This window comes from Daphnia carinata, chromosome 2, assembly GCF_022539665.2.
Source record: "Daphnia carinata strain CSIRO-1 chromosome 2, CSIRO_AGI_Dcar_HiC_V3, whole genome shotgun sequence".
Taxonomy (NCBI): domain Eukaryota; kingdom Metazoa; phylum Arthropoda; class Branchiopoda; order Diplostraca; family Daphniidae; genus Daphnia; species Daphnia carinata.
The window spans coordinates 5,706,387-5,844,029 of NC_081332.1; the positions used below are offsets into that span (position 1 = coordinate 5,706,387).

General features: G+C 39.5%; 15 protein-coding genes and 4 long non-coding RNA genes across 19 annotated transcripts; 12 read left to right on the forward strand and 7 right to left on the reverse strand.

Moving 5' to 3' along the window:
• Window positions 1-286: 286 nt before the first annotated feature.
• On the reverse strand, window positions 287-1,029 carry LOC130686873 (uncharacterized). Its single transcript, XM_059494170.1, has 4 exons — window positions 916-1,029; window positions 721-857; window positions 467-650; window positions 287-404 (listed from the first exon to the last, which is right to left on the reverse strand). Exons 1-3 carry the CDS (start codon window positions 977-979, stop codon window positions 495-497), a joined length of 357 nt encoding a protein of 118 aa, XP_059350153.1. The 5' UTR covers window positions 980-1,029; the 3' UTR covers window positions 287-404; window positions 467-494.
• A 4,335-nt stretch (window positions 1,030-5,364) lies between these two features.
• LOC130686851 (lysosomal alpha-mannosidase-like) lies at window positions 5,365-10,503 on the reverse strand. Its single transcript, XM_057510018.2, has 19 exons — window positions 10,322-10,503; window positions 9,715-9,763; window positions 9,567-9,620; window positions 9,395-9,476; window positions 9,104-9,289; window positions 8,878-8,980; window positions 8,709-8,808; window positions 8,481-8,617; window positions 8,281-8,414; window positions 7,991-8,210; window positions 7,705-7,907; window positions 7,443-7,636; window positions 7,277-7,362; window positions 7,050-7,190; window positions 6,756-6,984; window positions 6,553-6,670; window positions 5,946-6,459; window positions 5,719-5,868; window positions 5,365-5,655 (listed from the first exon to the last, which is right to left on the reverse strand). Exons 1-19 carry the CDS (start codon window positions 10,448-10,450, stop codon window positions 5,443-5,445), a joined length of 3,042 nt encoding a protein of 1,013 aa, XP_057366001.1. The 5' UTR covers window positions 10,451-10,503; the 3' UTR covers window positions 5,365-5,442.
• Window positions 10,504-16,749: 6,246 nt separating this feature from the next.
• On the forward strand, window positions 16,750-23,358 carry LOC130686855 (growth/differentiation factor 10-like). The gene is made up of 4 exons (XM_057510021.2): window positions 16,750-17,278; window positions 19,779-20,686; window positions 21,423-21,596; window positions 21,720-23,358. The coding sequence occupies exons 1-4, from the start codon at window positions 16,996-16,998 to the stop codon at window positions 21,909-21,911; spliced, it is 1,557 nt and encodes a 518-aa protein (XP_057366004.1). The 5' UTR covers window positions 16,750-16,995; the 3' UTR covers window positions 21,912-23,358.
• Window positions 23,359-26,269: 2,911 nt separating this feature from the next.
• LOC130686865 (caspase-1-like) lies at window positions 26,270-28,030 on the reverse strand. Its single transcript, XM_057510032.2, has 6 exons — window positions 27,904-28,030; window positions 27,577-27,673; window positions 27,212-27,474; window positions 26,970-27,145; window positions 26,775-26,907; window positions 26,270-26,704 (listed from the first exon to the last, which is right to left on the reverse strand). Exons 2-6 carry the CDS (start codon window positions 27,648-27,650, stop codon window positions 26,454-26,456), a joined length of 897 nt encoding a protein of 298 aa, XP_057366015.1. The 5' UTR covers window positions 27,651-27,673; window positions 27,904-28,030; the 3' UTR covers window positions 26,270-26,453.
• A 2,585-nt stretch (window positions 28,031-30,615) lies between these two features.
• Window positions 30,616-30,972, forward strand: LOC130686880 (uncharacterized). Its single transcript, XR_008999996.1, has 3 exons — window positions 30,616-30,693; window positions 30,747-30,818; window positions 30,877-30,972. It is a non-coding gene; the product is annotated as an uncharacterized LOC130686880 (long non-coding RNA).
• A 764-nt stretch (window positions 30,973-31,736) lies between these two features.
• LOC130686871 (uncharacterized) lies at window positions 31,737-32,827 on the forward strand. Its single transcript, XR_008999988.2, has 6 exons — window positions 31,737-31,862; window positions 31,916-31,987; window positions 32,046-32,185; window positions 32,256-32,439; window positions 32,502-32,595; window positions 32,665-32,827. It is a non-coding gene; the product is annotated as an uncharacterized LOC130686871 (long non-coding RNA).
• A 2,225-nt stretch (window positions 32,828-35,052) lies between these two features.
• Window positions 35,053-36,346, reverse strand: LOC130686869 (uncharacterized). Its single transcript, XR_008999987.2, has 6 exons — window positions 36,274-36,346; window positions 36,076-36,215; window positions 35,822-36,005; window positions 35,666-35,759; window positions 35,415-35,504; window positions 35,053-35,312 (listed from the first exon to the last, which is right to left on the reverse strand). It is a non-coding gene; the product is annotated as an uncharacterized LOC130686869 (long non-coding RNA).
• A 1,036-nt stretch (window positions 36,347-37,382) lies between these two features.
• Window positions 37,383-41,802, forward strand: LOC130686852 (lysosomal alpha-mannosidase-like). Its single transcript, XM_057510019.2, has 19 exons — window positions 37,383-37,566; window positions 37,760-37,808; window positions 37,871-37,924; window positions 37,990-38,071; window positions 38,164-38,349; window positions 38,412-38,514; window positions 38,586-38,688; window positions 38,747-38,883; window positions 38,935-39,068; window positions 39,133-39,352; window positions 39,419-39,621; window positions 39,679-39,872; window positions 39,987-40,189; window positions 40,246-40,465; window positions 40,523-40,640; window positions 40,699-40,964; window positions 41,023-41,264; window positions 41,332-41,481; window positions 41,544-41,802. Exons 1-19 carry the CDS (start codon window positions 37,459-37,461, stop codon window positions 41,751-41,753), a joined length of 2,982 nt encoding a protein of 993 aa, XP_057366002.1. The 5' UTR covers window positions 37,383-37,458; the 3' UTR covers window positions 41,754-41,802.
• Window positions 41,803-41,851: 49 nt separating this feature from the next.
• LOC130686857 (aldehyde dehydrogenase 1A1-like) lies at window positions 41,852-45,327 on the reverse strand. The gene is made up of 14 exons (XM_057510024.2): window positions 45,172-45,327; window positions 44,971-45,075; window positions 44,742-44,843; window positions 44,517-44,682; window positions 44,280-44,344; window positions 44,090-44,215; window positions 43,891-44,004; window positions 43,716-43,818; window positions 43,600-43,653; window positions 43,405-43,532; window positions 43,185-43,349; window positions 42,965-43,122; window positions 42,818-42,892; window positions 41,852-42,755 (listed from the first exon to the last, which is right to left on the reverse strand). Exons 1-14 carry the CDS (start codon window positions 45,196-45,198, stop codon window positions 42,689-42,691), a joined length of 1,455 nt encoding a protein of 484 aa, XP_057366007.1. The 5' UTR covers window positions 45,199-45,327; the 3' UTR covers window positions 41,852-42,688.
• Window positions 45,328-47,308: 1,981 nt separating this feature from the next.
• Window positions 47,309-48,619, forward strand: LOC130686867 (tol-Pal system protein TolA-like). The gene is made up of 3 exons (XM_057510034.2): window positions 47,309-47,459; window positions 47,567-47,641; window positions 47,778-48,619. Exons 1-3 carry the CDS (start codon window positions 47,448-47,450, stop codon window positions 48,294-48,296), a joined length of 606 nt encoding a protein of 201 aa, XP_057366017.1. The 5' UTR covers window positions 47,309-47,447; the 3' UTR covers window positions 48,297-48,619.
• Window positions 48,620-51,396: 2,777 nt separating this feature from the next.
• On the forward strand, window positions 51,397-53,555 carry LOC130686858 (uncharacterized). The gene is made up of 6 exons (XM_057510025.2): window positions 51,397-51,542; window positions 51,682-51,756; window positions 51,823-52,857; window positions 52,929-52,997; window positions 53,081-53,143; window positions 53,223-53,555. Exons 1-6 carry the CDS (start codon window positions 51,528-51,530, stop codon window positions 53,352-53,354), a joined length of 1,389 nt encoding a protein of 462 aa, XP_057366008.1. The 5' UTR covers window positions 51,397-51,527; the 3' UTR covers window positions 53,355-53,555.
• A 77-nt stretch (window positions 53,556-53,632) lies between these two features.
• LOC130686856 (substance-K receptor-like) lies at window positions 53,633-55,844 on the forward strand. The gene is made up of 7 exons (XM_057510022.2): window positions 53,633-54,115; window positions 54,189-54,379; window positions 54,449-54,566; window positions 54,630-54,822; window positions 54,905-55,062; window positions 55,134-55,179; window positions 55,254-55,844. The coding sequence occupies exons 1-7, from the start codon at window positions 53,879-53,881 to the stop codon at window positions 55,841-55,843; spliced, it is 1,533 nt and encodes a 510-aa protein (XP_057366005.1). The 5' UTR covers window positions 53,633-53,878; the 3' UTR covers window position 55,844.
• A 310-nt stretch (window positions 55,845-56,154) lies between these two features.
• LOC130686849 (3'-5' RNA helicase YTHDC2-like) lies at window positions 56,155-61,288 on the forward strand. The gene is made up of 13 exons (XM_057510015.2): window positions 56,155-56,463; window positions 56,530-56,626; window positions 56,693-56,871; window positions 56,928-57,257; window positions 57,335-57,801; window positions 57,864-58,610; window positions 58,672-58,947; window positions 59,015-59,135; window positions 59,196-59,356; window positions 59,417-59,767; window positions 59,848-60,033; window positions 60,095-60,364; window positions 60,421-61,288. The coding sequence occupies exons 1-13, from the start codon at window positions 56,334-56,336 to the stop codon at window positions 60,916-60,918; spliced, it is 3,813 nt and encodes a 1,270-aa protein (XP_057365998.1). The 5' UTR covers window positions 56,155-56,333; the 3' UTR covers window positions 60,919-61,288.
• A 146-nt stretch (window positions 61,289-61,434) lies between these two features.
• LOC130686868 (uncharacterized) lies at window positions 61,435-64,117 on the reverse strand. The gene is made up of 6 exons (XM_057510036.2): window positions 63,866-64,117; window positions 63,104-63,276; window positions 62,357-62,619; window positions 61,972-62,121; window positions 61,775-61,906; window positions 61,435-61,696 (listed from the first exon to the last, which is right to left on the reverse strand). The coding sequence occupies exons 3-6, from the start codon at window positions 62,504-62,506 to the stop codon at window positions 61,607-61,609; spliced, it is 522 nt and encodes a 173-aa protein (XP_057366019.1). The 5' UTR covers window positions 62,507-62,619; window positions 63,104-63,276; window positions 63,866-64,117; the 3' UTR covers window positions 61,435-61,606.
• LOC130686866 (uncharacterized) lies at window positions 64,077-65,653 on the forward strand. The gene is made up of 6 exons (XM_057510033.2): window positions 64,077-64,308; window positions 64,395-64,499; window positions 64,581-64,722; window positions 64,801-65,039; window positions 65,131-65,263; window positions 65,333-65,653. The coding sequence occupies exons 1-6, from the start codon at window positions 64,173-64,175 to the stop codon at window positions 65,463-65,465; spliced, it is 888 nt and encodes a 295-aa protein (XP_057366016.1). The 5' UTR covers window positions 64,077-64,172; the 3' UTR covers window positions 65,466-65,653.
• Window positions 65,654-65,860: 207 nt separating this feature from the next.
• Window positions 65,861-67,785, forward strand: LOC130686859 (charged multivesicular body protein 7-like). Its single transcript, XM_057510026.2, has 5 exons — window positions 65,861-66,294; window positions 66,370-66,550; window positions 66,616-67,035; window positions 67,101-67,220; window positions 67,299-67,785. Exons 1-5 carry the CDS (start codon window positions 66,020-66,022, stop codon window positions 67,623-67,625), a joined length of 1,323 nt encoding a protein of 440 aa, XP_057366009.1. The 5' UTR covers window positions 65,861-66,019; the 3' UTR covers window positions 67,626-67,785.
• An 8,824-nt stretch (window positions 67,786-76,609) lies between these two features.
• On the reverse strand, window positions 76,610-77,713 carry LOC130686872 (uncharacterized). Its single transcript, XR_008999989.2, has 3 exons — window positions 77,500-77,713; window positions 76,862-77,442; window positions 76,610-76,811 (listed from the first exon to the last, which is right to left on the reverse strand). It is a non-coding gene; the product is annotated as an uncharacterized LOC130686872 (long non-coding RNA).
• An 11,154-nt stretch (window positions 77,714-88,867) lies between these two features.
• LOC130686862 (homeobox protein EMX2-like) lies at window positions 88,868-91,299 on the forward strand. Its single transcript, XM_057510030.2, has 3 exons — window positions 88,868-89,925; window positions 90,042-90,217; window positions 90,432-91,299. The coding sequence occupies exons 1-3, from the start codon at window positions 89,139-89,141 to the stop codon at window positions 90,678-90,680; spliced, it is 1,212 nt and encodes a 403-aa protein (XP_057366013.1). The 5' UTR covers window positions 88,868-89,138; the 3' UTR covers window positions 90,681-91,299.
• Window positions 91,300-107,613: 16,314 nt separating this feature from the next.
• Window positions 107,614-113,427, forward strand: LOC130686860 (homeotic protein empty spiracles-like). Its single transcript, XM_057510027.2, has 3 exons — window positions 107,614-108,948; window positions 111,414-111,589; window positions 112,684-113,427. Exons 1-3 carry the CDS (start codon window positions 108,189-108,191, stop codon window positions 113,035-113,037), a joined length of 1,290 nt encoding a protein of 429 aa, XP_057366010.1. The 5' UTR covers window positions 107,614-108,188; the 3' UTR covers window positions 113,038-113,427.
• The last annotated feature ends 24,216 nt before the right edge of the window (window positions 113,428-137,643 follow it).

Sequence of the window (137,643 nt, forward strand, 5' to 3'; positions counted from 1 at the left end):
AAGCAGGAGAAATGATTATTAATAAATTCAAAAAATTTTCAAGAAAATTTCTTTCATACCTAAAAAGTCCATGTATGATGTTCATCGCTGCAATGCCAACGAAATGAAACATCTTTAGGGCCATTTAAGTACCCAGCTTCACCAACACTCTGAATGTAAAGGACAAGTTGTTCTTTAGCAAGAGAAGCAGAATTATTTGAGGCTTCTAGCTGTGACAGAACTATAAAGGATTGCTGTTACAAAGGATTCATTCACACAAGATGGTACTTCTCATTAGACAATTTGCATACTCTATTACTTTACCTCATACCTTAATGGTGATGCATTTTCAGTGTTTTTCAACTGTAGGCTCACTCTTCCATCCTGTAACACTTCCAGACTTGACTTGATCCCCCACTAAAATTCTGTGAATGCAAAATAATAGCATTAAAAATACTTTTTCTATAGACAAAAAACCGAAAAGTACCTAATTCATGTTTTATGTTGAACTCGTGCTATTGCTGGGTTTCTGTACCACACCCATTTTCAGCCCAAATACAGTCCCACAATTGTTCACTTCCTTCGCTGCATGGACTTATTACTAACAATTCTTTTAGTGCAGCACTAACAGAATTTAACTTTAACACACTGTCAGGTGGTAGACTGAATAACTTAACAATAAAAAATTGTTTGTTAAAATTCTATACTTATTTTGAATTCTTATTTGAAAAGTTTAGGTACCTGACTGTGTTCGCCTAATGCCAATTCATCCTCATGTTCAGTTAGGGAAGAGTTTCGAAAAACCTTCACTGTTTGGAAACTGTTCCGTTCCAATTTGTTCTTTTCCCCTAGCTGAGCTTGTAGACTCAAAATTTGAGCTACAAAACACAAATGAATAAAAGCAAATAAATAGAATCATTATGTATTAGGCCTTACCATCCTTAGCTTTGCTGTTATCTAATATTTTGTGTTGTTCCAATAATTGGGCCTGCAGCTTCATAATTTGATCTAATAAACAATAATTAATACTTGAAAACCAATATAATAATGTTTATACTTACCATCCTTTTATTATTATCATTATCTTATCCATTTTTCAATTGTTCCTCCAGCCACGCGTTATTCTCCATCCACGCTACTGAGCTAACTGCGAATGGCATCCAATGGACTGAAATTGCCTACGCCAGTAATAACGAGTCTGAGCGGTAGATGGCTACGTGTCGGAAAAAAGTGCGATTTTTTTTTTTCCGACATTTTTTTTTTTTTTTTTTTTCTATGTAAAACGGATTGCCATCAGACTTGCCGCGCCGATCAATTTTCCGATCGCGATCTCCGATCCGATCAAACTGCGAAAGATCGGATCGGCGATCAAATTTTGCCGATCATTTTTAGCGATCATTTTTGTGCAGCATCTAACGGTAAAAATTTACACTGTTTCGCGAAAATAGCATTGACTGTCACAGCGACAGTCACTGGCGGCCATTGAGGGTGAACACTAAACAGTTTCCTTCAATTGGCATTCGCAAAAATAGCAGTGAAATAGAACCCTGCGTCTGAAAATCTACAGCTAGATGGCGAAGAGTTTGATCGCTAAAAACGATCGGATCGCGATCAATTTTTTGGAATCGCCGATCCGATCTCCGATCTTTTTCAAAAGATCGGATCGGCGATCAATTTTTGATCGCGATCGCGGCAAGTCTGGCTATGGGGCTACCCAAAAATCCGAATTAACAGTTAATCGCTCACGTAAAAGCTTGTCCGCAACCTTCGCTCTTCTTCCGGCTTCTCTTAACCACGCACCGGGTAATCTCCCCGGTGAGTCAACTGAGGTAGTGTCTCCCCCTACCTTGGTTGACAGCAACTTTGAAATCGGCTATTTTGCCCTTTCAAAGTTGCACGCCTTTAAATTGTGCCGAATATTGTCAATACAAATTCTTTAAAAAAAAATCTACAGATGTTGGGTATTTTTACTGTCGTACTGTTGCTCTGCACTGTTCACTAATGTGAACGTTTCCTTATTTATGTCGCAAGGTCATTTTATGGACGTATACGTTATATTTTAAATTTTTGCTGTTCCCAATCATGGGAGAATTCATCGTTATTAACATACATCATGTTTGACATTTTGAGTTACATATATTTATTTAGTTTCATTTTGACTCTTTAGGGGATTGAACCCTTAATTTCTAGCGTGCGATGCCGATGCTCAATCATAGACCCATGAGTCTTGGAAATTGGTTTACTTTTTTTTCATGTCTTTTGAAGGAAGCCTATTTGCACTTGTAATAATATTGTTGTGCGTCCCAACGCAATTTAATATCTCCGTCTCGGAATGTCACCTATAAATACGACAGAGTGATTCATTTTTTGTACAAAGAAATATTATCTTCAGTGGGAACCGTAACTCAATCATCTGGCACAGACGATCCAGGCGTGACTCGAACTCTTGACTTTCGTTTCCCGTAGTCAGACGCTCTACCTCAGAGCTATTAACATTACGAAATTTCCCGTAGCGTGCCAGTACGATACAGCGTAACGTAAAATAAGAAAAAGTCGGGATTATTTTTCAACCTGACTATACATCAGATGGCCGTGCATGATAAGGTTATAATAATAGCACGAGGTATATCTTCATGCTATGATCTATACTTATCAGGTATGCCTTCCCATTAGTGTGATATATAATGCTAGTAGTCTCTGTTAACGAAGTAGTGTTATAAGTATATATGCAGCTCGCGCGATCAACCAATAGTGAAATAGCAAAACAAACACGAAAAAAGCCGCCACCCCATTTCATTTATGATCAAAATGCTTAAAATGTTTGGAATATTAATGTTCATTTTTTACTTTTTGCCAAGTTGAAAAAAAAAATTACCGGAAGTGACTGGAAGTAGCTTATATCTCCAGAAATACTGGGCCTACAACAAAAAGAATATGATTTTCGTGATCCTCGTGAAATTTAAGGTGTGTCTGACCTATTTTGACCCTTTTTGGCGAAAAGTCCAACTTGGCCAAAATAGCGATTTTTCCTTAACTTAAGTTCAGGGAAATTTGCGATTTTTGACGATTTTCGGGTATTTTCTACTGACACATGGATTCAACCCCAAATTTCACGAGGATTACGAAAATGTGGTTCTCTTTTCATTCAGACCAACAGTTAGTGAGTTATCAGGCATTTTCAAACCGGAAGTTATACTGAAAATTAAAACTTTGAAAATTTAAAAAATGAACTATGTTCTCCTTTACAAGTTACACAAGATCTGCCTAGTTTCAAACGTGAACTATAGTAAATTAACATAACATGGACTTTCAAAGTTCTTAAAGTTCAGTTTTCTGGTACGACCTGTATACCACTTTAAAGCACTACCACACACATAATAATCGAAGCAAATGTTTCATAACCATCCCCTTAATTTGATAGCTATCAAAATTAAGGTGATAGTGGAACAGATATGGTTATTACCGGAAAAAGTAAACGGGAGATCCAATTCTTGCGGAATATTGATAGCAAATAGCACATCTTGTTAGAATTTCTTGAAAGTCCAACAAAAAAAATCTTCTGTTACAGACTGTGAATATTTTGTTGCATTGGGAAATGACTGCTATCATTTAGTTTTTGCATTAACATGCAGGCATGAACATCTGCATTTAAATCCATAAATAAGTTACAATTAATTCATAAAGTAATAAAATCATGCAACAAACCACGATATGTACAGAGTACACAACAGAACACATCTGTTACTTTTAAGTTCACTACTGGATTTGTTTACTAATAAAGCAGAATAAGATTAACATATTGCAAATGTAAAAGTAGTAATTAGTCATCTTAATAATCCTGAAAATTGGCTTTTGGTTGTAAAACACAAAAGCCATCAATTTTCACCAAAATATCATGCAAAGTTCTTCTTGTAACACTGGCTTTACCCAGAATTATACCACATGAGACCTGGTTTTCCAAAAGTATGTTAATATTACCTCATTGTAAGCCCAAGTGCAACGACTGACATTTCCTTTAGGTAACAAGCAGTGCAGTATTTGCACATGGATAATAGCGGTGGAGGTAAAAACAACAACAAAAAACAGAATTAACGATACCGTTCAGACGAGGGAAACTCAATTACACGCTGTCAACGTAAAAACAAAGTAAACAATGAGAATCACATGACAACAAAAAATAATAATAGTTCGATTTCAGACGCTAGAGACTGATGAATCTGCAGCGCCATCTAGTGGAAATGCAGTTTGGACAGGATTTAAAAATAAGCTCGGCAAAACAAGCCCGAATTGTCAACTTGACCAGTAGATGGCGATAAGCAGAAAAAAAAAGACCGACATTTTTTTTTTGCTAAAATGGTTTGCCATATTGCCATACAGTAAATCTTAATGTATTTAACGTAGGTACACTTTATATGGAAAAACTTGAGCTCTGGATGTTAAGCTCCGTAGATAGCGTTGTGTGCCTAATGCCAATACCCTTGATCATGAGGTGCATCTCATTTGCAGGTCTTGTGGTACCATCTATTACCAAAGCGTCGATTTAACAGACCGGTGGCCAGTTATAATATTGGAGCATACGGGCGATTGGTACAAACGCCATCTATTGAGCTTAACTGCGTAGTTCAAGATATTTTGGTAGGCGTTAATACCCCTGGCATACTTCGTGCTTTGGCCTTAAAAATAAATAGTCAGTTTATGAATCAGATAGACAAATTGTCTATTGATCTCCACAGTTAGGGAGCCTTTGGCAACTCATGGCAAAGTGTGTGGTAAGTCCCGTTGTTAAATATGATTAATCAAAAATATTATACATCCAAAATTTCTAATACAATTATAATCTTTTATTTCTCGCTTTGATAGCGATTACGTATTTAGAGTTCAGCCCAGATTACCTGAGACATTTACTACCTCACGGTACTAGCGCAACATCTGTAAAACAATTCCAATGAACATACATTTTACATGTCACGTTAATACCTGCCGGAATTCTGGTAGTCAATAGATTTTTCTTTAAAAACTTCCATTACCTGTTTTCAATAAAAACCATTTTCTTAGCAGAAAGCACATGGCCTTTTGTTTACAGGATCGCTTGGTATCCCATCTACCGGTGATAATAAACACTCGACAAATTTGAATCCAGGCTTCAGTGCTCGATAGTCCCGATTCAGGAAGCACAATTGGGTTAAAAATATGATACTACCTTTTATCGTTAATTCGGCTGATCGAAAAAAATCTGTCTAGGCGCCGCAACAAGCAAAACGACAAAACTTGCCTTCAACAATTAACCGTAGATTCCCCAAAAATCAGTCTTCAAGGCACGAGCTCCTATCAAAGTGCTCACGATAAGTCTTGTAGACTAAATCCCTACCTCGAAATAATGAAAGCACACAAGCGAACAATTTATTGAGAAAAAATTAAGTAAGAACCATTTTGACATTTCATCTTTCAATGTTGGCATCTACATTATTTATCCAACCTATTGTCACGAACGATGTTGACAATAAAGGTCCGTATCTCCATCGGTTGGAGCTCGACGTTAGGGAATTTTGTTGGTCGTTGTCCGTTATGCTGCCTTTCTGCCGAGTTCCACAAAAGACGCTGAGAATCTTTTCTAAATTGATTCCCTCCTAACATGGTCTCTTCAGCCGACGTGATGATAAAACCAGGGAACAGATTCTGTGAAATATGAATAAAAATAAAAAATAATCCGTTCACTTTCCAGTTTGAAATCGGAATTACATGAAGCGAAACGGTAACTGGAGCCGAGAGGATTTCATCCTCTTCAACATCGTAGATGTGCTCCAATCTAATGAGGTAATAGCCGTCTTGTCTCTTCTCCAATGTCAGTAGGTTCACGTTCTCGGGTAATGTCCTGCTGATTAGTTGTTGCTGGAGATAAAAACAAAAGAAACATAAATAAATATCCATCTGGAAGGTCATCGAAACACTAAGTAATCAGTGCATACCTGAGTCTTGTAGAGACTATTCCACTCAGCAAAGTGCAACTTTGTTGGGATAAAAGAGAGATGCGGTTGTTTGTAGAGTTGTTGCGCCAAAGGTCTGAACCTTTTGGCTGAACTGGGCCCGTCACTGAGGATCAGATAGTGTGTACCGCGGATGACTAGGCCGCGATGGAAAGCTGTCTCGTCTAGCGGCTCGTCGACGCCGAAAGAGTCGTCGTGGAGCAGCCGCCGATGAACCATCAATTCGATCAGTCCGCCGTCGAGGCTAGACCCTCCTTGAGACCGGTCGACGAGGACGGTAGCTTGGTGCTTTCCCAGTGGGTCTCGAATGAAAAGGTGAGAATTGATGGGGTAGTAATTACCCGAGACGGACTCTGTTGGCGTGTAGGTGTAGGACTCTCTAGCGTCTAGTTCGCGTTTCAATGTCTGACGACCGTTGGCGTCCGTGTAGAAAGTTCCGTCGCTTTTTAAGATAGTCGTCGTTACTCGGCTGATGACTTCCTTTCCAATTTTGTCGCTTTTTTTTCCCCCACGAAGAAAAGCATTCTTATTATTTTAAACTCAAGCCTAGTTTTAGGAAAATGTGGGCCATCCTTCAATTGCTACTCACCTTACCGGAATGGGCCCAATTACCCAGTCGAGTTCCACATGTTCCTGGCCATGGTAGATGCGAATGACTTGAGTCACCCAGGAATCGTAAAATTGGTGGATTTCCTGAACCAACGGTCCTGTTTGATTGGCCGTCATATAAATATTTATTTTTCTTGATGCTTGTTGTTTTTTTGTTTTTTTAATCCTAAAAATGTCACTCACCGGTGTATACTGCGGTGATTACAGCAGCGGCCATTGTATGCCTCATGGGGAACGCGTCTGTTCCATTCGGTCGGAAGATGTAGGCACCCGATGATCTCCTATCAGCTGACTCGTTATCGCCATTATATCCTGGATACCAAAGGAATTCTTGCTGGACAAAGAACTCCTTTCCGTTAACGGTTACCGAACTGAGAAGCCCCGTCGTACTGTCAACTCTAACTTTCATTTTCTGTGTGATGCAAAAGGAGATCAGTATAAAATTCTTTGATGACAATTGTTTTATGTAATCATCACGTCAGTGGAGATAATATAGTCTTGTCCAGGAATCAAACGTTGAAGCTTAGATTTGAACGATACGCGCTGACGGTTTTTGGCTATTTTTTCGACGTAGTAAGATTTCGAACCAATAGGTGGCAGCTTGGCAGCCAAAAATACCTTTTTCAGGTGAAAAAACAAAATTAGTTTGTTTTATTCTTCAAAAAAGTTTTGATCACGTTTTCATAGAATTCTTTTAGAATTACGAGTTCGTCTGTTGCTGCGCTTATTCGGCCCGGAATGGCATGAACTCCAGCTGCAATGGGGATAACTTGTGAATCCACCACATTACCTTAATTAGAAGAAAATTGTATACCCCAAAATGATGGCATCGCCAAAAATTCTGTTTGACTTTCAAAAATCATTTGATACCGTCAGGGTCAAGGACTTGGTAATACGCTCCGTTAGCTACCGGAATGCGAACGTATTTATCGACGTTGCTAGCCAGTGAATTGTAAATGTTGACTACAAATCTGCTGCTGTTCTCCGATACGTCACACTGACTGACATTGAGTTGGCAGTATTTGACGTCCGGCAATGGCTGGCCGCGGATGGGCAGTTGATTCCTAGACTCCGACGAAACATTAAAGCGTTAAACAGTTTCTTTGTTAAAGTTTTTTTTTTGAGATCTTACTGATAGAAAGAGGTCTGCGTTTTCTGACACTCGACCACGCCCTCGTGCAGTCGGCTCTGATAATCTTGAACAACGGCTTGCTTTTCCGTACCGCTGACAGCATCGTGATGCTGCACGATTCCCATCGCCCGCTTCATGACATTCAAGTCGCCTTTATTGGTAGCCTTGTTCCAGGACAAAGCCGAGTCCATTTGTTTGCAGGCCTTGAGAAAATAATGAAATTTAGACCGTGCATTTACAGAAGAAAGTCTAAAACGATTCATCTTCTGTTTTGTTAACGATATACCTGGAGGAGGTTGCTGGCCTGGCGGACCATGTATTTAAAAGCTGGGCGTGAAGTGAAGTAGCCCGTCCAGTAAGAATGGGCGTCGCTGCCGTAAGGAAAGAAATCGTCCGTTTTAAGCGGCCATGATTTCTTTAAATCGTTCAAAGCTTTGACGTAGCAGCTCGGCGTAGAATATAGCAAGTTAAATCGACTGCCGTTAGCTTGACGTTCGTTCGTATATCTGAAAATTCCGGACAGCAATTTAAACACATGAGTGGGGTGAACGTTTTCAGCTGATCACTTTATGTTACGTGATGAGCTTGTCCATGTTTTTGTACCAAACGTTGGCATCCTGGTACGTGAAATCGCCTCCCATCGTCAACAAAATATGGTCAGTAGCGTAGGCCTCTGACTGCTGTTGACAATATTTTAGGAAGTCTGTTACCTGGATCAGATAATTGCGAAATGAAGGTGTGGTCAGTTAAGATGCTTTTTTCTTGTAAACAAGTACCCGCTGATCGATGTTGTACTCCTTGGAATTTTTATTGTCAATAAGAGGCAAATCGCTGCATAATATGTCGAAACAGAAGCCAGGTGGAGGCTGATACAAATTGTAATTGACTGCTGTAAAGAGCCATCCAGTTTTACCTGTAATAACATAAGAAAATTTTAGTTTAGCATTACACTCAATTAGATTCTTTAAAAAAACGCTTGAAATCGTTAGATTTGTGTTTTTTACCAAGATTGCTGCTGGACCATACCATCTCCATAGTTTTGGAGGCCATGCGTTGCTTCTTATCTTCGTGATCCAAGCGACCGAAGAAGAGGCCGTCGTAACCCTGGGAAACGGTGATAGAAAAACACCTCAAAACGTTTCACTATAAATGCATCTCCTTTGTATGGGGTACCATTTGCGAGAATATAAAAGCCTGCTCTCTCGAATGACCAAAAGGATCGATTTGCCACGCGATGCGAGGACGCCCACATTCGCCGAACGTGTCGTTCAAAAAGCTATAAATTGTAGAGAAAACATCGTATAATAAAAAAAAAGGGGGAAATGAAACGTTTAGAAAATTATACGAATAGAATTAGCCGTTAAGATGACTGCAAGAAAGATTTTTATGTGACGGTTACTTTAATCCAAAAGACATTTGATCAATAATGTCGACGTAATGAGTTGTAGCTTCGTCGTTCATGCACCAACCGCCGTTAATGAACTCTAGTCGCCCTTGGGCCACCAAATCACGCACGGTGTCTCGTGTCGACTCGTTTTGCTCCTCCCACCATTGCCAGAAAAACGCCATTTCCACGTAGATGAATCTAAAAATGAAACACGGAATTAAAAATTGAAGAATTTCTGACCTCTTTCTCTTCTCGATTGCTTTTCAAGACACATCTTGGGGAGTGGCCAGAAGGTTATCGTACCTACGCTCTCGATTAGCCTGCAATTCTTCTATGACACTGTCCAGGATGTACTGGACGCCAGCTTTTTGAATACCGGTACGGGCTAAAGAAAGCAAAAAATTAAAAAAGCATTTTAAGTTCCCGCGTTGTGGTTATTTATGGTTGATTGGCTTTTTATAAAATCTCATCCTACATCCAAAGTAGTACTGGTCGACAGTCTTGAGCCAGCCGACATCATCGTGAGTGTCTACGAACAAAAAACGAATAAAGAAGGAGGGAAAAAAAAGGAGAAATATATATAATGGTTCACGTCTTGCATATAATTGTTAATTGTAATTTACGGGGCACTAGGTGGACGTTGATGAAGCCCGGTTTCGTTGCGTGGCAGCTCTGTGTGGATAATTTTCACGTTCATACAACAAAACAAAGAGAAAAAAAACGTTCAATATTTATTCACGTTAAAAAGAAACATGTGAGCTGTTTTCTAAATGAGCTGGCATTCATTGAAGATGCGTGAATAATCGTTAATAAAGCAACCTCTTTTTCATATTCTTCCGACTATTATATCTGTACACAAATCGTCGGCAACAAGAGGGTTAACTCTTTTGTAATGTATCCATGTACTTAGAGATGGAAACTTTCAGGGCAGTGCTCGACCCGCGCCCTTCTAAATGATGGTTATCTTTACAAAACGTGAATTATCCATCTTTTTTTTCCTTCCCTCAAAAGCTGTTGTTGCTGCTAGCTTTTGTCCAGTCAAAGAGAAAGTTTATCGTTAATTTTAACTAGAAATTTACTGTTGGCCTCAACGAGAAAGGCCCATAAACAATGCACATTCATTGAAACAAAAAGGCCGAGGGTGAGTGGGTGTTGTTGGGTAAACATGGACGTCACTTGTTACACGTCTACAACATAACTCACAATTTTTCTAACAGTTAAATTCTGTACCTGGTAACCACACGAGGACTTGACTGACGGCTTTGACGACCTACTCGATGACGGATGAATGATTCCAGACAGTAGAATGATGCATGCCAGCATGACGATTCGATCCATCTTTCTTCGTGTTGCCGCCATCTCTTTTCGCTTTCGTTACGAAAATGGCACTGACCACCACGATGCGATGTTGCCAACAGTGCTGACAAGTTCACCACCAAAATACTGACATGGATTTGTTCTTGTAATCTAATCATTAAAAACACATCCTCGCTGCAGGGCACATCTGAAAAATATAACGGAAAAGAAAAAAAGAAATAAGAACTTTGGTCGAAAAAGTCATTGGACTTTGATTGAGTGCGTTGCTTATTAGCTCTGTGTAGAAAATGGCCGCGTGTATATACACTGACATGTTGGTCATCATTTTTCTCTCTTCAATAGTCGAATGAGAAAACGAACGAGATAAAAAAAAATCGTTTAACGAAGCGGTTTGTTGGACCAGCTGATTGTCCGACACGGAAGTGGTGCCGCCGCCTTGTGCAACACTTACCCCGAGGCTATGCAAATACATTCAAGTCAAATTTGATTACTTCTTTTTTGAAAAAAAGGCAATCCTGCATCGCCATTGTTTTGTTTCAGAGTCCATCTTTCATTTTCTTTTAGAATTTCGTTCTTATTTTTGATCAGACATGAGAACAAGAATTCCAAGTCTACGTACTCTTCGACCCTACCGGATGGTCATCCGGGGCTCGTAAACAGTTCTCCCTTCAATTAAAAAAGCACCAAACAAAATTGGCAAGTTGCAACTAACCGGGTAAAAGCGTATTAGCAGACCCATTAATAAGACCGTCGTCTTTTTTTTCTGAAAGTCTTTGCTGCTGGTGGTGAAATCAGACAGCCGTCGTCTTCGCATTTCGAACGCTGCTGTTAAAAAAAGTTGTACGGAAAAAGGGGGGCATCAGCATTCGATGTTAATTGCATGGAAAAAAATATAAAAAAGGAGACCGGCTTGTCATTTTCTGAAAGCAAATCATTCGAAACACAACAGGAAAAAAAAAAAAAGTGTAGTGGAGGTGATGCCGATGACTTTAAACTTCTCTTGAAAGCGAGGACCTCCGAAAAAATTAAGGGGGGGGGGGGGCTTTGAGGGTGCTGAGGAGGGTCAAAAGTACATCTCTATAAAAACGTGTTTGTATCTACCAAAAAAGAGAGAGATGGTGGTGGTGGCGGTAAAAGAGAAAAAAAAACCCGAGTTGGGAAGGGCCGTGATGAAGATCAAAGAGAGCCGCTATTGAAACACACCGTCTTATTCTCTTCCTTTTTCTTGTGTGTGTGTTCCCCTCTCTCATCAAAAGAAGAGTGAATAAGTTGACTAGTGAAATGTTTTTAAAGGCATCGGTCGGGATAGGAAAAAAAAAAAAAGAAGACGAACCCGCCCTATTTGACGAGCCCGCGCCACATCTGTTGACCTGGTAATAGGGCGCCAAAAAGTAAAATAAAAAAAGGTTTCTATTTAAAAATTTTTTTATTCCAATCAACCTGTCATTTCAGAAGCACTTTCTTTCCCCAGCATTTTGCTAACAAAAAAGCCTCAATAATTTCGGCCATTACGATTTATTTACACTGGCGTTATAGGAGAAATCAGAAATGTTCCAAAATGCCCTTGTAGACTTGTGTGTTTGTTGTTTTTGGATTCCTCCCGGCCAGCCCTTGTTGTTTCTCCAACCACTAATGGAAAAAAGACTTCTTTTTTTTTTTTTTTTTCTTTCGGGGGAGGATATATCTTAAAAGAAGCAACGGGGGATGTTCAGCTTTTTTCTCACATGTACACACATTTTTTATTTATCCCGCGCCACTTGTAATGAGTTTCTTCTTTCTATTTAACCTCTCTCTCCCCATTCAGGGTGTTTTCTCATCTTGTGTAAACACGGCAGAGAAAAACGCGCACAGTCTGTGTGTGTGTGTGTACAAACAAACCACCACCACCAAAAACCACTCGAGGAGAACCGGGTCTTCTCCTACCACCACCACCCCTCATACCTTACACCTACACCCAAACACACATGTCACGCTGGCTGCTTGTTTGTTTCCCCCTCCGCACAGAATTTTTATTTTCAATATTCAAATATATTCGTATTTTATCATTTATTCATTATTAAGAAATTCAAAATAGTTGATTCACGAGTTTCTCTCCCACACTATTTTTCTTAACTGAGCCTCCCTTCTCTATTTGAGCCCTAGTTATTATAGTTGCACGGAGAGTGTAATTTTTTTTTTCTTTTTTTTTTTTGACCCCACTGACATAAAGTGTATGGCCCTTCACTTTAATTGTTTCCTGGAGCCTGCTCCGTTGTATTTAAATGTTTCCGTCAAGAACGCACTAGCGTTTTTTTCTTTGGACTTTGCCTTCTTTTTTTTAAAACAACTTTCCACAAGTGCACTCACCTGCAATTAGACGAACTAGCACCTCGTCGATCTTTATCTCTCGTCAAAAAAAAAAAAAAAAAAAAAGGGGGCCACTAAAGAAAAGAAAAAAAATTAAATAAAGCGGAATGGAAGAGAGTCCAGCATTTCGGGATCAGGAGGGACACCTGCCATACGGAAGCCGAGTAAGTGAAAGGCATAACTTTGTCGTCTTCATTTGCTATTTTTGAGGCAATGCCAATTAAAAAATGCAACAAGAGGCCAGGTATGAAACAACAGTTGGTCAACACATGTCGATGTCTCGGCACAGGTGCGCTGTTTTCACGCGAAATATACGAAATAGACAAAAGCGATAAGAGAAAAAAAAATGCTGTATTTTTATATACATATACACGAGAAATGAGACGAATAGCTTTCGAGACTGACGTGTACAACAAAAGGTATAGGAAAAAAAAAAGAAAAACGGCGGAAAGAGGACACAAACCATTCAAGGACGACGAGCCCAGGTTGCGCGGCAGATGGTGATTACCTGTAATGAAAGAGCACACTCCTTTTTGCTCATCGCGTCGACAACCTTTGAAAGAAGAAGAAGAACAAGAGAGACACGGGGCGAAATGGAAAGAAAAATAGAAACGATGGGAAATTGAAATGTGGGATGGTTTCGGTTTGTGAAGGATGTTGACCTATCACCTTTTTACCTTCGAGGAGGGGGGAAGACTATTACGCGGGTCGTCCTACGAAATGTCAATGTTGATAAGACAGTGGCGCCTACGTGCGCTCCAGTTGTTCGTATGCGCATCATCTACAAATAGGAAAACAGATTTAAAAAAAAAAAAAATAAATAATGCACAAGAAATACACTGGTATATAAGAAAGGGACGAATAGAACGAAGATGGCACCAACATGACTCGCCATCCCCCCCAATTTCTTGTGTTTCTATTCTGACCCTTTGATATGTTTTCTCAGTTTACAGCCTATGGACCTATGGCTGTGCTACATGTAGGTCTACTCAGAATTCGATATGTTGTTACACATTCAAATGGAAGTGACACTGATCTTCTCTTAATTAATCAAACATTCCTGACTATTAAAGAAGAGAGAGAGGGGGGGGGGGGACTAGTACGTTGAATGAAATAATTGTTTCAGGAAGGGCACATTTTGATGAAGACCCTGAAGGTATGAGAAACAATATACACAGAGGGAGAGTACACACTCACAACAACTTAAAAAAAAAAAAAAGGCTAATGATAGCGGATTATGACCATTTCCGGTGGATGGAAGAGGATATTAGTCGTATGTGCATTATAAAGAAACACAACATACAGTAGTCGCTTATAATAATCTTCTCCCCTGGACTTTATTTTTCCAATGAGCGGGGGGGGGGGTGTTTGCCACCTGGCTCCCCTGCTGACCCATCAGCTTTAATTGTGATCCAATCAGATTAAGTATATACAAGTTCGAAATAGCAAAAAGAAAATCTATTATAAAGCAAAAGTCCTTTTCAATCTAATTTCCCCCCTTTTTTTTTTTTTTTTTTTTTTTTTTTTTTTTTTGCTATTCTTCGTTTGCCCGTTTGCAAGAGACAGCTGGCCAAGACATCTCGATTTGTGTGGTGGGCTGGGCTGAGCCGCATAGAAACTTACGGATAACGAAGTTTCCATTTCCCGAACGTGTCACGCGCAGCGGAAATAAACGTGGATAAGGCGTCTGGCGCATTCCAATGGCCATCAAATCCAGTTGCCAATGTCACGTTGACACACGGTCTGACTGACCCTCCCCCTACCCCCCCTATTTTCTCGACATCAAACAGATATGAAAGGTCCCTTCTTGTTCGCCTTCCCTGATCAATTCAATAACTTTTTGATCCTGATCGATATTACGCAGACACGGTCTCCTCCCATCCTATCTGAACTCAATAGGGCGTCTATAAACATTTCTTTTTTTTTGCAGAACATGTCGTTCTCGAATGGTGCCCACTTTTCATATTACACAATCGATTTTTTCAGAAACATTTCGCGTCCTTTTTATTTTCCTCCCATAATTTGCATTTATCCCCCCTCCCCTCCCGTTGTTCGTTAGGTTACATTACGATATCACAATGCTCTTTTATTATTATTTTTTGTGAGTTAGAAAAATAAGAGCAAAACCCCGTGTTTGTATAGACGCGCGTTTCTTCGTTCCCGTCGAATGAACAAGAGACGGACGCCTTCCCTTTTTTTTTTTTCTCTCCCCGATGGCGCCGGACTTGATGGATCCCTCGAGAGAGACAGTCTCGAGCAAAGTGTCTCGTCAAAGGGACACCAACCAATCTTAACAGAAAAAAAAAAAAGTCCCACAAAGAGCAGACGAAATGGAAAAGATGATGGACCGACTCTTGTTTGTTTGGGGAAAATGCGCACGAGTTATATGCATCGTCAATCAAATGACGACCCACCTGTGCTTGGCCAGAGTCGACAAACAAAATGCGTCTAAGAGGCTCCAACATGATTCCAGCGGATGTTATATATACATATATACAACCTATCTCAATTCTACGTGTGTGTGTGTGTGTGTGTGTGTGTGTGTTTTGGTTTTCTCTTTCTTGTTACAGGATAATAGGGACGCGCTTGGTGAGAGTGCCGTGGCGGCCAGTTGTTGCTCCCTCTCTCTCTCTCCGGCTGTCTCTCTACCTGATTGCTCTTGTCGGTCGCCGTCTGCGCCCGTCTCACTCTTATATTTTTTTTTTTTTTTTTTGCTTCCCCTCCTTCTAGCCGACTGGCGCCGCGTCCGCCTTGGCGACATCCGAACACACAAAACGCCATAGCCGCGCCTATGTGTCCCCCTCATTCTCGTTTTCTTTTGCTACCTTTTGACTCTCGGTGTTATTAGAAATAACAGTGTCGTTGGTAGGGCCCTCTCTTTTCTATGTGCACAACGTTATGGACATAACGTAATAGAAGGCCAGCAAATCAAAATAGGACAATGATTTTGTTTTACAAAAATCGTATGCATAGACGTAGGAATTAGAGCGAATGTCTATTCGTTTTTGTTTGTTTTTTTGAACTGATGAGTTGACTTTAAGTTGACGTCAATAAACAAGGCAGGTGCGTATGGAACACAGGGAAGGTATACAGATGTCCCCCTGCTGATGAATAAGTCATCAATCAATAGGAGGCTATACTTGTCGTTTCCAATCAGGATCAAGACCGTTTTGAAGCCCATTGTGAAATGTACAGTGAGTTTTGAAATGTGGCTGATACACACACACACAAAAATTGAGAGGATCAAAAAAGTTGAACTCGTAGTTAGTGAGAGACACGCACTCGACAGGGGGGAGCCCAAAAAAGGTTCGACATTTTTTACTTGTATTTCATTTTTTCTTATCCTGGAAAGAGGATTTAGTGGACGCGCCCCTCCCTTGCCACGAGTCTTCTAGATAAAAAGCTACACACACACACACAATATTCAATTGTATACAGCAGCACTCGAGGATTTGATGATGGAACATGGGAGGGGGGGGGGACCCCCTCCAAAGAAAAAAATAGGACCCAGTGGGTCCACACAAAACCTGCGGGATCAAACCTTTTGGAAAAAAAAAAGAGGCCATTTCATATAAATAATCATTTGAAAATCATAGCCAGTCATCGGAGAGAGGACGTCGACGCTTGGAACAGCTACTGGAACACATTTTGTTGTTGTTATTGTACGTGTCGTGTGTCTTCTTGTATTTTTGCATATACAGTCCCTCAAACACACACACACACACAAGGTCCGAGCCTCTCTTTGGGTCCTCCTCCTTTTGTGCTTCACCCTATCACCTCCTCCTACCCCCGTGATACTACACCACTACAAGCGAGAAAGGAGGAGGGGGGGGGAGGAAGAAAAAGGACGAAAAACAGAAAACGAAAGAAAAAGAAGAAGAAGGAACACACACACACACACACACACACACACACACAAAAAAAATAAAGGTTAGGTACAGGAAGGTAGGTTAAAGCCTTTCTCGCTGGACTGCCCACTGTCAGTTGCACACGAGTCGACAAGTAGTGCGCGCGTCTCGCACCAATCGCATTCGATATTCAATCCCGCATTGTTTGTTTTTGCGTTTTGAATTCGTTTTGAAAATATTTCACGTTCAAGTGTTTTTCGATTTTTAATTAGCGATTGAGTTTCAGTTTTTTTTTTCGAATTGGTTTTCATTGAAATTCGTCCTTCCATCCGGAAGGAAAGAGAACATTTTCAGAGAATATTAAAAAAGAATAGACAGAGGACAAATTTTACAATGGCAATGTGGATTAAAGTGATTTTAATCGCCGTGTTGGCGATTGTCGGCCTCCAGGCTCAAGGAGCCGATCGTGACATGATGCGCAACGCCATGGAACATTTGCTGCAAATCCGGCCGCCGTCCGTCCCATCGGGACGCAGCAAACGGCAAGACTACGGCGATGCAGACACGTCCGCTTCATCGCCTCACCTCTACATGATGGAACTCTACAAGAAATACCTGACGTCCGACTCGATGAAAACGAGGAGTAACACCATCCGGAGTATCATTCCTACCAGAGGTAAAAAAAAAAAAAAGGAAATAAAAACATTACAACCTACACTCCTCCCCCCCCCCCCTGTGAATTAACGATGTTCATCGTTTGCTGTTTCCTTTCATTTGACCGCCATAAAACAAAAAGAGCTGGAAAATTGGCATTAAAACATTTTTTTGTTTGACTTAAAAAAAATTTACGTTTTTTTTTTCCCCAACATCTGGCCCCGCATGTTGTGTCAAGTTGTGCTGCTCTCTCGTATACATACACATAACATAAGCTTTAACAAGAGAACGAGAGATAGTGCCTCTGTACGCAGCTCGTTATCGGGGCGCCCAGACACCCCCCTTTTTTTTTACCCTCTATAATAATAAAAAAAAAATAAAATAAAATAAAATGGTTGAAACCATAGACATGGAGGGCCATCCTTCAGTGTATGTATATAACCCCCTCTCGAAGAAACTGAAGAAAAAATTCAGCCATTGGAAGCTCTTAGAACGAAACTTGTGTAAATACTGCAATTCATCTTATCCCACATGGCTAGCCCCCCCCTCTTTTTCTTTTAATACATGTAAATAATAAATACTAAAATACTATTACCTTTAAAAAAGAGAGAAGCCTTCTCTCAGAGGGAACCTGTTTATTATGGAGGGTTTGCGCAGATGCGCGTTCTGTGTGTCTGGCTAACATAAGAAGAAAAAAACAAATTACGAAACGATCACTGGCGTATGTCTATAGGCACGAGACGATGATTAGTATGTTTTTTTTTGCCTTTTTGTGGTTACTGCCCCTTGTTGATTTCTTTTGACCGCCGTTTGTTAACGTACCTCGAGAGCTTCGGTTGTTTTTTAACAAATAACTGACAAGTCTAAGGGATGACTGGACGAGAATTGTATTCTTCACAATCATCTTGTTTGTCTATACATACGTTGCCTTCGTAAATCGATTTTGCTTTTCAGGAGGGGGTTTGGTCTCTATTCTCAACTGTGTTTTTTTTTTTTTTTTTTTTTATAGCGAACAAGGGCGTGGCTCTCTCGATTCATTCAAAATTGGGAGATGTCAAGAACAAAACAGAGTTAAATACAGTGGGTTGGAAGGAGAGAAACTTCAAAAAAAAAAAGGAAAAGCTATTTCTTTGTTGACCCCCCTTAATTTCGAGTGATCTCCTGCTATGCGTTTCGTACAATCATCGCGTACGTTCATTAACCGAAAAGGAATATTGAAATTGAAGGTAAAAAAAAAAAACCACCTGCGTAAGCGTTTGGGCAATTCCCGCCATCATCCAAATGCAATTCCAAAGCCATTCGAAAGCTTTCAGTGGATTGCGATTGATTTGAAGACAAAAAGGGATAGAAAAAAAAAATAACTAAAACAACAACAAAAATACGAGAAAAGAAGAAGAGATAGGACATTAAAAAAAAAAATGCTTCGGAAAAAGAAGAGCTATGCTATAGAACTCACGAGATATGCAAACACTCTTCGACTGTATCTTTATGACAGAAAGCCATTAGGAGAGAGGAGGGGGATGCTTGTAAAGAGCTTTCAACCTCTTCCACGTTTCTTCTTCTTCTTCTTTTTCAACGAGCAAAAGGCGAGCGAGATGCACAACAACAACAACAACAAAAATCGTGTCCATTATACGAGACTCGGTCACGAAAAAAAAAAAAAGGTCCAGATGGGCCGCACCCCGCAGCCATCGTTTCTCTTCCTCACATATTTTTTTTTTTATTGGATATTCCCCCTTATTTCTCGTGTCTATAGAATGTTATGGAAAGAGAGTCCCAACTTTTTAGGCAGACACATACACACAACTTTCGTTGTCAAAGAAGAAGAAAATAACAAATAAAATTTGATTCAAAATGACGTATTCTATACGCGGATGATTCGGTAATCATCGCCCTATTCACAAACGTTCCCCATTTTTATTCACCATCCCTTCTTTTACGTTAATTTTATGCAATTTCTCACGGTTTCGTATTCGGCCTGCGTTGCCAGTCCCCGCGGGTACACACCGTCCGTTGCGTGTCAATTGATTAGCCAAAACCATTCGATTTGGTCGTTGATATTTCTGCGGGATCATCAAATCGAAATCGATGAAATTTAATATGATGTAATAAGAAATAATCGCATTTCCCCATTTATATTCACTTTGTTTTTTTGTTCTTTAAGTGAATTTAAATGCTAATGCACCTCCCTCGTTCGGAATGTAACATCTAAGGGTTTTTCTTTCTTCCTTTCAAGAAGCCTGTCGAAAAAAAAAAAAAGCCCCCAACTGACACACACTTATGTAAACTATGGAAATGAGAGGAAAGAGAGTTGGGGGAGTAGGTACGGTTTACACCAGGTAAAACGTGTATCATTCTTTGAGCATAGCAAATGAAGCCTTGCATAATATATCAATAAGCAAATGGATTTGTGAATATGGTTAATAACACACCACTGCCTCCCCTCCCCTCATATAGAATTACATCGGAATCCTTGTAGAATTTTCATCGAATGTTATTTAAAACAATTGTTTTTGGAATAGGTCAAGTTGGAGGTGAAGAAATGTTGCTGTTTAATTTGAGCGGATTGACCCGAAGTGAAGAGATCGGCTCTGTTGAATTGCATTTCTACAAACGACGAGCTTTCGGCCGGAAGAAGATGAACAGCAAAGCGCATCATCATCACCACTTGCAGGGTTTCTCGCTGGATCCATCCGTCGTCGGATCGCCCGTCCGCCAAATAGGCAAGTGGCAAGTGGCTCTGGAGAAACGCGGATGGCAAGTCTACGACGTCAGCGTCGCCGTCCATTCCGTGTCGCGACAAGAGTCGTCATCGGCCGAGCAAATCGGCTTCATGTTCCAGGGCGTCAAACGGTCGTCGGGCATCTACGAGAACCTGCCGCTGGACTCTGTCCTGCGCATGGAGCCGTCGCCGTTCCTGGTGGTCTTTTCTAACGAGCGCTCCAACGCCACTCTGGAAGAGACGGGCCTAGCCTCTCAGCGCGACCTCAACGCCTTGCCCGACCATCAGCATGTCCAGCAGGCTGGGACAAGGCGGGACGCCAGCGAGGCTCGTCAGCGTCGCTCGATCGACGATAACGAACTGCCCGAAGCCGACCATTACCTGAACAGCAATATCATCCCTCAAACGAGTCCGGGCATGTTGCAAGCTCGCTCATCATCGTCGCGTCAGGCGGCCGGCGGCGGGCCAGGTAGTCGCAAGATAAGTGGTGAGGCCGGCGGCAGTTCGAGTAGTAGTAGTAGTAGCAGTCATAGTAAGAGCAGCACTCTACCTTATCCAAAGTCTCATTCATCGGCGGGAGTGGCCGGGGCCACCTTGGCTTGGCCGGAAGATAAGAGGAAAAGGACGGGCAGCAGCAGCGGCGGCAACAGCCGGAAGGGAAAGCGACGTAACCGCAAGTTGCCAGAAACCTGGCATTACAATCAACAGGTATGTTTTATTTCATTTCTTCATCAACGTGTTGATGAATCATTTTTATATACACACACGGAGTGTGTGTCAGTTCCCCCTTTCGATTGAAAGCGCAAAATAGGCGGATCCTTCTCCTTTCATTGAGCTTTTTTTTTTTACCTAGAGTTATCAGCCATCTTTTTCCAAAGCTTTTATCGTTTTTAAGATTCTATGTTTTCGTCTGTCTTAAGGATGACACTCAAATGGGCTCCATCTTTTGCTATTCTGAAAGAAGAAGAAAAGGCAGTGTTTATTTATTTTCGTGGTTTACAAGCCGCTTGACAATAACGCGTCAATCAGCGTGCACCAAACTTGTATCGATACGTAAAAGAAAAAAAACAACTTAGCGCTTACAGAGAGAGAGTATATAGCTTTAAAAAAAAAAATTTATCTTTTCTCTCAATCCGGCTCCGACAAGCCGAACCAGTTGACATGGCCCGAACATCAAAGAGCTTTCTGTTGTCGAAAAGCGCACCACCCGCATCATCACGCATTTCTTTTTACTACATCTCGCACTCTATCTTCTCTTGCCTTAAGCCTCTCTTTTTTTTTACGTCCATCTAAGGTACATTAAAAAAAAAAAAAACTAATCGGAAAGAGTCCCGTTGTGAAATCACAGGTTGTGAAATGCATTTTTTTTTTTTAAAGGATTGTTGCATTTCTTAGTGCCAAGTTGACAATTCCATTTCCTATTTTATTTTTCGTGGTGAAATAGCAACACGTCAACGATGCACGACTGGACGTGCCGGAAGATGCGGGACGTTCGCTTTGTCAGCGGAGGAAATTGACGGTGGACTTTAACGAGATTGGTTGGGGCGAATGGATCATCTCGCCCAAGACATTCGAGGCCCAGTACTGCGCCGGAAGGTGTCCCTTCCCTCTGACCAAGGTAAAAAAACTTTTTTGAAATTTTGCATTTCACGCGTTGAATAATTCAAATGACGATCGATGTGGGCCATTTCTCATTTTGCGATGCTAATGATTTGAATTTGAAACTCAATTTTTGGTATAGGAGTTGAATCCAACGAATCACGCCACCATCCAGAGTATCGTGCACGCTATCGGCGGTCACCCGGAGGTGCCGGCGCCCTGTTGTGTCCCCGACGTTCTCTCATCGCTGACGCTCCTCTACTTTGACGACAACCGCAACGTCGTCCTGAAAAACTATCCCAGCATGACTGCAGAGAGCTGCGCCTGTCGGTGAATTGTTTGAACGTGTAGTTCTCAACGATTGTACACGTCCAAAAGTGGAATTTGAAAAAAAAAAAAAAAAGCCCCACATTCCCCCGTTTCATCCTGCGAAGAGCCGCCATTGTTGTACAGTGAGAGAGAGAGACAATCCAGTGAAAATCGATTTCATTTTGTTTTTAAAAATTGCCATTATTTCATCCGCGTTGAAATTTGCATGTTCTTCCCCCCCCCCTCACCATTTTTTTTTTTTAAATTGCTGAAGTATAATAATTAATCACAATAATAACAACAAATAATAATAATAATAATAAACTACATTTGATGTCGAAATATTCAACAGAATGCGAAGACTCGAGGGTATCGATTCCGTTACGGGTTTTGGAATGATTCAAATTCTTTGAATGCCAACATGGCGTATCCGCAAACAATGTTTATTAGAGTTTAAAAATAGCAAAAGGTCAGCTTTTTTGTTTAAATGAATGTCCCATATTTCGGACGTGAAAACGTTAAATTATAATTCAAGGCTTATCCTTATTTGACCTTGTCCTTTAAACATAGCAGTCCCGGCTTGCACGTTTTTTTTTCGATTTCACGAATCGATTTCGTTTCGCACGAAATCCGTTTGTTGACGTACGAATTTGGGAAAAGATAATATTTGGTATAAGATGGACGCAAAAAAAAAATAAAAATAAAAAATAAAAGAAGAAAAAGCTAAACTAATTTCGTTTGTTGTTCGTCTGTTTGTGTTGTTTGTTGTAATCACCGTTTATGTGGCCAAACTGGTGCGCTCGAGGGATTTTTTCCTTGTTGATTCATTTGTTCTTTTTCCTCATCATATTATTATAGTAGCATCGCCATCTTTCCTATTATATCTAACCCTATTCTATCATATAGCAACAAATGTTATTGGACGTGTTCTTCATCTTTATTATTATTATTTTTTTTTTCGCCTCTTGTTTATGTTTCTCTCGTAACTGGCTGTTCTATGATTGCAGTTGGCAGCCCGTGTGCGATGGTTATGTCCTAGTCATCATATTTCCTCGTGTTTTTCATTTTTTTTTTCCCCTTTGCCCTGATTTCATTTCTCGAATTTTCTTCTGCCACGTTTGAATCTTTTTTTTTTTTTCTTCTCCCTTCAAGTTTATTATTATTATCTCTGTCTGCTGTCTCGTGTTTCTCTCTCTTTTTTTTTTCTTTTAGAATTTTTCAAACAACAAATATTAAGCCATGTTCTCTTCTTTCCGTTTGAAAACAATTTTAATTCACATGTTCTAACGATTTATCCACAACCGACGTTATTTTTTTTTTTTCTAATAATTTTTCTCTACCCCCTCGTTTTTTAAATTTTGTTCCATCGCCAATCTTCCCTGCATCACTCACTGTATTACAATAAAAACTCTCACTCGTCCCTCACACACATACATACGTTATTCCTTTTAAAAAAAAGAAAGAAACCCACTGAAACGTATTAAAGAACTCATTTTGTATACAAGAAAAAAAAAAACATAATGTAGTAATAAGAAAACGAATTGCTGTTTAGCTCCTGAAGTTCCTTTTCTTCGTAATGTCCTTGATATTATGCATGCAGTTTTAAAAATAAAAACGAAGCGTGTATCGTGGAAGCCAAGGGAAAGATATATCGTGAGAGCCGCTATAGGCAATAGCTTGCACGGGTGAATCGTATTACAGACGTTGACATTTGACCGGCCCAATGTGACCCGACGATATAGAATGATATACATAAAAAAAAAAAAAAAAATCTTTGATTCCTTTTTATAGAGATTCACGCTGCTGCGTGATGATACGAAAAAGAGCCTTGAAACTAAAAAGCCGTGAATATGATTAAAAGAAAAAAAAAATCGAAGAATTTGTCTAAATGGAATCGTATTAAACATCAAAGGACGAGGGAAAGTATAGGGGGAGAAATACAAAAGACGTGGAATGTGAAAGAAAACAAAAAAACAATACGATGTAAATGTGTCGGGAGGAGGATCAAAAAAAAAAAAAGGATCCATCAGTTTATTACATGTTCAAACTATTGTAATACACGTGTATACATACATATTACATTTTGTTATAAGGAAAACAAAACAAAAAAACTAGTTAAAACGTCAACGGACGTCATCATTCGTCAAGAAGTGAATTGTACACACACACACAAGACCTAACAGGAAAAGCCGGATTTATTGTGGAGAGAAGAAACGAGGGCCCTCCCACCAAGCGAAACATTTTCTTAAAAAAACACGAGTGTGAAATCAACGATGTGTACTCCGTCAAACACAACCGATGCCAGTCTATATAATAAACTGCCGTCCCTTCCCGACTATAGGAACCTTCAAGAATTCGAGAAGCCATCACAGAAGGCGTAAAACTAGCCGATCAAAATAGGAAAAGTCTAAGAACGAAGTCGGATCTCCTCGTCCATCAAACGAAAAATGCTCTACACAAGAACTTTTGCTTACGTACGAGGAATCGAAAACAGCAGCAAACACAACAGCAGGAGCTAATTACAAAGGGAATGATGATCGATGACGGCAATTATGGAACCTTTTTTCTCAACACAACAACAGCCCGTTTCGGTGGCTATATATATATATTTTTTTTCAAATCAACCCGTTACAATAATACGTCTATGTATACTTAATATCTTTAAAAAAAGAAAGGGGGGATCGAGATGACGGGTGCATGGGAAGAAGAAGCGCGTAATAATGAAGCCAACATCAAAAGCTCATGGAAAAAAAACCAAAAACAAAAGAAAGAAATGGCTGACCAGTCGTCGAGTCGACACGTACAAGACCTCTCAAGCTAATCAGGTTACGCGCGGTTTCACCCGCGTCTCGAGTGATCGCCAGCCGAGATATTACGAGTCGTCCAATTAGCTTGATGGCCACATCAAGAAACCATCACGCACGTATGTTTCTTTCGTGTTTCTTTCTTTTTATTTTTGTTCTTTTCCTTTTCCATTTCTTTCATTCTTCATTTACGTTTTTGTCTTCTTCGGTTTCCTAAACTAGGAACGGGTTAGCGTGAACCGGTCGTGCCCAGCAGCATCTGTTGAATACCTTATTTCATCATTGCTGTTTGTTTGGTTTGTTTTGTTTTTTATTTCAACGTATTATATTGTTATTTATCGTACATCTGAGTACACAAATCTTCATCTGTTGGGAGGGGGTTCATCATTGACTGGTCGGTAGTCCCTGCTGCAATCCAATAGATAGTTGGGGGGAGAAGCCAAATGTTTAAGAGGAGAAGGCTAGAAAATAAATAAAAAATACATAATAAATTCACCGCGAAAATTCCTGTTTCTGTAAAGCCTATAAGTCCGGCGTATGCGCACCCCGCGCCGCCTTTGGAAGAAAACAAACTGGGCGGACAGTTGTAACCGTTCCCGATTTGATTTATTCATCCATTTTTTTCTTCTTCTTCTTCTTAAAGGGATGGATGTGTCTACGTGCGGGCCTCGGAGAACCTTCAATGGGTAAGAATGTATACGGACAATTTGAACGGAACAAACGCGGAGGAGATCGTAAAAGAAAAGGGCTCAGGTAACAAAGGATATAGGACGAGTTTCACCATCTAGCACGGACTGTAAATCAAACCAAATGTTCTACCTTTCTATACTTTGTTTCCCATGAACACCAGTCTATTCTATTTTTTTTTTTTTAGCAAAATAATTGCCAGGCTTTTGCAAACGGGTTTCCTAACGATCTTTTACCGGTCCCAACGGTGAACTAATGGCTCAAAGTGAAGTACTAATAGCAAGTCGGGAACGGGATATCAGTGTCTCTGTGCACAGGACTAATGATGGCTGTTGGCCTGCTGGTGTGCCTTGAAGATATTTGTTTTACATTGCGTTTATTATTTTTATTTTTTTTTGGCTACTGGTGTCTTCCGAGTCGAAAATCTATTTATGGCCGAATATTAAAGCCACACCTGTGACTTCCAAGAGAGAAAAAGGGGGGAAACAAAACAGTCCCCCGGATATCTGATTGGAATTTTAGATTTATGGACACGTTCAAGATGCCCAACTGCGCTGTTCTCTGTCTTTAAATAAATTTCCCTCTCCTTTTCAGAGGCGATAGGGGGGCCAATGGACGCATGCACTATTAATGAAGAGAGTCCTGCTGATCAAAATGGACTGTTATAGGCAGAGCTTAAGTGCTCATTCACTTTTAAGTCCTCTTTGTTCGACACTAAATCCACCGGCCGTTAGTTTCATAGTTTGCCTTCCACAAAAGGAAGCCTCTGCAATACACCTCTCCCATTCCATTCTCGTGAAGGGTTTCACGGGTCAATTTGCTGCTCTGTTCGAAGCACGAACATGGTGTCGACCTCGTTTGTTTCTCAAAATAACTTGAGGTGTGTGTGTGGTACACATCGAAATTGTCTGCCCGTGTATACGGCCTCCGCATTGAGTTGATACATTCAGCACTTTGTAATAGAAAAGTGAGCAAAAGTAAATGTCATCTAACGATTACTTGAAGGAATGAAAGAATATGATCCATGTGATTCGTTCAGACTTGATAGGCATTTTGAAAGGCAATGTGCGTAGTTTTCAAATACGGCGAGTCGTTTTGCGCTTGAAATAAATCTTCCGAGTTAGAAGACTGGTAACGCACGGAATTTGCTTGCGCTGGTGCATGTTGGAATCTTGAGGCGTATTAGATTCGAATCCAATAGAGACTATTCGAGAAACAGTCGTCATTAGCGAGAGTAGGTCGTCATCTCTACCTCGCTCAGAAAGCACGTAGCATAAGGCTTGGACAAACCAAGAACCATTTGTTGTATTGCGCCAGGAATAGAAACCTAAATGATAAAAATATGCATAACATTATATGTTATCTATGAAAGATGACACGCGTTAAACTGATCCTACCGGGAACCGTTGAATAGGCGATAAGGAAGTCGGCGTGAGTGGGTATTTTATAAGCCACTGCGCTGGGTGAGTCTGTTTCCGTGATTCTGGGCAGCATTGTTGTACCAGCATCCAATCTATCACCCTGACAAGCCTAAAGGGGGTAGCATTCAAAGGATATCATAACAAATCTGAAATGGCATATGGTACTACTACCTGAATGAAGAACAATTTAGGCTTTCCAGCCAAGGTAGGGCACTGGTCTGATGTAAAATGTGACCATAACTTTTCAGGCTTATATTGTTGGTCTTTGGCATATAATATGCCATCGTCGCCGTGGGACATCAAGGCAACAAGAACACAGTCATGATCCGAGTGATCCTCGTTTGCCACTGTAGAAACATGTTAGTTAGATGAAATAACCCAGAACGAAACTATCAATATTAATGGACACTTACATTTCACAATTTCCGTATTAAGTTCATTGAATGTGAGATCATTGAAATAAGTGACATCAAAATCCAGTTCTCTCAGCTTCACATACAAGTTATCTCTATCTTTGGAAGTTCCGGCACGTGTTTTCAAATCAAGGTTGGGATTGAAATTTTCATGATTGAAGATGTAGGCTTTTCCCCTTTTAGCGTGGTTCATGTTGTATGCTTCTGAGTCACGATCAACAGGTAAAATGGCAAAGCTAGGAAAATCAGGATTTGCGCCAGGCCTACGGAAGTATAAAAAAAGATCAAGAAACAATAGAAAAACCATAAAAACATCAACAAACATTTTACAAATTCCAAATAAAAAATTTGCTTGTTTCACTTACTGTTTAAATTTAACATCAGTTTCATCATGATTCCCATTGGAACCTAACTCATTCTTATTTTCCACCCCTTCCATTATGGTTTCAACTGGCAGCAAAACTGTATTAAGGAATCAAAGTTGATTAAGCAGAAATGCCAATAGGCTACTTATGACTCATACAGTTCAGTGACCACTGGCCAGTGATAAGCAATGGGGTGCACTATTGAAATTGGTAACAAATAAATAATAATAAAATGTTCAGAGTGGCAGTCATAAATAGACATATGAGGCTAAACACGTATTAATTGTAAATCAGTTTTCGTGGGCGGTAGGGGGTGTAATAACGAACCTAATTAAATGTCTTGAGAAGGGTGGCTTATTCGTCTTGCGATGGTTAGTTGTCACTATTTATTTGAAACGAGAAGCTTTGGAAAAACAGGCCTAGACGTGACATTTCACGTCATTCCACCATGTGCTGATTATTGCGTCCGGTAGATGGATTTCCCCAGCGCTAGCGCTGAAGCGTACTGGCGCTTGGGCTTATTTATTCGGGCTTAAAATTTTTTCGGCAAAAACTGACACTCATCGGAATTGATTGAATATCACAGGATATAACAAAAAATTGAATGCTGATTCCGGTAAAATTGGTACGTTTTTCATTAAGTTAATCGTTTTTGAAATACACCGCATATTTGACGCAATGCTAGCGCGCCAGTACGCTACAGCGCTAGGGCTATGCAGCAGAAATATTCGGTGTATTTCAAAAACAACTAACTTAATGAAAAAAATAGCAACTTTCCCAGAAACAGCATTCAATTTTGAGTATATCCTGTGATATTCAACCAATTCTGATGAATGTTAGTTTTTTCAGAAAATTTTTTTAAGCCCGACTTTTCTTATTTTTTCGTTTTTATGTTAAACTAAAAACTATAAGGCCTATTGAAAAATAAATTTGATTTCCGGAATAAGCATTCAATTCTGAATCGAAACCATATATTTTAAGCGAAATTTAAAATTTAGCAAAAAATGAAAAAGTGCAAAGGCTATATAGCCTTACCACTTTTGTCAAAATCGGCCAAAAATGACATTTCTTGGAATTCCATGAAAATCACACAGTATAATCAAAATTTAACGCTGATTCAGAAAAAGCCACTTATTTTCTTGTCAAGTTAGCCGTTTTTGAATTAAACTGAATATTCGTGCAAAAATAAGAAAAGTCGGGCTTATTTTCTTTAGTCGGGCTTAAATTTTTTTTCTGCAAAAACTAACACTCATCGGTTTTGGTTGAATATCCCAGATATACTCAAAACTGAATATTGATTCCGGGAAAATTGCTATTTATTTCATTAAATTAATCGCTTTTCAGAAAGTAACACTGACTAGGATACACCACGAACTCCATTTGATCCTCCAAACGTCTGTGCCAAACATATCGCACGCCGAATTTTTTAAGACTCAAGTCTCCGACTGAATTTCTGACAAGCACTTGACCCAATTGCAAAAGCTGGGGAGAGTTCCTTGAATATATACGTAGGAATTACGAATCTATTTTGTTCAACCATGATGAACAATTTGTTGTTGAGACATGATGAACCCGAGGCCTCTCACACAATTTTGTTATCTAGGTGAGCAACACACTGTTCATTGGGAAACGCTGTGATTCTCTTGAGGCTTTATAACGTTGAAAGTTCGATGACAATTATTTTTGGAAAAAACCATATCTTTATTGCTTAACTAAACAAATATGATGGGGCAATCCGATGGTTTTATTTCCATAGCCAATTTAAATTTTTCTGGTAACTTGTTCGGCTTTGACGGGCACTGGTTAATTGCTTTAAAAATGTGTTCGATTTAATACTGTTCTAAAATAAATAAAATGGGTTATTAGATTTTTCTTATTTACATTTATAAAAATAATAAAAAAATTCTTGAAGCAATGGCGTCTATAAGAACCGAACACGGACAGTCGACGTATGATCTCAGTGCTATACCACAGCGCCGTACCACAGCGCGACACCACTATTACTCACATATTATATAGCTCCGGTATTAGAACGAAGGTCGATGAAAAATAAATTTGTTTGAGATGTGCGGTCCTGGCACAGTGGTTACCACCTTCGCTTCGCATTCTGAAGGCCCCGGGTTCAAGTCCCGACACCGCCAATTTCCCCCCCTCCCTTTCCCTCCAAATCTTCATTCAAGATACGCAAGCTTCTACAACAGATCAAGACGCAAGATTCTACGCATTCAAGAAAGAAAAAAAGAAGAGAGCAAACAAGAAGAAAGAAAGAAAGAAGAGAGCAAACAAGAAGAAAGAAAAAAAGAAGAGAGAAAAGAAAAGAGAAAAAAGAAGAGCCATGCCTACTATAAAGGGGCTAAATGGCACACCAAAAAAAAAAGCCTTGCCAGGCTAAAAATGGCAAAAATAGCCTTGCCAGGCTAAAAATCGATCTGTAGTACTGTTCACTACCTTGAAGATCGAACCACAAACTGAAAGGTAGAGAAGAGGTGATCGTTGAACGTAGGCTGTTCGTTAGCCTCCCCACGGCCTGAAAGACGGCTCGTGGATGCAGGCAGCTTATCATCGGGATATGTGACCCAATTCGCTACCCGTAAGTTTTTGTTGTTACTTTTTGTATCTAACACCATTAGGGTTGCCAAGTTGTTGTTGTTGATGAAGTTGGTATATATGGGTATATTATTTAACAATATTATAAGCTATATAACAAGCTATATATAAGCTGGAGACCGCTTCGAATCTAGCCTCAGTCATTTCTTTTTTCCCTTTCCTACCGTAAGCTGGCCACGCGCGGTGCTAGGTTCCACTTTCCACTGTTTTTCCCACACATTTCAATTCTGCATTCGTGGGTTTGGGGTATTACGCCCCTCTGGCAATGCAGTTTTAGGCGCTGGCCTACTATAATGCCATGAAGTATGAAAGTAACAGGGATTTTTCTGGGGATTTTATTTTTTTAAAATAGGGATTTATGTCCCCAGTCTGGCAACGTTCTAGGGATAGCACTTTGCGGAAAGTGGAAACACTGATTGGATGCCATTGGCAGTTAGTTCAGTAGCGTGGATGGAGAGAATAACGCGTGGCTGGAGGAACAATTGAAAAATGGATAAGATGGTAACGATGGTAAGTATAAACATTATTATATTGGTTTTCAATTATTAATTATTGTTTATTAGATCAAATTATGAAGCTACAGGCCCAATTATTGGAACAACACAAAATATTAGATAACAGCAAAGCTAAGGATGGTAAGGCCTAATACGTAATGATTCTATTTATTTGCTTTTATTCATTTGTGTTTTGTAGCTCAAATTTTGAGTCTACAAGCTCAGCTAGGGGAAAAGAACAAATTGGAATGGAACAGTTTCCAAACAGTGAAGGAGGTTTTTCCAAACTCATCCCTAACTGAACATGAGGATGAATTGGCATTAGGTGAACAGTCAGGTACCTAAACTTTTCAAATAAGAATTCAAAATAAGTATAGAATTTTAACAAACAATTATTTATTGTTTAGTTATTCAGTCTACCACCTGACAGTGTGTTAAATTTAAATTCTGTTAGTGCTGCACTAAAAGAATCGTTAGTAATAACCCCATGCAGTGAAGGAACTGAACAATTGTGGGACCGTATTTGGGCCAAAAATGGGTGTGGTACAGAAACCCAGAAATAGCACAAGTTCAGCATAAAACATGAATTAGGTACTTTTCGGTTTTTTGTCTATCGAAAAAGTATTTTTAATGCTATTATTTTGCATTCACAGAATTTTAGCAGGGGATCAAGTCAAGTCTGGAAGTGTTACAGGATGGAAGAGTCAGCCTACAGTTGAAAAAACACTGAGAGTGCATTACCATTAAGGTATGAACTGCTTCTCTTGCTAAAGAACAACTTGTCCTTTACGTTCAGAGTGTTGGTGAAGCTGGGTACTTAAATGGCCCTAAAGATGTTTCATTTCGTTGGCATTGCAGCGATGAACATCATACATGGACTTTTTCGGTATGAAAGGAATTTTCTTGAAAATTGTTTGAATTTGGATTGCCATATTGCCATACTTATGGCAATCCGTTTTACATAAAAAAAAAAAAAAAAAAAAATGGCGGAAAAAAAAATAAAAAATCGCACTTTTTTCTTTTTTTCCGACACGTAGCCATCTACCGCTCAGACTCATTATTACTGGCGTAGGCAATTTCAGTCCATTGGATGCCATTCGCAGTTAGTTCAGTAGCGTGGATGGAGAATAACGCGTGGCTGGAGGAACAATTGAAAAATGGATAAGATAATACAACAAAAGGATGGTAAGTATAAACATTATTATATTTGTTTTGAATTATTAATTATTGTTTATTAGATCAAATTATGGACCTGCAGGCTCAATTATTGCAACAGCACAAAATATTAGATAACAGCAAAGCTAAGGATGGTAAGGCCTAATACATAATGATTCTATTTATTTGCTTTTATTCATTTGTGTTTTGTAGCTCAAAGTTTGAGTCTACAAGCTCAGCTAGGGGAAAAGAACAAATTGGAACGGAACAGTTTCCAAACAGTGAAGGAGGTTTTTCCAAACTCAAACCTAACTGAACATTAGGATGAATTGGCATTAGGCGAACACAGTCAGGTACCTAAACTTTTCAAATAAGAATTCAAAATAAGTATAGAATTTTAACAAACAATTATTTATTGTTTAGTTATTCAGTCTACCACCTGACAGTGTGTTAAATTTAAATTCTGTTAGTGCTGCACAAAAAGAATCGTTAGTAATAAGCCCATGCAGTGAAGGAAGTGAACAATTGTGGGATCGTATTTGGGCCGAAAATGGGTGTGGTACGGAAACCAAGATATGGCACAAGTTCAACATGAAACATGGATTAGGTACTTTTCGGTTTTATGTCTATTGAAAAAGTATTTTTAATGCTATTATTTTGCATTCACAGAATTTAATGGGGGATCAAATCAAGTCTGGAAGTGTTACAGGATGGAAGAGTCAGCCTACAGATGAAAAAACACTGAGAGTGCATTACCATTAAGGTATAAGGTAAAGTAATAGAGTATGCACATTGTCTAATGAGAAGTACCATCTTGTGTTAATAAATCCAGTACAACAGCAATCCTTTATAGTTCTGTCACAGCTAGAAACCTCAAATAATTCTGCTTCTCTGTCTAAAGAACAACTGGTCCTTTACGTTCAGAGTGTTGGGGAAACTGGGTACTTAAATGGCCCTAAAGATGTTTTAATTTTGCTGCCATTGCAGAGATGAACATCATACATGGACTCTTTAGGTATGAAAGGATTTTTCTTCAAATAATTTTGAATTTATGACGAAGAATTTCTCCTCCTTTTTGCCAACCAGGTCTAATCTACCAAAAAAAATTTATCCAATAGGAAAGGATTTTCATGTACTGGGAACACAACTATCAACAATGCAACATTGTACAGGTGCTAGTTTATCATTCAAGAGCCTTATACAATGATGTTAATCTGCAATTTGTATGTCCTTCCCAAGCTTCCACCAGAAGTTGAATCTATGAGTCATGTAAGTTACATGATCAACAGTTGATATGTTTAACGGTGTTGTTTTTCTTTTCTCAATATAGGTTAATAGTAACATTGGATCTGAAAAAATTCTTGGTTGGGGCAAGACACTGAATAAATTGTATTGATTGGATGGATGACATGACATTTCTATACTTAATTCGGATTCCCCAGACGGTATTTGATATTAAAAAATTGAAGTGCATATCTGGGCTCCCTTCTTTTCTGAAGCCCCGTTTCCCCTTGACTCGTAATAAGCCCGTAGGGGGTCATGCCCCTACTGTACGGTATATATAAAAACAACATATACCGAGGTTTGGAGGGCTCTGGCCGGAAAGGGGACGTGGGGTGCCGCTTAGTCCGATGATGTGTTCACGGAGGGCGATGTGGCTACCCACAAATCCGAACTAAAGGTTAATCGCTCCTGTAAAAATGTTCCAAATCTTCAGCTCTTCTTCCGGCTTCTCTTAGCCAATCACCGGGTAATCTCCCCGGTGGGTCAACAAGGCAGTGTCTCCCCCTGCCTGGGTTGACGGCAACTTTAAAGTTGCAGAAATAATTGTAATGTGCAGAGAATTGTCAATAAATTTTTTTTTATAAAATTTTTTTGCAACTTTTGTTTCTTTCACTGTCTGTTTTCACACATTACATTTATCATCTTCATTTTATTTAGCTTTCTCAATTCTCCTTTATTGTTTATGCCACGTTTAATGATAAGCATTGTTTCCTGTAAGCATAGTTTATCTGTAAGCATTCAATTATTATCTAGGGATCGAACCCTGGATGTTCGGCATACCGCGCCGATGCTCTACCAATGAGCCATGAATCATATGATGTCAAGTTGGCTTTTTTCTAGTTACTTGTGGACTTGCATTTACACTTAGAATAAAAAGGAAATGCAATTCTGCAATATACTCTTCTACATATATTCTACTTCATTTTTACACATCTACTGAGGTTTGATCCCAGGGTAACAGATATCGCAACTGAAGGCTCTACCACTGAGCTATGAACCTTATGAAAGAAATAGAAAGATAAACACATACTTGTGAAAGACTACATAAACATCCTAGACGATAAGATATAATATGCGATAATAAAATATTTAGATATATCTCGTGGCTCAATGTTAGAGCATCGGCGTTGCACGCTGAATGTCTGGGGATCGGTTCCCATACGGGTAAAACAAAGTACAAAGTTACTTCAAAAAAATTCAAATATTACATGTTGTTCCTTGAATCTAAGTGGAAAAATTCAAAGAGTGTAATAAATAATAATTGAAGACTTACAGATAAACGATAAACCAATGGAAACAATGATTACCATCAAAGGTGACAAAAACAAATAATGCGAAGAAAAAAAAAAAAGTTGATAAATGTAATGTGTGAACACGGTTAACACAGACAATGAAAGAAACAAATTTTGAATAAAATATTTTATAAAAAAAATTTTATTGACAACTCTCTGCACATTACAATTATTTTTGCAACTTTAAAAAGGCATAATAGCCCTTTCAAAAGTTGCCGTCAACCCAGGCAGGGGGAGACACTGCCTTGTTGACCCACCGGGGAGATTACCCGGTGATTGGCTAAGAGAAGCCGGAAGAAGAGCTGAAGATTTGGAACATTTTTACAGAAGCGATTAACCTTTAGTTCGGATTTGTGGGTAGCCACGTCGCTCTCCGTGAACACATCATCGGACTACGCGGACCCCCACGTCCCCTTTCCGGCCAGAGCCCTCCAAACCTCGGTATATGTTGTTTTTATATATACCGTACAGTAGGGGCATGACCCCCTACGGGCTTATTACGAGTCAAGGGGAAACGGGGCTACGGAAAGGAAGGGAGCCCAGATATGCACTTCAATTTTTTAAATATAAAATACCGTCTGGGGAATCCGAATTAAGTATAGAAATGTCATGTCATCCATCGAATCAATACAATTTATTCAGTGTCTTGCCCCAACCAAGAATCTTTTCAGATCCAATGTTACTATTAACCTATGCTGAGAAAAGAAAAACAACACCATTAAGCATCTCAATTGTTGCTCATGTGACTTATGTGACTTATAGATTCAACTTCTGGCAGAAGCTTGGGAAAGGCCATACAAATTGCAGATGAAAATCATTGTATAAGGCTCTTGAATGATAAAATAGCACCCCTAGAATGTTGCATTGTTGATAGTTGTGTTCCCAGTATGCTGAAAATCCTTTCCTATTGGATAATTTTTTTTTTTAGATTAGACATGGTTGGCAAAAAGCAGAAGAAATGCTTTGTCATAAATTCAAAAAATTTTCAAGAAAATTTCTTTCATACCTAAAAAGTCCATGTATGATGTTCATCGCTGCAATGCCAACGAAACGAAACATCTTTAGGGCCATTTAAGTACCCAGCTTCACCAACACTCTGAACGTAAAGGACAAGTTGTTCTTTAGCAAGAGAAGCAGAATTATTTGAGGCTTCTAGCTACGACAGAACTATAAAGGATTGTTGTTACACAGGATTCATTCACACAAGATAGTACTTCTCATTAGACAATTTGCATACTCTATTACTTTACCTCATACCTTAATGGTAATGCACTTTCAGTGTTTTTCAACTGTAGGCTCACTCTTCCATCCTGTAACACTTCGAGACTTGACTTGATCCCCCACTAAAATTCTGTGAATTCAAAATAATAGCATTAAAAATACTCTTTTGATAGACAAAAAACCGAAAAGTACCTAATTCATGTTTTATGTTGAACTCATGCTATTTCTGGGTTTCCGTACCACACCCATTTTCAGCCCAAATACGGTCCCACAATTGTTCACTTCCTTCGCTGCATGGACTTATTACTAACAATTCTTTTAGTGCAGCACTAACAGAATTTAACTTTAACACACTGTCAGGTGGTAGACTGAATAACTAAACAATAAATAATTGTTTGTTAAAATTCTATACTTATTTTGAATTCTTATTTGAAAAGTTTAGGTACCTGACTGTGTTCGCCTAATGCCAATTCATCCTCATGTTCAGTTAGGGATGAGTTTGGAAAAACCTCCTTCACTGTTTGGAAACTGTTCCGTTCCAATTTGTTCTTTTCCCCTACCTGAGCTTGTAGACTCAAAATTTGAGCTACAAAACACAAATGAATAAAAGCAAATAAATAGAATCATTACGTATTAGGCCTTACCATCCTTAGCATTGCTGTTATCTAATATTTTGTGTTGTTCCAATAATTGGGCCTGCAGCTTCATAATTTGATCTAATAAACAATAATTAATAATTGAAAACCAATATAATAATCTTTATACTTACCATCCTTTCGTTGTATTATCTTATCCATTTTTCAATTGTTCCTCCAGCCACGAGTTTTTCTCCAGCCACGCGTTTTTCTCCAGCCACGCTACTCAATTAACTGCTAATGGGATACAATTAACTCAAATCGCTTACATGCCTGTAATAACGAAACCGACTGGTAGATGGCTACGGGTAGAAAAAAGAGAAAAAAGTGTGATTTTTTTTTTTTTTTTGGGGGTTTTTTTTTTTTTTTTTTTATGTAAAACGGATTGCCATATATGCCATGCGTTTGAATCTTTTTGGTTTCTATCAGAAAATGTCTGAAACTTCGAAAGTATTCTTTTATTTGCTACGCAGTTACGGAGACGGACCTGTTACTATCTTTTTGAGGCGTGATATGGACCAACATTCAGAGCATTTTGACAAATCGATTTCGTAAGGTATGTTCTTTCTACATTATATTCTCAAAGAAGAAAAAACGCGGTTCAACTGCTGCACGTGTCGTTGTATCAGTGCTGTGTGAAATAACGTTTGCCTTCTGATGACCTGGCAACCGAAATTATTTCCATACTTTGATCTAGTAGACTTCAGACTGATAAAAGGTACAGAAATTAGTCCAACAAAGGGAAAACAGAGATTTTTGTATCCAAGGAAACCACAATATTATTTAAGCTGATATCAGTTAACCTTCTCTGGCATTCTTTTTTGGATGGATATGGTAAAGTTTGATTTCTTTTTGGTACTACGCCTTCAACTATTCGCAAGGGTATCGTTATTCCACTTTTGCATTATGAACGATTTACGAATAACTGTCATACCCTGTCTATGGAGTTTGGCGATGAAACCGTAACATGACCGGTATGTAATTTATCGAGATTCAAATCAATCTAGAGCTACAGTGTCAATAAGATAGGCATTGACTGCTTTTTTAAGCTGCGTAAACAATCAGTGAGATAACGAAATAAGCGATAAGACCAAAAACAATTGGAAATCAGGTATAAACGCTCTGAGCTCCTCATTCCACGAGCGGTACGTGGTAATTGAAAGATCTCTTTTGTGTTACAACTGTGTTACCAAAATGGGGACCAACACTGTCCTCAAACTAGTCTGTTTTATTTTTATGGTTGAAATCATCCACCAGTCATCGGCGAGACCATCGATACGTGCCGATAACTGTGGCTACCAGGTTGCCAATTTAACATTGATATGTTACGTAACATTTAATAATTATCAAAGGGCCATTAGTCCGAGACCCAACAAAGTACACTAACAAAAGCATATTCAAAATTAGAGAAATATGGCGAATTGCGCCATATGGAAACATGCTGACGTATTTCACAGAAAGAACAATAATGGCATGTTTATTTGTTTCTCTGTAGACTTGTCCTCTGGAAAAGGAAGGATTCATCAACGTTCATCTCGTAGCTCGTAAGATTTCTCATTCTGCATAAAGTTCAATGAATTTAATCACTTATTTCGTTTCTAACAAGACACACACGACGATGCTGGCTGGTTAAAAACTGTCGATCAGTACTATTATGGAGGTAAGTAAGACAATTTATAACAGCAACTATACCGTCCTAAAATATTACCCATTGAAAATAAACAGCTCGGAACCAAATTCAAGAAGCCGGAGTCCAGTACATTATTGATTCGGTGGTAGATGAACTGAAAGACCATCCTGATCGTCGGTTAGTTTCTATTGCAAGACTTAAATATACACAAACTATATAATAGCCAGATTTAAAAAAATCCGTTAACTACTCACCTTTTTATATTTCAGATTTATTTACGTGGAAATGGCATTTTTCTCAAGATGGTGGGAAGAGCAAAACGATGCCACCAAGAACATTGTACGAGACTTGGTAAATCAAGGTCGATTGGAGTTCATCAACGGTGGCTGGTGCATGAATGATGAAGCCACAGCTTATTACGTGGACATCATTGATCAAATGTCTCTTGGCTTGATGTAAGATGTTATTCACTTTGCAAAGCCATTCATTATCAAATAATAATACTTCTTTTTAACAGTGCTCTGAACGATACTTTTGGTGAATGTGGACGTCCCCGGATCGCCTGGCAGATAGATCCTTTCGGCCATTCAAGGGAACAGGCCAACCTGTTTGCTGAAATGGTATGCATAGATTTTACAACATGCAAATCTTGTTAAAGAATGAGATACTACAAGTTTGTTTGAAATATCAGGGTTATGATGGATTGTTCTTTGGACGACTGGATCACGAAGACAAAAAAGAGCGAACATCCAAAAGGACCATGGAAATGATTTGGAAAGCGAGTAACTCTCTAGGTAGACTACATTTTAAATGGGCACAAGAATCGATTAAAAGACTCCTTGGCTTTCGCAGTCAATCAAAGCTCGTTGTTTACTGCCGTGAATTACAACTTGTACCAGCCACCGCCTGGTTTCTGTTTTGATATTTACTGCAACGACGAACCAATTATTGATGATCCTAAATCCAAAGATTACAACGTCGAAAAGAGGGTAGGTGACGAAAAATTCATACACTACATCAACTGATAAAATACTTCATAGGTTACCGACTTTCTCAACTACTGCCAACAACAAGCCAATGCGTATGCCACAGATTCTATCCTTTTGACAATGGGAAGCGATTTTCATTACCAAGATGCTAACGTTTGGTTTAAGAACATGGATAAGCTTATCAAGTAGAGTATAATATGAATTACAGACCTCCCAATTTATGAATAAAGCAGCAAACCAGTAACACAGGTACGCGAACGCTCGTCAGACGGAAGGCAGCCGCTTTAACCTGTTCTACTCGACTCCAAGCTGTTACACGAAGGCGTTAAACGATCACGCAATCACATGGCCAACCAAGACGGACGACTTTTTCCCGTATGGCAGTGATTCGCACGCTTATTGGACCGGATATTTCACATCTCGTCCAGCTTCTAAATACATGATTCGACAAGCCAGCAACCTTTTGCAAGTAAAAACGTATTAAATAAAACTTTTTTTTTTGCTTAAGATAAAAAATGATTTGATCTTACGATAGAGTTGCAAACAAATGGATGCCACTCTAGCTAGGCAAGGTGCTACCAATGCAGGTGATATTTTCACGATGAAAGACGCCATGGGAATCATGCAACATCACGACGCTGTGACGGGCACTGAGAAGCAACACGTCGCCGAAGACTACGCCCTCCTACTTCATAAGGGAGTCGAGGAATGTCGAAAAACACAGACTTCCTATTTCGAGTGAGTGAAACCAAATGTAAAGGTAAAAGAACTAAAAACTAATCATTAGTTTGACAGAAAGGAGCTTGTGCGTGGTGATACACCGCTTCCAAAAATGTCCTTCTGCCAACTAAACATTAGCCAATGCGAGCCATCAGAGACGAACAATCAATTCGTAATTAACGTCTACAATTCTATGTCACTTGTAGTTGACAGATACGTACGTGTTCCACTGCCCTCCGGAATCAATTTCGAAGTTCGCGATACGTTAGGTATGTTGGCACTACCTCTGTGGGTTTAGATATGAAAATTTACTCGTAGAATGGGACACAAAACAAATATCATTTCAAATGCTTCAGTACATTAAAATAATTATACATTTGTAGGGAATACTATGCCATCGCAAATGATTCCAATTGCGGAATCCATCAAAGCTCTTCCGGGTAGAGTAAGCACCGCTACACGAGAACTCGTTTTCCTCGCTAGATATTTACCTCCACTTGGAAGCAAATCTTATTTCGTCCTACCAGTGGGCAGTGGTGATGCTGAAACAAGAGAACAAGACAACAAATTTTCCATTTCTAACGAGGTAAATTTCATTTCCCGCTTTAAAATGATTTCAATAAAACAATATTTCCGTTACAGAAAGTCAGCGTAGAAATCGACGATGTAACTGGGCTTATCAAATCCGTAACAGTCAACGGCAAAACGACTCCACTCAAGCAAGAATTCTTGTGGTACGCTAGTAAAAGTGGAGACAATTCACAAGCTGAGAAACGTGCATCCGGCGCTTATATTTTCCGCCCGGAAGGCAATGATCCATCGGCAATTCCCAGTATCGGTGTCAAAACTACAACATACTTGGGTAAATAAATTTTAAAATTTTATTAAAACTCACCAGCAAACTTTATTTTGTCATCAGGTGAACTCGTCCAGGAAATCCATCAAGTTTATAATCCCTGGGTGTCTCAGACTATTCGCGTATACAAAGGGCAAGAACATGTTGAACTGGATTGGGTTGTTGGGCCTATTCCTGTTGAGTGAGTTAAAGCCACTTACTTACAAACTACGGCATTAATAGCATTGCAAATTCGTTAGGGATGGAATCGGAAAGGAGATTATCAGCCGCATTTCGACTGACATAGCCAGTAAAGCAACTTTCTACACCGATGCAAATGGACGTCAAACTCTCCAACGAGTTCGTGACGTTCGTGAATCCTATCCTTACACCGTTACCGAGCCAACAGCAGCCAATTACTATCCTGTTAATTCTCACATCTTCCTTAAAGATTCAGTCGGCAATCAAATGACCGTGTTGGTCGATCGGCCACAAGGCGGGTCTAGTCTTCACGATGGAGAGCTAGGTAAACACCTTAAATAATATTTGGTAAATTATAATGATTCTAGCTGAACTACTTACAGAATTAATGGTGCATCGACGTTGCCTATATGATGACGCTTTCGGTGTGGGAGAGGCACTGAACGAAACGGCTTACGGCACGGGTTTGGTTGTACGCGGTACCCATTACCTAATTCTTGGAGACGGTACAAATTCGATGAAATTGACGCGTTCGCTGAGTCACGAGCTCTACAAGCAGCCTCAAATTTCATTTATCCCTTCAACGCTTTCTTTTCTCGAATGGTCAGCTCTCTACAGAACGGAGGTTTGTAATTATTAGTAAATTTTTTCTTTTCCCGGAATAATAATTTAGTGGTCTAATGCTTCATTAGCAACAATCGATCAGCCGAACTTTACCAAACAATGTTAACTTGTTGACATTGGAAACGCTAGCTGGAGGTAAATATTTGATAAGATTGGAGCACATTTACGATGTTGGTGAGGACCCCATTTTGTCACAGTCTGTCACCGTATCACTCGAGGTAAATAAGAAACACTACGGTACTGTAATGAAATTAACAGTTAAATTGTTCGAATGTTTAAGGGTTTGTTTCCTGGCTTTACCATTGTATCGGCGGAAGAGACTATGCTGGGCGGTAATCAGTTCAAGAAGGATTCCAACAGGTTGATTTGGAACGCTGCATCCACTGGAAGCAAGGCCGACCAGCAAATGGGGGAGGAGCGTATTGCGGCTGTGCTACTCCGTCCAATGGAAATTCGCTCGTATATACTTACTTTGGTTCGCAACAGTTAGAAATTCTATCGCGTTCACAGCAGTGCCGTATGGCATCAAACTATAAATTTTAAAAAAGGTAAAGTAGCTGATAAATTTCAGATGTTAATAGAAAAAAATTAGCTTATCATCCAAAAGAGTTTTATTTTTACTTACAGATAGCCAATACTTCTGCCAGTTATGAAATAGGAAAAAAAGGTTACATTTTGCTCTGCATTTCCGTTTGCATCTGATCGTTAGTCATTCTTACGTAATTCTTGTGTGATGCCACAGTTTGGCTTTCCCATAACCTTGAGAGAATGCGAATAAGAAGCGGTTTCGGAAAACCTGCATGAAATAATGCAGGTATGTGTGCAGGGGCGGGGTAATGGGAATGCCAATTAATCTTGTAAAGAAAAACGAAACAGGGGAAGATAAAAATATCGAGCAGATTGCAATATCGCCTACTTGAGCTGGCATGACCCTGAACGTGGAATGACGTACTTTTTAATGAGACCGCCAAGGCAGCTTCACTACACGGATGGGTCGCTTTACTAGGTCGAATTTTTGCAAGATATTTCAGACACTTTCCCCCAACGAATGCATTCTAATTTCGAATCGCCCTACATACAGTGGTGCTACGTAAACAGAAATGGCCATGCACCAGAAAGTAACAGTGCCAATGTGCGGGGTGTTTTCGCCCAAAAGAATAGAAGCTTTAGCGCTAGAAGTCCAGAAAAATTTGCCAAGAAATACATATTATTAGGTCAGCATAAAAGGAAAGAGGAATAAACAAAGTTGAATAATATAATTTTTAACTTTTGTCCTCAAACGAAACAACAAATGCCCAACATTTCCCCTCTTAACTATTTCTTTTTTTAATGAACCTATTCTATTCTCAAGTTTTGGATAGCAAAAACTTCTAGAAGAAAAGGTAACTAGAATAGAGTAAGAAGAAACCGGGAAAAAACTTCAAATTAGAATTTGCTCATCGAGATGGTCACCGTCTTCATCTCAAGATAGCTATGAAGGCCTTCTTCACCCCTGGAATGAAAACGTATACGTTAGGTTCACTATACACGACGTAGCCAGAAAACAAGAGTTACATTTCGCGACCAATTCCTGACTGTTTAAATCCACCGAATGGGGCTTGTGCCGTAACGTGAAGGAAACAATTAACCCTATACATATCAGGCCAAGAAGAATGGAACGTTTGAAATAAATAAAAATTGCTAACACTTAAAAAAGTTTACCAAACAGTTCCAGCGTTTACGGCCTGCGAAAACGTCAGAGCTCTGTTGATGTCGTTGGTTAAAATGCCTGCAGCTAATCCATAGTGCGTGTCGTTTGCGCGCTTGATAACTTCTTCCATGGTGCTAAACTTCATAATTTGTTGGACAGGTCCAAAAATCTAAAAACGAAAACATATTCAGATTGCATTGCAGCAATAGCTATTTAAAAGGACAATCGAACCTCTTCTTTAGCAATCCTCATGTCATCCTGGACATCTACAAACACCGTGGGCTCAATGAAATACCCTTCGGTTCCATGCTGCTGTCCACCAACTTTAAGGCCAGCTCCTTCCTTCTTTCCAGCTTCAATTAGTGCCATGATTCTGTTGAATTGCAGCTCGCTGACCTGAAAAAAGACGTTGTTTAGGGGAACTGAGGTATGAAATGCAGCGACTCCTTACCTGAGGTCCTTGGTCAACTTCCCCGAACGGGTCACCCAACTTTCGCTTGCGTGCCAGCTCGGTAGCTTTCTCTACAAACTGGTCATATATGGATTCGTGAACGAACGTACGCGTGCCGGCACAGCAACCTGATCGTAAGTAAAGAAACATGATCAGCATTTAGTGGTACAGAAGACAATACGACGGTCATGTTACATTGTCCCATGTTGGCAAAGACTGCAGCGTGACAGGTCTGCACCGCTTTATCCACTAGTTTAGAATTATATTACATTATGTGATAAAACGATGAAATTGATTGCTTTGTTACTAACGATCGACATCCGGGAACACGACGATTGGGGACTTCCCTCCCAGTTCCAAACTGACACGTTTCAGATTACTCTTTGCTGCAGCTTCCATGATTAGTTTACCAACCTAACATTTGTTTCAGTCATTATTTTCAATAATACCACAGACAATTGGAATTAGACAACCATGGATACTTACTGCAGTAGAACCTGTGAAGGCAATCTTTTGAACATGTTCATGTGAAGCCAAGGCCGCTCCGGCAGTAGCTCCAAAACCATTCACAACGTTGATTACTCCAGGGGGAAATCCGGCCTTAAAAAACAAAAAAAGAAAATTCGGTAAACAGGCTATACCAAAATGTCGGCTGAATCATTTGACGCAGAAATTGGTTATGTACTTCGATAGTTAAATGAGCCATATAGAGGGCAGTCAATGGCGTTTGCTCTGCCGGTTTCATAACGACAGTACATCCAGTAGCAAGAGCAGGGCCCCACTTCCAAGCAAGCATGAGAATTGGAAAGTTCTGATTGAAAAATAATAGTCAAACTTATTTTTTTGCTCTATGATATCCACAAAATATTTCATACCCAAGGTATGATTTGCCCAGCCACACCAACCGGTTCCTTTCGCGTCACCACAAACACATTTCCATCTGTCAAAAGAAAGCAGCAAAAAATTAACACGACGATTGACCTTCACCGTATTACGTAGGCTATCATCCATCATCGCGTTGACCCAAAATTTTCACCGTACACATGTAATCCACCACTATTACCCTTGACTGTCTAGTGAACAAAGAGGAAGACACAAGCATATGCAAATACCTGCTGGTATACTCTGGCCATGGATCTTGTCTGCCCATCCTGCATAGTACTTGAGAGCATAAATTGCACCATAAATATCAAACACAGCATCTTTCAAGGGTTTGCCGTTGTTATAAGTTTCCAACTGTGCCAAGTAATGCATATCCCTTTCCATGAGTCCAGCTAACTGTAAAACATATGCTGGAATATAAACAAGGATTAAAATGCAAATAATTTTCATTTTACCTTTTCCATCATGCGGCCTCGTCCTGATGCATCCATGGTTCTCCATTTTGAGCCCAACTTAAATGCCTCATTTGCAGCATCAACAGCTAGGTCAATGTCAGCCTAGTGTGGAATAATATAGATTAGGTTTACTTGTGTCCTTCTATGCAGCCTTGCTAGTTGGGAAGGCTGTTCACACTGGGGGCAACCTATACTAGCGTAAGCATGCATGTGTGGTATGTATACATACCTTATCACCTTCACTGACTTGACAGATAACTTTGCCTGTTGATGGGTTGACAACTGGGAAGGTCTTCCCACTTTGTGAATCAACAAACTGTCCATTTATGAACAGCTAGAAGAAATAAACAACAAGAAAAATATTCCAGTAATTATAAGCAACATAAATTCCACAAGCTTTAAAAAATATTTGTGAAAAGCTAGTGAATACTTTTGTAAATTTAATTTCTGGAGCCATGGCTTAGTAGGGATGTTATCACGGTGACGTCTAAAAGCAGATAGGTCGTTGCTCGATTGCCAGGTTCCATCTCAACCTCAGTTTTATAGAACGTAACCTCCTCCCGGGTAGATCTATCTCACATCCGGGTAGTTCTATATCACATAACATTTGTCATGCTAGGGTTATCATCTGCTATCTCATAGAATGTCTTTTATGAAAGTCATGATTGAAATGCAAACAAATCATCTAGACATCGGGGCGAGTTATCAGTAAAATCTACTAATATTGCAATTTAAAAATAGTACAGAAATATGTCTATGTTAGCAAGAAATTTATATTTAAAAAACGTCACGGTGGACAACCGGTATGTTTACCTCCTGCAACGCCATCTACCAGTTTCGGGACATAATTTCAGTTTCGTGACGCAGTTCTCCGTTTTGTTTGTTCGATTGTTTTCACGGTCCTCAAGTCGTCAATATTGCATTGTCCCTAGGTAGTTTTTTGAAAAATATTAAACGACCATTTGTTAAATGGAAATTCACCTGTCCCACTCTTCCGCACTTCTTCGTTTCCTCATTAATAAAAGCCATAATCGAATTAATAATCACGCAAAATTTGAAACAAATAATTTATATTAAAATAACATGGTAATATGTTCTTTGGAATAATCAGCATAACAAATAAAAACCGGGTAAACTAGTTTGTTTTCCTACTGTTGGATTTAAGCTTTCTAACCCTTTACGTATTCAAGCTCCATATAAAAAAATATGTTTAAAAAGTTCACAAGCAACAATTCAACGACATGCATATGATCACCAACGACGTGATGTTCAAGCTCGTTTCTAGAATAGTGGCCGGTTATTTGGACACGTATTCCAGCAGAGTGTCCTGATACTTTTCTTCTTTTCCGAAAAAAAAAACGAAAAGAAAGAGAAAACAGGTGAGAAACGATAGAAATAAAAAAAAAAAACCCAAATGGGAAATTTTTCTGCAAATATGTTGGTAAAAGTGTCAGCTGTTAGCCGGTGTATACATAATTGTCTGGTTCGAACGGCGCGCTTAAGTAATCCTCTTTCGCGTGTTTCTTCTGCTAACGTCTTTGCTGTGTCAAGGCCTTAACCTACTTTTGAAAAGTAAAATAAATCTTGTGCCTTTGTATAAAGGAGATAATTTGTTTGAAAAAAGAGAAATCGTTCAAGGCACTTGTGTGGATTTAAATGAGTCTTCAAACTCATCATATTGCGCTAGAAGGGTAAACGACTCCCTTTCCCAATACAACGCTAAAGGTTCCATCCATCCACATATACGTCCCTTCGTAGAGAAGAGAAAATCTACCGGCAGGACGTTGACCATTCGTAACAAAAAAAAAAAAAAAAAAAACCCGCGGTAATATGAATAATTAAGATTATCAGGCGGGTATAATAAACAAGTCCGTGAAACTTGGGAGTGACCGGGCCGGAGAAAGCAATCGAAGTTCGTTTGAGGAGTGAAAATGATTTCATTTCGTTGTATCATCCCAATACCTTTGTATTCGGAGCACACCTTGACACTGAAATTTGTTTGAATCGTCTTCACTTTCACTCGTCCCAAAAAAAAAAAAATGGAGTATCGTTTCACGTCTCTTAATAAATAATCAGAGGAAGAAGCCCAATACGAGAAAACGCACACACACAAAAAAAAAAGTGAAAATACACGAGATCGTCCTCCCCTGGTTAGCCTGTCCTTGGTGGCTAATAGCTTTAGCTGCTAGCCTGATGAGATGACTATAGTTTATCACGTCAGGTAGTCAAGGACTTTTTCCGAATTAACACAAAATATACATAGCCCGGCGATGGTACGTTAACGAACGTTTGCTAGCTCGCACTTTTCCCAAACTCGTCTTTCATCCTGTCTCAACTACCAGCTGGTCACTTTCACAAACGAAAGAGAAAAAAAAAAAAAAACCTAATAGAGACCATGATTCTAATGCGTCGCGATGTTCTCTCTCTTTTTTTTTTTTTTTTTTTTCTCTTTCTCAATCCTTTTAAATAACCATCGTCATCTACCAGCTCTTCATGGTTCTCGTATACGCCAAACGGCCATTTTGGGAAGCCGCAGACGGTTGCCGAGGTCTTGTTCAACAAAGCAAAGGAGAGAGAGAGAGAGAGGAAACGTCCACAACTATATAAAGAGGAAAACTTTCCATTGACTCGTGACAGTCCAGCGAGATCCGACGCGCTTGGCTCTTGCGACTAGCCAAAGAAAAACAAACCACTTTCCTTAAAATCATGCGTTTATCGGTGAGATTAACTTAACAGTTAGTCCTAAATTCTATCAAGTGCCCAAGGTTTGCCTTACCTTGTTGTTGACTAACGAAGATGTTTTTTTTTCCCCCTTCCGCGCTTAGGTTCTGATTGTTGTTCTCCTCGTCGGCGTGACAGTGCTGGAGGCCGGACCAATCCCTCAAAACAAACGCGCTAAGGTAAATGCACAGTTGTGTCACAAAAAGGGACGTTTGCGGATTTCATTGTTTCTTTTTTTCTACTTACATTTTTCTCCCCCCCCCCCCGCGATTGCCGGCTCACGTGTTGCCGCAAACAATTCGGGAAAAATAACAGTGGAAGCCTAAGGCCATTCGTGATAAAGAAGCAGCCGAGGCTAAGGCCGCCGAAGAGGCCGCGGCCAAAGCAACTGAGGAATCAGCCAAAGTAGCAGCCACAACCGAAGAGGCCAAAAAGGCTGAAGAAGTCAAAGCGGTGGAAACAACGGCGCAAAATGTCCAAGCGGATCAAGTGATAACCAAAGCCGTTTCCGAAGCTCCGGCCACCGTCCTGGCTGACGACGATGCGTCCAGCAAAGTGTGCCATCCTGAAAGTGAAAAGAAATCTACAAAGACAGAGGTCGAAGAAAAATCTGAGCAGGTTGCAGCCGTCGTAGTAGCTGAAGCTGCCATCGTCGTAGAGGAACCCACCGTTGTTGTTGCGGATGAACCTGCGGCCACTGAATCTGCAGTTGTTGCAGACGAAATAGTTGTTGTAAACGAAGCACCCGCCGTATTGATAGCGGATGAACCTGCTACTATCGTTGTAGACGAACCTGCTGTTGTCAAGGTAGAAGAATCAGGTCCCGCCGTATAAGGTAGCGCCAAACAGGGCTGGTCATCGAGCCAGCATTATGGTTTTATCAGTTGTTTGCAGTTCAACATCCTAAGAAGTAAAAAACGAATATTATGTATACGCCAGTAATCTGATAACGTCTTTTTACAGCACCAAGAGGAGCCAGCATAAAGATTTCATGTCTCGTTTTTCGCCCTACTATTGTCTTCTGCTCTTTCATCGCCAATTGTTCAGACCATCACATACGAGTCGTCATTTTTTTTTTCCTTTATCGTTCGTCCTGGATAAAACTTAAAAAATTGTAAAAAACAAAGCAAAAATACAAGGTGAACGTTATTATTAAATCCGTTAAGTCGTTTTCTTTTGGCTTTATACGAAAAACAAAAATTCAGTCGGAAGGGTCGAGTATACAATAAGAATGCAATTTTCTTGGGGCGTTGTAGAAAAAAAAAAAAAGGTGTACCTCTATTTTCTTTTTGCTTTCGACTTCAATAAAAAGGTGAGTGCACTCCAACGTCCTTGCAATCCGCCTTGTCTCTATGGCTTGGACGGTTGTCTGAATAACGGACCTTTTCGTGATTCCTTCGTTGTTTTTTTTTTCATACAACGTCTCCAAACTGCTGTATAACTAGATCAATTAAGATAATTAGAGTCTCTTTTAGGTTTTGCCCAGCGTTATTGACACACATTCTCAAAAAATTGGTGTACGCAATATGAAAATTGAGGCGTAGACCAACAGGTCGCAACGTAATCTAAAGCAACTCAATTATCTAGGACAAAAATACGTGGATTAAATAAAAAAAAAAATGGCGAATTTGGAATGTATAAAAAAAAAAAAAAAAAGCCACGGCATTGTTTCCGGCGTTGATAATTTCCCATCCAGTTTTTTTGTTTTTACGTCTTATTGTTGAAATTTCCGACTCTGCCGAATGAGTAATAGTAGTTACCTTCAATTCAAGGACGATAGTTGACTTGACCATTTGGTCACTTCCTGCGTGTCTGATTCGAGTTCCTGCTAGGCTGGTTTGGCTTTTGTCGTGTATCATAAAAGCCTCAAGAAAATAAACCAAGTTAACAAAACATTGCAGCTAAATTACACGAGGATTTTTCACCGTGGCGCTCCAATATGTCCATGAAAATTACTTGGAAGAACGGCTGTCGAGCCCACATCATCGTCTATGTAACTGACATTACCTAAATGGGAAACGAAAGGGAAGAAAAAAAAAAAAAAATAGAATAAAATGTTTAAAAAAATAAATATACAAGAACAAAAGAGCGACCTTGATTCTTATTTTTTGTTATAGCCTCTAGTTATTCCTCTGCCGAAGAAGCTCATCTTGACGAATGATTAGGTGAAGAACCGGCATATAGATCTCAAACGTATGCAAATGAGAAGAAGAGTAAACCGGTCTGTGAACTCCGTCAATGTGTATCCTGTTCTCGGAGAGAGACACGAATTCTAAAGAATAAAACAAGATTCAGATAAAATTGGATTTGTTAAACAAAAGCTCGAGGGTCAATCAACTGTACCTTTTTTCTCCTCTTTTTTAGATGTCTCATCAACAATCTTTATTCTTCAATAATTTTTCTACTTATTTTTTGTTGTCTTTTTTTTTTTTTTTATTTCAAATGAGTGCCGTGTGAATGAAGTAACCCGTGTGTGTGTGTCGCCTTATGTTATTAAATCCAATGTATAAGATTTTTTTTGTTGTTGTTTCTTTTGCGGTTTTTTCTCTTTGAGGTTTCTCATCGCCGTGTCACCTTGGGACGCATCAGTCCATCGGAATGCAACAAATGTTTTGACGTAAATAGGGTCTCGCCGATCTTCGGAGTGAGGAAGTGCAGTGGTCGACGGGGGTATTTTTCTTCTTCGTGTTTGGATGAAGGACGCGCCCGAGCACAGTATAGTTCTTGGTCGTCAAGGGTGAACGACTCCTAATGGCGGTTGATTTTCGTGGTAACAATTGGTCGGTCTTCCTCTTCTTCGTTTCTTGCTTTTTAATGATATTCTTCTTCTTGGTCTCAACATAGTGGTTTGATTTATTTGCATACCCAATCACGAAAAATATTTTTCTTGAAGAAAAAAGATAGAGATACTGCTCGTAAGGAATTCGCCTTCGTGAGGAAGTTGTTGCAGAAATAGTTTAAGTGCAGAAAAGGTTCGACGCCAAACGAAATGGCGCAATGGATGAAGCTGACCCCCAATTATGTCTCTTGCTTCCTTCTCCCAAAGTCTTGAACTCAAACGGCTACGTTGCGCAATTCAGGGTTTTTTTTTTCATACACGGCTTCTCGGCGCCACTCCCCGAGACACCACTCGTCATAAATTATAGGTGCAAACCTTCTCCGTTCGTCCTTTCTCGGTTGTTTGCCAGGTAGCCGGATTACAGTGAAATTGCCCGACGTGATTTCTAGAAAAAAAAAAAAAAAAAAAAAAAACAGAACAAAAGCAATCAAGTAAAAAAAAAAAATAAAATAAAAGCAACAAACGAATATACCCAAAAGCCCGTCAGCACCCGCCGGCACGTCGCTGTATATTAGGGCCACTTGAAGTACTTACCGGATGACCGGACGTAGCCTTGCATCGCCAAACATCCTTGATAGTTGTTACACTTACACTAGACAGGTTATCTATACTTACGGTTGGTGTGTGCCAGCTAAAAGCTACAAGAATGTTGCTGGCCCGGTATTTTTATGGGGAAGGGCGATTTATCAATCCCTTGCGATACCTTTTTGCGGGCTGATTTATTCGCTCGCAAAAAAAAAAAAAAGGTAACGTTCAACAATGTGCAATTCTTTTCGATTTGATCTTTGTGTTTCTTTTCTTTCTTCCGCTTTCCATGGAAATTTCGTTTTTTTTTCGTGACTTTGAATCGTTTTACGACGTAGTCTCTGCTTCTAATAGTTCTTGCTTTTTATTATTGGTTATTTTTCTTTCAAGCCTTTGTTTTAAACGTGCCAAAAAAGAAGTTAAAAAAACAAAGGACGAAGAAGAAGAAGCAAAAGAGGGCCTCCTCGTACAGACACATTCCTCCAAATGGAGGAGCCGTTCGGGCTAGAACCCGCCCCTCTTATCTATCCCTTTTCTTGCGTTCATTTTCTTCTTGCTCTTGTATTTCTACATTTTGCTTTAGGGCCGTCTCCGCCTATATAAGAAGGGGCCCCCGGAAGAAAACTTCACATCAGATCTTAACTCGCTTTCGGTGAGTTCCATTCACAGCCGGAAACTTGCCACCAACTTTTAATCGCAACATGGCCGTTCAACAGGTACATTTTTGTTTCTTCTCTTCGTTTGATTGTTAGCCCATTTCTTTTTTTATCACACACTTGCCAAACATGGATTTCATCTTCAAGTGGCAATCTTTCTAGTTGCCACTATTAAACGCAATTTTGAATTTTTTCATAGTTGATTTTGATCGCTCTCATTGGCGCTGTCATTGTAAATGGATTTCCAGTTCAATCTCCACAAGCTGGAACTGAGGTATGCTATAAACGTGCGACAAAGAACATTTTGTTAGAAAATGCTAATCATAACGGATTACAACAGGACGAGCGATTGAATTACGAAAAATACGTTCGGCAATTGGAGAAGAAACACAAATTTGCTTACAACGATATCGACCAACCTTGGCAGCCGATTTCAGCTGACGACTCCGTGGAGAATGACAGCCATGAAATCGTCCTGCAAGTAGATGCTTTCGTCTCCGCCAAACCGGTAGTGAGAGACACGAAACATCAGACGTCAGAATCACCCGTCGTTGCGGCAGATGAAGCAGTCGTTCCAGTAACTGAGGCACAGAGTCAAGTTGTGACGTTGACGAACGTCGAGGACGCTGTCGCCGAAGACACTACGACGCAAGAGAAAATCTTGGCCGATCCAATTGACAACGCCGTGCCAGCCACTACGACGCAAGAAAAACTGTTGGCCGATGCTGAAGACGATGGCCTTTCAGTGACTACAACGCACGAGAAACTGTTGGCCGATGTTGAAGACGATGGCCTTTCAGTGACTACAACGCACGAGAAACTGTTGGCCGATGTTGAAGACGATGGCCTTTCAGTGACTGCAACGCACGAGAAACTGTTGGCCGATGAAGTCTTGGGTCAAAGTGAAACAGCCACTGAACAAGACGTCGCCACCATTAGCCCTGTCAACGAGCCGGTGGAAGACAGCACGGCATTGCCCGTTCTCAAAGTCGCTTTGATCGAAGAATCATTGGTCAAGGTGGCCCAAGCTGAAGAGTCTGAAATTAGCGAAGGATCTGGCCAGCCCTTAACCGATTTCACAAACGACGAAGGTTCTGGTGTCGCTGAAATTGTCACAGCTGATGCCTCTGAAGGCTCTGGCTCAGCCGACGAGTTGGTCAAAGAAATTCAGACGACCATCCAACCGGAAATTTCCAATGACGAAGTAGCCACAGAGACCGAATCCACCTTGCTTTTGAATAACGACGGCCTTGCTGATGACGAAACAGATTTGGCAATCACCACAGAAGCAGCAGACACCAAAGTGGCTGCAATTGTAGAACAACAGCTTGACGAGAAAGAGGTCAAGCCCACAGACAGCCCATCTGCAGATGAGGTACAATTTGAACGGAATTACATGTTATTTGATCAGATAAAGAAAAAAACCATTATTACCTCATAAATTAGGCCGAACACACGGAGGTCCAGCCAAGCTTGCCGATAAAAATCGCTCAAGTGGACGATTCTATTGAAGCGGTGAGTCAACAACCTTGAACATTTTCCTAGAAATAAAAAAAAAAGAAATAATCGGTTAATTATTTCAAACTTGAAAATGTCAGGTGACGACCGATTCCTCTATTGCAATCAGTGACGTCCGACTGGATTCGACCACAAAAGCTTCGGTAAACAAAAAAAAAGATTGCAATTATGTGGTTTTTAAAAAATGAATTAACAAAAAAATGGGTTGCTGTTTTCATTCAGGCGGAACCGGAAGAGAGCACCACATTGGTCAACATTATCTTGAAGGATGAAATTTTAGCCGATGAGGCGACACAAGAAATTACAACTGAGCAGCCAGATAGTCACCCACTAAGCACCCAGTCTGGTTTTTAGGTGTAGGGAATCCTTTTCTTGTTCTCCAAAATTCTCCGTGTTTCTGTTATTATTATTATTAATATTTTTTTTTTAACTGTGCGACCTAATTATATTTCAATTTTGGTCCCATAATTATTTTACGGAACATTCGCGTAAGTTCCAATCGCTTCAAATGTGCCGATCAATCTCAATACATTTCAAATAAAAAAAAAATGCGTAGAAAACTCACGAATCTAAAAAAACAAACAAAAACAAATCAATAGCCACAAGTTGGTAAGGAAAAAAAAAAATTACTGATAATCCACGTTGGTTCATCAGGCCGTAAGCAAACAACGTTATCGGCTAAATAGGCCCCGCATGGTTTCCTTTTGACGTGGATTGTGTGCGTTCAACGGTAAAACGACGCACGAGGACACCATACGGGTGATCTTGCGCACGTACAAAAAGTGAGACAAAAGTTTACGGATAATGGTATTAGACGTCAAATCGGGCGATATGGTTTCAGTTGTGCTTCCGGATTCACTCCGTGTGTCCCTGATGAGATGATTGTGTTCAGTGGACCGACAATTGCTCCGAGCCGAAGCGTCCTGGAGTGGTCACGCTTAGGGAATCCTTCGCAAGAATCTTTGTGGGTCGTCGATCATCCGGAGAGGGCAATCAAGCCGGTTGATTTGGCCAAACAAAAACAAGTGAATTTGTCTGATTTAGCAAATATCACCCTCGACATATTATGTCGGCTGCAATTGCTCTATCATACCAACAAAACGGATGGCGAATGGGTGAATAACTTGAATTCTTTTTCTTCTATCATTGCAACGTTTTGTCATTCGTTTTCCCTGTTGATTGCATCAGGTTTGGGAATTGTCCGATGTCAACATCAGCGATATTGTCGACGTACTCGGACTTGATGGCTATGTGGCACTCAGTGACGTCATTGTGCTTCCCTTATGGTTTAAAGTTTCGATGACGGCGCTCTTTGTCGGGTGCTTGATTTGGGCCACTATCAGCAACGTGCGCATGCTCATCGCCATTGGCATTCGCAGGTAGTCCACCTGGTTTCATACTCTAGAAATACCGTTATTTCATCATTTTCACCTGCACACCATATATAGATCGTCGTGGTCGAAAACCAATGTCCTTATTGGAGCTCTAGCTCTAAGTGATTTGTTGACTGTCAGCACAACCACGCCGACCGAAATATCTTCCGTTATTCATGATCTAAATATTTGGGTAAACGTTAATACAATTTGCAAGTCTTGGTTATTTGTTTCAAGTTCAAAATTTGAATACCAGGATTTTGGACGGCTCGGTTGTGTCAGCTTCCCATTTTTGCAAAGCGCCGCTATCTTGAGTAATGCACTCATTTTGTGTCTGATTGCATATGACCGTTACGTTTGTGTGGTCAAGATGCAACCACACACGATGAAAGCCAAACCTGGCTGGCCTATTGTGGGCTGCATCATAGCTGTTTGGATCGTTTCGATTGGTAAAAATAGACGGCAAATAATTTTCATTAACCTTGACTGATTGCATTTGGCTGCTGCTACATTATAAAAACATTTCGAAAGGTATCGCATTACCTTCCTTTTGGATTTGGCGCGTTTACTATTTCATCTTAGTTGATGACATTCCTGACCCTGAAATTGGAATGGATTTTTGCAGCGTCTTTCCTTCTTGCAACAGCAACACCAACTTGGGTCCGAAAATCTATCCCGCCTATCATGTTGTAAGTCTTTGCTTTTAGAAATCCAGTGATTTCAATCTACGAATGTCAAAATATATACCATTAACGTTTAGATGTTGTGCGGGGCAATTTTCGTTCCATTATTTCTACTCTTTGTGGGTAAGCCTTAATTTACTCATTTTCAATCTTGCATCATAAAATTCATTTAATCGTGTTTGTTATTACTTTTGTAGTACTTTATGGCAGAATCGGCCATTTTCTTTGGGTTCGCTCGCCTATAGGGACAGGGGATTCTTCCAACCTCCATCTTGCCAGGAAGAAACGGATAGCCTGGGCACTTTTCTGGCTGGTATTCTGGTTCTTCTTTTGTCGAATGCCCAACTGGATTTTCGTTATGGTTACGATGTTCGTAGACGAAGAAAACACTAGTGGATTGTCCATGCTTAAAAGCACGCTGGTATTTCTTTCGGTATTGAATACTGTTGTCAATCCATGGCTCTATTCTCAGCTCAACGAACCACTGAAAAAAACTATGAACAACTGCAGCGAGAAGCTATGTGGGCAAATCCGGAATTTGTCTTGCTGTGGGATTGAGAGGAAAATCGGTCTCTGTGATGAACAACAACAGCATCACTCATCACAAGAACTGGAACGCCGTGGGTCTCATCAACTTGAACCCATTGTCGTAATGGAAGAACCGGGCATTATACGCCCACAAGCCAACGAGTTAGCCATCTTTACCGTCCACAAACTGGTTCATGCCGAGGTGACACAGTCGACCTCTAAGAACGGCAATAAAACCCGCCAAACTTTTTTGGAATGATTTTTTTGTTTTCGTTCACGAATTATTGTTATCAATTATCATTTTTTTTACTGACCTAATTTTATATATATGAAATTCTTTTTCGTAAATGTAATCTCTCGAAGCAGTGAATTTTAAATAAATTATCCAGACAGCTTTACTTTTCTGGCAGCTCAGCTTAGCGTCCTGCCCCCTGCCCCCTTTCTTCAATTTTGCAATCGACCTTGATGCAATTTGGAGAAAGCTATTGGAGGATGAAGTGGCTCGTGGGGGTAACCATAGAAACACATTTTTTTCTTCTTTTTTTTTTTTCTTCTTTCCGCCTTTGTCTCGTGGCTTCGAAAGCAGCACGTGCATGCATCATTCGCGTGCTCATTCTCATGCGGCCCAGGTCAATTTCGAGAGCATATTGCTAGAAGATATTCGTTATTTAACGAATACTAATCGATACTATCACGAAAAAGAGGGAAAGAAATTTGTTTTCAAAATAAAGTGTTGGTAAACAGTAAAAATGGAAAAGTATAATCCATCTCTTGCTGTTGCAAAAGTAGATGTGGTAAATGAGCGAATCGACCAACACATGTGCCAGTTTTTCCACACTGAGGTTTTGAAAAAGCTCAGCCAAGATAGTCAAACAGAAGGTAAAATTCATTTTGTACACATAATAAAGTATTAGCCTGTTAACATTGTTGTTTTTAAACCATTAGAAATGCTTTTGCCATCTGCACTTAACAATCTCAAGGAGCAAAAGGCTTTCATTTTTCAACTTTCTGATGGGATGGGCATGAATATTAAATCTTCCAGGTATTTCATTCGTCATACAATGGAATTAGTAGTTGTTTTCTTACATCTTTTGTAATTAATTTGAAGGAATGCAAATATTCTGTTAACGAAGAAGCCAGATGCTGTTAGAAGTCAGTTTAATTTTCTGCAGCTTGCCCATGCCTCAACACTACTTCTTGCTGAAGATGTGAAAAATGTCTGTCTTGAAAATGAGAATCCTCAAGGAGCACGGTATGACAAGAACCATAAAGGAAAACCCTCTGATTGTAAGTGTTTAATTTACATACAGATCAATAGTTGCTACAAGTAATCTTCTTTATAGATTTTTTACCTGTTAATATGAACAGAAGTGCTGGTCGTTTAAATATTTCCGATAATCCACCTTACATACCGCTCTTTGGCGAGAGCGCTGCCTTTGTACATCACCGCCGAAGTCTACCCATTTTCCCATATCGTCAAGAGATTCTGCGGCAATTAGAGCACCAACAAGTAGTTGTCATTGCTGGTGACATAGGCTGTGGCAAAACAACTCAAGTTCCACAGTACATCCTAGAAAACGCCTACGAAAAATCAGTCCCTTGCCGTATTGTCAGCATTCAGCCACGCCGTCTCTCTGTCCATGCTGCACTTGATCGTGTCATAGTAGAACGAGGTATGTATAAGCAAAACATTCACCGAAGGCGTTGTGTTCTTATGTTCTTTTCTCTACACGTGCTTAATATTTACCAGGTGTAACCGGAGACAGATTGGTGGGACATCAGACACGACTTGAATCAAAAGGCACGGCAAATTGCCCCCTAATATTTTGCACGACTGGAGTGTTTCTTCGTTCACTTATTGAAAGTGATTGTTGTCTTAAGGGGATAACGCACGTTATAATAGATCAGGTTCATGAGCGTGATCGATTCACTGACCTCCTGTTAGGTGTATTTCGCCTAAGGTTGTCTCAGTACCCTGATTTGCGACTTATCCTTCTATCAGCAAACATGGCGCCCCACGCACTGGCAAACTATTTTCACCAGGAAAAGATAATCAAGATTCCAGTCCCTTCTCATCCGGTATCAGAACTGTTTCTGGAAGACATTCTCACCTGCACAAAATTTTTGTCGAAGCAAAGGATCCTAGTTGGGGCTGGTAGAGTGCAAGATGAATTGACCATGGGTCCAGCGACCGCTTTTGATGAACTTATCACTGAGGTCTGCACTTACTGTGATTTCATTCCGTTACCTTGACCAAACTTTTTATTATTTCATTTTAGGCATGGTTCAATGGATCTGATTTGATTTTTTTGCACATTTTGAAACTCGTACGAGACGGTGTCATGCCCATCGACTACCAGCACTCCCAGACGGGCATCACACTGCTCATGGCAAGCGCAAATCATGGAAAACTAGATATTGTCAAAATGGCTATCTCCTTGGGGGCCAATCCTACCCTTCAAGTCAAAGGCATGACACCTTACGATTTAGCCAACGAGTTTGCCCGCCCAGAAGTGGCTGATTTGCTTTTGTCATACAGCCAAGTCTTCGCCAACGAAGTGGGCAACAACATAAACATGCAGGAGCCTTCATCTTTGAATCAAAATTCTCCTGATGATGTTCTGAAGAGCTTTTACGCAAAGTACAGCCAAGACCACGCCAACTTGGATCTTATCGTTGAAGTGCTCAACTTCGTTTTGGGCTACTCCCAACCTGGAGCTGTTCTTGTTTTATTGCCAGCGTACAGTGAGGTGGTAGAACTGAGAGACATGATTATTGCTAGCACTTCATCGCTTAAAAACAAGTTGGAAGTGCACACCTTACATGGACACTTACCGCCAACAGATTTCAAGAAAATATTCTTGCCTACTGCAGCATGCAAACGCAAAGTCATATTGGCAACAAACATTGCCGAGACCAGTATTAGCTTTGACGATGTAATTTGTGTTATTGATTCGGGACTTTTCCGTGACAGGGAGAACGATGTAGTGTTCACCAATCCCAAAAAGACCCAATGGATATCAAAGGTAGCCACATTTGAATATTCTTTATTTCTGTTAGTTAGCAATACCAATTTGAATCTTTTAGGCTTCTGCAGCACAGCGTGTCATGCACGTCCGTAATGGTGGAATTGTCTTTCACCTGTATCCACGTTCGACATTGGATGGCCTGCAAGAGTATCCAGTGCCAGAAATAACCCGCGATTCTCTGATTGACGTATGTCTCTTTGCCCGTTTGGTTATTCCTGAAGATACGCGGCTGCCTCAGTTCTTTTGCAGTCTGCCCGATGGTCCTCCCACTACTGCTGTCCATCAGGCTATAGGAATTCTCGAGTCGATCGATGCTTTTGATACCCAAAGCAAGGTAGATTAAGTTGTACGCGAATCACAGATTCATCTTAATTCAAAAAATGTTGATTTCTCTTTCGCAGGTCACTGATGTTGGCCTGCACCTGATTGACTTGTCAGTAGAGCCTAGACTGGGGAAAATGTTGCTTGTAGCTGTTGGACTCAGGTGCCTCGATCCAGTGCTAACGATTATCTGTTGCTTAGGTAATAGTATATAGTTATGATACCATTACGGGTTCTTGAATAACGTTTATGTATTATTAGCCAGAGATGATCCGTTCATAACACCCGCTTCCCCCGACGAACGCAAGATAGCGATCATGCGGAGGTATGACCTGGCACCCGATTTTCTGAGCGATCATCTGGCATTACTGAGAGCTTATCACCTATGGGAGAAGGCTAATGATGAAGGCCGTAAGCGCCAGGTAAATTAAAAAGGGAAATTTAATTTCACGTAAACTAATCGCTGTAGCAATCCGTTTCAGGTTTGTCAAGAAAATTATCTTTCTGTCGCGAATATCGAGCTGATCTTTCTGCTGCGGGTCCTTCTAGTCGGCGAACTGCGTGCTAGTGGATACATTCGTGGTCGGGGCTGCGCTGATATACGCAACCTCAATATTCATTCGGAAAGTTGGACGGCCATTAAGGCGGCACTGACTTCGGGTCTATATCCCAACCTAGCGCGTTATTCGCCGGTAGATGGCGGAATCATAACCCAAAACGAAACACGATCGCAGTTTCATTTTACTTCCACGCTTCTGGTACAAGAAGGTCGAAATAATGGCTTGGGCTTTATCGCAGCTCCTTCAATAGAAAGCCTCCAACCTGCCAATCCGGTTTGTGTACTGAATTTTATTTTTGTTTTGTATGATTGATCTCAAAATTGATTCCACGTAATTTTACATGGTAATCTCAGTTGGCCCAGAAACTTTCATCAAAACTAGCTGCGTCCGCCTTGGCCAGCCCATGGGTAATCTTCGAAGATCAGCAAAGAGCTGGGCAGTTCACCGTACTTCGTTGTTGCAGTGTAATTACACCCATCACAGCCCTTCTTTTCGCCGGACATCTGGGTTCCCCTATTCACACTGTGCAGCTCAATCAGGTGATTCCCCCATTTTAATCAGTATACTATCATAAATTCATGTTTTTTTATCTCTTTTAAGAACGACTATCAGGAGATACTCAATAATTTGGGAGAAAGCGACGAGGACTCAGATGACATAGATGAGGATGAAATGCGGAAAATTTGTCAAGATTTGAATTTTCAACACATCACCGAGGATATCCTTGGCCTCAGTAGGGTCACGAAGAACAACAGAGTACTAGCAAGACCGCGGAAACATTTTGTCATACTGAAAATCGATGAATTTATTGGATTCTTCGTTGACGCTTATGTGGCGCAGCTTATCATGCAGATCCGAAAAAAATTCCAGGTAGTTTCATTTTATTGCTTTTTGAATTTTCATAATTTGCCACTTTGTATTCCAAGACCATTCTGGTAAAATGTATACGAGAACCAGGAAGAAATTGCACCATCGGAGAAGACAGCGTGCTGCGTACTGTGCTAAGCTTGCTCTCGTCGGAAGAAATGGCTATGCGCCTTCCTCAGCCATCTGGGGTTGGCCGACGGCCCACCAACGTCTCTGCCGATTCCATGCTGGTTACTCCAGAGCTCAGACCAGAGGATTTGTATCCCATCAGGCGATACGTGACTTACACACCGCCGCCTAAGGGCTATTCCTACGAAACCAAAGAATGCAACAAAAGCAACATGGTGCCATCTGTTAATTCAGCTGCTTCTAGAAACCGGGCTCAGCCAAACCGACTAAACAAAACTGATTTTCGGGATATGTTCCCGAATTCTACATCTGTACAAAGCATGAATTTGAGCTATCAAGGGGTATCCAACGTTCTACCAAACGTCACGCCCGTTGGCGGTCGCCCTATCTGCAAGTCTTATAGTTATAGCTTCTCTGACGACCACTAAATATGTTCATGTTTACGTCCCCTCATAGATCCGTTTTCCCGTTCGAAACCAAATCTTGTCAAGATTTGCGGTTGTCCTCTGCCATCTTCGATGTTTATTTTACCTCTTTGCATTTTTTTTTTCTAGGGTTCAAAGTTGATGTTCCAACTTTATTGAAACTGCGCTACCCAGGTTCCGGTTTTATCGCATTTGTCCTACGTTTAAGTATCCAGTTTCCTTCGTGTCCAAATGCCCGATGTAGTACTGTAGGAAAATGGTATGTTCTTTTTTTTTATTATTATTATATTTAAGGCGTTGCTAGGAATCTAGTAAAGTTATTTGCCATTTGTTCCGTCATTGTTTTCCTGCCCCTCCAGCGATCTATGGAGCCCATCCCTGTTAACCTGCTATAGCATGCTCTTGTCCCCGATAATCTTCCTTCCTTTCATTGTCGCTAGTTTCAACATTTTACTTTTTGACTGGCGATTTTGAATAATCAAGAAATAAATATGTTTTTTTTTCTAAGCCTGGTTCTTATAGGTTCCTGCATGCACCAACAAATATGGCTTTTTAAAAATCACATCGAAACAATCCATCCAATTGCGGAAATGTTAAAACAAAATTTAGAACAACAATCGATACAATTGTTCATGTTATCAAAATATTTAAAAAAGTTTTATACAGGTGTTGCCGTAATCATCCAAAGCATTCAACGGGGGCAGTCAAACTTAGAGGATGATAGCGGACTAGGAAATCCGTTGGAGGAGTAGGAGCTTCCATCGCGAGAAATAAGTGCCCTCTAAAGAAACAAACAAAATGGTCATCTGTGTAATTCACAACGTTTTACGAATTATGTTAAAGAATATTGAAATCTTACTGAGCGCGCCTTTCTAAGTCCCCAATTTTCTTCTTGCAGCTTGAAAATCAACTGTTTGGCTACGTCCTTCTCCCGGTTGGCCAGCAATCTGTTCTGTCGCTCTACAGCCAAGTCTGCTTCAATGACTTTCATCTATAGATGGTCAATTTCCATGTTAGTGCTTAGGAGAAAGTTTTCGTAATCGCAATTTTTAGTACTTGCATAGCCATGTCCTCCAAATTTTGCCGTAAAACGTTTCGCTCTTTCTCACTCTCCTCGTTAGACTCCTTCAGCATTTGCATTAATAATCGGACGTGTTCGGTTTGTTCTTTGTTTTGACGAATCCATCGGGTCAATGTCAACAGCATCTGTTTATAGCGATTACGAAAGATAAGAATCATCGACGAAATCGAAGCCTTTTCTGTTTAGCCGGAATTCCCCGTTTTATAGTGATACGTAGATGCGAAAGCTAACAATGTCTTTAATTTAATTAGTTTATCTAATTTAACATCAAGCTAATCCCGTTATTCAAATTTTTATCAAAATTTTTCATTTCATTGTAGGGTTTAGTATGTAACTGATAATTCACGAAACTTTGCCTACATTATTCATGGCTTGTCGCATGCGTATGTTATCTTCCATTAGGATTCCCAGCGATTGGTGCTGAACAGCGGAGCAGCAACTAGGAACCGGGGAAGTCACCTCTGCGCCGCCACTGGGCGTCAAACCCAACTCTTCCTCGCTTTTCGACATTAACGAATCGAGAATTCCTTCCTTCTCTACCTTCAGCTGCGTCAAACACAAACCGACGCCACATCAGTCTTTGTGGCAGCTTGTGCAATGGCGAGCCTTGTGTCTGACGGTTCCTAGAAATTTAATTTCAAACAAGGCCACGTAAGTGTCAGTCACGTTACTTATTCAACAATACTAATTCTGAATCCTTTCACATATTTCTCAGAATTCAACTCGCATTGACTAGGTGATTACCAATCGTGGCGAAAGGCTTTTTATGGGTGTACCTACGTATATGCGCATTCCGCTACGGAAGCTAATAGAAATGTCATTCTAAAAGAAACAAGAAATGCAGTGTCATTGAGTTCGAGACCCAGATTCATTCGTAAATCGGTGAACTTTCTCTCCTTTATCGTTCTATATTTATTTATTACTGTTTTCTTTTTGGGTCTCCACTACGTCGCTGACGATGTCGAAATTTTAAATCGCACAAGTTATTATGCGACCATAAAATCAACTAATTGCAAAGAAAAAAAAAAATCAACAGCGTATTTTTCATTCGATTAGCCGTGTGCGCATAGCAAAAGAATTTAGAAAAAGAAGAAAAAGTGTAGAAACCTGCAATAATTTAAATCCTTGGCGATTCGTAGTACACAGTTGCCTGAAGAAGACGTTCTAGCGGATTTGGATACAGTATTCTACCACTAGAAAATGGGAATAATCCAGTGATTGCAGCGTTAAAAACGGGGTGTGTTACAAGGGCCGACCCATCCACGACTGGTGAACAGTTTCTATGAAAAGCAACACATAATACAAGAAACATTCTCTATACTATCGCCATCTGCAGGCTAAAGTTCAAAGCTTCCCATTGTAAGATCGTCATGCACGCTTTACTAAACAGGTATACAAATCGAGCCCAATCTTAATTTGTGAATCGGTAAAAATTAAAATGGTTTAATCTTTAGTTTCAATTTTAAATTCTAACATTTTTGCTGCCACGGTGCCAACAGTGAAAATGAAATGGTATCGTAAACAGTTTGAATCGAACGGATAATATAAGAACATTCTTTATGCATGAGCGCACTTGGCCCTTAGCACTTACGGCAGTTCTGCCAAAGGGAAATTCCCGTGTCCCTTTCCTTTATGTTCAATCATTTTTCAGGGGAATACCATAAGGAAGGAAACTCAAGGTCGATTGACCCATTTGGTATTGCAAAAGTTTGTGTAATATTTTTTGGGGTCGTGTGCGATTTAATTGAAATAATTATTACTGTCCTTACTTGCCACTCCGAATCAAAAAATAATTTCCACCTTTCGCCCGGAGCACGTAAATTTATTCCATTAACGAACGGGATTTCCGCTTCACGCTTTTTTACTTACTTTATTTACTATACTTGATTGTCATTTTCCCCGTTGATTCTATCCAATCATTGCTTGTCGTTTGCCCGATTTCATTCCCTCTGATGGAAGAGGCATTTTTCCTTACGCCTCACGGATTTTAATCTTACCGCCTGCTATCATAATTGATAAGATATGGGACGTACTCGGGCCGAATTATGACTGTTTGAAAGTATGTTGGTGCAGTCGAGTCTTATCCGTGAACAAGCCTTGGGCGTTCTCGGGCATCTGTACATATAGTTAGACACAATTTGTTTTCTCTAAAAATTAATACGAATAGGGTTTCAAAATGGGAATTCTAGTTAAGAATAAATTTTTTCTTAAAAAAGGTATGTTCATATTCGCAGGCGTGTTCAGTGCCATTGGTATAGTATTCAACAGTGTGGCGATGGGAACTGATTACTGGATCGTCTCTAAAGGCAGCCGTAAGAATTCTGTTGTGCCATTTTAAAATTTGTACAAGCTATTAAAAATGTCTTCTTCTTTATTTTCAATGGGATTGGGTCGACAGTCTCATCTTCTGAAACCAACATAACAATTAATTATGGACTTTTTAATGGTCGAAAAACAACGGAAGGACAACTGGATCTTGCCCCAGTTCCCTATAGTTTGACAGGTTTCGAAATCTTCAGTATTCTTACCTTATCGGGTGACATTCAGTGTTTAGTGTGATTTAACTAAACGGTAATCTTTCTAGTTTTCTGCCCTGGTGGCGAAGGTGTTTGTCTAGTAAGCTGTGGAACGACAGATGTGGAACAAAAACAGGAATTTGATTATCTGAGGTTCGGCAAAACGGAATACACATGCAAGAGAGCTACGACAGCGTTGAAAACAAGCAGGTTTGACTGTGTTTGGGGCCACTTCTTCAACGACACATATTTAGATTAACATGAGGTCTAAGCTTTCCTGTTCACTAGATCCCGTCTTGTGCAACTGACAAGCGATATTTCTGTTAAAGAAGCAGCTCGCTCGGAACCTGTAAGAGGAAACGATCAATTCATGGACTACGGACTGTGGGTCACCACCCTGATATTCTTATCACTCATGCTTGCCTTCCAAGTAATTTCAGCCGGCTTATGCTTCTTTAACGCAGTAACCGTCCCCATCGAGATGTTGATAGGGCCAATGGGCATTTATTTGGCCAACGGCGTTGTAGGTAATGGTTTGTCTCGTCAAAAGTGTTTTGAGAGTTCACCGGTTGTACGGATGTTGAAGCTTACTTTTCTTTTTGTTTTGATTGCTTTCAGGTTTGACTGGGTTGATCACGTTGTCGCTATGGGGAGACCTATTTTCCTCGAAACTTTCGTCGGAATTGGCTATCCAGGAGACAATATTAGATGTCTATCGCATGAGCTCATCTAATCTTGGTTATTCCTATTGGTCCGTAAATTTTTTCCGTCTTTTGACGGGAATTGCGATAAACATTCGTTTTTTTATACTGTTTTACAGGTTTGTACTTTGCTCTCTGATATTTGCTATCGCTTCTTCCGTCTGCATTCGGTTCCGCAACTCGCTGAGGAAGTTCAGCAACCAGAACGTCGTCGGTGTTGAAAGCTCAACTCCCGGCGGCATGTTGTATTAAATAGTTGTGCAATTCTTATTGCACCGCTTTGAACTTTCTCATCACCGTCTGAGTGAAAGTTGGTTGTTTGCGTTAAGAGGTCAGTAAATATGCCTTTTCTTCAAGGTCTTTGGTTCTTGGAATAAAATGACTTTGTTAAAAATGATAATAATAAACAACGACATGCATTTCTAAAATAAGAAGGAAAACTGTTACCATAACAATCATTCAATTAGCCTAGAGGTTTTAAGCGTTTTGTCTCTTTGGACTTAAGCCGAAAGTTTCTGCTTTCTTAACTAGATGGCGGTAAGGTGCCTTTGTTATCAATGTGATTTTTCTGCTACACATTGCACGCAAAAGTGAAATTCTGTGGTAGGTTAACAGAATTTTCTGAAGTTTGCATCAGTAAAATTGAAACTTTTTAAGTAAGGAGAAGATCGATAATGCAAATTCAAATGTTATGATTTTATTTGATCGCATGAAATAACAAAAGTCTGTTTTTTTCGATACGTGCAAATCCTTCAGTTGAAAGTCATATTCTTCACATTTCGTTCAATTTTACACGTCTTTGAGAAATGGGGTCGCCAGATTCCTCACCGTCGAGAGCTTTCAAATTACCAGATTGCTGGAAAGATGATGTTCGCATGACTGCTCTTTTTGCCCTACCCAGAAATGAGTCACTCAACCCACATGATTGGGCCGGAAAGTACAAGTTTTGGAAAGAGTTGATCATGGAATGGGCTACTTTAAATGAAAAGCTTACATTTGATGTTGAAGACTTGAAAAAAGTGTTTGGCAGAAAGGGAAAATATCCTGCCTCATTAAACAGAGTTCTGGATGAAATGAAAAAGTAGGTAACTGTTTGTAAAATCAAGGCTTCGAATTTTGTCTGAACATCTTTACTATTTTTTTTTTTTTTTTGTAGAAATGGTGATATTGTCATCAAGGATCAACATTCTTATCAGACAGATCAGTATTCATCGTGGACAAAATGGGGGATGAGCCTCATTACGTCATCTGTTGCATGGTCGTGGAACAAGGTTATGAGTTCCCTTACCGAAACTGAGGAAACTATCCCAAAATATGTGGTTCCTAGTGTTCTAAAGGTGAAATATATTTTATGTGAAAAATTCAAAATATTAACAATAATTTATACTTATTTCTGAAACAGAACAAGTGTGAAAATATTCTCCAGCTACCTATAGCTTCATCAGAAGAAATAGTGGAAGTTGAAGAACTTACAGATTTACATCCTGAAGTATTTGGCAATGATGAAGAAACCCAGTTGATCTTGAATCATCTCCAAAATTTGGGTAAAGTAGCCATCGAGGCCTCTTCGGACCAAATCATGATAAAATTTATCGTTCCAACGATAAAAACAAAGCAATCGCAACTAAACAATTCCGGCTGGAGCATATCTCCTGCTAAACAGAAGGAAAAAACTATTGAGATAAGTGAAGTTGATCGCAGTCTTGCTACTCTTAAACGTACAGAAAAGTTGCTCAACGACGAAATTGAAAGTATGGAAACGGAAATGAAGACACTAGAACAGACGGCGCGTGCACGGCTGAAAGAGGGTTCCCGTGGAGCTGTAAGAAAAATTTTAAATTGTAAGATATATCTATATTATAAATTTTGTTCCCCGTCGTTATCCAGGCTAAAGCTGCACTGCATCGCCGCAAACAATTACAAGCTGTCTTTGAAAAACGCAGTCAAGCACTGTCAAATATCCAGACTATGAAACTTCAACTAGGTCAAACAAAAACGGATTCTAAGGTAAAATTAATTTTGTTAGCTTTGTTGTCAAAGCATAGCTGTAATGTTAGTATAACTATAATTTGTATCTTTCGTCAGGTTATGGAAGCCTACAAAATTGGCCTTTCGGCGTTGAAGAACTCGTTTGGTGATCCTTCAATGAACGAAGAAAACATTCAAGACACACTTTTCGAGCTGGAAACTGTCTTGGAACAACACCGGGACATAGAAAATATCATGTCTCAGAGTCTTGTCCAAGAAGAAAACGAATCCGATCTAGAAGAGGAACTTAAAAACATTATAGCTGAAGCTGATGCCCAACCTGCTCTTGAAGAGGACCTCGCCCTACCGTCCGTTCCGTCTGAGAGCCCAACCAAAGAGGCAACTCCAGCTCAAGCTGTACGATCCGTCCTCGCCCCGTCATAATTAAAATTTGTGAATTGAAACGGATTGATATTTTTTTCTGTGGAAAGAGGAGAGGGGGAACGAGTTGAGGTTGTTCGTCTAACCTCTGGGTTGCAAAGATGTGTGGAAAGGCAGTGAGTTATGAATAAACTTACTCGCGGTGTTTGCGAAGTTCCAAGTAGTGCAACTGTACAACGCATTTTAAAAATAAAGCAAAATGCTGTGCCACGAGTGGCGCAAGCGTTCCAGAGGCCATGCAGTGGACATTGTTTTGTAGCTATCGTGGCTGTAAAATAGAAGCTTGATGGCTTTCATGGAGAAAAGATGACTTGCGTTAGATTGGGACACGACTGCGGACTTGAAAAATTTTCAACTAATAACTCGACATATTCCCTGTCTGAAGAATACACGTTTGTGTTGCTGATAGCAAAATCATTGCCCCCTCGTGGACATAACAGTAAAATGGAACGTCGTATTTTTATCTTGTAGCGACACCCGACAATCAACATTAACATCCTTTGCTATTTAGATTTGAAAAGCTAGTTTCCAATATTAGAGCTATCCCATTTAGTATAATAGCAAAATTGCTTGGGAGGATTACAGCCTCATTAGTGAGAAATAGTAGACGGAGAGAGGTTGTTCACAAATTTCAGCTTCAAGAGGCTTGCGTGACCGATGACAATTAAAAAATATGAAATTGACAAAAAAGTATGGCTTATTTCGGCATCCTAATTTTAAGCCCGACTTTTTCGCGAAAAAAGTCGGGGTAAAAATAATTCCTAAATTGTAGATCCCAAATAAAAGTAAATTTAGTTTTTGACACGTTAAATTTTGAAGCCAACTAATATATTTATATATCTATGGCAACCCGTTTTACCAGAAAAAATGCCCCGTTTTCGAAAAACACGGAACCGAAGAACTCTAATGTGTCACGCTAGCGCTGTAGAATCTCTTACTCCTCAGAATTCAATAAAAAGCACACTTTAGGCTCAAAATCGAATGCTGAAATTTGAAAAAATAGGAAAGCCTTCCTACTTACGGCTAAATAAAAATAAGCCCCGGGGAATCCCCTAATTTTCCCGTCAAGTATGCCCCAAAAAAATAATTCACTTGGAATTTGATGAAAATAACACGTTATACTCTAAATTTAACGTTGATTTCGGAAAACATATTATTCTTTTTCTCGTCACATTAACCGTTGCTGAAATAAACGAAAAAAATGACCGTGGGAATTTTACCTCCAAAACTTGCAAAAACTGACCCTCACTGGAATTGGTTAAAAATCACAGGATATACCCAAAATTGAATGCTGATTCCGAGAAAATTGTTACTTTTTTCATAAAACCAACTCTTAATCATCATCATTCATAAAAAAAAAAAAAAATTTCGCCAAAAAAAAAAAAATCACTTTTCTCTTTTTTTCCGACACGTAGCCATCTACCGCTCAGACTCGTTATTAATGGCGTAGGCAATTTCAGTCCATTGGATGCCATTCGCAGTTAGTTCAGTAACGTGGATGGAGAATAACGCTTGGATGGAGGAACAATTGAAAAATGGATAAGATAATACAACAAAAGGATGGTAAGTATAAACATTATTATATTGGTTTTCAATTATTAATTATTGTTTATTAGATCAAATTATGAAGCTGCAGGCCCAATTATTGGAACAACACAAAATATTAGATAACAGCAAAGCTAAGGATGGTAAGGCCTAATACGTAATGATTCTATTTATTTGCTTTTATTCATTTGTGTTTTGTAGCTCAAATTTTGAGTCTACAAGCTCAGCTAGGGGAAAAGAACAAATTGGAATGGAACAGTTTCCAAACAGTGAAGGAGGTTTTTCATAACTCTTCCCTAACTGAACATGAGGATGAATTGGCATTAGGTGAACACAGTCAGGTACCTAAGCTTTTCAAATAAGAATTGAAAATAAGTATAGAATTTTAACAAACAATTATTTATTGTTTAGTTATTCAGTCTATGACCTGACAGTGTGTTAAAGTTAAATTCTGTTAGTGCTGCACTAAAAGAATTGTTACTAATAAGTCCATGCAGCGAAGGAAGTGAATAATTGTGGGACCGTATTTGGGCTGAAAATGGGAGTGGTACGGAAACCCAGAAATAGCACAAGTTCAACATAAAACATGAATTAGGTACTTTTCGGTTTTTTGTCTATCGAAAAAGTATTTTTAATGCTATTATTTTGCATTCGCAGAATTTTAGTGGGGGATCAAGTCAAGTCTGGAAGTGTTACAGGATGGAAGAGTGAGCCTACAGTTGAAACACTGAAAGTGCATTACCATTAAGGTATGAGGTAAAGTAATAGAGTATGCAAATTGTCTAATGAGAAGTACGATCTTGTGCGAATGAATCCTGTGTAACAGCAATCCTTTATAGTTCTGTCACAGCTAGAAGCCTCAAATAATTCTGCTTCTCTTGCTAAAGAACAACTTGTCCTTTACTCTCAGAGTGTTGGTGAAGATGGGTACTTAAATGGCCCTAAAGATGTTTCATTTCGTTGGCATTGCAGCGATGAACATCATACATGGACTTTTTAGGTATGAAAGGAATTCTCTTGAAAATTTTTTGAATTTATGACAAAGCATTTCTCCTGCTTTTTGCCAACCATGTCTAATCTAAAAAAAAAAATTATCCAATAGGAAAGGATTTTCAGCATACTGGGAACACAACTATCAACAATGCAACATTCTAGGGGTGCTATTTTATCATTCAAGAGCCGTATACAATGATTTTCATCTGCAATTTGTATGGCCTTTCCCAAGCTTCTGCCAGAAGTTGAATCTGTAAGTCATGTAAGTCACATGAGCAACAATTGAGATGCTTAATGGTGTTGTTTTTCTTTTCTCAGCATAGGTTAAAAGTAACATTGGATCTGAAAAGATTCTTGGCTGGGGCAAGACACTGAATAAATTGTAATGATTGAATGGATGACATGGCATTTCTATACTTAATTTGGATTCCGGAGACGGTATTTTATATTTAAAAAATTGAAGTGCATATCTGGGCTCTCTTCCTTTCCGTAGCCCCGTTTCCCCTTGACTCGTAATAAGCCCGTAGGGGGTCATGCCCCTACTGTACGGTATATATAAAAACAACATATACCGAGGTTTGGAGGGCTCTGGCCGGAAAGGGGACGTGGGGGTCCGCTTAGTCCGATGATGTGTTCACGGAGGGCGACGTGGCTACCCACAAATCCGAACTAAAGGTTAATCGCTCCTGTAAAAATGTTCCAAATCTTCAGCTCTTCTTCCGGCTTCTCTTAGCCAATCACCGGGTAATCTCCCCGGTGGGTCAACAAGGCAGTGTCTCCCCCTGCCTGGGTTGACGGCAACTTTTGAAAGGGCTATTGTGCCTTTTTAAAGTTGCAAAAATAATTGTAATGTGCAGAGAATTGTCAATAAAATTTTTTTTAGAAAATATTTTTCGCAAAATTTGTTTCTTTCATTGTCTGTGTTAGCTGTGTACACATGGTAAGCAGTTTCCATTGGTTTATCGTTTATCCGTAAGCATTCTATTATTAACCAGGGATCGAACCCTGGATGTTCGGCATACCGCGCCGATGTTCTACCAATGAGCCATGAATCATATGATGTCAAGTTGGCTTTTTTTCTAGTCACTTGTGGACTTATTTCGCATTTACACTTAGAATAAAACTGAAATGCAATTCTGCAATATACGCTCCTACATTTATTCTACTTCATTTTTACACATCTACTGAGGTTTGAACCCAGGGTAACAGGTATCGCAGCCAAAGGATCTACCACAGAGCTATGAACCTAATAACGAATGCAATAGTAAACATATAGTAGTGAAAAACTGCATAAACATCCTAGACGTAACATATGATATGCGATAATAAAATACTTAGATATATCTCGTGGCTCAATGTTAGAGCATCGGCGTTGCACGCTGAATGTCTGGGGATCGGTTCCCATACGAGTAAAACAAAATACAAAATTACTTCATAAAATATACAGATTGTTCCTTGAATCTAAGTTGAAGAATTTAAAGAGTGTAATAAATAATACTTACAGATAAACGATAAACCAATGAAAACAACCATGAAAACAACCGCGGCATCAGAGGTGACAAAAACAATAAAGATGAATTAAGCAAGCTAAATATAAAAAGTGCAACGTGTGAACACAGCGAATACAGACAATGAAAGAAACGAATTTTGCAAAAAATATTTTATAAAAAAAAATTTTATTGACAATTCTCTGCACATTACAATTATTTTTGCAACTTTAAAAAGGCACAATAGCCCTTTCAAAAGTTGCCGTCAACCCAGGCAGGGGGAGACACTGCCTTGTTGACCCACCGGGGAGATTACCCGGTGATTGGCTAAGAGAAGCCGGAAGAAGAGCCGAAGATATGGAACATTTTTACTGGAGCGATTAACCTTTAGTTCGGATTTGTGGGCAGCCACGTCACCCTCCGTGAACACATCATCGGACGAAGCGGCACCCCACGTCCCCTTTCCGGCCAGAGCCCTCCAAACCTCGGTATATGTTGTTTTTATATATACCGTACAGTAGGGGCATGACCCCCTACGGGCTTATTACGAGTCAAGGGGAAACGGGGCTACGGAAAGGAAGAGAGCCCAGATATGCACTTCAATTTTTTAAATATAAAATACCGTCTCCGGAATCCAAATTAAGTATAGAAATGCCATGTCATCCATTCAATCATTACAATTTATTCAGTGTCTTGCCCCAGCCAAGAATCTTTTCAGATCCAATGTTACTTTTAACCTATGCTGAGAAAAGAAAAACAACACCATTAAGCATCTCAATTGTTGCTCATGTGACTTACATGACTTACAGATTCAACTTCTGGCAGAAGCTTGGGAAAGGCCATACAAATTGCAGATGAAAATCATTGTATACGGCTCTTGAATGATAAAATAGCACCCCTAGAATGTTGCATTGTTGATAGTTGTGTTCCCAGTATGCTGAAAATCCTTTCCTATTGGATAAATTTTTTTTTTTTAGATTAGACATGGTTGGCAAAAAGCAGGAGAAATGCTTTGTCATAAATTCAAAAAATTTTCAAGAGAATTCCTTTCATACCTAAAAAATCCATGTATGATGTTCATCGCTGCAATGCCAACGAAATGAAACATCTTTAGGGCCATTTAAGTACCCATCTTCACCAACACTCTGAGAGTAAAGGACAAGTTGTTCTTTAGCAAGAGAAGCAGAATTATTTGAGGCTTCTAGCTGTGACAGAACTATAAAGGATTGCTGTTACACAGGATTCATTCGCACAAGATCGTACTTCTCATTAGACAATTTGCATACTCTATTACTTTACCTCATACCTTAATGGTAATGCACTTTCAGTGTTTCAACTGTAGGCTCACTCTTCCATCCTGTAACACTTCCAGACTTGACTTGATCCCCCACTAAAATTCTGCGAATGCAAAATAATAGCATTAAAAATACTTTTTCGATAGACAAAAAACCGAAAAGTACCTAATTCATGTTTTATGTTGAACTTGTGCTATTTCTGGGTTTCCGTACCACTCCCATTTTCAGCCCAAATACGGTCCCACAATTGTTCACTTCCTTCGCTGCATGGACTTATTAGTAACAATTCTTTTAGTGCAGCACTAACAGAATTTAACTTTAACACACTGTCAGGTCATAGACTGAATAACTAAACAATAAATAATTGTTTGTTAAAATTCTATACTGATTTTCAATTCTTATTTGAAAAGTTTAGGTACCTGACTGTTCACCTAATGCCAATTCATCCTCATGTTCAGTTAGGGAAGAGTTATGAAAAACCTCCTTCACTGTTTGGAAACTGTTCCATTCCAATTTGTTCTTTTCCCCTAGCTGAGCTTGTAGACTCAAAATTTGAGCTACAAAACACAAATGAATAAAAGCAAATAAATAGAATCATTACGTATTAGGCCTTACCATCCTTAGCTTTGCTGTTATCTAATATTTTGTGTTGTTCCAATAATTGGGTCTGCAGCTTCATAATTTGATCTAATAAACAATAATTGATAATTGAAAACCAAATAGAATAATGTTTATACTTACCATCCTTTTGTTGTATTATCTTATCCATTTTTCAATTGTTCCTCCAGCCAAGCGTTATTCTCCATCCACGTTACTGAACTAACTGCGAATGGCATCCAATGGACTGAAATTGCCTACGCCAGTAATAACGAGTCTGAGCGGTAGATGGCTACGTGTCGGAAAAAAAGAGAAAAGTGTGATTTTTTTTTTTTTTGGCGAAATTTTTTTTTTTTTTATGAATGATGATGATTAAGAGTTGGTTTTATGAAAAAAGTAACAATTTTCTCGGAATAAGCATTCAATTTTGAGTGTATCCTGTGATTTTTAACCAATTCCAGTGAGGGTTAGTTTTTGCAAGTTTTGGAGGTAAAATTCCCACGGTCATTTTTTCCGTTTATTTCAGCAACGGTTAATGTAACGAGAAAAAGAATATGTTTTCCGAAATCAGCGTTAAATTTGGAGTATAACGTGGTATTTTCATCAAATTCCAAGTGATTTATATTTTTGGGGCATACTTGACGGGAAAATTAGGGGATTCCCCGGGGCTTATTTTTATTTAGCCGTAAGTAGGAAGGCCTTACTACTTTTACAAATTTCGTCAAATTCTAGATTTAATTAAAAACACGTTATGCCGATTCGAAATTGATCGCTGATTACGAAAATCGGGTATATTTTTATGTTTGGCTTTTAGATTTTGAATTAACCGTAAAAAACTAAAAGTCGGGCTTATTTTGTCAGACTTAAAATTTTGTCCTATTAAAATATAATATCATTAAATCGAGATAACTGTATATGATTCTGATTCAAAATTTAATAAGGAACACGATAATTAAATTTGTTTTTACCTAGAGTTTATAGTTTTTGAATAATCAAAGAAGTTTGATGTGTCACGCTAGCGCTGTAGCGTACTGGCGCGCTAGTTAGTTCATCTATTCGGATCTTGGATCTATTCGATTTTGGATTATTCAAAAACTGTGGCATCTCTATCATGAATTAATGTGACAATTAACTTCAATGGTACTTGAGGCATGCAAATTTTGTTATCAACAATAAAATAAAACATTTCTTTACCATTCTACACATAATTAAATATTTAGCAACTTTTGAAAGGCAACAAAACATATTCAAAAATTGCCCTCAACGAAGGCCGGGGGCCGCCGGACACTGCGACGAAACATAAAAGCACTGACAATAGCAATTGTAAGTCAATTTATGATTAAGAAGTGTTAGGTCTTCAGAATTATCGATATTAGCTTCGTCTCTTGCTTTTATGTATCAAGGTGCCATGCATTAAAATTTCAGATGAGCTCTCTTGTGTACGCTTTTAAATAGAAATTTTCTAGCACATAGGTACATCCCTATGAACTATCCCGAAACCACAGGTAGTGAGAAGCTGCGAGAAAACTGTTAATTTTTTGCCATATCCCTAACACACAGCGTAATTCACATATACGTCACAGGTGCCTTTGATGTAGACGACGCCTGTAAACTTTCAGAACGTGAAGCATTTGTTAACGGAATAGCTACCAGTGTGCATAGAAGAAATCAAAGGATTTGTTTTATCTTGTGTGCATCAGGTTATATCAGTAATCCCTTTTTCGTTCTGTGCATCACATTCTAGGACATCTTATCGACAAGATCACCATAGGTAAATACCTAAGGTTACAAAAAAATGTTAATTTCCCAAAAATAGATAAAAATATATCCATGTATAAACCAGGTATCATCAGGCCCAAACGATCAATAGCGGTCAAAACGTCAAGGTGTTCCTTTACCTAAAAGAATTACATTTTTACATTCCCCTTTGCTGTGACGACAGGTCCTCGGCATTGCAGCGAACTTCTTTAACAACTGGGTAACATTTGCGAGATGAAATTTTTCGCTGTAAATTTGAACGCAAATTTGATTAAATGCAGCATCATCAACTAAGAACATCAAGTTAGCGACAAGAGCGTTGTTTCCGCATTTTCCCTAATGCAAACAGAGTACATGAAAAGCAGTAGCTTTAACTATTTCTTTTCTTCCCTACGTTTAGCTACACACCTAAAATAATAGCAGCCAGGTGTCCCAAATCTTTCCAGTAGCTCTTAGATGAGTAACATATGGAAATTTATGGAGGTACATTTGCCAGCAATTAATTCTATCCATAGCGTTAACTACTACTTAGCATAAATGTCATCACGCACACTGATTGGGGAAATGCCACTTTCGTCGCCATTTCGTTCGTAAAGACCTGGTGAAACGTACGTTGATGGACGTCGGCTTCAATCACATGATCGGCGGGAATTCTGCAGAGCTTAAATGAGGCTTCAATCAAATTTGGCATTTTAGACATTTGTCGTGCAATCACAAAATATGTCATAGCCTTTTGCTCAGGATCACAGCATACCAGTTCCAACTCAATTTTCTTTTTCTTTTACTAGCATTGCCAGTGATAGTATTGTGGAGCCCACAAAACCAATTCGGGCGGAACGAGAACTTGACGAATCTCCATTTGAATCGTGATTGAATAATTTCTAATAATGTGGAAAAAACGAGGAGAGTTATATAAACACAATACAATGGGTGAACTTTAATTCTTACAAAGATCAATAAGACGCCCCTGTTGCTGACCTGTAAAATAACAGAAGAGTAAAAAAATTTATGGTATATGCTTTAATACCACAACCATCTAAGACTACCATTGTTAATTCTGGTGTCTTAGTCATACAAGGTATTACCAAAACATGAAGACATCAATCACCAACACAATTATCTTGAATGGTTTCAGGATAGAGGGAAAATAGTTATGTTGCAAGATGAAATTTATGCAAGTAGAAAGCTATAATCCAAATTCATTCATTTTCATTGTTGTTCCATCTTGAAAATGCTTGCATCTACAAAAAAATATATATATTATTGGTTCAAAAACATGCAACATGCATGCTCAATGAAGTACAACCTAAATACTCCGACCATTTGGTGTTACTAAATTATGGACTTGGACGGTTCATAGTTAGCCAGATTAGGTAACACGTAACGCCATCTGGCGAAGAAAACTTGCAAATGGTTCAATACTATGTTCTTATTCCAGGATTCCAACTGCAAACAATACGGATGAAACGTGTTCGTACGGGAACTAAGGTGTTCGATCTGTAATAAGTTGTAGACTACAACACATTATACATCCAGAATTTAATAAGTAGCCAAACCTACTTACTTATTTGCAAGCTGCTAGATTTAATGTTATGGTCAACTTGTAGCGGAAGAAATGGTGGCTACGCAATTTCAACTGGAGATATCTTATAATGTGCTTAGGAGAGAATGTTACGACTGATGAAGGGTTGTGTGGGCCTGGACCTTCGAGGTAGGCCCAAGGCCAGGATACATAACGCCCCGAGAAACTACTTCACGGCCTTCAAAACAAATTATCTTCAATGCTGCCATCTGTTGAACACTGAAATACTTTTGCGTCAGCAGCAAGATAAACTGAATGAGCACCTATTATCCGTGAGAGTAAAGAAGGGCCTTTGAAAAAAGCAGGAATATATTAGCTTTATACAAAAAAAAACAAAAAAAACACAACAATCACAGATACTTTCCCATGCTTGCCACCAAAAATGTAGGTTACACTACACACTTTCTCTTGGAACTTCCGCTGTTGCCTTTCTTTACACAATACTGGGTTGCTAAGTAATTTCATCAACTTTGGGTGTCATTGAAAATATTTCGTTCAATAACAAAGTTCAGTGAATGAATGATATGTTATTGATGCAGTATTAAACGGAGTGCTTTTTCATCCTAAGAAAGGCAGATAATATCCACTTGGTAAACCAGCGACTATGTTAAATTATATACCTTCTTTTGAAACATCCACTATAGATTTCGTCCACATAATCTTGACAAATTTTCCAAAAATTCCAAGATTCCAGCGTATATCCATCTTCCATTTTGTTGTAGGCCATGCTTCCCTTCCTCTATCAAGAGGCTGACAACCACTAGGATTTTCTGAAAAGCTCGCTGTAAATGTTTGCGTTCTTTAGCAAATCTCACATTCGTCAAAAGCGTCTACACAAACGTCTTTCTTGGTTTACAGTAATTATTTTTTTGTACTACACAGAAGTCTAACCAGCAAACAAAATATGGTCATGAAGTACCCCAGAGGCACGAGTAAGAGCTTGAACTCCGCATGTTAAGCTCCAGAGTTGACGTTTTGGCTTTTCAGTACCAATCGCCAGTACACTCCGATAATGAAGTACTTGTCATACCTCATACGTCTACTTCACCACAGGTTGCGTCATCTATTAAGAAGAACACGATCTACCAGACCGCTCTGGCGGGCAAAAAGTTCGCATAACCGAGCATACTGGCGATTTGGTACTCATTTTTTGGAGCTTAACATGCGTAGTTCAAGTTGTTTTACAGCCTTTAATACTCTTGTTATACTTCATGCTTTGGCCTTAAAAAATGGTCATACCTGATGAATTAGATGGACAAACTGTCTATTGATCTCCACCGCTAGGGGTGTCTTTGGCAACTCGCGTCAATGGCCAACTTTACTGAATAAGGGAAGTACCGTTGTTAAATATGATTAACCAATAATGTTGCACATATAAAATTTGAAATAATTTGTAACCATTGAAATGTCTCTTTGATAGCTATTACGTGTCTAAGGCTCGGCGCTGATTACCTGAGACACTTCCTACCTGACGGTACTGGCGTGGCAGCTGGAAAAAAGATAGCCAAAAAAACTCATTATACATATTCCGCGCCAATATCGACCAGCAGTACGAGCAAAATGTGGCACACTTGTAGATTTTCCTCTTCCATTACCGGGTTACTGTCAAACCACTCCCGCAGAAGCAAGCGCACGGTCTTCAGTTTACAGCCTGCATTAGTGAGCCATCTGGCGATTGTAACAAAATTCGACAAATTTGAATTCAGGCTTCAGTGCTTGATAGTCCCTATGCTGGAAGCACTATTAGGTTTAAAATATGTTCCACGCTCCGACGACATCCACACATCCTTTTCCTGCCAAAGCCCCCTCAACGTCGATGTACGTTATTATATCTACCGTAGAGCGGGAGCATGATCCACTACAGCCTTATTATGAGTCAAAGGGAAACAGCGCTGCAGAAAAGACGGAAGCCTAGATATGCACTCTAATTTTGTCTTAATAAAAATACCGTTAACGTGAGAGGACATAAATAAATTATTTTAATTCCTGATTGCTCTCCAAGCTGTTACCAGTGGTTTCAGCACCATCCCTCAATCTAAATCCTCTTCCGATTCCCTATGGTTCGTGATCTACATTAAAGAAATAAGACATGAATTAGTATAAATTCTTCCTGATAATACAGTACGTAATACAGTGAAATCCTAATAACATATTGCTTGCGAATTTTTCCCAGGAAATTGCAGCTTTACAATAAAATACTGTCTAATTCGGTTAAAGTCTTCGCTGGGGAAAAGAATATTTACATTAGGGGCTTTTACCTATGCGCAAGCTTATCTCACTGAGGTCGCGTGCAGGAAAAACTCTTTAAAAAGATGACTTCAGGTAACGACCACGAACTGAATTTCTTGGGTACACTTAACATTCTTCTTACAGTTAGGGCAATACCTAAGGATATAAAAAGATTAGAACTTGCAAAGAGATTAAAAAACAAAACAAAAAAACATTAGGCATCAGCAGCCCCCAATCGTAAAATTCAGGTACAGACGTAAAGTAACTTTTTTCGCTAAAGGGCTTCTTTTTGCCATTTAGTGTTTGCTGCGAGGACGCCTTTTAGGTATCGTAGCTAACTTATTTAAAGCTGGGTCCCATTTGCGAGCGAAGAAATTTTTCTCTGTAAATTTGTACCCACTTGATTAAAAGCATTTTAGCAAATACTTAATTAAAAATATGGAGGTTACCAACAAGAGTATTGGATGGAGTAATTGGATTCGCATTTTCCTTTCTTTTGCCAAATTTCGAATTTCCGACCAAGTTTACCAAATCCATTGAAAAAAGCCGTTAGAATGCGCCGCCTTATTTGGATTAGAATCTATCTTCTGATCTCCATAATATGCATCGTCCAAATTCCCTAAAAAGAAAAAAAAAGACTTCGTATATATTACTCATGAGTAGAAAGGCGATAATTTCGTATTGCAACAGGTGTTATGTTTCAGCATACAAAGATTCCAGTAATTTGTTTAACTGCATTCAGTTGAGCCGCTTTAGTATTTTCATTTCTTGTTCTTAATCAATTTTACATAACATTTTTTTTTTACAAAGAATGAAAATAATGATGGCTTACACCATTTGCTTCTTGACATATTAAACATGGGTCATCAATTAATGTTTGATAACAGTTTGGCTTAAATGACTTGGTGCATCCTTAAAGCCAAACATACAGCTTTCATTAAAAAGCTGAGAATATCCACCTACATATAATGTAATACACTAACCATCACACATATATAAAACGATCTTAACAAGAAGCAGTAAGAAACTATTTTACTTAGCCTCACTTCCATATGACTCACTCCAATACCTAAAACAAAAATGGAAAAGATGAACAGCGCTCCATAATAATAAAGCTTTGGCATGAGCAAACTTTAAAGCCATGGAGGATCGAAGTTGCATTACCATTTACTTATTGACATTTAAAGCAAAACCATAGCATAGGTTTTCCCAAATGGATGTCTGCACCCAGTAGAAATATTTGCGATATTAACGAAATTTATCGATAGCAAACTTCAAAACTTTGGCAAAGAAAAGGCTTCAACAAAAGGTATCAAACTATTAACAGATCCGTGAACTGAGATGAAACTTCCTTTGCAAAAGAAATAATTCAAATTAGGATTTAAATACAAGACCCCCGGCGATCACTGATACTGTCTTTGTAAAGCACCTCTAACGTCTTAAAGATTCCTTTCATATTTTACACCTTAAGATTCGAGTGTATTAGGCGGTTTACCACGCTTCTAGAAAAAAGTTCACAGCGTCAGCTGACAACCCGCCTATATACGCCATCTAGTGACAAAAAAATTACGACAACATTTGGCATCAGTTGATTGCAGATTTTGAAACGAAACGAAATTAAACAAGGTAGGAAATAGAAATGCAACGTCTTTTCAAAAAGCGAAAAATGATAACTTATCCTGAAGTAACTGGAAATCTGTTACAGAGTTCTTAATATCTTCCTAATCTAATGCACGCCATCCTTTCGTTTCTACACCAACCAACTCTTCTTGACAACCACAAAAATCACAAAACTAAGGTTCAGCATCGCCGTCCGAAACCTTGCATAATTCACGACACTGTGTACGGCTTTTATTTTGCACGACCTTTCGGCTACAAGGAGGTACTAAACAGCATCCATAGACGCCATCTATAGAGATAGAATACGAACGTTCCGCACTGCCATCTGTCGGCAAAAGATTTCGTGAAACTTTGAATCGCCGTTGGATCAACTAGACGGAATTCCTATCAGGAAATTAAGCAAAAAAGACCGTCGTGATGCATGTTAAGAAGCAAAATGTGTCTGATGCCCAATTACCGTTAACCGATTCGTGTCGCGATTGGCACGCCAGCGCTCGTTTTTCGTCACCTGCTGGTAATGGATGGCTCGTTAATTAGCTGTCTTCCCCTCCTCCCATGTTCCTTTTTACAACCCCCCGGTTTTCTAATGATGTTGAAACATTTCAAATAGCCTTCCGTGTCTCGAGCAGTTAATTATAACAAACCTTCGTTTCCACCCTGCACAGAGTTTCTCCTGTTCTCATTTCAAACCAAAAAGAAAATTCGATTTGGAATGCATCAAATCCGTTCCAGCAGTTGTGTATTGGGACCCCCTGCTTGGTTAATCGAGACGTATAATAAGAAAAAAAAAATACAACAACAAAAAAAACGGCCTAAATAAAAAAAAAATGTTCTCCTCAATTTCCTGGGCGTGTATACGCTTATATAGATATGTCTATACACACAACAATCAGATTGGACAGCAGGGCCGATTGCCTTGTACGGTTCTACACACGGTCGTCGCTTGATGGCTCGTTTCAAAATGCAGGCCGAGCGTGGACGAAGAGGAAGATGGAGGATGACCAGGTTGCATGTTTTACAACGCATCACGCTGACCTATTTGATATAATCATTCGTCCCCGAGCATCTTTTATAGCCGCTCGATAATGTGTATCACTGTTAAACACACAGTTGCTTGCTGCAAGCATAAAGACGTTTCTATAAAGAGAAAACGAATAAGTAGGAAATCAATGTCGATGTTCATTAGTGCCGGACTGTTTCATCCGAGCAAGCCAAGTAGATGCTGCCATCTGGGAAGGAATATTTCCCCAACTGGAATGCAGTCGCATCTCGCAGCCATGCAAATGTGTGCAGTGGGATGTACTACATAGAAAGAGAAGGTATAATATTATTTTCCAAAACGAAAAAAAAAAAAGAAAAAAAAAAAAAAAGAAAAACGTTTTCTTTTTGGTTTCGGCTCGCGTCGCAGATGACGTCGAAATGCTTTGGTGGGAACGATCAAGACAAAGTGGCAGCCATTTGAAACGCGCACATACACGGGCCCTGTTATAGCCAACGACTCTTAAAAACGACTCGCTCTTTATGCATCTCGTTATCACTTATGAATGCCTCCCTCCTCTTTTTCTTTTATAATGTACATTTTTTAAACCAACCGAGAGAGCCAAAACGAAGGGAATGTACGTGGTGGGAGGAGAGTTAAGAGGAAAAAAAAAAAAATGTAGCACGCCATTTTTAGACACTCAAACGGACTGGGGAAGAAGAAGAAAAAAGAAAAATAATAATAAAACGATGGCGCGCATTTTTATGCAAATTCCCCAAGCAACTCCGCCCCTCTCTCGGCACCTCCATTTCTCATTTTCTCCAAACAAAACGATCTGGAAATTCTGACTTTAAAGCCCCTTCTTCATTTCCCCCCGGTTGGGAGAAGCGATGGGGCCCCCATTTACGTTTCAACGCGCACTCACTCTGACTGCTCCTCCTGCTATATAGCTCTTAATGATGATTAACTCTCAATCCTTGTAGCACATTTTCTAATTTTTTGTGCGCAAAATGAAATGAGAGGTTGGCTCCAGAAAAAAAAAAAAAATTCTATGAGAGATTTCCGGTTCGGAGGCTGTTCAACGTCATGCGCGTTTTTCTTTTGCTCTTCGATTTCTCACTTGTACGGTCTCTTGTTACCACTGGGTTTCTTTTGAAACACTTGGCGAGAAATTCGTCTCATCAGTGGGGCCTTCCTATAGTTGGATATTTAACAGCTCTTTAAAGAGAGTTAAGTGGTTTTGACAGCTCTCTTTTTTTGGTCTGTGTGAGAGGATGTAACGTGAAATTGAGAAGACTTTGTGTGTGTGTGTGTGTGTGTGTATTAGTGGTGCGGCGCTGCTGCGGTTCTTATTCGTTAGACTGTATCATTTCCTTCTAGCAAAGGCACATATAGAAAAGAAAAAAAAAAACGAGAGGAAATCCAGAAACCAAATTTCTATGTGAAATGGTACGCCCTCCCTCTTATTAAAAGAGCGAGAAATAGGAAGAAAAAGGGGGGCAGCTGTGAAAGTGATTAGAAGTCAACGAAGAAAATGAAGCTAAACAGCAGGATAGAACTAAAAGGAGTTTGGCCAAGTCATTAAGTATTTCTCGAGTAGGTCCTTGTGTTTTAAGAAAGGAACCACCAGCAACACATTGCATTGAATAGTGCTAGTGCTTTCTCTGCCTACTTGCTTTAAAAGAAGTAAGGGGGGAGGGGGATTGTAACCCGAGCTAAACGAAAGAGAACGACCATCTTCCTCCATCACCTCCCAAGTGCTCCACATCATTCTTCTCTCCGAGTTTTATGGACTTGCTGGAAACCAATTAAGGTTTTGTCACACTCTCCTCCAGTTTTTTTTTTTCTTCTACTCATGTACGTGTATTCTGCTAGATGCTTCTCCAACTGCAAGGGCTCCTTGCAGCGAAGGGTCACAGACAAGGTTAAAGAGGCCAAGGGAAAAAAAACGAGGAGGGCACACACATATTACACACATACACACGCACAATTCCTCCAACAGTGACTAATAGAGTCTGGCCTGACCAACAGCTGCTCTTTAATGCGCATATGTAATAAAAAAGAGAGAGAGAGAGAGATGGTCTCCGGACTTTTTTTTTTTTGGCCTTTCAGAACCAGCATCATCACACGCTGATGTTGTGGTCCATGTTGGCTCTTATCTGGCCAAAGACTCTGCCAACGCCAGTCAATCAAATGAAATGTGAATCCCCTTCACTGGGCGATAAAGAGTCGTGGCGCGGCTCGATCGCCGAGTCATAACAAGGCTCCCTCCCAATGTTGATGAACCGTGTGATTTGCATCGCCAGCTGTTTATCTATCATATGTATTCGGGATGAGATTATTATTCCATTCGTTAATGCTCTCTCTCTGGCTTGGCCCACGGATTTTTTTTTTTTTTTTTGCCCCGGCCATGTATTCAAACGCCAACGCCTCGACACTCGGTAATGAGCATCATAGGACTTGCTTGTCCTGTTATCTTCCTTTTTTTTTTTTTTCAAAAAATAGGGACACGGTGCAACAAATCGGTTATCAGGTGATGTATACAAATTCTCAATTTTTGGGGGGGGTACGAGATACTCAAGCGGGCCGGAGCTTCTTGAAAATGTTGTGGGCAACGTAAAAGGGCGGATAGGTCGAATAGCCCAGCAAGGGGCTGCCCCGGTGAGTCCTCGAATTGATGAACTCAACGGGCAACTTGCTACGCTGGATGGCTCTTACAAAAGAAGAGTTCCAGCCTCCTTCTTGTCTCTGTCTTTAAAAAAAAAAAAAGCAAGCACTTGTCCGACAGTTCACATCGCTCACACACTGAATACAACGGCATTTTTGTATATACACACACACACACACTTGGCCATAGTAACTGTATGACAATCAACTCAGAAAAAGCTAGTAAGAAAATGTACAGAAGAATGGGCCTGTTTTCATCCATCTTTTATGTGGACTAGCACCGCAAAAAAAGAAGGATGAATTCCTTGTGAATTATTTTCGTTTCAAAGATGGTCAGAAGTTTTGAAAAAGGAGAAGGCGAAACTCTGTGTGTACATTACACTGCGCTCAGCCAATACAATGAAGAGCAAAATGAAGTCGTTGAACATCGACAAGTGACAACAATAAGAGTCTATACATCCCTTTTTCTTCCTTATTATTTTATTATTATGCTTTTATTTTTTTTTTTTGGCTAGTAGAGTCTCGGGCGAGTGCCAGGACAAACAAAAGAGGACACACAAAAAAAAAAGGTGAACTCGAAAGACTTGAAAAAAAAAATCACATACAGTGTTGAACACGAGTAGAATTGTGTGAATTTTTGAATTCATTCTTTGTCCATCTTTCTTATATTTTTTTTTTTTTTTTTGTGTGTGTGCGTGTGTGCCATTCGTCTTTTTTCTCTTTTTTTTTTTTGTTCCCTTTGAAATTCATACACTGAGCGCTGTGCCTCTAGAAAAATGTGACAAGGGGACTGGAAAAGTGCTGGAACACTGGCGAAAATTCAAGCAAAAAAGAGGAATGAAACGGCCATAATAAACTGGCTGGACGGACCTCATGCCGTTTGTCTTTTTTAGCACGTTGTGTACAACATCGTAGAGTACACCTTTTCATTCTCATAGTGTCCTTATACCCTTTGCATTTTTTTTTTTTTTTGGTTCTTTCAAGAAAAAAAAAAAGAACTGGAGCTTTTGACAACGCACAAAAGCTCCATTGTCATCATCATCAAGGATCCTTTTTTTTTTTTTTTTTTGCTCTCTTTTTTTTTCCCCCTCGAAACTGTATACAACTCGTTTATTTCTTATGTTTTGTTCAGACTTACACCCTCCCATCTATTATTCCGATCATCTGTTTCAAATTAGCGCCATATTCAAGCCGCACACTTCCCACTATATGCTGCTGCTTTGCCTTCTTGCTCCCCACTGACGTCCTCTCTCTCTCTCTCTCTCTCTCTCTCTCTTTCTTTAGTAATCGATGGAGTTTGGAACTTTTCCCTCTTATTCGTCCATCACTGCCTTTTTAGTTTCGGACAATGACACGCTTTTTTTCTTCTTCTTCTTCTGATTTTATTTCACCTTCCATTCTGTACATAGTCGGAGAGCAACAAACACGCACCGCAACGATATATACAAAGTATACATATAACCCATCATCGTCGCGTCCCCCCTTTTTTTTTTGTGTGTGTGTGTGTACCCTTTTATTTATCAGGTGACAATGATCAACGATTTTCCACGAATTCTATACGCATATTTCGAGGATAAAAGCCAAAAAGGACCAGCGGGTGCATATATAAGAATAACACAAATGTTGGTGTACATAGGAATTTTTTCTATCTTCTTATTTTATTTTATTTTTTTTCCATGCACGAAGAAGATACCGTGCTGGAACGAAGGAATGTTATGTATACAGTACATATACCCGGGGCCCATTTAGTTGCGCTTGTCGTTGATTTCAATTCACAAGATGTTCACGTTGCATATAAATATGTATAGGTACATATAGAACGTTGACGATGTCATTTACTGGGCACAAATAAATCCGGCTTAACTGTACATAGGCGTATCTCGTGGGCTGGAACGGTTTGGCCAACGAGATGTTTTCTCTTGCGACATTACGACGCGGTGAAATAAGGACGGACGTGGATGACATGCACGTCGGCAACGAGTTGTTGTCGTGCCGTACTGTTTTGATTAGTAGCTACGATGGGCATCGCGATGACGCGAGCCCCACTGACTCGATCGACGAGGGACAAAATCTTGTTCATCACACAAACAAGCCGTTTGCGAGATGCACGTCAATGTTTTGATTATACTTATGTGTAAGAGAGACACGATTGCCCTTGGCTGCGATTTCAAATGAATCGTTTATTTATTTTTGATTTTTATTTTATTCTTTTTTCTTTTTTTTTTCGAATTGGATCGCTTTATTTCGCCTTCGTCCGCCCCCCCCCCCCCATTCCGTTCAAACAGCGCACATTTGACAGTGCACCAGTGATTATTTCCAGCAGTTGGGTTTGAAATTTGAAACGAAATGACGGTCGAAAAAAAAAAAAAAAGGAAAAAGTACGTCGTCAGCGTGTTGGACGAGGGTCGTCTGATTGCAGTTCGACGTTAATGTCGTCGTTTCTCGACTTTGAACCAATTGAGCCAGTGGGGGCAGGAACGCTCGTTTGTTGCACACGACACATACAAAAATTGCCTCCTCAATGATGTAGAATTGTAGGTTATAAACTTCAAACAAGAGCAATCGTTTTTTCCTTTTTTTTTTTGTGCGTGAAACTCTCACGAAAAATGCGCATTTGTTTCTTGAAAACAGAAATAAAATAATAACAAGCAGATTTTATGCATAAATGGAAAATAAGCTGTAGGGTCACCACCTTTTGCTTGGCTTCATTTTTATAAATATGATATTGTGTTTAATGGTATACATCATCGTCGTGTTCAGCTTGCGTCGATAACGATATTGGGGATCGCTGAAATACAAGGCCCCGGCCGTTGTATTATTCATATCATTAGTTTCGGCCAATGATACTATAGAAAAAGAAAACCACGAAACATAACAAAAAAACAACGGCATTTAAATATTTTGGCCTCGTCTGTAACATAAAAAAGAGAGAGAAGGAAGGGTGTCTCATCGTTATGCGATTACTGTCGTATATCATTTCACAGAGTCTCAAGCGCTGGCGCGCGCGCATATAAATATATTATATAGATATGATATGATATCCAGTAAATCTGCAGTATAAATAGGCGTGAACGCGGGATAAGGGTATCTTGCCTTCTGATGAGTTTCCTCGTTTCAGAAAAAAAAAATATTTAGACACACCATCACAGCCAAACTGTTTTCTTTTTATCCAACATCCTTTTCCTTTTTTTTCGATCATCTGTTGCTGCTGGAATCAAAATTTATTGGAGTGAAATGTCATGACAGGTTTTCAGATGGAAAACTCCACATGACCGTGCAGGAAGGTGGGCTATCTATATAGGCCCCCCAGCAGATTTATAGATAGAAATTTGTTTTGGGCAGTTCCTAAAAAGTATTTCATTGGCCAAAAAGAACAGCAGCAAGCAGCAACACACTGATGCTGATATCGGAACCCCATAACGATGTATAGCATCCAGCAGCCGGGGCGACCCGTGTAATCGGGAGTCGTTCTTCTCTACGATTTTTACAATATTATATACCTCCATCTCTCCCCATCCCCCTTTTATGCAAAACCGCGAGGCACACGGGCGCATATGATGATATGATGATGAGAATCCTGTTGAGAGAAGGGCACGAGCCCGATCTTCATTTTCTTTTTAGCCCCATCAAATGTTGTTAGAAATTCGAGAAAGAGAGGCGATGAAATGAGCTAAAGAAGAAGAAGAAGAAGAAGAAGAAGAAGAAAAAAAAAAAGGGTTTCATTCGACTGCTGTGGATGCTCGTAAATTATCGGCAGTATTTTTCGTTTTTTTTTTTTGGTGAGCCTCTCTCTAAAGAAAGAAGAAGGGCCCCAGCGTTTTGATATAAGGACACACGGTGTGAAGTCGTCTGATGATGAGCCCAAGTGAAACGAATCCCACATCGCGGCAGCTGCGTGCGGTGATTACTATCCTCATAAAAAAAAAAAAAAAAAAAGAAATCGAAGAGGAGGATGTTGAATTTAGTAAGTGGAGAGGAGCTAGTGATGATGAGAGGGGAGTGGAAAAATTCCAATTCTTTTTGTTTCCTTTTTTTTTTTTTTTTTTTTTTTCCTATGCGAAAGGCGAGGGGTTGGAGAAAGGATGTGCATTCGGGATCAACATGTAAATGATGCACACCAGACCCGCGCCGCTGTAGTATGTCGAAGGAAAAGGACTGAATATAAAGCTTTAGGGATGGAAAACAGGGGCGGAGTAGCTGTACGGAATTGAAAAGTATGTGCCCATCAGAGGTATGTGGATGGGGGGGAGGAGTAGGTTTCGTAGTCGGCCAATGGGCGGGCTAAATCCGGCCGTTCCGACTGTTCAACGAGAGCCAATCGCATCGGCTAGGCCACGTAGCGGAGGTGGGTTTTTTTTACACCGTACCACCGACTTGGTTTCCCCCCTCTTTTTTCATTTTTGTTATTCCCTTCTATCCGTTTTTTTTTTTTTTTTTTTTTTTCCCTTTTGCTCTTGGCTACAAAAAGCCTGGGCTGGCCAGACGGGATCATCACTCGTCTACAGGCTCTCTCGCAGTTCAGACCGTTTCTTATTTTTCTCCGCTTTCAATTGTCCAGCCCAAAAACAGTGAGTGCAAGTCCAACGAAAAAGGAAGAAAAAATCTCAGCTTTAAATTCAAACAAACAAAAAAAAAAACAATTTCTTCAATTAGTTCTTCATTCATCCATCATTGTTTTCTGAATTTTTGGAACGAAAACATTTGCGAAAAAGTTCAAAGTTCACTTGTTTTTGTTTTTTTTCAAGAGTGTCGAGCGAGTGTGACATGACGATCTTGACCCCGTCATCGAGCCCCAATAGTTCAAGCTCTTCACCTTCCGGAATGGTTTCCGTTCACCATCCGTCTCCGCTCTTTGCCAACCAACATCTCCATTTGATGCACTTCAACGGCCTGACCAAGAACAGCAATCAGTTCGCCAACATGATGGAAGACAAGGCGGCCAACAACAGGACGTCACCGATGACGACAGTGACATCGACCAGCTCCTCTTCTCCGCCAGTTGTTCTCCCGACCAAGCCTAAAATCGGTTTCTCCATCGATTCGATCGTGGGCACGGCCAGCGCAAGTTCCAACACACGGCCGGCCTCGTCTTCGTCTTCATCGGCCTCCGACGGCAGCCGTTCGGCCAGCCCGCCCGACGTGGCCCTACTGCCGGCCGCTACGAACAATCGATTGGTGCATCACGAAAGCGGATTGCAATCAGTCAGCCCTCGTCCGGGCTCGTCCGGTGGTACTCCAGTGTCCGTCCGTTCTGAGCCGGGCACTTCGCCCATCTCGGCCCCACCTGCGCACCCGCAAATGATGCCCGGATGGCCCCTACCTCACCAACAGCAGCCGCACGCTGCCATGAGCCCGGCCTACTTCGAAGCCTTGGCCAGCATGAGAGCTCTGTACGCCCAACAGCAGCAGCAACCGTTCCATCCTCACATGATGATGGCCGGCCCACCTCCTCCGCCCGGCGCAGGCAATCATCCTTGGTGGCTCTTGGCGCAGGCTCGCCAACAGCAACAGCGGCTTTTGGCCGCCGCGGCCGTTCAACGTTTCCCCGCCGGTGAGGACATTTGAAATTTTTTTTTTTTTTTTTTAAACTCCCTCCTTTCGAACAAAAAATTCCAACAAGTTCAACGATCTAAACTATTTTATTTTTTAATTAAAAAAATCAAATAGGTCCCGGTGACTTGGCTGGATTCCTACTCTCGCCCTTCCGCAAACCTAAACGTGTCAGAACGGCCTTCTCGCCCAGCCAACTGCTCAAGTTGGAGCACGCTTTCGAGAAGAATCACTATGTCGTCGGTGCCGAGCGCAAACAGTTGGCGCAAAATTTGAACCTCACCGAAACTCAGGTAAATAAGCGTAACCGCTCGCAGCCATCCGAAACCGATCCATTTTCTTCGTGTTATGTCTCGTCTTGCGTGTTCCATTTCTTTCTGGACTCGTTTTTTTTTTCTTTTTTTTTCTTTTTTTAATTCTATCGAGAAGATGATGCAGCACGACAAACAAAAAAAAAAAAAAAAAAAAAAAAAAAACTAAAAATTATTTCATTTTCGGTTGTAACAGGTGAAAGTCTGGTTCCAAAACCGTCGCACCAAGCACAAGCGAGTCCAGCAAGAAGGTGACGACCCAGCGCCGGGCAGCGGCGGTAAGAAATCGGGCGGCAGCAACAACGCCGGCTCATCCGATCAGATGATGAGCGACGACGAAGACAATTCCGACATCGATTTGGAAGTCTCCGACGACGAGGATTTCCTCCACCATCCGTCGTCGGGCAATCACCCGCATCACGACCGCCGCATGATTTACAGTTGAGTCCCTCCTCTTCTCTCACCAATCCCAAACTGGTGTCTCCACGTCATCATTCCTTTTGACTTAGATCCATCTTTCTTTTTTCTTTTTCTTTAGTTTCCTTTTTCTTTCATTAAAATTTCAAAATCTGTGCATGCAAATATGTAAAGAAACAAAACAAAAGAGAAAAGGAGGGCACCGACGGGGTAGAATGTCACCCGATTAGTTCATCCAAAACTCAAAGTGTTTTGGGAATGCTGTAATCAAGTGTGTTGTGTGTTATCATTTGTAATGCGCCGTGTCAGTGTCGAGCTTAACGTTGTTCTCCCCCCCCCCCCCCCCCCTGGTTTACGTTTTCGATGTGCTTGTGTACATATCCAGCCCGCGTCCTTTGTTTTTTTGTTTTGTTTTTTTTTTTTGCGCCCCACTTTGCGTTGTGTGTGAATTTTGCCCCCCCCCCCCCTCATCAGTCAAGAAGATAAAAACAGAAAAAACAAAACAAAACAATTCCAATTTGAAATATAATATACATATTATATACATAGATGTAATAATAATTAATAGTTTAAAAAAAGAAAATGAATGATTATGATCATTTGTCCCACCAAAATTGTATACAAGTGCACCAATTTCTTTCGCATCGATATGTGTCCAATACATTCCTCTACATTGGTCAACAACAAAAAACAAAACAAAAACAAAAACATTCGTGACTCGTTTTTTCTTTTTTTTTTTTTTTTTCTTATCCGTTTTTAGGAATCACGAATTTTCAATTGTCTTTTCAATTCCCGAGAAATAGTTTTTTTTTTTATTTTTTCGGGGCTTGTCGCTGCATGTTGTGTTGTTTGGTGGTGTCTTTTGACATCCAATCTCCTTCTCTCGCTCACTTTCAATAATAAGAAATGAGTCCGAGTTTGACACCTGGTCTAACGAGATGGGCGCGCGATCCATTTCGTTTTTTTTTTCATTTATTTATTTATTTTTTATTTTTTTCAAATATGTATAGATATACACAACAACCGAATACTAGGGGGTAGGTGGAGTGGCCTGGCTGTCAGCTCGCTGGCTTAAAATACGTGCTACAAAAAAGGAGCGGACAACCATCAGCCAACACACTTGAGGGACTCTCCGAGTTTATACAGAAAAAGAAACGAAAAAACGCCAACCAAACAAAGCGCTACACATATACGAACGGTTTTCTAGCGAGAAATCCCCCCCCCCCCCCCCCCCCCCAAAAAAAAGGGGAAAAAAAAAATGATTTAGAAACCAAAACAAAAAAAAAAAAAAAAAAAAAAAAACAAGACTCATTACCATACGAGAACGAAACCGTTGCCATGCTGTTAGTTCCGTGGCTACTTGAAAAGCCAACAACTTTGGAAAACAACTGTGAAATAGAATCATACGTACATAGCGCTATAAAGTAGCAATGCGATTCCCAATTATCACGTGAAAGGCATTTCGCTAGAAAAAAAAAAAAAATTCGGCATTTCTTTTGTTTCTTTGTTTGTTTTTGGAAACTATTTGTATTTTTTTTTTTGTGTTGTTTCTTCTTTTGGACTAGACGATGGCCATAAAGACAAAATGAACTTTGTCCGACATGTATTACACACACACACACACAGGTGTGGGTTTTGAGGGGGGGGAGGGGCGGGAGGGTAGGGGAGTAGAATAGTTGAAGGTGTTCAGCCAGTTTTTTTTTTTTTTTTTTTCTTTCGCTTCTATTATACGCGGCGAAAGAATTCTCAAAGAAGTTGAACGGTTGATTGTTTGCGGCCATGATGAATGCCGTGCCAAATGAATCTCCGGCCCGCACTCGTCTAACTAGCCCCTGCCACACTACGGCCATTTTCACGTTCGTTTTTTTTTTTTTTTTGTTTTTAATGTAATTTTAACCAAACAGTGGTGCGTTTCTATATCATTAGAAACACACGCACACACACACACACACACACGAAAAAAAAAACAAAAATAAAAAATTTAAAGGGTCTTTCATTTTAGATGGTGTGGCTTCATTAAAAATGAGATATAAAGCGATACAACAAGACAAGAGAGAATGAAAACGAACATACCAAAAAAAGAGCCATTTGATGATGTCACCAACCGGGTTCTATCCTTCCAAGTCCAAAATTGTTTTTGTTTTTGTTTTTTTTTTTCCCCAAAAAATAAAGAAAAAAAAAAATGCCGTTGTTGCCTTGTGTGTGTGTTTCATGGTGTGCTGTCACGATGGCTGACTCAAGGTGGAAAATAATCAATCAGCTAATTGGTGTCGATGGCAATCTCGCGGCGAGCCCTTCTCGGCTCTTACCGGTTACCTAATCTGATCTCAATACAAAATGCTGCGCGCAATTACTTTTCTTTCAAATCCAAACTGGCGAAATGACGCAATAAATAACTGAAAAGAAAAAAAAAAAAAAAAAAAAAAAAAAAAAAAATGGCCACAACAACAAACACAATTTTTATTTATTTTTTTTTTTTTTCCGAATCGCTTTGCCTGCCTTTCGTGCGTGTGATGTTTGAATGCGTAATCAGTTGGCGAAAGCAGGTTCCTCTATATATTATTATTGTTATTATGTTTTCCAAGTTTTTATTTTTGTTTTCATTTCTATTGGCCCCGGAAAAAAAAAAAAACATTTGATTTCGGTTATTTTGTTTTGTCTTTTGTCTTCGCGACGGTTTACGAGAAACCGAACAACCCCCCCCCCCCCCTCCAAAGAAATTATAAGAACTGGTTCGGCCGGTTTTCCATTTATTTTTTATTTATTTCTTTTTTTTGTGTGTGTGTGTGTGTTTCTTTCAATGGCGGCGTTTGCGTTCATACGTTTTTTTCGTCTTTTGACTATGATGCAGTGGGCTGGAAATACAGAACTTCTCTGTGCGTGTGCGTGTTGTTTTGAAAACGTTGTATTTTGTTGTTATTTTGACGTGGATATAAGAGACGAAAATGCAAAGCGATAACATAATGACAGAGTCCACATTAGTCTAAGTCGCCTCAAATGTGTGCTGCAGGTGACTTTTCTTCATAACCGGCTCGTCACTTTTTTTTGTTTTGGTTTTTTGTTTTGTTTTGTTTTTTTTTTCTATAAAAATTCGCATCACGAAACCGTCCATTTCGAACGAATAGTTTTGTTTTCTTAATAAGAAAAGAAAAGAAAAGAAAAAAGGTCAACAAGGCGAACAATGACAAGCCATTTTAGTAATAATGACTTTGGTCAACTTGGGACAACGCCACGAAGAAATACGAAAAGAAAAAAGAAAAAAAAAAAAATATATATATAAAACTAGAACGCACATAAGGTAATTAAAATATTCCCAATGAACGAACATGAAGAACTCGATCCTTTAGAATTATGGAACACCCAAGAAAACCAGTCGCTTTTGTTTTTTTTATACATCGATTACGCTGGGGAAAGAACATCAGTTGACACGTTCAACATTCCAATATCTTTAAATAAATAAAAAAAAAATAATAAATAAATAATAATATTACATATTTTTCTTCGCCCTTATAAAATTTAAAAAAAAAATAAGTAAATAAATTGGTGTCCTCCTTCGAGAGGGAAACTCCAGAAAGGCCTATAGTCTATTGATGTGGAAGCCCTTCTTCTATCACGTACGATTGTGATAGATGTCTTAACCCTCCACCCTATATATATGTATATACATGATGGTATATAACCAGTAGAAAAAAAAAATTCTTTCCAGACTGTGAGACGACATCGAACGTGGAAAAGCTGCAGGGGATAAACTTTGGGGGCCCCTTTTTTTTTTTTTTTCAAACTGGAAATTCATTTGCATAAAGGCAATCAGATCGTGTGGCGTAGTGAGTCACTGGGGAGCGATGACGGCCGATGGCCAATCAAGTCGGCCGACCGTTAACACATTTTTTGATTTTTTTTTTCTTTTTCTTTTTCCTTCTCTTCTTCTTTATTCATCCTCGTTTCCATCCATCGTGGCCCATCAAAGTCAACACTGGATGATTCTATTCTTCACGTCTAATCAGATTTTCTCTCTATTGTGTACACACAACTCTCGATTCCTGACGGATGCTCTCCCTATACATCTAAATTAAATGCAACAAAAAAAAAAAAAAAAAAAAAAAAAGAAAAGAAAGGAGAGATCTAAAACCAGAAACAAACGATTAATAAAAATAAGAAAGAAAGAAAAAACAAAACAAATACGTTAAATAAGAAAATAGGACTCGGGAGGAATAGACGCATCCGGATAGCGGAAAGACGGGCTTGAGCGGACGATGGGGAAATGAATATTTGCATGATGCTTGTAATGTACTTGGAGTTTTTTAATTTTTTTTTTTGTGTGTGTGTGTGTGTGTGTGTGTGTTGTTTCGTATTGGAGCTGTGCATAAAATCTCGCCCTCTGTGGAGTTCCAGGAATTTATACGCGCAGTTTGTACGAGACGAGTGGAATTTTCATACGGCCAGAAGCAGTTCGTCAGCAAAAATGAATAAATGCGCGCCTGCACCGCATTTGGGTCATATCTACAATTTACAAGAGATAAGGGGGGAGGGGGGGGGGGGGAGCATGAAAAAAAGAGCAGACAGATGGATTGCTGCCTTCCGGAATACACAACAAGATCCGGCGGACCAGACCATCAGAGCAAAGGCGCCCAGATTTTCTGCTGACTTGCTCATCAATTCCTCAGTGCGTGTGTGCGAAGGGAATAGAATTCGTTTCTTCCATTTCTCTTGCCCTTTTCTTGAGTGTTTATGGCTTACACGTATAAGAGCACAGCCAGTAAAGTCTGTACATAAATATAAAAAAAAAAAAAAACAAGGGGAGTGCAGCATATTCGAAAAGAAAAAAAATCAAAAGGGAAGCAGGAAATGGGAAGTTTGGGACGTAGCGGCTTTTTGGCGCCGCATTCAAAAACGAATTTTTTTTTTTTTTTTTTAAATAATATTTTGAAAAATGAATTCAATCGTATAATACGTAACACAACAGAGCCTTATCCCCCCCCCCCCTAACAGGCTCGTATAGAAAATAAGAAACATCTAGCGCGAAAAGAAATGAATAGGACAAATACATAACAATCAGCCGTGATAATACAGCATTGATTAGCTACACGTAGTTCAATAAATTTTTTTTTTTTTTTTTTTGGCGCTGATGTTATTATTAGGTTTGTGATTGTTCGCCTTCCTCTGTGCGGACGCACTACAAAACTGCGACGTGTGTAACATAGAAGAGAGAGAGAGAGAGAGAGAGACGCTTCGACTTCATTAAATGATGTATTCACATTGGAAAGTCATTCTCCGGCCATCGATACACGCACACAACAAAAGAAGAGGGGGCCCCTTTTATTATTATTTTTTTTTTTTTTCTTTTGCCAAACTAAACAACAACCGATAGAAGAAGCTGACATCGGTGTGGTGTGCGGGTACAGAGAGAGAGAGAGGGGGGAAGGGGAGAATGTCGCCTCTCTATTCGGCCAAAAATAACAATGACACTCGGCCGCTGAATGGGGCGGAAAAATGCATGTATCACTGGGTGAAATTGATGTTGACTAGCGGCTACACAAGCTGTAGGCAGTCCACTTTTGTCTGTACTTGAATGTATATTTTTGAAAGAAGTACTGTATAAGGGGGAACGAAACAGAGAGAGACAACTCCAGAATGGAGAAAAAGAGACATAATTCGGCTACAAAAGAGACGTGAAATGGCCGAGCGCTGCCGCGTTAGTTCACGCTAATCTGCACCTTGTCAGGACCCCGTCCGAGCGGACAATAAAATAAGGTTCCATCGGCTCTCTCTCTCTCTCTTACTCTCTATCCCTCCTCTCCCTTTAGAACCATTCAACAACAACACACACACACACACACACACACACACACAAAGAGCTTATATGTATAGAAAGAGAAAGAGGAGAAACGCTCAATGACTTCTTCTCGGCGGGTGATCGTTTTTTTTTTTTTTTTTTTTATAGATTGGGAAACATCTACTCGGCGCAGGGTCGATTGAACTCTCTTATCCTGTACGTATGTGCTTTGACGGCTATAGCGAGACTTCAGATTGACATCATGGCACATAACTATTTATTTATTTATTTGTTTTTTTTTTTTTCGTTTATTTAAAAAAGAAAAAAAAAAAAAAAAAAAAAAAAAGGTTTGGCTCTATTGAAGATGAATTTCGTCCAATGGCAACGGCCTGCGCATAGCTGCCAAATGATGGTTTGATGAAGTCTCTTTACGTTACGTACTTGCTTGTACTATTAGATGTGTGTGTGTGTGTAATGGTGGGGGTATCATATTTAAAGTTGAATACGCAACCCAAAATCCCCCCCCCCTCCCTCTCTCGATCGCTATGGTAAAAAAAAAACAAAAAACAATGTGAATACATTTTCAAAAATGGGCCGGCCAGACTAATGTAAATGGACGTCTGTCTAAAGGAAACAACAAAAGAAGTGAATAAACGAAGAGTTAGGTCAGAAGGTCGATAATGAAAATGTACGTTATTCTATTCGTGTCCGGAATGAGGGGAAGGTGCATACATCACACCAATGCCAGAAATGTCTTGTTTTTTTGTTTTTTTTCATGTGTGTGTGTGTGTGGAAGGAAAATAATTGAATGTATATTCAGTTACTATATATGCGGCGCACGACGATGATTGCCTACATTGCCATCATTGGATGTAAAATACGCCAACTGTTTTTGTTTGGTTTTTTTTCTTGTTTGTCTTGCCGGATTTGATTGGATGTTTCGATGCGAAACAGTCGCCATCATTGAAGGTTGGAAAGGTCGTCATTGCAACAGTTCATTCAGTCTATCTACACTACACAAACAGCAACGTATACTCTTGTTTATAAATCGAGATCATAAATCATTCGATATGCGTATGGATAAGGATCGGCCCAAGCAATGGCCGCTGAGTTTTTACAGACCTTCTTTTTATTTTTTTTTTAGGAAGGCAAACGAGAAATGATGGGTCAACTGGCATGCAGTGAAGTACTTGAGATCGCCAGTTTTTGAACGGGGAAAGAAGGGGGGGGGGGTGTGTGGTGGTGGGCTATTAATATAAAACGCTGTGATGATGAGGCCAGTAAAAAGAAAAAAAAAAAAAAAAAAACTAACGGGAGCCACAAGTCAGACAAGCCGATATGTGGCGACTTGAAACCTTCGCCTCATAAATCAGCGTTTATTATTATTTTTTTTAATAGCGACGCGTTTCTTCCAACTGGCCGTTTCTATTTCGTGTGGATGTGCACAGTCAGTTACATCATTAGACACGCCAGATGCCTCATTTTTCATGCGAACGTTGTGTTTAACTATCTATATAAATATATTTTGTTTGTATTGAACACAATTTGTTACTTTTAAATGCTGCCAATAGATCAACATTTGTCATATCCGCACGTTTTTACATAGGGGCATCATTTAAAACGAAAAATACGGCAGAGGTGACGAGGCGGGCGGAGTCAATCCGGAGTCGCTTTTTTAACTCCTCCCAGCCATCCCTCCCTCTTACGTCATCCCTGCAAAACGAAGGTTAAAATGATAACAATTCATCCGGCAATATTTCTGTAATACCTTACCGCACAAACCCCCTCCAAAATGGGACATTACGCCGAAGACGAATTATAAAGATATTTATTAAATCTACGTGTCATACACAAGTGCGTTGCATCCAACAACAACAATAAACAACAACAACAACAACAACAACAAAAAAAAACAAAAAAACAATTGAATTTGATCGAGAGATGATGCATGCATTTCGTCCGTGTCCGTCTCCATTGAGGCCACGTCATCGTTTACACACACCTCCGCGTTTTTGTTTTGTTTTTTCCTTTCTGTGTTGTGCGGAGCTTAGTATTTTTTTTTTTTTTTTTGGAAAGCCCGACATATTGCCGGATATATCGTAATTGGTAAAAAAAAAAAATAAATAAATAAATAATAATAAAACATTTACAAGTAACAACAGGGGGGCAGGAGGAGGGGTAGAGCTATAGAAGTGTGTGTGCTAGTAAATAGTTCTACTGCCCACCCAATCTCTCGTTTTTCACGAGCTCTGACAGCAAAAAGGGGGAAAGAAAAAGATATGCAACCAACAGACACACACACACATGTAAAATGTGTTGTCCTTATAAGTGGAATAAGCTGTGCACAGTATCCATTTAACACAAGAGGATAGGCGCCCATGCGCAACAAGACAGAGCTGAGAGTTGCATGTTTTATTGATGATTTTATTATTTCACTGTCAATAATTTATCAAAGAAAAAAAAAAAGAACGGAAAATAATAATAATAATCAACAAAGAAAAACACAACATCTTCATTTGATTTTCATTTACCCCCTACGTCTGTTCAGGTTAAATCGTTTTATTTTTTTTTTCCTTATATTCTTTTTTTTTTTTTCTTCCCCCCCCCCCCCCCTCTCTTCAATCACATTTGCATTTCTCTTAGCTCATTCCCGGTATGCCCGTTCGCCTTGTTTGTCGCAATCACGCGCACTTCTTTCGAAACGCCGGTAACCTTTAACACGACAGAGTGGAGGGGGAGGAAGAAAAAAAAAGAAAAAAAAAAAAAAAAAAAAGACTTGGCCGTTTTTGTTTTTTTTTCTTTTTTTACCTTAGCAAACGAGCAGTTCCCATCATCATCATCATCTCATCGACGCGCTGCTGTTGTTGTCTTGCTGCGTCACGTTATTGTGGTTGTTGTGTCTCTCTCTCTCTCTCTCAACCCTCTCCTTGTATACGTATTATTCCGTCTTTATTTATGGCGTGTGATTGCCGAAATGAGAGAATCATTCCTCTCTATGCCACGCATTGGGTCCACGTCATTTCCCATCACGCGGTCTTTTACATCATTATTCATTTATTTCTGATTCTTCTCTCGCCGGGTCCTACGCCATCACGTTCAATGAATCATTTGAAAAGAAAAAAAAAACAAAAAAAACAAGGAAACCGTACGAACTTGCACTGGGAAAAAAAAAATAAAATAAAATAAAATGAAAGAGAGGCGGAAGAGAAGGAAATATTTGAATTCCAAGAAATATGGACGCGCTCATCATCCGCACACAAAAAAAAAAATACGCGCCCACAAAGTGCATCTTTTTTTCTTTTTTTTTTTTTTTATATTTTCCCGAAAAATGTGCGGACAAAGAATGTTTGATGGCCAACACACACACACACACACATTTTCTCTTCTCAAATAAATAATACTAATAAAAAAAAAAAATGAGGAGGTTGGAATAAGAAAACAAAGTCGGTGATGATAAGAAATAATAAATCGCAAACAAAAAAAAAATGAAACCGCATGTACATATTTAACACAAAAAAAAAAAAAAAAAAAAAAAAAGAAGGAACATGTATCTTCTTTTCCAGAATAAAAAAAAAAGGAAACAAAAGCCGCGAATTGCAAGCAGGATTATAGCGAAAAAAAAAAAAAGGGAAAACGCCGGTGTGTCAGAAGACAAGAAGAGCGGCGCGGATCGGTGTGTTAAAGTCTAATTAAGAACAAAAAAAAAAAGATAAGAAAAAAAAAACAAAATGGCTAAATACCTCGGAAACAGTCAAGCGCTCAATTTTTTTTTTTTTTTTTTTTTTTGTTTTTTTTTTTTTTTTTTTTGTGTCGTCGGCGAAATTTTTCTTTGTAAGGGATCAATTTTGATGATTTTAAATCTTAGGGAATTTCATGTTTTTTTTTTTTCTTTGGTGGGGAGGGGGGGGGGGTAACGCAGGGAAGAGAAGTAGGAGGAGCTCTTTGCTGCATGTAGCATATCGATAGCGCGTATTTTGCAAGGCCTAATACACCGCTGGCATGTCCAGGGACTTTTTTTTTTTAGCCAGGAAGAAAAAAAAAAAAAAAGAACATCGATGTTGTAAAGAAGAAGAAGAAAAATGAACACGTGAAAGAAAAAAAACAAAACGGACATGTAGACTTAATGAGCGTTACGTTTCCGAAAAGTGGAACCTCATTAGCTGGAAATGGTAATTCAAGTAACCATGACGCTCGGCACGCACGCCCTGCCCAGAAAACATACTTTGGCCGCTTCCAATTACCATCACATGTTTCCTATAAAAAAAAAGCGGTGTTGAGAGCATCTACGCACACAATACGTTTTCGTTGAAAAAAAAAAAAAAAAAAAAATAGGCCTTTCAAAAAAAAAAAAAAATGAAAACATTTTCTTAATTTTAAACAGAAAAAGAAATGACACAAAGAGAAACGAAATGTGACGCATTTCAAAAGTTCGTTTTTGTGTGTTAAACGTCATATGCTTGATTGACAGCTGTTCCAGTTTTTCTTCGTTCTTAAATAATGAATGCGTAATGAATTCAAAACTGTGGCACCGCACGAGCAACAACGCCCTTTTATACATCAAAGCGGCACGACATTCGAAACATTTGCATTTGGAACGGAATCAATTCACGGCTTCTCTCGGAACGAGAACCGATCCTATTAGATTATAATTACCTTCAAATCTAATCATCTCCTCCTTTGCACTTTTGCTTTTTCTTTCTCAAAAACGCCGAATGAAAAAATATATATCCAAAAATCAAAATGGCCGTTTCTCTCGTCAATTGCGTAATAAGAAACACGAACCCCACAACTCGGGGTGAATAACAAATCACCTATCTATCCAACAAAAAAAAAAAAAAAAAAAAAAAAAAACCGAAGATTCCCCTCTCTTCTTCCTTATTTAATGTGTGTATAATCCATCCAATTTTTGAACAGGTAACTCAAAATGCACCGACATGTTCTTCCCCCCCCCCCTCCTCAATATTTTCTTTTTTCCATGACGGGCTCCGGCTCCAAGTCTCCGGCAACGGTTTAATTGTTTGTTAATATGTGAAATAGCCTGTCTAGTGTCTATATATATATATATATATATATATATATGCTGGTCGGGATAATACATCGGTGGAATATGAATTAGTATTAGATTTTTTTTTTTTTTTTTTTTCACGAGGAGATAACAACACACACACACACACACACGGTGGGGTTGGTGGTGGTGAAATCATGCAAGTCAGACGAGATAGACAGCAGGGTGTTTCACGAGTGCTGAAAAACCGAAGGGGACGTGTATAAAACGTTTGCGTCTAATGAATCGACCGCTATTCAGACGTGGATTCCGAACGGATAGACGCCAGACGGCTGACATTTCAATGCGGCATAGTATAGAAGAGGGGGAAACGAAAAAAAAAAAAAAATGGGATGGTAGGGATGTCGACATTGGACGTCAAAAAAAAAAAAAAAAGAAAAAAAAAAGAAAATTAAGTTTATGTAATAAAAACAATTCACAATTGAAAATCTAACGGGAGGAAATTCAAGGAGGCCGAAAAAAACAACAAACGGAAAACTATGTATATTTTGTGCATAAGGATGGAAGGCGTTAAAGGCAATTAGGTTCAAGTTTCCTTGCCTTATTGCAATACATACATATACGCGGGGCTCTCAAAACAATAAAAGAGAGAGAGAGAGAGAGAAAGAGAACCGTCAACCATCAGAAAAGAAAAAGAATGATGGTCTTTTCTTTTTTCTTATTCCTTTTGTTTAGTTTTTTTTTTTTTTTTTTTTTTTTCCCAACTTGTTTCTAGTTTAGTTTTTTCTGAACAAGCCGCTTGTATTTGCAAGGGAGGGGGAGAGACGAATGAGGCTGCTAGAAGTGGGGGGCAAAAGGTGAAGAGCAAACAACGTTCCAGCAGGTGACATGATGGACTCCCCGCTGACCTGTCGCGTACCTTACACACACATACACACACCGGAATTTAACAAGGAAAAAAAAAAAAATATGGTGGAATGAAGAAGAAGATGAATTGTTTGTGAAAATTCACCCTCCCCCCGTTCTTCCTTCACCCAATTATAAATGGCGAGAGAGAACAAAGTGGGGGCGCACGGCTCTAGGTGTAGGTACGTGGTGTATACCTTTCGAGTTATTCACATTCCCTCCACTGTCTTATACCCCTGGCGTGTGTGTATAGCTGCAGGGACATCATGCGGTGTGTAATGCTGGAATGACCCGTTCGCAAAAACAAAAAAAAAAAAGAGCTGAGAAATATTTTTTTTTGGCTGTCCAGTGTATCTTTCGCAAGAACATTTCAAAGTGTCATTCTGCCCCCCCCCCCCATCACTTAAAAATGAACTAAGGTCCCCCCCCCCTACCCATTCTGTGCTCACACACACAGCAATTGTTTTCTCTAATAGACTGACCTATCCACTTATATGAACTGGCCGTTTTTATTTTTTATTTTTTTATATATGGACTCAATTTTGAAATGCCGGTGAGGTTCAACATGGGCGAGGGAGGCTGTTTAAAAGAAAAAGGTCACCCATCTCTTAATGACTTTGGCTAAAAAGTTCCAGCTGACACCGAATGGGCCTATGGAACTGTATCGTTTAATTTAATTTTCTTTTTTTTTTTTTTTTTTCTATATTGACTCTTCAAAAAAAAAAAAAAAAAAAAAAAAAAAGAAAGAGACACGGGGGTGGGGATGTTCTGGCGGTAAAATTGACACTCGGGTCTGAATAAATTTAGATCGTTTGTCCCTACCTTTGATTCTTTGGTCTTAACTCACATTGTCCGCCGCGCGGCTCATTCGTTTTGATCGATGGCATTCAAAATTGAAAAGAAACGAATAATAAAAAAAGGGTAGGAAATGGGAGGAAGAAATGAGGATGTGCTTTCAATATTAGAAATACTGTATAAAAAAAAAAAAAAAAAAAAGAAATAACGAAAACGAACGAAAAAAAAAAACAACAAAACAATTGCGATGATTACACACTGACGGCTTTGCGTACAACATTCAAGGAAGTCGACTGCCAATGCATTTCGTTTTCGGCCCGATCTATCCCATTCCATACTTAATCCATTGATTGATTTGGAAAAAAAAAACAAAAAACAAAATCTTACTTTTACACGATGATGAGATGCGTGAAAATCGAGAGAAGAGAAACGAATATGTGCCTCATTGTATGCAATATCCATCCGCCATCATATCGGGTGGGAGTCGGTGATGGATTGAGACGCGAGCGCTCGGCGAAAGTGATTGGAATAATATGCCCCTCGCATTTGCTTTTTCCTCCTTCTTCCCAACTATTTTCTCTCTTGATTTTTTTTTTTTTTTTTTTTTTTTTTTTTATCCAGACATATATATTCAACATACACACAGACATATCTATACAACAAGCCAAGACAAAAATACAGACGTTGGGTTTCCCGTCGAGGCGCCCGTCAACCCCCACCAACTCCACTTGGAGCTCTCCTCTCGGGCTATGAATAATTGAATAGGTCGTCATCGGTTATTTTCTTTTCTTTCTTCTTCTTCTTCTTCTCCTTCTTCTTCTTCTTCAATAGTTTTTATATTCTATATCGAATGTGTATGCGCGCGCCTATATGTACGTGATGGGCTTGTTAGCCTTTGACACGAGCCCTGGCAAGATAACTCCACGGCTGCCGTATGATGATGAGCGCGAAGAAAACGAACGATGATGAAGATCTGTCAGAGAAGGGAAAGAACGGTGGGGGCTAAAAGGAAACACGGCCAAAAGGAGAGAGACACACACGTCTATAAGAAAAAGGGAAACAAAAGAATAAAGCAGGGAGCAACAGCAGCCAACGTAAACGCAGCAAGGGCGCCTTCAGAAAATGCTGATGATTTGTATCTCGAAACCATCCATCATCCATCACAGCCGTATCAGTGTGAGAGACACACAGTTATACTCGGCTGTGTGTGTGTGTGTGTGTATACAACTACACACACACACACACACGGCGTGTACGTATATATGTTTCAGACAATGGAGTGAAAAAAAAAAAAAGGAAGGGGGGGGGGGAAGAAAACTTGTATTCAAGTGAAAGACAAGACAAAGTGGGCACATGTAGAAAATTTATATATAACAAACTATCACAATGGAGCCGCATAGACGAGTGACGTCATTAAGTCCGGATGTTGGGAATTTTAATTTTTTTTTTTTTTTTTTTTTCGAATAGATTTACATAGACGATCACGTGATTGGCTCCAGTGAAACTTTAGACATATTTCTTTTTTTTTTTTCGTCCCAAAAAGAAATAATCTTGGACGTCTCGGATTGCGATGGGCCATCATCATCAATTACACGCGCACATGTATACAAAGATGTTCACTTCTTTCTTGTTCATGCGTGCCTTCCTACAGTTTAGATAGTTGATGCGTTTCAAATGAATCATTTCCGTCTCAAATAGTATCTAGTTTGTGTACCACACTACATCATAAACATTGTCGTGTAAACATGTGTTACATAAACGGCCGAATGTGCTGGCTGACCATCCGTATAACATTCCACTCGTCATCTTCATATTTTCTTTTTTTTTTTTCCTGTTTATTTATTTATTTTCCCCGTCTCTATGTTTTTTATTGAAATCTATTCAAGCGGACTTGTGTGACTGGAACCGATCAAACGCCCCCCCCCCCTCGTTCGACTCCTATACATATATATACGTATATAAAGTACCATCATCATCTGCAATTTATATACGCGCGATGCTGTATATCCTAGACGAGGCCCATTACTTAACTCTACATTTCATCCAGTAGCCTAATATGCCGGTATATAAACATCATCATGTTTTTTTTTTTTTTTTCTCTCTCTCTCTTCATTTATTACAACAGTTGAAAAGACTACATTTCTTTCTCTCCCCTCTCTTCTTTCTAAAATCTCTTGATGTGTTAGACGTCCAGTGAACACGAACGGGGGGCCGAATCTAAAGAAAGACGGCAGGTTACGTCGTAAATCTGTTGGATGTTACTGTACATATACATTTATATATATATATATATATATGCCTTCTTTCTTCATCGCTGGCCATATAACAAGAGGAGACGATGACTCTCTTCCATTGAAAATCGTTTGAATCGGACAGTGTGTCCCACCGACGAAGGCCGGAATTCGACTTCGCCAAGAGTCCACACTGAGGGAGTGATACGTCCCCCCCCCCCCACCTTCTATAATTGAATAGAAAATAACATTTTTTTTTTTTTTTCCCGTCGGATATTGTAGGCCTGGGCGTTGAGTCAAAGGAGAAAGGAAGATATGTGGAAAAACCGGAATTGAGGCCGATCAATCCCCCTCCGTTGTAGCCCAATGGCAGCTGCGTGTAACTGCCATAGAGAACGAGAGAAAGAGAGGGGGGGGGATTAATGACGCTTGGCTTTTGATGTTTCAGTTTTCTTCTAGCCAATCGACTTTCGCTTATTATTATTACTATTATTATTGTTATTATTTGCTATGATTGTTAGATAGACCGGTGGTGTCAATGGCTGCTAGATATACACAGAGAGAGAGAGAGAGAGTCTCCCCAAAAAAGGGTGAGCAAGTGAAAATATCAGAGAAAGAGAGAGTACATCAGTCATGATATATGAATTCGGCTGTCAGCCGTCGTCCCCCCCCCCCTTCCCAACATCAACTGTTGATACAACTGTTCCATGTACGTTATAGACACTCTTTTTTTTTTTTTTTTTTTTATAAAAACGGAGTTCTTCATTTTTCAAAGAGGAATTCATGTGCTCAATGGATCATTCCCTCTCTTTTACTCCCCCCCCCCCCCGTCCGCATTATTGTTGGCTTGTTACTTACATGCCATTTCAGCAATTGAGTTCATTTAATATCCGAAGCCCTTTTATTCAATTTTTCGAAATGATGACACTCAAATTTAAAAGGGGGGGAACGGAGGAGAGAATCAAAATAAAGGATTAAAAATCAAAGCCGTCAGCATTTTCAGCAATGATTGTGTCCGCTTAGAAAGAATACGTTTCAAGTTAAATCCCCGTTTGTTTTTTTTTTTCATTTAACAGAAAATCAAAAAAAAAAAAAAAAAAAAAAAAAAAAAGAGACAAACAGCTGCGCAGCAATCATTTTGCTATTGGCCCAGCTGGGGACGCTGCATATAATTCTCTATGCGAAACTCGCTTATTATCGCTATTTTGGAATGCACAGATTTTAAACCCAAAAAAAAATCTATTCTTTAAATATTTCCCCAGATTTACACACACATGCACACAAACAAAAATTTTGTTTGCGCGACTTTGGGAGCTCAGGCCGTCTGGACAACTCGCCCGTAGACACACACACACACACACACCCGGACGTATACAAGCATTTGACGGCCAAGGGCAGAAGATGAAATGTCCGTGTCAACGGCGGCGGTCGCAGACGGGATCCCAACGTGCTATTTATATACACTCACGTAGATATGCGTTTCTCTCTTTTTTTTTTTTTTTTTTTTCCCTTCTTCCTGACTATACAGTTTGGTGTATATATGGTCCAGTCTTCTAAAGCAAGGTGACGTGTCCCGAACAGTTCACGAAACGGCATTCATCACGGCAGAAAACACGCAGCCATTACGAAAAAAGAAAGGAAAAAAAGAGATATGCGCGCATTATACGTAACACGAATAACTATCGTTCTAAACAATCCCGGCTCTTTTCAAGAAGTGAAAACATCTTGGCAATCTGAGGATAAGAGTTTTCCCATCCTTAATTTTTTTTTTCGTCTCTCTCTCTCTTGACGGTCGTCGAAGAAAATCTATTTCCGAGTAATTCGATCGCAATCGAAAACGAGCGCGGAATGCGCGGCGTCAACGCGTCATGCTGAAGGCGAAACACACATCACACGGGTCCTCTCGCTTGCGCTTCGTCTTGTGCGGGCCCCTGAACGAATGGCTGCCATCCGATTGGTCGGTCGGTGTCGACACGCTCCGCGACCATAGACACGTCTAGCCCCGCCCGTTTCGGTCTGCGCTTGACTTGAAATCCAACCTGTATGGGCGGCGCTTAAAACACACGCGTCCTCTGACGTTGTGTGTGTGTGTGTGTGTGTATGTGTGTTTCTCTTTTGTATGTGGCACGTCTCTCTTTTGTCTGTTGGCTGGCATGTGAGCGTGTGTGTGTGTGTAGACGAGCGGCGCGCAACCGAACGCTCGATCTGTTTGCCAGAACGAAGACTCGCCGGGCGCCGGGCAAGTAGTGCGCACATTGGCCTGCGTCTTTTTTTTTTTTTTAATGCGTTAAAAAAAAAAAAAAAAAAAAAAAACTAGACAGACATTTCACGTTGAATTCTGCCTTTTTCATTTGTTTGTTGGTGTGTGTGCGTTAGTGCGATTGCATTTCGGTGTTGTTTAGTTGTTTCGATGTGCAACCACAAATTTTGTGACAGTGAAACAATACGTTTGCAGTTTTTACGTGTGTCTGTGTGCATTCGCATCCAGTGAAAAGTCTGGGGTAGTGGACTAACTGTTGAAAGGATTTATTTAAAACCTCCAACAGAATTCAAGTAAAAAAAAAAAAAAAAAGGAAAGATCTAGACAGTTTGAAAAGAGATTGTTGTTGTTGTGATTAAACACAGTGTTTTTTTTTCTTGTTATTTATCTTGTACCTCCATCCTAAAACATTTGGCAGAGTGTGTGTGTGTGTGTGTGTGTGAGTGTGTGAGTGACCGTGTCCCATTGGAATTTCGTGTAAAAAAAAACAAAAACAAAACAAAGAAGAAGCCAATCAAAACGAAAAACAAAAAATCAAAAGAAGGGGGAGCTTTTAATTTCACAGCATGATGCCTCGTGCGGCCACTCCGGAATCGAAAAGTCCGTCGACGCCAACCGGTCCGCCGTCGGTTGCCCGTCCGAGGATCGGATTCTCCATCGATTTCCTAGTGGGCACCGGTGGCAATAACGATAAGAGGAACAGCCCCAAGTCGTCGGAATGCGAGGCCGCGTTGACGGACAAGAAGAAATCATCAGTGGCCGGCAGCGGAGGCGGCCAAGAGGACGCTAGGGACTCGTCGCCCGTCCATTCTTCTTCGACGCCCAACTCGAGTCGATCGGCCAGTCCGGCCAACGATCACGGCCCAACGGCCGACAACGACGGCCGATTGAGGCGCTTGAGCGGCCAACAGCCGTCAGCCGCCATGGGCGCTGGATCTCCGCTGTTCCAGGCGTGGAATCCCGGATCGGTGATTCCGGCAACGGCTGGCCATCACCCACCTCCTTATTTGGATATGGCAGCGTTGGCCAACCTCCGCCAGCTTTACGAGCAGCAACATCCGGGAGCTGGCGCCAGGCCTGCGTTCTTCCCACCTCATCATCCGGCCGGATCGGCTTTCTCGCCGGCCAATTTCCCTCCACCGCCGCAGCAAGCACCTCCCGGACAATCGCCGATGGCCGGTAATAGTCACGGTCCAGCCGCAATGATCCGTCCCGATCAGCAGTCCAGCCTAGCCGCCCAGCAATGGTGGCTCTTGGCTCAGGCCCGTCAACATCAGCAGAGGCTTTTCGCAGCAGCTGCTGTCGCATCCCATCGTTTCCCGCCAGGTATGCATTTTTCTTTTCAAATCTCCGATATCTATATTACTTTTGAAAAGAAAAAGGGGAGAGAGGAGGTATAATAATTTATGAGAAAATCAAACGGTTCGTTGGGCCGTCGGCTTCGAAAGAAATGGCCGGTCGGGGCCCCAAAAACAACTCAAAATGAAAAGAATAATGTGAAGCGACACATCGAGGCAAACGCAGCTAGTGTCTATATAATATTCAAAAACAAGTATATCTATATCTCATTACACAACATATAATCACGTGTGTAAGTTAGATAGTTGGCCAGCGGGCTGATTTTTTTTTCTTTTTTCGGGCCTATGGGCTTTTTTTTTTTTTTTTTTTTTTACTTGTCTTACCTTTTTTTTTTTTTTTCAGGGTTGTCCTCATCGTTTGTTTTCTTTTTCTTTTGACCAGGCAGTTATAGGACACAAGGGTTACATATGGGGAGGGTGAAAGTTTCGGGGGTTATCAGCTTTGGTTCATCTTCATGTGCCCATGCAGTCGGACAGCGATATTTCTCTGTCATTTCCCTTTTCGTGGCTGGCCAGTTTATACTATTTTTTTTTTTTTTTAAGTTTTTCATGTTCTCTTTTGTTCCAGTCGAAATGTCCAGCTGCTGGAACGATAAAGCTAGTTGTTTTTTTTGTTTTTTTTCTCTACATGTATATGTGACTACATCGCGTTGCATTTGCCTGCCTCTCGTCTTTCTGGCCAACCTTAAAGGCGACGTTTATTTAAATTTATTTATCTATTTTTCCCTTTTTTTTTTTTGTTGAACATTGTGGAGCGTTGAGGGGGGGGGGGGGGGGGACTGAGGTCGTGTTCGTCCTCGCCTGATGGAACACAACAACAGCTTCGGTCGACATTATGTCTGACAGTTCCGAAGGCATTTACAGCATCATTTTCCACAGAAAGAAACTCGATTCTCTTAAATTAAATTATTTTTAAAAAGAAAAAGAAAAAGATCTAAAAATAATACGTTCATCAATACACGGACAGAAAGAGCAGGAGAACGAGTATATACAATCGATCTTTTCAAGTCCAATCAAGTATTTATAGAGAATAACACAACGAGCGATGCCATCAAGATTGAGCCGAATATGGGACACATCCATACAGATGATTCAATTAAAAAAAAAAAAAAAACAAGAAATTATTGACTTTGATTATTGTCTTTAGCTTTTTTCTTTCTATTTACGAACAAAAAGCATTTCGAAAAGAGGAGAGTACGTAATCGTGTCGCACCAAACTTTTGTCCTTTTTTTTTTTTTGCGTCTCTCGTTTGTTACGAACCGACAGGCGAGAAGCAATCCAACAAAATTGGTCACACGACGACGCCATCTGATAACTTGATTGGGTCCTTTTATACTGTATATATCTATATTTATTTAGCGCGCACAAACTCGTATTAGGTTAGTTGTCAGTTATTATTTAAGAGCGGGCGTATATTGGTTGTAATCAGCATCGCAAACTCGATTGGCTCGAAAAGAGCCCCAACGGGGGAGGGAGGATAAATAGGCCCCGAACAAATGTTCGATTCAAAACTCATTGCGCCATCCCATTTGAGATGATGATGACGCGTTCTAGGCCTGTGCGACGCAATAGGCCTAAATAGATGATTGCATTGAAACTATGAAAAAAAAAACAAAAAAAAAACGAAGACACGCTCCGTTATTTAGCGGCCATTTTTATTTTTGGGAAGGGTGTTTTCAGAAACAATTGAATCTAAAAGTCGCACAGACAACAATTGAATGATGAAGTCATCTCTCCTCCGCCTCCCCACTGTCTGCTGTATCGTAATCATCGTGACGACCGAGAAACGCGACACGGGTCCCAGATATGTTTTTATAAAATTAGGAGCACACACAGAGACACACACACACACACACAAATTGTGTGTGCAGCCTTCGCTCTCAGGGTTGGATTTTGTTTGGAAAAGAAAGAGAACGAGCTGCTGCGGCTGTTGCACAGTTGATGACGACGGCTGCCAACATGCGATAGGTCAATTATGCAATCAACTCTGATGAGGCAGCAGCCATATAGGCAGGCAGGCAGCAACGAGGTAATAGCTACCTCACCCTCTTCATATCTATGTGTAACACACGGGAGCGCGCCCATCATCATCATCACCATCATCATCATCCGGCTTCCATTTGAAAAGCCTTTTTTTTTCTTTTTAATATGAAACAAATGGAAGGGAAAAGAAAAATTAAAAAATTACTAGTCCCCCTTCATTTTTTTTTTTTTTTTTTTTTTTTCATTGAATTTTTTGTTTTGTACTGGAGGTCAATCATCAATTAAGATTTTGGGTGCGATGATAACAAAACAATTTTTAATGTGCGAGTCGTGAATTGCTAATTTTGTTCGTTTCGTTTGTTTCCCATTGTTGCTTTCAATTATTTTTTTTCTTTAAAATATATTAAAACAAATTTTGTATTCTTCATTATTTGTGAATGTTTTTGAAGGACCTGCTGATTTGGCGGGTTTCCTGCTCTCGCCCTTCCGCAAACCCAAGCGCGTACGGACGGCCTTCTCGCCCAGCCAACTGCTCAAGTTGGAGCACGCTTTCGAGAAGAATCACTACGTCGTCGGTGCTGAACGCAAACAGCTGGCTCAGTCGCTCAATCTCACCGAAACTCAGGTAAAATTCTCTTTTTTTTTTTTTTTTTTTTTTTGTCTTTCCAAATTTTAAACCATCACGAAAAACAATCTAGAAATCGATCAAAGTAAATCGTGTACCATCTCCGTCCTGCTCGAGGGGTTCCACACACACACACACACACACAAAAGAGAGACAAACTATTTATTTTGTATTTATATTCTTAATAATAAAAAAAAAAAAAAAATGATAATAATAATCATCTTTTACGAGCTACGGAAACGATCCTGCCGATGGATGGATCCTTTATGTCTCTCTCCATCGCATACACTGCGCGCGTGTGTACATCATATAATATATAGTACACCATACGACATTATTTACAGCGTATAAAAGCAAGACGCTCCGCGTATTATCGCACACACAGGGCCGTTTGCCCTTTTCATATTAAAATAAATAAAATAAAATGTGAAAATAAAGTTATAGCGCCGTGAAAAAGGCATGCAGTCTGTGTGCTGTGTGCATAGTACAAAAGAGGAGGAGGAAAAAGATGGCCGGGATTTTTCCTTCACGAGAGAGCGGGAACGGGGGGTTGGGTGTGTGTGCGACGCTGAGTTTGGATCATCAATATTGCCGACGTCGATCGGAAGTGCGGATGCGTGCAGTGGAGCGCGGCGGCGAAGCGGCTGGCGGAAGCTGCAGCCTAATGGCTGGATTGAGTCGAGTATGGAGTGGATGTATATGTTTCCACGGGCCAGCCAATCCGTGGCTCGCACTCTACTTTCATTTTTTTTTTTTCTTCTATCCGTCTCGTTCGTTGGCATAGCGTCGTCAACGGGTCCCCCCTCCCCTTTTATTGAGGGGGGGGGGGGGTTCCATTGATGCCATCAGCACAAATATTCCTATATGTCAAAAGCATTCACGACCGTTTTGCAGCTCATTTCCGCGGAACAACATTCCATCCATCTCGTCGCCATCATTTCCGTTCAGGGCCCCATACCGATTGCATCCCTCTGCGCTATTCGTTTTTAAATAATGCGCGTTTAAGCCAATGAATTTAAAGAATGAAACGAATCAATTTCCTTATTCGTTTTTTTTTTCTTCTTTGTTTTTGAAATTGAAATAAAAAAAAAAAGGTCAAAGTTTGGTTCCAAAATCGGAGGACGAAGCACAAACGAGTCCAACAGGATGGCGAAGATGGTGCGGACGATCCTCCGCCGGATGGCAAACAAAAGCAGAGATCCAGCGGAGGGGGTAGTGGCGTCGGAGGCAACGGGTCTGCATCGTCGTCCGGCGGAGGCTCCAGTGGCAAGAGCCACCACCATCAACATCACCAACAATTGATGATGGCAGGGCACAGTATCGGCGACGAGGAAGACGACGACAGCGACATGTCGTGCGATATCGAACTGGAAGACTCCGACGATCCGATGGATCATCAGCAACACCTCCCTCGGCACCATCCACATCATCACCATCAAGCCACTTGAGAACAAAAATACAAACAAACAAAGGCCCGATCTGAATTAGCGAAGCTGACGCGTGTCATCATCTCTTATCATTTCATTTCTTTATCATTTGTGTAAGTTTGTTTTGGATTATTATTATTATTATTATTATTATGATTTTGGAATGCAAATTTTCGATTTGCGAGGGGTCTCTTTTTTTTTTAATTATTAAATATCATTTGTTTTTCTTTGTTTGTTTTTGTGAAAGAATAATCCAATTGGGATTGAATGTAAATGATCATTGCCATTGGTGCGTGTTGCTTATGTGTCATCGTGTACCCACCTCCTCAACCCCCCCCCCCCACGTTTCCGTGTTCCAACTGTTTGTTTCGATTGCCCATTGCACGACAAAATAGAGAAGAAACATTTAAATCTGACTGAATTTCTAGAAAACAAAACTGAGAAAATAAGGGAGAAAAAAAAAACATAAATATGAAAAGGACGACCAGTTCCTTAGCTGGAAATGCTCGTCCCGTTTTTTTTTATTTTAAAATTCTCCCCTCCCCCCCCTTTTTTTTTTCTTATTTCTTGTTGATTTTTGATTTATTATACACACAACAGTTAACCAAGACACACACACACACAAACACACACACCCGGACACGGAGGGCAAAACGAAGCACACATTACCATACGTCAACGAAAGGGGTCAGAAAGGGCCAAGAAAATAAGAAGTTGACTTAGTTCAACAAGGCCCAGCTTTAACCTCCACAAGCGCCGTGTGTAGCTTCCAGCTTCATTAAAAGGACGGATGACTATTCAAGTGGGGCCTTTCTATAGATTAGCATTTACAACAAACGAAGAAATGTACATATGGATATGCATACACAAATAGGAAGAAGCATATACATACAGGCCCACCAAAAAAAAAAAAAACCTATTGGCTACGGTTGTTTATGCTCACATGGAACAGAGAGGAGAGAAGAGAAAACATAATTACTTTTTCTTTTTTTTTTTTTTTTTTTGGATTTTGTAAAATGGTACCTGTTTGGCTAACTGTTTTGTGTGTGTGTGTGTGGAAAGGCACTGCTGTGCCCACGGTAGAAAAACATAAGAAGGAACGAATGTGCGATGTAGGCAAAGAATGTTGTTCGTGGACGTTACTCTTTTCGTGTTTGTTGGGGATGCTGCTGTGCATTGTCCTTTAAGAAAAGAGCCTTCCAAAAAAAACAAAAAAAAAATGCTAATGGGCTTTTTTAACACTCGTGATAATTACTCGCGCGCGCCTATAATAGCCTCAGCAAGTTGATTCACTGTTTTGACGCACTCCAAAAACAAAACAAAACAAAAAAGTTCGAGAAAATGGAAAATATTTATTGGATTTTGGGGGCTTTTAAAATTCTTTGAAAATAAGAAAGAAAAAAAAAAAAAAAGGGGGGAGGCAGGCAACACACGAAGCTGTTCTTTGTGTTTGTTGACACGTGGAACGGGTTATAATATACTTTACGAGCCTCCATCTTGTTTCTCTTTCTTCAGCGTGTGGTGAGAAAAGAGAATTCTTTTATTGTTATATAGCAGCGCGTGCTCGAGCACAGCCAGACGTTTACTAACACATCCTGGAACAAACCCAACGTTTGTTTTTGTTTCTTTTAATTTTTTTCTTCTTTATTTCAATGGCCATTATAGTGTCCCCCCCCCCCCTACTCACATACACACACCATCTTATTTAACACAGCCAAAAAAACAAAACAAATGTACAACGACACAACACCTTCCTTTTGCTCGTTCAGAGAAACAAGATTACGATTTAACCTTAGCCGTCAATAGAACGACAAGCTGACCGATTGCTTTTAGCGATCGGTCACGAACGAAGGGGGGGGGGAGACGCTATCCTCTCACCCCACCCCGCCCGTTTTCACGCGCATCGTGACGGAGGGACGCGTTCAATTATGGCGATTCATTACGAATTTTGTTCTTCTCTAACCCCCCACCACCTCCTTGACTGGCTTTTCTTCTTTTTTTTCTCTCTCTCTCTCTCTCTCTCTTTTGGCTTTAGCAATCGCCGTTATCTTGATGCCAGATTGCTCGTAACGGGTAACCTAATCCGCTGTAGACGCACACAGACAGCAAGGCAGACATAGCAAAGCCGAACTATATAGCCATCATTGAATCGCTCCATTTTATTTGGAGTTGATTAGCATTCATTAAATTCGACTTTTTCGTCGAACGAAAAAAGAAGAAGGACGAATGGGGGGGGGGGGGGGATAAAAAATAATAAATGTCGTTTGGCAATAATTTTTGTTTTTTTGTTTTTTTGTTTTTTGTTTTTTGTTTTTTTCAACGGGTGTACCGGTTTTTGTTGAAATATAACCGAAGACGATAGAAAGCGGTGGATGGCGAATTGCTTCGATCAAGGTTATCTCGACCAGTTATCATATTATTATAACTATATGGAGGCAGCTAGATAGAAAATGAGTCTCGTTCTTCAACTGTTTTATAGACGTGTATCCATAACAGCCAATCAGCACGATTTCCCATCGCTTCGTTGGCAATGGCTCGCGCGTTCCCTTTTCTTTAAATAATAATTTAAAACAAGAAAATGAATTAGATTTTTTTTTTTAATAAATAAAAAAAAAAAAAAAAAAAAATGATGGCGCTTGTGTGTGGGATGTGTGTGTGTGTGTGTGTGTGCAGACTTTGTTGCGTGTATTTATTTATTATTTCTCTCCCGTACCCGTTGCAATGTCTTTTTTTGGCTGAACGAATGTGACAGCAAACAACGAACTGATTTCTCGTTCAGCTAATTCCAAAGTATCTCGTTATGCATGCCATTGGCGTTCCAGTTTTTTTTTTTTTTCGTGTGTGTCTTTGCCTGTCACACGCACACACTACCGACGAAACGCAGACAATTTTTTTGCCATCGAACGTATGACGAACACGAAGAAGAAGAAACAAAACAAAACAAAAAATATGGGAAGAAACATAGACACATTGGATCGTGTTCCAGCAATGATTTGTTTGTTTTTTTCTTTGAATCGTTTTTTAAATTTTGATATTCACCCATTTTTTTTTCACGCGTATATCAAGTAGTGACGCCAATCGTTTTTGACCCATAAACATGTCGCAATACGTTGCAATAACAGATCACGTTGCTTGTACATCCATACTGAGATTTAATAACTCGTTTATTGCGTTTGGGATTGCAGTTCTTCCTGGAAAAGAGATTTGCAATTTTTTCTGTTCGTCCTAGCCAAAATAACGTTCGAGAAAAAACGAAACACCAGATTATTATTCATCAAACGGAAGGCAAAATTGCATCAGATCGACCACTTGCTTCTATTTCCAGCGTGAAGGACACACACACACACTTTCGAAACAAAACAAAAAGGAGATGTGCGTAGTCCATCAATACAACAAATAAATATCAACGTGTTAACTTCGAAACGAAAAAAAAAAAATGTGTGATTGCACCAGCTGAAACATCTGGTACTTGCGTAACGTCGGTTCATTAAATTCCATCGAACACGAAACCTGTTCGCTGATTGATCAGGCAGAACGATTGATGGAAGAGAAGGGCTTCGATCATCTACAAGCATTTCATTTGGATAGCATCAACTCATTAAAAACAAAAATGCCAAGTCCCCTTCGCTTTGTATGGACACACACACCATCGATTCATTTGTTATACACATATTATTTTTAGTCCGATGGATGAAGACGTACCTGTCAAGCTGTGATTCGGGGACACGACTGATGACCGGTTCGACTTGCTGTTACCAATCGTGACGCGAGTCGCTCGCAACATGTCCAAAACATTTTCTGGAACTGTGACTCCGGGTCCCGATTGCCATATGAAAACCCCCTCCAAAAACAAACAAAAACTACATTATGTGAAATGATATGGAATAATAAATTTCAACAATAAGGAAAGGCGCAGTCGATGATGAATGCGAAATCCGGGCGACCGTGACGTCACGCAACAGGAAACGTGTCGCTAATGAGTTGAATTAAGGCCACTTGATGATAGTCTAATGATCGTATCCGCTTTTCATTCTTTCTTTTCTCTCTCTTTTTTGTTTTTTTGTTTTTTTTCGTTTGACTCAGTTCCTAACTTAAACGCAGCTCGTTTGTAACGGCCAGCGCTTCTATCATGTCATTTATTTCTTTTTTTTTTTGGCTTCAATAAAAAAAAAAAAAACTTCCTCTTCTTTTGTTTTGTGTGTGTCTGTGTGTGTGTATGCTCGTTGAACCCATCATCATCACCATCATACTTCAAGAAAAGAAATATATATATATATATATATAAGCAGGCCGACACTATTATATAGCTGATGTGCGTATAGTCTCTTTATATATACAACAGCAAGCGAGAAACAACACACCGCCGTCAGCTACAAATTTAAATAATTGAACCTGTCTGGCGGCTATACAAAACGACTCGGCTCAGTTTCGTTATTTCCCTCTTCTTGTTGCCCCCTCCTCTTTTTTTTTTTTTCTTAACGTATAAATACATTACTGTGTGTATAATATTATCAAGCAATTGTGGCCGTGTTTTGCGTCGAATGGAGAAACACAAGAAAAGTCTCATCATCTGTCCGTCTCCTTTTTAGACGGGCATATATACACACACATAACACATCCGTGTTCATAGTTTGCTACAACGCGCCGTCTATAGATGCAGCTCTTGCAGAGCGGATGTGTGTCTTTGGGCCCGCCAGCGCATGCATCACATCAAGCTGCTCATTATCATATTTATCCGCCAGCGTGTGTGTGCATGTTTTAAAGTGCGCATCATTTCCCCCCTCCATGCTCGCTCAATGATGATCAATGACTCTAAACAAGAGTCCCGATGACTCTATCAAAAAAAAAAAAAAATGAATGAAAAAAAAAAAAGAATATTTAAAATGTTTCCTTTTGCTGGGCTTTTTTTTTTGTTCGACCCTCTTCTTGATGTGGTGGTAGTTGTTGATACTCATTTTCTCATCATCATCATTATCGTATATAATCATCCCATCCGGCCATTTTTTGTTTAGTTTTTTTTTTATTTTTGAAACTAAAGGTATATACAAATAATGGTGTTGAATGAAGCAGCCAACTGCTTGTCTTGTGGACACGACCAAGTTCCGTTACACACACACTCACACACACAGAACTGGTACAGATTGTCAGCGTGTGTGTGTGTATTTGTTGTAGGAAATGCTATCCTCGTTTGTTTCTCACGTTTTGTACTATAGTTCATTTTTGTTTTTGTTTTTCTCCTTCCTTCTGTATGCGCCCTTTAGCTATCAAATGGTGTGTACAAACCATTTATTATGTGATGCCCGTCCATTTGACGCAATCCGTGAGTAGATACGCACTGCGGGCAGTCAACAACTCACGGGATGAGTGGAACATCCGGCAGACTGGGCCCGAAGGCGATGCGAACCTTTAAGCGCAACAACCTAAGCGCGAAAATCTAAGCTCGAAACTATTTAGTTTTGCTAATTGAGAAATTCCTAATTGATTTGCACGATTAGTGATGTGAAAATTTGAATAATAAGGGAATACAAGTGGTTTTTCATGTGCAACCACTTTGAATTCGAATAACTCAAAAACTACAAGTCTCACGTAGAAACGACTACGAATCGAAATCGTGTATTTTTAAGCAAATCGAAATTTTGGCCAAAAATGAATTATGCGCATTCAGAGTTGTTAAAGCGCAACTCCTTTTAGATTGAAGATTACGCAAAACCAATAAGCGCTACGTTACAACCAAGTTCATTTTCGTGTTCATTGTGAAGTTTTTAATCTAAACCATATATAGTTATCGAGATTTAATGATATTAAATTTTAATAGGAAAAGTCGGGCTTATTTTGTCGGGCTTAAAATTTCTATCGCACCTACTTTTATATTTTAGATTACACAAAAACCATAAACTTTACGAAAAAAAAAGTTTATTTTCGTGATTTTTGTTAAATTTTGAATCTAACCATGTATAATTATTCCTTTTTACTGATTATTAAAAAAAAAATAACTTTGATGTTTCACGCTAGCGCTGTAGCGTACTGGCGCGCTAGTAAGTTCTTCGATTGGGTGTGTGTGCGAAACGGTGAATTTAATGAAAAAAATAATAATTTTCTAGGAATTAGCATTCAATTTTGAATATATTCTGTGATTTTCAACCAATTCCAATGACTGTCAGTTTTTGCAGGTTTTTGAGGCAAAATTCCCACGGTCATTTTCTTCGCTTTTCTTCATTTTCTTAAACCCAATGTCAAAATAAACCCGATTTTCGTGATCAGCGATCAATTTCGAATCGGAATAATGTATTTTAAACTAAATCTAGAATTTGACGAAAATTGAAAAAGTGGGAAGGCTATAGCCTTCTCACTTTTGTCAAAATCAGCCAAAAACGGACATCTCGTAGAATCCAATGAAAATCCGGCTGTACATACAAAATTGGATGCTGATTCCGACGAGAGCATTCGTTTTCTTGTCAAACAAACCGTTTTAGAAATAAACGCGAGAAAAGTACATGCATCGCATCAACGTTGCTTACTCAATATTTCTCTTTTTATTCGAAAACTGTAAGTCCGACGTAAAAACAAAGTCAATTTTTGTAATCCTCGTTTAATTCTGAGTCTAAATCGTGCATAGTTTTCTATATTTTTCATTTTGGCAAAAATCGAACAGGTTCCAAATTTAGGCCCGACAATTTAAGCCCGGCAATTTAAGCCCGACTTTTTCCACAAGAAAGAATTTAATCGCCAAAAATCACGCAGAATAGAAAACCACATTCCGTGCATGAATTGAACGCGAAATATTCATGAGAAATTACATGTTCGCGTTAAATTATACAGTTTTATGGACGAAATCAAGGATCCTATTATAACCACTTTGAATTTGAATACCTCAAAAACTATAAGAGCCACGCAAAAATGAATTCGATTTTCGTGATCCTCATTCAATTTCGAAACGAAATCGTTTATTTTTAAGCAAATCTAAATTTTGGCCAAAAATGAAAAAGTGAGAAGGCTATAGCCTTCTCACTTTTGTCAAAATCGGCCAAAAACGGACATCTCACGGAATCGAACAAAAATCACATCGTATATTCAAAATTGGACGCTGATTTCGACGAGAGCATCCATTTTCTTGTCAAATCAGCGGTTTTGAAAATAAACGCTAGAAAAGTACAGTACCTGTTGCGCCTCAAATTTGCTTCCCCGTTGTTTTCCCAATTCTCTCTTCTCGAAACTTTAATCCCAACGTAAAAACAAACTTGACCGCCATCATCCTCGTCGAATTCCACGTTGAAATCACGCATTTTTCTAACAACATCTACAGTATGTCAGTCTTATTTCTTTTTTGTTTTTGTTTTCAAGCCCACTCTGTTTGTTCCTATCAATTGATTTCAAGTCCAATTCTTGCTAGTCTATTCCAAGGAGAAAAGGAACGATAATTGCTACATGTTGTAGTACACGTGTATCTACACGGATTTTCTTCCTCCTCTTCTCCTTTGTGTTATTTCCAAACATTTCAAAAGGGCTAAAAAGCTGCTGCTAAAAACTGGACGAGTTCTTTTTCTTTTTTTTTCTCTCTCTCTTTTAACTTGACCCCTTCTGGTCTATAATTACAGCGCAGCTATAAGAAGAACGCCGCCGCAAAAACAACACCAAACAAAACACACACACACACAGAAAAAGGAACGTTTGAAAAGAAATAGAAAATGAAAAGTGTTATTGTACATATATATGTATATATATGTCTGTTTGGCTTCTCACCGGGCTCTTTCGCTCGTTTTCAATGAGAGGGCGCGTCCGTGTCATTAAAATATATACGTGCAGAGCCGACAGACTGACACAAAACAACTCGCATTTAACGCGGCAACTCCTTCTCCTCTTTACCTTTTTTTTTTCTTCCTCTTCTTCTTCTTTCTTCACGGCGCATTTAAAAATAATCAAATCAAATAGATTTGAAAGGGAAAAAAAAAAAAAAAAAAAAGACTCTGGTTTTTTTGTTTTCGGTATAATGTTTTAGCGGCGAGACACAGAGGAACGCGTGCCCATATCCGTGCGGTTAACCAAACAACTCCTCCAACACCACCTACTTTTTTTTTTTTTCTTGTGCGGTTCAATGATGGCGCACTCTTTGCGTTTAGAGTTAATGCCGTATCGTTTCTTGTTTGATTTTCTTTTAGTATTTATATATATGATCCTCCTCCCCCACTTTTTTTTTTTCGAGTCTTTCATTTTCGTTCTGGTGCCGGGTACCCACAAGTTTTACATTTGCCACAGTTCAAGGAGGAAATTCAAATGCCGATGATGGGAAACGAAAATCTAAACTCAAATCATTTTCTACTTAAGGGACCGGAAGAAGGCGATTGACAATCTCGTTATGCAAAACGTGGCCTTACCTCAAAAGTGACGTTTTTTCCCATGCAGATAATAGGCAGAAACGAAGAGAAAAACAAAAGACTTTGACCTATAGAATAAACAATTGTTTTTTTTTTTTGTTTTTTGTGGTGTAACCTCAACATCGGAGGCACCCCAAAACACAACCAACTGGTAAGTTGTACACGTAACCCCGGATTCCCTTTTCGTTGATTACGGCCAACCTTACACACACACACACACAAGCCCCAACAAAAAGAAAACCTTTTTTTTTTTCCTGTGGTTAGTAAAGTGGACACGACAGCCGTACACACAACACACTGATGGGCGCGTTTCATTTCATTTTATTTTTTTTTTTTCTTTACGTTTTGCATCAGGTAGCGCATTTACTGGTTGCGTTCCAGCTGTCCTTTACCTGTCTCGACCGATCAACGTGGAAATGCATCCCACAGGAGCTCCTCTGTTATAGTCGCCAACAGGTATAGGAATGTTTATGTAGTTAACTGTTTTGTTTGTTTCTTTTTTACCTTCCTTCGCTTAGATGATTATAACGTAGACGTTCATCATCTGCGAGACGAGTTTTTCCGTGTGATTGTCGAATGATGGTGGGGCTTCAAAACGGGCCTGTTTCTTGAAACTGGCTGATCACCTATTCTTATAGACAGGAGAGGGGGAAGGGGAGAATAATAACAACTCAATCGTTGGATGCCTCGTTTAATGTCACTTTCAATATACAGCAGCTGCTATTCGTGATGAGAAAGCCAAGAGAGAAAGGTGGGGGGGGGGGACCAGAAAACGATCGCTCATCATTGAAATAGAACATGCTGACCATATGCACCATTCGAAATTTTACCTTACAAAACAAAAAAAAAATGCATATATTCAGGTCATCCGGGAAATCAATTTGTCTGTTCCTATTTGAATATTATTTTCGTTACGTTAACGAGACTTTTGGGTACGGAGAAATGCTGATGGTCGCTGCGCCTCACCGTACCTTCCCAAAAAAACAAAAACAAACAGGCATTAAAGCTGGGTAATCATCATCTTCTTCAATGAAGAGAGGGGAATTAAATCTAATTTTATTTCAAACCATACAATCGAATGGGGATTTTGGAAAAAAACAGCGGTCAGCAATAATAAGGTATTGAGCGCTCTTAGCAAACGATCTCGACGAGAGCCAGCATCGACACCCACTTATTACAATGGATGGCCTCTTTAAAAAAAAAAAAAAAAAAGGTTTCCATGTCGGTTGTAATTACGGCGTCCCACTATATGCGTTAAACTAATGTATATACGTTAGCAGCGCGCTGCATGTCTACAGTCTACATCCAAACAAACGCAAACAAAACTTGAAGAAAAACAAGAAAACGGGTTTGACTTTGCCCTGTTGTTTTCCTCCTCGGCTTGTTGTTGCCGAAGATAACAGACGATTTGATAATTACCCCCAGCACCACCATCTTTTTTATTTTAAATATAATAGTCGTGTGCAAGAAGGAGAGAGAGAGAGAGAGAGAGGGGGGGGTCTAAAAGGGCTGCCTTTTTTTGTTTTGTTTCTTTTATATCGGTCCATCTATCTAAAGTCAAATTGTATACGTACAAGATACAGAACATAAGGCCCACTCTTTTGTTACATTACACGCGTACAATTAAAGCGAGTGCCACACCCCTGTAACCGCGGTCAGTCCCCACAAAAAAGTGAGGGATGGAATAACACAAAAGGGGGGATCTTCATTACCATAATGGCTCCTATATGTTTGATTTTTTTTTTTAGTGTTTTTTCTTGTTGTCTATTGTTTTCTGTATACTCTCTTCCACCTTAAATAGTTACATACAACTAAACAAAAGAGAATTTTGAAAGGACGCAAACAATTCGGTACGGAGTTAACTTCGAACAAAACGAGCCTTTCTTTCTAGTGTTAGTGCGCGTGTAACTGGTGTAACGTACAACTTGGAAGATATTTTTTAGTACCAACAAAAAAGCTAACCATTTTAAATCTAAAGGGTTAAAACGAGTGTTTTCCCAAGTCGTTAAAAACTGATACGTTTGCCTCTTGTTTTCGAAAAAGAAGACACCCCCCCCGCTGATGGCTGTGCTTATCGATTTTTATTGACATTTTTTTCATGGCAGACGAGAAAACCTTTAGCCTCTCAAAATTAGTTTTGACATTCTGCCTGTTTCGTGTAGATTTCTCGGCGTGTTTTTTTTTTTTATTTCTCATATTAAAGGGGCCCCCCGGTTGATCGACTTCCATAAGATTCTAATAGGGCAAGCGTAGCTCGTTGTTCGATTGTACAACGAGTGTATACGTTACTGAATGGATATTTATTCAGTTTGAGCGGGGGCCATGAATAAAAAATGACTAGATGATAGTCTGTACAACTAACACAGGTATCTAATATACCTGCAGCTTGATGTGTGAGACGAGAAGACGAAGAAAACGAGCTGAGGTCTTGGGTTATAGCTGCCGAGCGCGCGCGCAAGCCCATTAGCATTCAAATAAGAAATTATCTAGACACAAAACGCTTTCGGTGCAGTATTTCTTTTTTCTTTCCTTTTCTTACAGGGGCCCCCAATAGTTTTTTTTTTTTTTGTTTTTTTTTTGTTTCCCCCCTTCTCCATCTTTGTTATAACCTGTATTAGATACATATACCTTCTGATGCTCTATTGTCTATCTCTTTCTTTTCTTTTTTTTTTCTTGGGGAAGAACAAAAAGAGAAGCCAGAGGGGTTTCGGTAAGAGAGTGTGGAATCCGCACGTCATTTGTCTTGTTTTTCCTTTTTTTTTTTTATTATATATATATATTTTTTTTTCGATGCATAAACTATGTGTATCGACCTGCACACCAGGAGGAGCGCACGCTTGAAGATTGGGGTAGTAGTCTATACGTTTGGGTTTACCTCTATACTATTAGTCTGTTTAAACCTATAAAGAAGGGTATCGACGGGACGCTGCCATATCTATACCTGCGTATTTTTTTGGAACATGGGGGGGGGGGGGGGTTTCTAAAAGTTTAAGAAGGGGGCGGATTTGACGTGCACGAGGTTCTTATTTTTTTTTGTGAAGAGGTTAAGAAATAGAGGGGGGCTGAAAAAGAAGAGAGAGAACCTTCCTCGTTAGAACTAGCCATGCGATGGATGTATTATACCGAAAAATCGATGGTAATTTGTTGCAACCACAAAAACAAGAGAGCGAGAAAGAAAAATAAGAGAGACAGGCAAAAGAATTTTGGTTGAAGAAAATTAATAATCATAAATAGGTGGATAGTCGGCCTGTGAACTAGAACTGATGGTTGTTATAACCTTCTCATTTCTCATTTCGAGGAAGTGTTTAAAATTTAATTTAAGTGTTATTTTTATTATTGGAATGTCCTGTTTCCGAAAAAAACAACAAATGATTTTAAACGTTCGCAGTTTCAAGTGGTACCATCTCGATGATTTGAAGGACGAAAAAAGAATTTCTAGTTGGGATATGCGTCAACCACTTGTCATCCAAGACATCCGGCCCGGATCAGATAAAAAGCAAAAAATAGGGAGGAAGCAATCATATGTCCGTGTGTATGTGTGTGTGGAGGATTGTATATGTTCAAACTCTAATCTAATCTAACCTCTAGAGAACAGCAGTCGGTATGTGACGAGATTCATTAAATGATTGAAAAACACACATGTTTAAAAAGAGAGAGAGAGAGAGGTGGCCAACCACTAGGGCATCGGCTCAGCAAACAAGAGGACCTGGAAAGCTGGATGGTCATCTTCCTTTGGCGAACAAGTGCTTCATTTCCTTCTTTCTTTAGTCAATTAGTCGCGCTACGGTCGTCCAAATGCTAATGAGTTAGGTTATAGATCTGTATATAGGGGATCACCGGTCTACACAGGCCTCCCAGCGAGTTTAAGAAACGAAAGAAAGAAACGAGCGGCAATAAGAAGAAGAATGTTCTTCTTTTGTTTCCCGGATGGCGAAGATAAAAGAGGACCTCTTTCTTTAAAAAGAAAAAAAAAAAAAGAAAGAAAACAACCTCCAGTTTTCATGTCTCACCTTCTGATTTTCGCACCGCTTTTCATTCCTCCTTTTTTCTCGTTTTCTATGTCTTCGCGTTTGAAAAGGTGCTTAACAGTCCGACACAAGACGAACAACCAAGGACACACACACACACACAAGGAGAGATCCTTTTCCTATTGTTTGATGATGACCTTTCATGTTCTTCTGTTTCAAAGATTCCTCTTGTTTCAAAACGTTGGCGGACAAGATTACAAGACCTGCCGCGAATTCAATTGTCGGACATCTTTTTTGTTTTAATTCTTCAAACAAAAGGAAAGAAAAGGACATGAGACCGCTTTTGAAAAAAATAAAGGGGGACCCAAATGAAAGCCGCTGTAGGGTCCAATCAGAAGATGATCAGCTTTCACACTTCATTATCCTGTCATCATCATCAGTTTGTGTGAGTACAATATGAGGGAGGTTGGCGCTCTAATTGTTAAAGACCATCGGCCGTTTCGTGTGTGCACAGATTAAACGTATACAGATGATTGAAGATTAGCAATTATGGTTTATCTTTATCGATGTTTCGCCGACCACTTGGGAGGTATATGCAGTACAACTGAAATGGAATATATCCAATATATGCTGTATATTGATTTGAAAAATGGGAGAGCTTATTTGCTATGGCTAATGCGCATTTGTTTGATTTGCATCTACAATTTCGGATTTATTGTCAAACGGCGATCCGTTTTCTTTAACAAGCAGTGCGAGAACAGATGTACAACACGACCGCTACCTTGTTCCAGGTGATTAAGGTCGACCAAAGAATTCGAGTTTTTCTTTTTTCTAACAATCGAACAAAAAAAAAAAAAATGATAATAAATAATGAATATAAACAACGTTCATCAAAGAATTTCTCTTATTTCGCCTACTTGCTCACGATTATCGTTTTTTGTGTGTTGCTCAGATCAGATGGATTACCTTTAACGATCATTGACGTCCACGAAAACGAATCCAGTTCTGCTCATTTTCTTTCTCGAGTGATTATTTTCTTCTAAATGTGGCATGACCAAACCGACTAATTTCATAACAGTTATATAAATCCATCTCTCTCTCTCTCTTTTTTTTAATGTGTATACGCTCTGTTTTGTATATAGATATGTTGTACATTTTATAGCGCATTACGTACGTGTATAGAAAAAAAAAAAAGAAAAGAAAAGAAAGAGGGAAGAGAAACACCTCATTTCCCAGCTCATTTTTCGCTTCAAATTACCGGGACCCCTCGTCGCCTCCGGTGATTTTCTTCTCCTTCTTGTGCTGTGTGCTGGAACCCCACAGCGGGAAGCGTGCAGCAAGACACGCCTTAACGTGAGCACCAACAAGTCAACATCGCAGAGACAAGGGCAAGGGGGGGGGGATTTATATCCTCCGAAAAGAAAAAAAAATAAAAACAAAAATTATTATAGACCGTGCCTTTGTATAGACCAAGACAGGCTATTAGTTGATATCTTTCCTTTTCTCCCTATAATATACGGTGTGTATTATATATATATATACAGTATATATATTTTTTTTTTGAAAAATCTTTGTGCTCTGTGTCTGTTGGGCTAGCGAGTTATGTATATTTACATTTATACTGCCAAACGTGAGTTATATTGCCAGCGCGTTTGACAATAGAGGCGCTCGCACGGGATCCTCCTTTATTCGTCGTTTTTCTCTGTTCTCCTTCGTTTTTTTGGGGGGGTCTTTTTTTAAATGGACGACCACTAACACGCAAATGGGGTGAAACGATATAAAACGTCCCCACTTGTAAGGAATGCCAGTTAAAAGATTTTTTTTTTTTTTAAACTTCTTCCTTTTTTTCATTAACGCCAAGCTATTTTCCCCCTCCTTGTAACCGATGATTTATTCGAGTTCCTGCTGTCGAAAATGGACGCTGTTTTTAAATTTAAAAAAAAAAAAAAATCTGCTCATGGAATTTTTTGAAATGATTTTTTTTATTTCTGAATTGCCTGAACTTCACTGGGCAAATTATGAGGCTCAATCATTTTTATTTTTTTGTGTGGAGGATATTAAACATTTTTTTTTTATATTTTTTTTTTTTTTTTGCTACGGCAATTACGATGAAAATGATCCGTGATAATAAAAAAGGAGGAGAGAAAGTCTTGATTTGACGCCTAAGGTATAACGAGGGACAAACATACACACACAAAAAAGTAAATTAGAGTTTCTGAAAATTGTGTGTTGATTTAGTCAAATAATAAAGCAAAAAAAAAAAAAAAAGGGCCGGAGCAGTGAAACATAATAAAAAAAAAATAAAGACGAAACGATGAATAAATAAATATGGTGGCAATTAGCTGGAAACAGCCGGGCGTAATGAGTGAATTTATGCATCGCGTGTGTACGATCGCCAGCACGCCATCGTTTTTCCTACCTATATCTATTTTTTTTTTTGTTTTGTTTTGTTTTCCTCCTTTTTCTTTTATTTCATCTTTCTTTCATTCTATATCGTTTCATCTGTGTTATCATTCTCTTATTGGATTTTCGTTTTTAATCCTTTCCTATTGTCTTGTTTGCCTATACTTTCCTCAGAATTCGTAGAAAACAAAAACAAACGTCAAACGTAAAAAGCAAGTAGAAAAGAAAAAAATTAACACGAATGTACACAAAAACAAAAGAACAAACATAAATGAAAATTCCAATGAAAATTCAACACACACATACACACACAAAAAAAAATGTTGGCGATTTAATGCGTCTATTAAAATAATATGCCAACCGCCCGTTATTAGACGGACGTGCCCTCCTTCTCTTTCTCTTCTCTCTCAAGTAATTATACACGTGAACATCACATCACGGTGCCAACAGCTCTGCTTGACCTGATGATGTCCGATGATTTCGCATCTATGCATTTCTTGATTCTCGAATTACGCGTCCACGTACACGACCCTCCCAATTTCGTTTTTCATTTGGCATCGCCAAAGACTGTAATTAAAGCGTATCTTGTATAAACAGCATCTCCCCCTACTTGTCGTGCTTCTCTTATGTAATATCCAGTAAAAAAAAAAGAAAAAAGAAAAAACAAAGCAAACTTAATTAACCAAATTGAAAGCCCTCAGGGCGATTTAGCGCTCGTCCCATCTTTGGACTTTTTTTTTTTTTTTTTATGAAATTCCATCAACGTTAGCGTAATACAACCGAAACTTCTTCTAGCGTAGAGTATTAGAAAACACGTCCAGCAAAACATCTTCGAGAACAGACGAAGTGAAAGACGTCCGGACTTGTCGCCTCCGGCTGATACACATTTGATGGAACTTAATGACACGAGTGCGGATGGCCCGATGACGTCTAAGTAGTGTAATGATGCCTAGTTTTCTTTCTTTTCTTTTCTTTTCTTTTCTTTTTTTTTTTGCCCTTCCCCTTCATCATCATCATCATCATCATCGTGATTTCATTTTTTGTTTTTTGTTTTTTGAAATATATTTTTAAAACTCCTCGCTTTCCTCCCCTTTTCTTGCCGAAAATGCCTTGATCTTAGCCACGTCCGCGCAGACACGACCTGATGTATTTAAGAGGGCTGTATAAGTTGGCGCCCTCTGATGAATGATGAACGATATCTCTGTTTATTTTTAAGTAAGAAGAAGAAAAAAAAAAAAATACCAGCCACACGCTCTTCCATAATTTTTTTTCTTTTGAAAACGAAACAAAACAAGCCCCACACGACCGTCAGTTTGAATTGTGGGTCTTGGTTGTATGGCTCGGCCTAATTACCAAAAGTTAGCCGGGGTAGCAGATGACCCTTTCAGTATTTATCCACGCACAAGCCATCAAGTCTCTGAGCTGCAGACTTAGTGTTCCACGATTCATTGAAAAACAAGCGGCCCTTTTTCTTTTTTTTTTTTTTTTCTTCTTCTTTCTCTCTCTGATGGGTTGAAAGGAAAAAGAGAATCCAGGCACGTCTGCGTTTCGCTTCGCCTGGCCATTAAATTACGAGGAGAAAAAAAAATAAAAAATAAAAATAAGAAAGGCAATAGCGTCTGCCAAATCACGGTCATCATCATCAAGAGTCACGCCCCTTCTGGAAGAAAAGAAGCACTTGGCTTTCTTTTTTGTATGACTTCGAGCATGCAGCCTTCAAAACGATGGTAAATGCATAGACGTGGCGTGCGACAGTTTTTTTTTTTTTCTCTTTTAATGTAACAGACATTTGAAATAAAAAAAATCAAATCAAAAAAGAGGAAAAAAAAGGGGGGAGAGAGAAGAAAATAACGGATGCCACTGCATATCAGTTTCTTTTGTTGGTTTGTCTATAGTGACATCACGCCATCCGTGTAGAATTTCTTTTATTTCTTCCTTCGCTCTGTCTGCGTTCGAGTTCACGTTGGGATTATTTTTTTTTTGGAACGAAAGAAAACGTTTTTTTTTTGGTTTTTTTTTTTCTGTTGTGCAAGTTGTTGCGTTCAAGGGCTGGGCAAGAGACAACATAGGGGCCCTGATAAGTCCGTGCGGTCGGAGATAACGTCACACCCATTCTGCCCCGCGCTCCATCACCAATCCAATCGTCCCATCATCTTCGTTTTCAAGCCATCGTTCTCGGGCCTCTCTTTTTCTATATGTGTACAGTTTTGGGGTCTCACAGCAATTCAGAAACAAACAAGATAATATATTCAATTATTATCACACTATAAATTGTATACATATACACGACACACATCACGTGTAGGGTCATATTGATGTATGATTTCCCTCGGCTGGCGCTCATCAGATCCACTGATAGTCCACGAGTCCATGAAAATATAAGATCGCTGCTATAGGGGGTTACACTCACAACTCACACTGGATATAAAAGCCACATTCCGTGAATGAGTTGAGCGCGAAATCTGGAAGGGGAATAATAAATTCGTGTTTAAATTGTGGAGATTTTGGTTGGATGAAAACAAGGTAGCTTTAGCGCAACCTCTTTGATGTCGAATAACTCAAAAACTACAAGGCTCACGTAGAAACGACTAGGATTTTCGTGATTGTCGTTCAGTTTCGAATCGAAATCATGTATTACACAAAACCAATAAAATCTACGTAAAAAGTAAAGTCTTTTTCGTGATCTTGTTAAATTTTGAATCAAAATCATATACAGTTATCTAGATTTAATGATATTATTTTTTAATAGGAAAAGTCGGGCTTATGTTGTCGGGCTTATTTTGTCGGGCTTAAAATTTCTATCGCACCTACTTTTATATTTTAGATCAGTCAAAAACCATAAGCTCTACGTAATAACAAAATTTATTTCTGTGATTCTGGTTAAATTTTGAATTTTACCATGTATAATTCTCCCTTTTTACTGATTATTAAAAAAAATAAATAAATAACTTTGATGTTTCACGCTAGCGCTGGAGCGTACTGGCGCGCTAATAAGTTCTTCGATTCGGTGTATTTCCAAAACGTTTGATTTAATGGAAAAAATTATAATTTTCCCGGAATTAGCATTCAATTTTGAGTATATTCTGTGATTTTCAACCAATTTCAATTAGTTTCAGTTTTTGCAGGTTTTGGAGGCAAAATTCCCACGGTCATTTTCTTCGTTTTTCTTCATTTTCTTAAGCCCAACGTCAAAATAAATCCGATATTCGTGATCAGCGATTCATTTTGAATCGGAATAATGTATTTTAAACTAAATCTAGAATTTGACGAAAATTGAAAAAGTGGGAAGGCTATATAGCCTTCTCACTTTTGTCAAAATCAGCCAAAACGGGACATCTCACGGAACCGAACAAAAATCACGTCATATAATCAAAATTGGACGCTGATTTCGACGAGAGCATTCGTTTTTTTGTCAAACCAACCGTTTTGGAAATAATCGCGAGAAAAGTACATGAAGCGCATCAAATTTGCTTACTCACTTTTTCTCTTTTTAATTCAAAAATTATAAGTCCGACGTAAAAACGAAGTTGGTTTTTGTAATCCCCGTTTAATTTTGAACCAAAATCATATATAGCTTTTTATATTTTTAATTTGGGAAAAAATCGAATAGGTTCCAAATTTAAGCCCGACAATTTAAGACCGACAACTTAAGCCCAACTTTTTCGAAAAAAAAAATTGGATCGCCAAAAATCACGCAGAATATAAAACCACATTTCGTGAATGAGTTTAACTCGAAATATGTAAGAGAAGTGATAAATTCTCGTTAAACTATGCAGATTTTTGGGCGAAATCAAGGGTTCTATTATAACCACTTTGAATTTGAATAACTCAAAAAGTACAAGTATCAAGCAAAAATGAAGTCGATGTTCGTGATCCCCATTCAATTTCAGATCGATATCATGTATTTTTAAGTAAATCTAAATTTTGGCCAAAAATGAAAAAGTGGGAAGGCTATAGCCTTCTCACTTTTGTCAAAATCGGCCAAAAACGGACATCTCTTCGAATCCAATGAAAATCGCATCGTATAATCAGAATTGGACGCTGATTTCGATGCGAGCATTAATTTTCTTGCCAATCCAGCCGTTTTGGAAATAAACGCGAGAAAAGTATCTATTGCGCATCAAATTTGCTGCTCCGTTGTTTTCCCATTTTCTTTCACAAACTTTAAACTCAACGCAAAAACAAACTCGGTTGCCACGTTCTTCGTTTAATTACGAATCGAAATCATTCATAGTTCTGTCTATTTTTATTTCAGAACAAACGGAAACTAGCCCGACTTAAAACTAGACTTTATCTGCAGAAAACGTTGGGCTGATGTAACAACTGTGAGCCCTAGCGACTATCAATGATCATCTGAATCGAACCGCATGATTGCGCAAGTCGTGTTTTATCTCGCTACAGTTCTACAACATAATACACAAATTTAATTGCATTGGTTTCCATGAAACGACAGCTGTTGCCATTGCCCCCTTAAGCTCGAACCTTTTGCCTTTCTTTTTTGATTTTTGTTTCGCTTTCATTTGAATAATAATAATCACAATAATAATAAAAAAAAAAAGAAGCGCTTATCCAGCGGGCAATTGCATTCCTCTCGCATAAGACGCACAGTATATGCACACATTAAAAACACAGCTGAAAAAAAAAAAAAAAAAAAAAAAAACTGTGGAATTTTCCAATTAATGAGTTGCTATATATAGGTGTGGCGGGCGGGATGCGAGCACGCGCGCACAACACGCAAACGGGACTCCGTTTGCGTGTATATGCAACAGCTCGAGAACTTGCGCCTCATCTGGAAGCCACCGGTGTATGTATATCTAACGGCTCTCTCTCTCTCTCTCTCTCTCTTTACTCCTTTTTTTTTTTTTTTTTTTTTTGAAAGATGCAAATCAGTTGAGGGGAAAATCACGCCACGGTCGATGATGATGACCACTCGTTTAATAAACGATTGAGGTGAGGTAAGGTGGGGGGGGGGGGGAATATAAAGAAAAATAAAGAAAAAAAGAAGGGAATAAATAATCAGATTTTCGTATCAACAACGAAAAGGGCCGAGCACACGGACGTACCGACGTTTAATTAGGTGGAATGCTCGCGTTCGTCCCTCGTCTTATTAATGCGGCCTCGTCTCACATAACGGCCGTGGACAAACAGCCACATTTGTCCACGTTATATAAAAGCAGTGCGACCCATTTTCTGATTTCATTAAAAATGAGACATCTTTCCGAAAGGTGGTTTTCCACAAGAGATGATTAGATATATATGTATGTGAAAAAGTTAGTTATAATATTATCTTTTCCATGTTTTTTTAGGCACGCGGATTCCAGGGGAAAAGTGTTTTCATCTTCCATTTTTTGTTTTAATGGCTCTCTCGCGCCCAGTCAAACCTCTCCCTCCCCCATCACCCTCTAGTTCTCTCTCTTCGGTCCGTGGAATTTATTTTTTTTTTTTCCCCTAAGTTCTGGTCTGGAAAATTTACAACGTGTTTAACAGCCGGCCATTAGAGAAGATAATAGGTCCAGATCTTAATTGTTGGGAAGGTTCTTTTTTGTTTCTTTTTTCTTGAAATCGTTGTTGTATAGTTCTGAATAAATAAATAATCTGTCGAGTCCATTATGTTCCACGTTCTTAATTTGATTTTTTTTTTTTTTATCCTTAAGTTGCTGGAACTATACAGAGCAAAGAAGAAGAAGAAAAAAATTATACAGCCATCGATTCTTTTGGTCCTTTTCAAATGGGATTCAAATGGGGCCCGCTGTTCTTTCAGCTGGCGTTCCAGGGCACGAGCTTTTTTGCCTCTCCAATAGGGAAAGGAATCCAGATATGGGCGAAGAAGAGATGAGCCCATGTGTTTGATGACGGAGGTGCTAACGTTACCAAATCTACATTTGAAGACTAATCAGGCGATGGTAGTGTGATTTACGCTGATTGTCCCGGACCCGAGTTACAAGACACCTGTTCAATAAATCTCCCTCAAACGAATTTTTTTTTTGTTCGATGGGAAAACAAGCAGTGGACTATGGCCAGGATGGAACACAAACAAGAAAGGGCATCACACACAAAAATTCGAAACGAAAAAAAAAAGGGAAACACAAGACTTTCATTTTAATTCTTCTTCATTCTCCATCTTGTGTTTTTTCTTTTTCTTTTCATTTGAACAACGCCCAGAACATATCAGATGATGAGAATTTTTCCTTATTGCTTTTTAATCAATCTATTTTTTTTTTTTTTTTTTTTTTTTTCATCCTATCTTATTCGGAGTTTTTATTTTATTCGTTAGGTCCGCATTACGATTTCAAGTCGTAATCGTTGACATTTACATGGCCAAAATCATCTGGGGCGATTGCGTCAAATAGATAAAAGGCTCCGTTTTTCTTTTTTTCTCACTCCTTTTTCGAGCTGTCTCGCTCTTATTTTAGGAGCCGTGAGAAATGCTCTTGATGATGTGCTCTGAAGAGAAAAAAGAAAAACTGGTATGCAAATCATCGTTGGGGCTATCAGCTTTGACAGGCGTGCATAGCAGCAAGCAACTAGTGTCCTTCTATTTGTCTGTTCGAATTCTCTTTTTCAAAAAAGAAAAAAAAAAAGCTCGTCGGTTACAAAATGGTTTGGCTGCTAGGGCTGATGTTGATGGCCAAGTCAAACAACGACAACAACACGACCGAAGAACAACACACACGCCGGCCATCGTTTCTGCGTACACCTGCGGCTGGCTGGACAACATGAATATCTAATGAAGCACATCCAACAGATCATCTTACTTGAATCAACCATACAAAAAAACAAAAAAAACAAAAAAAAAACAAAAAAAAACAAAAAGGGCTGATGGCGTAAAGAATTCGTGTTTCATTTTCAACTCGGCAGCAGCCAGTTAGCAGCTTCCATGTTGTTGTTGTTGCCTGGCTGCTTAAGTGCACGCGCTGGTCTCACAGTCTTTCCTAACGGACGGCATAAATTATTCCCGACAGGCGAGTGTGTGTGTGCGAGAAACAGATGCGAAAAGGCCAGGCTCGTTCCTGATGGTCGAAACGACGAGCTTGCGCTCTATGGCATCAACTCAGCATGCATCCAATCTCATTAGAGACGTTCTTCTCCTTCTCTCCTTTCACGAGCCCTTTTTTTATTATTACTATTATTATTATCTTCTCCTCCTATTTTTAGATTCAATGTCAACCATCGAACGTACGTCACAATATTCAAATCAACAACAACCCCTCAAAATAATAAGAGATAAGACAATTACGAGAACATCTGTGCAATTTGTTTTGCATGTGTTTGTAAATGTGAAGTTGGTCACTCTCCGTGGTGCTTTATAGATGGTGCGTGATGCATGTTGTGTAACATGTTGATGGCCACGTATCAGCGCCTTCGCTGTGTGGCACGGGGACGAGTGTAATATCGTGTAGAGGCGATTGGATACAGGTAAATGGGGGACGTTTATCATCACGTGAACACTATCGCTTTTTTTTTTTTATTGCCGAAGCGAATCGACTGAGTCGGTTAACCTCTCGGGGTGGCGCTCCTTCACGTCGATGGCAAGAATTGATGGTAAGATTGTATAGGTGATCTGCTGTTTGAATGCAGGTGTGAAAATGGAGAAAACCATCGCCCGTCATTGAAACCAAAACGTCCGTTGAATATGGTGAAGCTGTGAAACAGAGCTTCGTTTGCTCATTATGCATATTGAAAAGAGAGGCGTGAGGCGTTCACAGGTGTGGCTCATCAAAATTTCTCACTACAGACCACACCCATGTGCCTGCTCACCTGATGGCAGTGTAGATGATCGCGTTTCGTCAAATTGCAATTGATGTCGTTTTCAAGGGGCAGTAAAAAGGCGTTAATAAATCCACGTCCATGGATCACGTTCGGTTTTTAATTGAAACTGTTTCAATGTCTAATAGGATTGGATCAGGCGCGATATTGCCGTTTGATTGTATTGGTAACAGTCCTGCAAGGAAATGACATAAGGGTCACTTTGAATTCGAATAACTCAAAAACTACAAGTCTCACATGAAAACGACTATGATATTCTTCATCCTCGTTCAATTTCGAGTTGAAATCATGTATTTTTAAGTAAATCAAAATTTTGGCCAAAAGTGAAAAAATGAGAAGGCTATAGCCTTCTCACTTTTGTCAAAATCGGCCAAAATGGGACTTCGCTTTGAATCGAACAAAAAATTACGTCATATATTCAAAATTAAGTGCTTATTTCGACGAGAGCATTCGTTTTCTTGTCAAAGCAGACGTTTTGTAAATAAACGCGTGGGAAGTGCCTGCAGCGCAGCAAATTTGCAAAAGCAAAAGTTCGTGTTAAATTATGCAAATGTTATTGACAAAATTAAATATTGTTAACCACTTTGAATAGGATAAACAAAAACTACGAGTGTCACGCAAAAATGATGTCGATTTTCATGATCTTCGTTCAATTTTTAGTTGAAATCATGTATTTTTATGTAAATCTAAGTTTTGACCAAAAATAATCGCTACTAAGTTCTTCGATTCGGTGTATTTAAAAAAACGGTTGACTTAATGAAAAAAATAATAATTTTTTCAGAATTAACATTCAATTTAGAGTATATTCTTTGATTTCCAAGCAATGCCAGTGAGTGTCAGTTTTTGAAGGTTTTGGAGGCAAAATTCCCACGGTCATTTTCTTCGTTTTTCTTCATTTTGTTAAGCCCAGTGTCAAAATGAACCTAATTTTCGCGATCAGTGATCAATTTCCAATCGAAATAGTGTATTTTTAAGTAAATTTAAATTTTGACCAAAAATGAAAAAGTGGGAAGGCTATAGCCTTCTCACTTTTATCAAAATCGACCAAAAAGGGATATCTCCTGGAATCCATCAAAAATCACGCCGTATATGCAAAATCAAGCGCTGATTTCGACGAGAGCGTCCGTTTTATTGCCAAACCAATCGTTTTCGAAATGAACACGAGAGAATGATGCGGAATGCATCAAATTTGCTTATCCACTTTCTCCCTAAAAAAAAACTTCCCATAAAATTCCTTAATTTCACTTTGATTTTGAACAAAGAAACACTTGCGTTTCAAAATAAATTAAACAAAAAAAAAGAAAAAGAAAAGAAAAATGCCACTTTATGAAATAAGAAGGCGAGCGCGGACAAGCAAACTCAGCACATTCATCTTGCGCAACTCTCTTGCCCCAACAGCAGGGAGTCCTCCGACACGTACTGGCGTTGCAATGCGCTCCTCGGGTACGCACAACACACACGTACGGTGAGAGATAACGATTTGACTACCTCCCCGTTGGCTGTAAATATATTCAACATCAAGTGGTAATATAGTAGATGGGCCCTATATATATATTTTTTGTGTTGTTTTCCTCCCGCCCGTCAGGGGCCAGGCGAGGGAGCTGGGCCGTTCATTATTTCTCGTGTGTTGGGGCATTTTGATATCGGGCCATCGGATCGCAGAGATGATCGGCAATAAAAAGCAGTTTGTCCGACAATCAAGACGGTGTAAATTATGCACGCTCCGATGTGAATCATCATCTAAGCCTCATATTTTTTTTTTCTTTTCAAAATTCAACCTTATTACATTAGAATGTATTTTTTAAAGATGTTTTTCCTAGATATCCTATTTGAACATTTAAAATAAACTCGACGAGCTCTGGAGGGCAAACATATTAAATTGCCTGTAATGTGTGTGTGTGTGTGTGTGCACACTGTCGAATTATGTAATGGCCTCGTTTAACACGAAGGCGTACAACTCAAGACATTTGAAAAAAGAAAACATGTATATACCTGTTTATTAAAGATTGGTGGTCATTTTGGGCTAGTTTAACAGCCTTCCCCCCTTTTCTTTTCTCCCCACTAAAGGTAAAAATTTAAAAAAATAAAACAGCAATTGGCTGTTTATACCTTGCCAG

Excerpts from the sequence above, each read along its gene's own strand:
- LOC130686873 (XM_059494170.1), bottom strand. The coding sequence starts at position 979 with ATGAAGCTGCAGGCCCAATTATTGGAACAACACAAAATATTAGATAAC. Across the intron at positions 858-915 it reads TAACAGCAAAGCTAAGGATG|CTCAAATTTTGAGTCTACAA; the intron begins GTAAGGCCTAAT and ends TGTGTTTTGTAG. Across the intron at positions 651-720 it reads CATTAGGCGAACACAGTCAG|TTATTCAGTCTACCACCTGA; the intron begins GTACCTAAACTT and ends TTTATTGTTAAG.
- LOC130686851 (XM_057510018.2), bottom strand. The coding sequence starts at position 10,450 with ATGGCGGCAACACGAAGAAAGATGGATCGAATCGTCATGCTGGCATGC. Across the intron at positions 9,764-10,321 it reads AGTCCTCGTGTGGTTACCAG|AGCTGCCACGCAACGAAACC; the intron begins GTACAGAATTTA and ends TTATCCACACAG. Across the intron at positions 7,363-7,442 it reads CCAAGTCCTTGACCCTGACG|GTAATGTGGTGGATTCACAA; the intron begins GTATCAAATGAT and ends CTTCTAATTAAG.
- LOC130686855 (XM_057510021.2), top strand. The coding sequence starts at position 16,996 with ATGGCAATGTGGATTAAAGTGATTTTAATCGCCGTGTTGGCGATTGTC. Across the intron at positions 17,279-19,778 it reads GAGTATCATTCCTACCAGAG|GTCAAGTTGGAGGTGAAGAA; the intron begins GTAAAAAAAAAA and ends TTTTTGGAATAG. Across the intron at positions 21,597-21,719 it reads GTCCCTTCCCTCTGACCAAG|GAGTTGAATCCAACGAATCA; the intron begins GTAAAAAAACTT and ends TTTTTGGTATAG.
- LOC130686865 (XM_057510032.2), bottom strand. The coding sequence starts at position 27,650 with ATGGAAGGGGTGGAAAATAAGAATGAGTTAGGTTCCAATGGGAATCAT. Across the intron at positions 27,475-27,576 it reads ACTGATGTTAAATTTAAACA|GCCTGGCGCAAATCCTGATT; the intron begins GTAAGTGAAACA and ends ATACTTCCGTAG. Across the intron at positions 27,146-27,211 it reads TAATACGGAAATTGTGAAAT|TGGCAAACGAGGATCACTCG; the intron begins GTAAGTGTCCAT and ends ATGTTTCTACAG.
- LOC130686852 (XM_057510019.2), top strand. The coding sequence starts at position 37,459 with ATGGGGACCAACACTGTCCTCAAACTAGTCTGTTTTATTTTTATGGTT. Across the intron at positions 37,809-37,870 it reads CAACGTTCATCTCGTAGCTC|ACACACACGACGATGCTGGC; the intron begins GTAAGATTTCTC and ends GTTTCTAACAAG. Across the intron at positions 41,482-41,543 it reads CTGTCACCGTATCACTCGAG|GGTTTGTTTCCTGGCTTTAC; the intron begins GTAAATAAGAAA and ends CGAATGTTTAAG.
- LOC130686857 (XM_057510024.2), bottom strand. The coding sequence starts at position 45,198 with ATGGCTCCAGAAATTAAATTTACAAAA. Across the intron at positions 43,654-43,715 it reads CGTGTTCCCGGATGTCGATC|TGGATAAAGCGGTGCAGACC; the intron begins GTTAGTAACAAA and ends ATTCTAAACTAG. Across the intron at positions 43,533-43,599 it reads CTTTGCCAACATGGGACAAT|GTTGCTGTGCCGGCACGCGT; the intron begins GTAACATGACCG and ends ACTTACGATCAG.
- LOC130686867 (XM_057510034.2), top strand. Across the intron at positions 47,642-47,777 it reads CTCAAAACAAACGCGCTAAG|TGGAAGCCTAAGGCCATTCG; the intron begins GTAAATGCACAG and ends GAAAAATAACAG.
- LOC130686858 (XM_057510025.2), top strand. Across the intron at positions 52,858-52,928 it reads ACAGCCCATCTGCAGATGAG|GCCGAACACACGGAGGTCCA; the intron begins GTACAATTTGAA and ends CTCATAAATTAG. Across the intron at positions 52,998-53,080 it reads TGGACGATTCTATTGAAGCG|GTGACGACCGATTCCTCTAT; the intron begins GTGAGTCAACAA and ends TGAAAATGTCAG.
- LOC130686856 (XM_057510022.2), top strand. The coding sequence starts at position 53,879 with ATGATTGTGTTCAGTGGACCGACAATTGCTCCGAGCCGAAGCGTCCTG. Across the intron at positions 54,567-54,629 it reads TTCATGATCTAAATATTTGG|GATTTTGGACGGCTCGGTTG; the intron begins GTAAACGTTAAT and ends TTTGAATACCAG. Across the intron at positions 55,063-55,133 it reads TCTATCCCGCCTATCATGTT|ATGTTGTGCGGGGCAATTTT; the intron begins GTAAGTCTTTGC and ends ATTAACGTTTAG.
- LOC130686849 (XM_057510015.2), top strand. The coding sequence starts at position 56,334 with ATGGAAAAGTATAATCCATCTCTTGCTGTTGCAAAAGTAGATGTGGTA. Across the intron at positions 56,627-56,692 it reads ATGAATATTAAATCTTCCAG|GAATGCAAATATTCTGTTAA; the intron begins GTATTTCATTCG and ends ATTAATTTGAAG. Across the intron at positions 57,802-57,863 it reads TTGATGAACTTATCACTGAG|GCATGGTTCAATGGATCTGA; the intron begins GTCTGCACTTAC and ends ATTTCATTTTAG.
- LOC130686868 (XM_057510036.2), bottom strand. The coding sequence starts at position 62,506 with ATGTCGAAAAGCGAGGAAGAGTTGGGTTTGACGCCCAGTGGCGGCGCA. Across the intron at positions 62,122-62,356 it reads TGCGACAAGCCATGAATAAT|ATGCTGTTGACATTGACCCG; the intron begins GTAGGCAAAGTT and ends CGCTATAAACAG. Across the intron at positions 61,697-61,774 it reads GACTTAGAAAGGCGCGCTCA|AGGGCACTTATTTCTCGCGA; the intron begins GTAAGATTTCAA and ends TTGTTTCTTTAG.
- LOC130686866 (XM_057510033.2), top strand. The coding sequence starts at position 64,173 with ATGGGAATTCTAGTTAAGAATAAATTTTTTCTTAAAAAAGGTATGTTC. Across the intron at positions 64,309-64,394 it reads GATCGTCTCTAAAGGCAGCC|TCTCATCTTCTGAAACCAAC; the intron begins GTAAGAATTCTG and ends TTGGGTCGACAG. Across the intron at positions 65,264-65,332 it reads AATCTTGGTTATTCCTATTG|GTTTGTACTTTGCTCTCTGA; the intron begins GTCCGTAAATTT and ends ACTGTTTTACAG.
- LOC130686859 (XM_057510026.2), top strand. The coding sequence starts at position 66,020 with ATGGGGTCGCCAGATTCCTCACCGTCGAGAGCTTTCAAATTACCAGAT. Across the intron at positions 66,551-66,615 it reads TGGTTCCTAGTGTTCTAAAG|AACAAGTGTGAAAATATTCT; the intron begins GTGAAATATATT and ends TTTCTGAAACAG. Across the intron at positions 67,036-67,100 it reads AAGAGGGTTCCCGTGGAGCT|GCTAAAGCTGCACTGCATCG; the intron begins GTAAGAAAAATT and ends GTCGTTATCCAG.
- LOC130686862 (XM_057510030.2), top strand. The coding sequence starts at position 89,139 with ATGACGATCTTGACCCCGTCATCGAGCCCCAATAGTTCAAGCTCTTCA. Across the intron at positions 89,926-90,041 it reads CGTTCAACGTTTCCCCGCCG|GTCCCGGTGACTTGGCTGGA; the intron begins GTGAGGACATTT and ends AAAATCAAATAG. Across the intron at positions 90,218-90,431 it reads TGAACCTCACCGAAACTCAG|GTGAAAGTCTGGTTCCAAAA; the intron begins GTAAATAAGCGT and ends CGGTTGTAACAG.
- LOC130686860 (XM_057510027.2), top strand. The coding sequence starts at position 108,189 with ATGATGCCTCGTGCGGCCACTCCGGAATCGAAAAGTCCGTCGACGCCA. Across the intron at positions 108,949-111,413 it reads ATCCCATCGTTTCCCGCCAG|GACCTGCTGATTTGGCGGGT; the intron begins GTATGCATTTTT and ends ATGTTTTTGAAG. Across the intron at positions 111,590-112,683 it reads TCAATCTCACCGAAACTCAG|GTCAAAGTTTGGTTCCAAAA; the intron begins GTAAAATTCTCT and ends AAAAAAAAAAAG.